The sequence below is a fragment of the Halichoerus grypus genome, chromosome 12 (assembly GCF_964656455.1).
Source record: "Halichoerus grypus chromosome 12, mHalGry1.hap1.1, whole genome shotgun sequence".
Taxonomy (NCBI): Eukaryota; Metazoa; Chordata; class Mammalia; order Carnivora; family Phocidae; genus Halichoerus; species Halichoerus grypus.
Genome location: NC_135723.1, coordinates 52,663,952 through 52,808,130, shown reverse-complemented (window position 1 = coordinate 52,808,130; position 144,179 = coordinate 52,663,952). Strand labels below are relative to the sequence as shown.

The 144,179-nt window shown below is 37.6% G+C and overlaps 1 protein-coding gene across 1 annotated transcript; it reads left to right on the top strand.

The window, feature by feature from the left end:
* The first annotated feature begins 44,633 nt into the window (after positions 1–44,633).
* Positions 44,634–104,377, top strand: MACC1 (MET transcriptional regulator MACC1). The gene is made up of 5 exons (XM_036113150.2): positions 44,634–44,760; positions 79,325–79,447; positions 81,143–83,184; positions 87,266–87,454; positions 100,802–104,377. The coding sequence occupies exons 2-5, from the start codon at positions 79,333–79,335 to the stop codon at positions 101,012–101,014; spliced, it is 2,559 nt and encodes an 852-aa protein (XP_035969043.1). The 5' UTR covers positions 44,634–44,760; positions 79,325–79,332; the 3' UTR covers positions 101,015–104,377.
* The last annotated feature ends 39,802 nt before the right edge of the window (positions 104,378–144,179 follow it).

Sequence of the window (144,179 nt, the reverse complement as noted above, 5' to 3'; positions counted from 1 at the left end):
TAATCAAATGTCTTCTGGGGCTGCAATCATCTCAAGGGTTGCTTGGAATAGTATTGGTGACTTTCAAAATCACTCATGGTTCTTGTGGCTATTGGCAGGCCTCAAGGACCTCTCCCTCCAGCCTCTCTTCTTCTGTCACCTTCCCTTTCTCTTTTTTCTTGGTGATAATTTAGATGTACCCTTTACTGAGACAAGTGGATTTCTGGTCTTCTACTATAGTAAAAGGTAAAAGAGAGATGGTATGGTTTAATGGAGCATTTCCCAAAATGTGTTTTGTTAATATAAACAAATATTTACTAAATAAACACACAGTACTATAGGAAATGATGCTGAGTTAAAGTTTTTGTTAGCGTCTTTAATTGCAAGACTTCACAGAACCTTTAATGTGTATACTGTTTATCTCTGGAGGCGCATTCAATATGGGAGATTACTCAAATACATTTTATTAAGAAACTGTTTTTGCAAAAATATCTCTTAGAATCCATGGGTCATTCTTTGAAAAATGCTGGTTTAGTGTATTTTATCCTGGACAGAGGCCTAAGTCATATATTTTTGTATGCTCAACACCTAACTAAGCTTTACTCTACCTCCAGCCTGTAAATGAAAATAATAAAACCTGACCTTCACCATCCTCTGAGGGGATATTATAAGATTCAATAAAATAAACACAGCAAAACATAAAAAAAAAAAGATACTATCCTTGCTCTCTATTGGATCTTCAGTAGTAACATGCCACAGAGCAACATTTCCTAGTGCTACCTTTTTAAATCATTTAAAAGCATAAAAATCAAACCAATTCTAGGAACTACTAAAACTACTACAGTGTATTTCAAATGAATTTGAGAGAAGTAGGAGACAGAGAAACACAATTGCATGTAACTCTGAGCAGAAAGGACCAAAAGGAGAGAAGACCACCTCTGAGTGTCCCCCCCCTCTTTTTTCCTCTTTTTTTTTTTACCAGTTATTTCTGCTTCTCTGTTTGCTTTCAACTTTAGTTTCTTTCAGGGATTGCCTCAGGACTGAGGAGAAGGGTCACATTGAGTAACTTTATTCTCCTAAAGAAGAGTACCCCTCTCCTGTGCCCATTCAAATCCTGCTGAGGCACTTTCTCTAGAGAGTCTTCTTTTTTTATTATAAGCCTGTCTATTCACTAATGAACTGATTGAAGTATCAGTTGACTTGAATGGGAGTGAACCAATACTAAATGGCTCGTAACAAGAACTGAAAGCTGAATTTCAAGAATAAGTTTAGAGGTGAAAGTATAATTCTTATTGGCACTGTATTTGGAGGCGGTGGCGTGTGTTTCTATCCTCACCCCCCCACAGGATATTTTGGAGCAATTCAATGACCTTGCTTCAATCCTACCTCGACGGTGTTTGTCCTCTGTCAGAAGTGAGTCCAACTGTAGCTGTGCTTGTGACTGGGGACTTCATCTCTTCATCTTTAAAAATGAAGCTTTGCCCGCCCTGCAGGGTTGTTGTAAGAACTAAATGAAATGCCATAGATCCATCCAAGGGTACTTAGCAGGCATTCACTAAATGGTAGCCCTAGGTTTTCCTTTAGATTAGACAGCAGTATCAGATAATATGCTTCAGGCCTAACCAGCGGGGCAACTCTAAAATCAAATTGCTTTTTGACAATCGAAAGGTGGAATTCTGTTCCTTGCAGGTTTGCCCAGTAATTTATGTAGTAATTCTTTCTTGATTAGTGCATTTTTCTTTTTCTATAAACAATTAAGACTATCATTTCATATGCTTATTATTCAAATATGGGCTTCATTTTAATTTTAGTCTATTTTGTGTAGCAAAATAACCCTTCCACATGTATGCTTCTTTAAAAAAATATGTATGTATTATATGTTAATTATTTTCTGTGGTTTTTGCCCAATTAAGGTATTAGTAAACTGTGCTCTTATAATAGACAAATTCACATGCCTTAGGTGAGACAGAGGCTGTGATCTGGACCTCCATCATTTACAGAGAGGGAGGGTCTGAGGAGGCTGGAGTTTGATTTTTTTTGTCCTGCCCCAAGGGCCAAGTATGTCTAGTGATTGTACTTATATGGTGGGAAATATATGCCATACAGAGGTAAATGAGAAGATGGGAGAAATTACATAGGTACTGATTTTGAGACATTGAATCAATGTGTTCTACATCCCAGCCATCCCCATGTTCCAGTTTTCCAGCTCTCCAACTCTCCAAACCACTGAATCAATAGCATGCATTGCATCATGGAGAAAGTATGGCCCAGTTGCAAACAGGAATGCACTGACTTTGGATTTAATAATGGAATTTTTTTTCTATAGTCTGAGAGTAAGCACTTTTGATTATTGCAAATGCCTGGCTTGCTTGAGAAAGTGATGATTTTCTCAGAACTCCAAGACAAACATTCAACTTGAAGAGGATCAGGCAATTTACATGATGGAACCAAGGAATAGGAGAAAAAGGATACAATGCAAAGACAATGGGAAGAGGAAAGCCTGTCTGATTATTGAGAGATGGATCCTGGAAGGACCCCCCCCCCAAAAAAAAAGAACCAAAATCAGCCCCTATTGTTCTGATTTTCCCCTTAAGGACAAATCCCAAAGAAGGATTTAACAATATCCAAGTAGGTGTGGGGATTCCAAAGATCACTGGGGCTGATGCTCTGCTTTCTTGGGCATGACCTGGGAAAATGGCAAGTTTCATAAAGTTCCATGCATTTGAAATGTCAGGAGCATTTATGTAGCAATAGCTGAAGGAGATATATTAAAGAGAGTGGGCCTGAGTGAAATCTCATTTTGGCCTTGTGGAGAAAGCAAATAAAAAATCTTGGGCCCCCGAGGCCATTCATAAGTGCTACATACCCTGGTGATCAATAGGAGGACTCCTGTAACCATATGGATGGTAGGTGTGAGATCCTTGTGACTGGAGGCTAGGGTGAAGTCCAGGACATCAGCAATGGTAACTGGATGCACTCTGAAGACCAAGCAGGACAACCTAAACTCAAAAGGATACTCAGTGGCCATGTAATTACATCACATCACAGAAACAGCCACAACAGAGGTCAACTCAGAAACCAAGCAGGATGTGACATATCACCTAGAGACTTGGATGTCCCTCCTCCATGTCAGTTTCATTCTGTACCCAGATACTATATTTAGAAGGAGAAGAGAAAGCATTTAAACCATGAGAGAATCTTAAGTACAAGATACATATATATATTCTGACTTTTTTGGTAAGGAGGCTTTTAGAGTAGATAGAATATTAGTTATAAAACTAAATTGTATTTTTGATATTTGAATGTATACTTGCTAAATTCATACCTTTCCTACAAGCAAGAGAGCCATGACGTTGGGTCAGCTTTTTTAAGATAGAATTTGTCTTGAACAAAAATCCTGAAATATGCAAAATTAGCCAAAAGCTATTAGGACATTCTTTAACTGATGTCTTTCATTTCCTCCTTGGCATTTTAAAATTATCCACTGTGTGCCAGTGGTCTGAGTTTTAAAAGGGAGTTTAATACCTTCTTACAGGCTACATTTGAGCCTATAGGAATCAAAGTGAGAAAATGCTGATGTCAACAGTATAGTCCGTGGAAGCACCTTGGAAACTTCACTTGCTTCATCTCCTAGAGCTCATATCTGTTCAGGCTTTAAAGGGATTTTCATGTTGCTTATTCATGTAAGACATTCTTTGATAATGTTCATGGCAATGGTGTCCTCTTCTCTAGCCATCCCACTGTAGTCTCCTGAGAGGTTGGAAAATAGAAGCCAAGAGTAATTGTAATATCTGGATGGCCACAGGACTTGATTCAATAGGCAGACCGAGAAACTGAGGTCTGGTTAGACATAGAGGGTCTGGAAAATAACAGGCCTAGGCAGGCAGGCAAGGTAAACTCCAGAAAGCTATGCAAAGACAGGGAGAAGTAGCCAAGTATTAGGGAAGTCTAGGCCTTAAGAGATCCAACTCTAGCTGGTTTGGATAGTGAGCAGGGACTTAAATTTAATAGTAAGCAAAAGACTGTGGGAAGCAGTGAGCTTCTTGCTCAGCTGTAGAGATGGATTGAGTGTAGATGGATCTGAGAGAAAAAATACCAGAAATGAGGCATAAAAAATGGCATACTCTGTAAACATGGTGAATGGCTTCTTCTTGTTTTATCCCAAATAGTGTATGTCTGGAGGCATGAGTTCATTTGCCTCCTGCTTGAAGGCAGACCTCCTTATGGACCAATATGATCCACTCTCCAGATGAATTTCTGCAACCCTTTCATACTCTCATTGTTGACTTGTCCCTGCCCTGTATCTATTCCCAAGGCTGATGAACAGACTTCTGCCTATTTGTCATCCCTCAAGCCCTATGTTGGTCACTGCCTACTCCAGCTGTATTCTACTGCCAGGATTTTATTTTCTTCTTACTGTCATTCTCCCCAGTAACTTCAGCTCAGCCTCAAAGCTGTTTGTTCTTGGTACTGATAGCCGTAGTAGTAACATGTCCTGTTACCTAATGCTTTCAAACTCACAATGGTTATGACATTCAAATGGGATTTTACATGAGAGGCTGGGAAAACAAAATCAGTGTATAAATTTGTTAATTGCTCTGTGATGTTAACAGATAAACATAATAGTTAAAAAATTCTCTAACAATAAGCTCATAAAAAACTGAGTATTCAAGTGGTAAACATATCAGGGTCACCACATAAATCAATGACTGAAGAGTGATAGTTTGAACTTTTAACTTTGCAGAGTTTTAAAGCACCCCTTTGTTTTTCTCAGAAGGACACTTTCTTAAAAAAATAATGTCTGGGTGGCTCAGTCAGTTAAATGTCTGCCTTCAGCTCAGGTCATGATACCAGGGTCCTGGGATTGAGCCCCGCATGGGGCTCCCTGCTCAGCAGGGAGCCTGCTTCTTCCTTTGCTGCTCCCCCTGCTTGTACTCTCTGTCAAATAAATAAATAAAATCTTAAAAAATAATAATAATGTCTATTGGCTACTCCTAACCCTCTTTCCTAATTGTGAAAGAAAACCCAACAGGAAGTTACAGAACTCACTGCTTTACTCTGTGCCAACTCCCTCAGACCACACAGAAGCAAAAGCTAGATGATTTGGCAGAGCTCTCAGACCTGAGGAGAGACTTGGCAATGTGACAAGCAGAAGGGAAGCTGACGTGGTGTCACTAGGCCAGGACAGAAGAGTGGTTACAGGCAATGCTAGTGAAGGCAGTGGGAGCAGCTGGGTAGGGAATTTGTCCCAGTGGGTGGGGAGAGAAAACATGTTGGTTCACTTGATGTCAGGATAAAATGGAAGTTGACATTTTAGGGAGTTATTGAGACCACAAAGATTGCTTGTGGATGGAGAAGAGGTAGTGCTGGTAGGATGCTTATGATCGATTATAGGTTGCTTTAAACACCTGATACTGCCACTTTCTAGGATTAAGGCCATGTAAAACAATGTCTACAAACTTTGTTGGGATCGAATCCCAACTTAAAAATAAAATCTTCCAAAAAAAAAAAAAAAAGAACTAGATATAGAGATACCTTCCAGACTAATGTATCTTTATATTATGATTGCCTTTGAAGAAAATAGATTTATTTAATTTAAAAAAATTACTTTAAAGCAAGTTCATATGTTGGATTAGGTAGATCTTATAAAGGCATAGCATTATTGTTAATTGCAAATGTCTTATCAGATAAAGGGCTAGTATCCAAGATCTATAAAGAACTTATCAAACTCAACACCCAAACACAAATGATCCAGTCAAGAAATGGGCAGAAGACATGAACAGACATTTCTCCAAAGAAGACATACAAATGGCCAACAGAAACATGAAAAGATGCTCAACATCACTTGGCCTCAGGGAAATACAAATCAAAACTACAATGAGATACCACCTCATACCAGTCAGAATGGCCAAAATGAACAACTCAGGAAACAACAGATGTTGGTGAGGATGTGGAGAAAGGGGAACCCTCTTACACTATTGGTGGGAATGCAAGCTGGTGCAGCCACTCTGGAAAACAGTATGGAGGCTCCTCAAGAAGTTAAGAATAGAGGGGCGCCTGGGTGGCTCAGTTGGTTAAGCAACTGCCTTCAGCTCAGGTCATGATCCTGGAGTCCCGGGATTGAGTCCCACATTGAGCTCCTTGCTCAGTGGGGAGTCTGCTTCTCCCTCTGACCCTCCCCACTCTCATGCATTCTCTCTCTTTCTCTCTCTCTCAAATAAATAAATAAAATCTTAAAAAAAAAAAAGAAGTTAAAAATAGAGCTACCCCATGGCCCAGCAATTATGCGCATTACTAGGTATTTACCCAAAGGATACAAACATTGTAATCAAAAGGGACACCTGCAACGCAATGTTTATAGCAGCAATATCCACAATAGCCAAACAATGGAAAGAGCCCAGATGTCCATTGACAGAGGAGTGGATAGAGAAGAGGTTGTGTGTGTGTGTGTGTGTGTGTGTGTGTGTGTGTATGTACAACATATTATGTAATATATAATTACATCGACGTGGATGGAACTGGAGGGTATTATGCTGAGCAATATAAGTCAGTCAGAAAAAGACAATTATCATATGGTTTCGCTCATATGTGGAATTTAAGAAATAAAACAGGATCATAGGGGAAAAGAGGGAAAAATAAGATGAAATCAGAGAGGGAGACAAAGCATAAGAGAACCTTAACTCTAGAAAACAAACTAAGGGTTGCTGGAGGGGAGGTGGACGGGGAATGGGGTAACTGGGTGATAGGTATTAATGAGGGCATGTGATGTAATGAGCACTGGGTATTATATGCAACTGATAAATTACTGAACTCTATATCTGAAACTAATAATACACTATATGTTAACTAATTGAACTTAAATAAAATAAGTTAATAAAGAAGTAAACTTAATATAAGTTTTAAAAATTTATAACTCTATACATTCTGTGGAATAGGAATAGTAATATTAGTTAAGTTTTATTGAAGACCTACTATGATCCAGGCACTGTGTTTAGTGCTTTACATTTATTTTTTCTTCAAAGTTTAAAACAAAATCTGAGGAAGGTACTATTTTTATTTTGACTTAGGAGAAAATTGAGGCATGGAGAAACTAAGACAACTTATTCATAGTCACACATATAGTAGGTACCAGATCCAGGATTCAGAGCCATATGTGACTCTATTGTTAACCCTGTTTAACTGGGATTCTCAGTTGTTAATCTGGTCCTCTACAAAAACTGTTTCCCAAAAGCAAATTAGAATCACAATGATAAGCCACTAAATATTCACTGAAATGGCTTAAATTTAAAATGACTTATGATACTAAATGTGTCTAGGGTGTGGTGCAACTGAAACTCTCATATATTGCTGGTGTTGTATTAAAGGGCACAACCTGTTTGGAGAAGGGTTTGACAGTTTCATGTATAAATAGCATACATTTACACAACCCTACAATTCCATTCCTAGTTATTTACCAAAAGAAATGAAAATGTGCTGGTACATAAATGTTCATATTAGCTTTATTTATAATATTCAAACATAGAAACAATTCAAATGTCCATCAAGTGGTAAATGGATAAACCACTTGTGGTGGATACATACAATGGAATATTACTCAGCATTGAAAAGTAGTGACTACTGATACTTAAAACAAATGGATAAGACTCAGTATTATGATTAGTAAAAGAGGACAGACAAAAAAGTGTGCATACTGCAAGATTTCATTCATGTGAAATTCTGGAGTAGGCAAAACTAATCTTTAGTGATATAAAGCAGATCTGGAACTGGTCCTGGAAACGTAGGATTAACTTTACAGGGGCATGATTAAAATACTGGATGATATAAATGTTCTAGATCTTCATTTCATTGTGGTTCTACAAGTTTATATATTTGTCAAAACTCACTGATGGAACTGTAAGCTTAAGATGGTCATAAACTGTATGCTTAAATTACCCCTGAATAAAGATTTAAAAGTTTGCTGTTTTCTATATTTCAGTCCTTACTGCCTAGGGATTCCCAGCCTTTACTTCTTTGAACTTTCTCCCTGTTCCATCATGTATATCTGGGCAAGGATGTATGTATAGTAATATGTATTAATTTATTTATGAAATTGTGTACTTTACCTGCTTATAGACTAGATTACTTTACAAAATTGAATTATATATATTTTTGTTTAGTGATTTCTTATGTTTGTCTGTTTAGTCTTTTTTTGCTGACTGCATCAGTTAAAACACTTTTTATTATTCTAACTGTGTGAAAAACTACATACTCTGCCAGAATTTTCAAAATATCATGCATAATGCTAAATATTCAGATAGAAGTAAAATGAAAATTTGAATCAAGCATTCATATTTATTGACTCTATGTTAATCAAAAACTTCTTAAACCAGTACCTCACATATATGAAACAATGGAGAAGAAGTCCTTAATGGTGAGCTTGAAGTGTTAGCCCCTGAATTATCGTCTAATCATCTGGTATAGATTGAATTATAGTTTTTCCAAGTTTTAGTTTCAGTTGAAAGTCAGTGTGCTACCATAGGAAGAGTTTAAATGTTGGTCAAATGGCCTGGTTTGAATTTGAATTCCAGTTTTACCACTTACCTGCCAGGTGATTACAGGTAACTGCCTAACTTTTTGATTATCCACTTACTTAACTGAAAGGTAGAGATAATCTCATTGGATTGTGACAAATAGGAAGAGTGTAGGGCATATAACAGATGCTAATATCTAATATCCATAATTCTTGTCATTTATTGTATTAAATGTAGTATAGTAAGAATCCTAGTTTTAAAATTAGAATCGAAGGTTTAAGTCTCTTTACATTACTCACCAGCTTGGAGCCTGGGGCAAGCTCCTGGACCTCTTTTTATTGATCGTTTATTTGTGAAATGGTTATAGTAATGACATTGGCTTATTTTGCAGTTTAAATGAAACTTTATAAATTGAAGTATATAGAATACCTGGTACAGAGTAATATCCCATAAATATTAGTTGATTTGAAATCCAATTTTTATTGAAACTCACATAAATGTATAATTCTATTCAATAGAATATTAATAATAGTATTCCATTCACCAACCATGCCTAAAGATAAGTATTTACACAAACTTAGCTTAAGAAAAAAGAAATACTGAGATCATAGACTGAGCTTTCCTTATTTTATCCAAATCTTCGCTATTTTAAAGGTAGAGCTAAAGAACTGGCCAGATAATGCAGAAGGCTATTTTATGATCCTGTACTCCAAATGCTTATTTGTGTCCTTTGTTAGATTTCTATGAAAGTCTAGAAGGTGGGAAACAGAAGGCAATGCAACTAATAATAGTACAGCACTGATCATTTCTTTTGACAGCACAACTGTTTCATCATAACTTGGTTATTAAACAGATGAATTAAGCAGATGTCAAAATAGACTTGAAGCTCCAGGGACTTCAGCTCTGTAAAATTATGTTATAAATTATTCTTCCACTGGGAATGCTTTTTTCCAATTGGGTAAAAATTTACTATCACAGATAATGAATAAAGAGCTATAATAAATAACAGATAAAATAAATGAACACATATAATGAAAAACAGATAATATTGTTTGAAAATGAGAAAGTAAACGCTTAAGAAAATAAAGCATAATAATAAAGCTATATATTCTAAAAACAAGTGAACATAGAAATCCTAACGTTTTGTGATGTATAAGTGTAGGCAGCAGCATATTTTCCAAACTTTTGAATGAGGAAAGAGCATATTGCTTGGCTTATTTATTTGTGTCTGACATGTCAAAGCACAAGGCCAAGTCAACTCTACATCTCTGCATAATACTCTATCTGCCTATCTGCAGGTTTAATTATTCTGATTTGGGGATATATATGGTTAGATGTCAAGATATGTTGGCACCATCATGATGTTTAGTTAAATATGCATGTGCATGGGAGACCTTTTAATTTCCAAGAACTTAGTTTTCATATTTAGTTAAGGAAATAGCTTGTACCTGTTTGTTTGTTTGTTTGTTTTTTAATCTTGTCTGGAAAAATTGAGTTCATTTCAGATAAAATGATAGAAGTATAACTACTGGTATTTAAAATAATACAGGTTGATTCAATTAAATAGTATATATTAGTTTAAATAAGAATTTAAACCCCATGTATAATTATTTCTTAAATAAGTTACCAAAGTAACAGCTTCCCTCATCATTCCTCTTACTGCCTTCTATTCTCTCCGCATTGTCAAAAAGGTCAAACCACGGCACAATATATTAGAGAACACAGGGCAGTCTAGTTTGGTCATGAATAGGTTACATATAAAATAATCATAAGGAGTTAATAAATCATAAAGAGAAATAAATTCATCAAAACAAAATAACTGAACAACAAAACACTAGCTAGTTAAGAATTTCTATGTGAGGAGCAGAATTATAAGTTCATTATATGGAGAAAACCCTTTGTTTCATAAATCTATGTTGTGTTTAGTTACTACTTTCTACACAATATCCTTTCAACTATTGTGCAACTTTTTGAGAATAGTTACTTGCCCCAGACTTGCATGGTTATAATATGGTAAGGTTTTTACTAAAAATAAAATATTCTGACTTTGTGTTTACTGTTCTTTTTAATATGTTGGATAAAATCAAAATCACACAGAACTGGGATTGTTTATTTAACTAATGGATTGTTCATCTTTTTAAAAATAGAAACTTTATATTCATCAAGTAATTTTGGCAGGTTCAAATTTACTATCTAGTCAGTAGTTTATTGATTATGCTCATAAACATTCACACTTAGCAAATCTACCTTTTCCTATGTTTATTTCTTAAATGAGAATGTTTGATATTTGAGTCACTGGTTATATGTGAATAATGGAGCTGTATCAGTAAATTAAGTTACCACAGTGAAGTATCACAAAGGGTATGAAAGGCTTAACTTCCTGCTTCTCAGTTCATTTTAATGGTAAATTTTTATGAATTAAAATCACCCAACTCTTTTCTAGTTTCAAAAAAATGACTTTTAATAATATTTAAGACAAAAACTTAATGAATTTTCTGTGAACAATCCAAATATAATTCAATAACCCTGACTTCTGACTAATTCCACAAGAATGTAGAACATGGGCATAGCAGGTAGCTATGCCTGTTTACCTTTCCAGTCTCCATGTCCCTTTCTGCGGGTATAATAGCATCTTGGCTTTCCTTTGGGGAGCCACCGTTCCCTACTTTTAGTCTGGGCTCCAGAGATGGGCACTCCAGGACTGCTCAATAAAAATCCTTTTGGTGCTCTTTGGAAAGAAGAGCTCTTTCTCATACTGGGTTTGCGAAGATTCAGGAAGCTAAGCCTAAGTTGCTGGGGCCATGTTGTTAACAGATAGAGAGAGCTTGCTAGCGAATGAAATCAGCATGGAAAATAGGAAAGCTAAGAAATGGAATAACATAGATTTCTAATATTATATCTTCAAACCAAGCTTTTACTTTTGGACTTTAGTGAAGTGAGCCAACATTTTATTCATCCATCCATTCATTTATTTCATAAGCCTGTCTGTTTTGAGTTTCTGCTACTTGTAACTAAAAATGTACTGATTATTACAATGTGTGGATGGATGATTTCAGTGCTTCAACATGACTGAGTTCAAAGTTAACAACTTGGAAGATTTCATGAAGGTATCTTGAACCTCAAGTATATATTAGGGTCTTAAATATGTTGTTGTGCAGTAACAGTGACACATTTACTCAACCATAGCTTCTGGTAACGAGATATATGAATACATAAGCTAGGTGAGCCTGTTTGGTGTTACACACACAAAAATAGGATTTCTTTTGAAAATAGCAGATGAAGTAGAGAATGATCAAAATATATGAATTAAGGATCAATCAAGTCTCATGAATGTTATTTATAATTAAAATTACATGAGGGGCGCCTGGGTGGCTCAATCAGTTGAGCTTCCGACTCTTGGTTTCCATTCAGGTCATAATCTCAGGATTGTGGGATCGAGCCCCGCCTCGTCTTTGCACTCAGTGTGGGGTCTGCTTGAGATTCACTCTCTCTCTCCCTCTTCCTCTTCCCCTCCCACTCATGCTCTCTCTCTAAAATAAATAAATAAATCTTAAAAAAAATTTATATGAGATTTTCTTTAAATGTAGGTCCAGGGTTACTCTTTGTATCAAATAATACGAAAGCAGTATGTTCCCCTAAATAGAGGCCAAAACTTTTTTTAGAACATATCTTTAATTTCTTAAGTCAGTGACAAAGATTTGCTCCTTTAAAAGTGGCGGTCTTCATGTTTGATTTCTAAGCCTGTCCTCCATCCCTGGTCTCCCTCCACAAACATTTATCGCAGTCCCATCTGTGCCAGACATTGTGTTAAGTGCAAGGGATGGAGGAGTGAACAAGTTTGACATGAATCCATTTCTTATAGATACTGCTAAATTTTATTATAAAGTTGTTATAGAAAAGGTAGAAAGGTGTGTAAGGTCTGCCAAAATTATAGATGTTTCCATTCTCTAGGCAAAACCATATTGTAGGTATTTTATGCCAGACAATGAGGTAGAAACTGCATGACATCATTTGCATTATTGTCAGGTTAGGAAACAAATCCTTAGGAAGCTTCTTTTTAAAAAATAAGGTGGAAGTTTAATTTATGTTTTATTCCTTAACAAATTCAGTACTAAGTAACACCTCTATCACTGGCACTGTTCCTGCCCTTTGCTGAAGACATCCCTTTTCAAGTATCTGAAAAGACCTGCACCCTGAAAGGTAGCATGGCTCACTTGGCCATAGGGATTGATGGCAAAAGTTGCCCAAGATACCCTGAAAACAAACAGGCAAGCTTACCAAGAAAGGGGAGGAATTCTGACCTCTTTCATTACTCTTTTTAGGGAAGAATTTTTGGTTTGGGTGACAAGAAAGTCACAACTTATTTTTAATGAATTTTGGTACGGATAAGCAAATTTCACCTATTCTATTAAAGTAACTTAAAAGATAATCAAGAAAGTAGGACTTCCAGGGAAAATGAAACTCATTTTTATAAAGGATTTGTAGTGTGCTGTTTTTCTTCCTCATTGGATATGTAGGCTATTTCTAGGAAGGGTCATATTATCTTGAGATATATAGTTGAAAGATAGCAGACAGTAATCATGATGGTCAATCTCATTAGTTTCCTTTGATAAAAAAAGTACTCTTTATATCATGGTGTAAGGGAGTTAGGTCCTTTGTAAAGGAAATTCTCCAGGATTTCAAGGGCACTCAGCTCAAGCGTAGTGAATGGTAACTCTAGTCCCTTGACTAAATCTGTGCTGATTAACCTCTATCTAAACCTGGGTTAAAATATGTTTGTCGATTGCTCTGTTTACTTTAGGACTTCTCAGATTATTAAATATGTTAATATGAATAGTCAGTTTGCAATAGGGGTGGTATGTAGCATTTCCCCAAATTATTTGACCAATGACATTTTTTTCTTCTCATGGAATTTATTAATACTAGTGCTCTGCAGAATGACCATCATGAAGTTAGGTGCTGATCTAGAAATGAGCATTTTCTCTGCTAAAATCAGTCCACTGTTTTTATTTCAAATAGTGTCAGAGGTATTGCCACATTTAATGTGAAAATTAATAGACGGTATGAAAGCAATGGCTATAGTTTTTTTTTTTTTCCCCTAGCTTTACTGAGATATAATTGACATATAGCACTGTGTAAGTTTCAGGTATACAGTGTGATTTGATACATGGATATATTATGAAATGGTCACCCCAATAAGGTTAGCTAAGCCTTCTATCACCTCACATAATTACCTTTTGTGTATGTGTGTGTGTGTATGGTGAGAACATTTAAGATTTACTCTCTTTAGCAACTTTCAAGTATATAATACAGTATTGTTAACTATAGTCTCGATGCTATACATTAGATCCCCCAGAACTTACTCATCTTACAACTGGAAGTTGTATACTTGACCAACATCTCTCTGTTTCCCCTAAACTGCAGCCCCTGGCAATCACCACACTGGCAACCACCACAACCAATACGCCACAGAAACCCACTGTTTCTATGGGCTTGACTTTTTTTAGACTCTACATATAAATGAGATTTTTCAGTATTTGTCTTTTTCTGACTTATTTCACTCAGCATAGTGCCCCCAAGGACATCCATGTCATCCTCAAAGGCAAGATTTCCTTTTTTTTTAAAGGTTGCCTAATATTCCATTGTATATTTACACCACATTTGCCTTACCCATTCACTTGCATACAAATACTTAGGTTGTTTTCATGTCTTGACTACTATAGATACTGATGCAAAGAACACAGGGGTACAGATAACTCTTCAAGAAAGTGATTTCATTTCCTTTGGATATATATATCCAGAAGTGGGATTGCTGGATTACATGATCGTCCTTTTTGAGGAACATCCAGATTGGTTTTTATAGTGGCTGTACTAATTTACATTCCCACCAAGAGTGAACAAAAGTTCCCTTTTCTCTACATCCTCACCAACACTTGTAATCTCGTGTCTTTTTGATAACAGCTTCTAATAAGTGTGAGGTAATATCTCATTATGGTGTTGATTTGCATTTCCCTGATGATCAGTGTTATTGAAGATCTTTTCATGTACCTGTTCACCATTTATATGTCTTTGGAAAAATGCCTTTTCAAATCCTTTGCCCATTTTGAAATGAGATTGTTTCTCTCTCTCTCTCTCTCTCTCTCTCTTCCTGGTATTGAGTAGTATAAGTTTATTATCTATTTTGGGTATTAACCCTTTATCAGATAATATGATTTATAATTACTTTCTCCCTTTACATTTGCCTTTTCATTTTGTTGATTGTTTCTTTTGCTGTGCAGAAGGATTGTGGTTTTATATAGTCTCATTTATTTTTGCTTATGTTGCTTGTGCTCTTGGTGTTAACCAAAATATCATTGTAAAGTCCTACTTCAAGAAGCTTTTTCCCTATGTTTTCTTCTAGGAGTTTTAAGGTTTGAGGTATTAATCCATTTTGAATTAATTTTTGTGAGTGGTGTAAGATAGGGGTACAGTTACATTCTTTTACATGTGGAAATCCACTTTTCCCACAGCCATATCCAATCTCTTTATTGAAGAGACTATCTTTTGCCCAGTGAGCATTTTTGGCCGTATTGTAAAATATTATTTGACTATATATACATGGATTTCTTTCTATGCTCTCAACTCTGTTCCATTGGTCTGTGTGTCTGTTTTTATGTCAGGACCATCCTCTTTTTATTACTATGGCTTTGTAGTATAGTTTGAAATCGGAAAGTGTAAGTTTCTTAACGGCCATATAGAAGAGACTTTAATTTTGTTAAGGAACTCCTTTCTTTGAGCTGCTTCTAAATACCAAATCCACTTTTAAAAGATAAAGATTTGGTTCTGGCCGAGATGGAATGACAGGGACCTGATTATCTTCTCACCTGCCTGGAGCTTATGGCTTCAGGTGACGCTGCATCTGCTCACTCCCCCACCTCCCCCGCTCCGGGGGGGGTATCTTTTTCCATATTTAAAGTCTAGATTTTCTGGAAATGTAAGAAGAGCAGCCGTCTCAACCTCCACACTAAAGCATTCCGCACGCTAGCTCTTTCTCATTCTTCCTGCCTTCCTCACGGGAGTGGAGGTAGTTGAGAAGAGGTCAAAGCTGGGGCAACCTATAGTTTCTTTCTTTTTTTATTTTTTATTATGTTCAGTTAGCCACTGTTCAGTACATAATTAGTTTTTGATGTAATGTTCAATGATTCATTAGTTAAGTATAACACCCAGTGCTTATCACAGCACTCGCCCTCCTCAATACCTATCACCCTGTTACCCCCTCCCCCCACCCTCCTCCCCTCTGAAACCCCCAGATTGTTTCTTGGGGTCCATAGCTCTCATGGTTCATCTCCCTCTCTGATTTCTCCCCCTTTGGATTTCCCTCCCTTCCCCTATGGTCCTCCGAGCTATTGCTTATGTTCCACATATGAGTGAAACCATAAACATAGTAGATTTGAACTAACGATTTATTAAGTGGGGAATAAATGAATTAATAGTAATAAGGTAACATTTTTTACTATTTATTTATTTATTTATTTATTATTTTTGCCTTTTGACGTGTCCTTTCAACTTTTGTTTTGGCTCTGATAAACACTGAGGGTTGTCCAGCTGATAGACCATCATGTACACTTGTACAGACATACAAACCATGAGCAGGTCCTTAGAAGTTCTAGCTTCTCTCTCAATTTCTGACCTTTGTTATTTCCTCCTTCTGAAATATTCTTTGCCTTACTTTTCCCTCACCAGCTCCTAACCTTCCTCCAGATATCAGCTCAGATATCACTTCCTCCAGGAAACCTTACTGCTTAAGATTGGGATAGATGTTACTTTTATGTGCTCCCAAAATACTCTCTGCTAACATTTACTTTAGCCCTTAAGATTCTGTGTTGAAATTGCCTACTCTTTTCTGATTCTCCTATTAAATTTTAAACTCCTTTGGGCAAGCACTGTATCTTGTTCACTCTTGTATACCCAGTGCTTAGCATAGTGCCGTGCAGGTGAAAGCTGCTCAAAAATATTCTGGTTATTAGTTCAGGGTTACATAGCTAATGAGTGGCAGATCTGGGATTCAAATCCAGCTCTTTGTGACCTTGGGGCATTTGTTTTGTCCTGTGCTGAGAAATACTATCTCTTAGTCCCCCACACACTCACCTAAATACATAGCTATTAAAAATCTAGCCTTAAAAGTATTGTGTGGTACAGACTGATGGTCTTTGTCAGGGAATGATCCACAGCTAAAGTAAATTATTCTAAATACCTTCACTGAAGTGTGACAAAAGTTGGCACCACCTGTGGTGTTTCTACTGCAGCATGCTTTGTCAGAGGAATGGGCCCTGATGCATTTCTCATATGATGGAACAATAATAATACCTACAAACCAGCCATTTGGAGTGAATAGGTCATGGGTGAATTGCACAAAATGGCCTCTCCCAATCAAACAATGTTATTCCATAAATATATCCAAAAGTTAGCAACTTGTTCATTTAGGTTACAAGAAACGAACTGTTTTGTGGATGTTTCTAATAATGAAAGAAATTACATTTTAAATCTTTTCACTTAAGTATACTTTAACTGAATTTTCATTATGTGTTGTAATTTATAAACTATTTGTGCTACATGACAATGTATCTTTCAGTCTCAGCTGCGGTGATGAATTATGCAAAAGTCTCTAAGTGTTTTTTTCTTCTTAATCATTTTGATCTTCAACTTTGAGATTATGGTAGCATTACAGGCTGCTACAGCTGAAAAGAGAAAGGAGAATTTGACAACAATTCCTACAGCTGTACACGGTATTTTTCATACCCTTGTTACTAAGAAAGTTTACTTGTAATTCTTAGGTGGCACGGGCTGAACACATAATCTGTTCATTGTACTTACTCACCCTTTCTAATGGATTTGATGTCCGAAGGCCTTAATTGCCAAGTAGCTACCTAGAGCAGAAGTACTCAAACACATGGTGTTTTAAAAGCAAGTGAGTTAAAGTTTTTAAGTCAAGAGATTTATCCTCAAAATACATATTTCTGAGATCTGAAAAATCAGGCGATCTGGGACAGATGCCTATGCAGCACGATCTCCTGGAGTGATGTAGCTGCTTCCTGGTTCCTTTCAGGCACAAGGGTCTCTAGTCCTTTACACCCACACATTTCCCCCTTTTGTGTTACCTCTTCAGCTATCTTGGCATTGTTTGTTTGGTTTTTGTTTTTTGGGTTTTTTGTTTTTTTGTTTTTCTTTTTTTTTTTTAAGTGAGCTCAATGCCTGACATAGGTTCAAACTCATGGGCATTGATTTCTTTATATCTGAGCTAAACTATTCCTGTTTGAATAAATAATGACAACTCTGTCAATCAATCAAATGGATCCAAACAAAACCTATTTTTTAAGATTAATAGCTATTGAGTTCTTAAATCTGTAAGTGCTGGGGAGCATATTCTTTTAAAAGTAAGATGACATCACCACCGTAATAAGTGAAATTTTGGCCAATATTATTTCGTATATGACTTAATTTAGTTCATTAAGAATGTACCTCTGAAACAAATAATACATTATATGTTAAAAAAAAAGAAGATAGTAGGAAGGGAAAAATGAAGGGGGGTAAATTGGAGGGGGAGACGAACCATGAGAGACTCTGAACTCTGAGAAACAGAGGGTTCTAGAGGGGAGGGGGTGGGAAAATGGGTTAGCCTGGTGATGGGTATTAAAGAGGGCACGTTCTGCATGGAGCACTGGGTGTTATGCACAAACAATGAATCATGGAACACTACATCAAAAACTAATGATGCAATGTATGGTGATTAACATAATATAATAAAATAAACTTAAAAAAAAAAAGTATGTATGTAAGAATGTATCTCTGAAGCCCTGAGGATATAGCCATCTTCTTTCAAAGAATTTATAGATCTTCTCTACCAGTATCAGTCAATTCTCAACAAACCAGCAATAAGACTTTGGATTTGGGGTAGGATAGGCTACAACCTGTTAAATAAAACAGAATTAGAAGAATTTAGCTTTTAAGAACTATTTAGAAACATGTTATTTCATAAATAAAGGTCATAGAATTTTCATCAAAATTAAAGGAAACATAAATCCTTAAACTATATTCCTTATCTCCACACCCCCCCCCCAAAAAATCCCTAAGTGTTTTATATAAGTATTTTCTTCTTGGGGAAAAAATGGACAGTCCTTGAAAAGTAAGGTTCACTTGTGCTCTCACTGAGCATAATTGTAGAAAGTAGGTCATTGCTTTCCTCACCAAATTAACTAAATATGTTAGTCCTTGAACTTCAAAAAAAAAAAAAATCACATTGTTAATACTGGAATAGCCATGGTGTTCTTCATGGATCTGTTCCCTAGTTAGGAAACAGCTGTTTACATGCTCTTTGTTCTGTTTTATTGCCTTCTAAATGCTTCAGTGTTTCTTCTACTTTCAAGACAGAAGGGCGCAGAGATTTGCCAATCCCTGGCACCAGCTCTCCTGGCTATAGCCATTGCACGGCATTTTGATTTTGGACTTTCTCATTAGTTTGATCTAATTTTCTGCAATTATGGCAACTGAAGGAAATGAATCCAGAATGAATAGACAAAGTTATAAATCAGTTATCAAGCTTGAAGTAAGTCTATCAATGTATTTTTTACTCTCGAACTGCTTCTCAATCTCCTTTAAAAATCCTGTGGTTCTTAGAACCAATACCTCTTCCCTATAAGATGGTACTGGTCTCATAGGTAAGTAGAAATTATATACTTCCTGGTTTTGCCCTACAGCCATGTTGACTTTCTTGAAGCCTCTGACAAACTCTGCACACACAAACCAGTATTTTTGCTCCTGAAGTTCCTTCTAAATGAAATCCCAGTACCTTCTTTCCATTCAGTGATTTCCTAACTTTCTCAAACCGTAGCACCATTTCTGCTTTCACCATTCCGTCAGTGGACCTGCTTTAGCTGAGGTCTCTAAGGAGATGCACATTACCAAATTCAATAGATTTCCCTCACTTTCTCTTCATCTTTCTGCAGACTCTTCCCTTGGAACTGCTGTTACCTTGTGTGACGCTACTGTCTCTTAGTTTCTTCTTCCCTGCCTACTTAGTTTCTTTCACTGATTTCTCTTCCTCTGCCTATCCCTTAGATAAAATAAAACACATTTTATTTTTGGAACTTTCATGTACTTATCTCTTCCTGGAGTGATGTACTACATACTTCTGTATGGAGACACATTCCTATGCCACCAGCTCTCAAAGCTGTATCTTCAGTCTAGATCATTTTTTTTCTTTTCCCCAGCTTTTATGCCCAACTTTTGAATACACATATTCATTTACCCGGAATACAACACTTCAACTTCAACTTACATTTTTGCATCCAAGCCTAATCCTCTTTTATTCCTTATCATTGGTGAAGAATACCTTTCTTTATATATGCAAAAACCTAAGCTAAAACCTAGGACTAATCCTGATCTGCTTTCTCTTAATATGGAGTTCAATCATTTACTCCAGGGAGGTGGAGAAGAGTTACAAAGACCATTCAGTTCTGCTCCAGTGGCCTGCTGCCATCTGGGAATAGGCTCCCAGATCTTTGCTTTGGTGATCTGATTATTCTTAGGATCTAAAAACCTCAGGCGCCTTCCACCTCCACTGAAAATCTAGTCAGTGACTTCTTAAAATGTAAATCTGTTCTCATTACTCTCAAAAACAAATACCCTTCCACAGGCTCTTTGCCTATAACAGAGGTTTTTTTAAAAAAATTTTTTTTTAATAAATAAAAGAAATGTTAAGTAGAAGCCCAAACAGATAAAAGCTAAGAAGCTTTTACTTCCAGCAGGCCTGAGAGGACTCTATTCCATAACTTGAAAACCACTGGCCTGTGATATAGAATTCAGATTCTTCCGTATGGTAAACAAGGCTGTCCAGTCTTCCCCACCCTCACACCTTTTCACCCGCTCTGCACAATATTGATCTTCCTGCCTTTCCCTAAACTGGTCACTTTTGTTTGTGGTCTCTCTGCTATTTCATATCCTCCACTGGATGCCTGAATGCTCTGCCTCAACTTGTGTGGCTGATAATATCTGGCTCATCTTTGAGACAATTAAACTGTCTCCTCAGAGGCATATCTCAATGCTCCCCTCTCCTGTCTACACCCTGTATCCCCAGCAGTATTGATTATTCCTGCCTTTGAGCACGGTAGCACGTCTGTATATGCCTACATATACGTGCGCTCTCCTCCTCTCTCTGTATATAGAGAGGTATAGATAAGAATATATAAATACATATATTATATATACATAGAGGTATAGATAAAATATATATAAATACATATAATATAAATAAAATATATATAGTTTATTTATGCCTCTATTTTACATATACATTTATTTTAGGTTGTTTATGAATTAATTTCTTCCATGATACTATGAATTCCTTGAAAGTGAACTCTATATTCATCTTTGTATTCCCAGCCTTTAGCAGAATACTTGGATCAAGTTCAACGTCTCTGACCTTTTACAGTTATTTTAGGTAATTTTCCTTTTTCTGGATATATTACTTACAATGTCTAATCCCTCTCCTCAAAAGCACAAATGTGCTTAGCCCATTTTACACGGTTCTGCAGTATCCTCCTGTGGTTCCTTTAGTTATGGTATCAGTAAGTACCAACCAAGTGATTCACCTTCATATATTTTTATTTAAAAGTTTGGAAGTTTTTTTAGATCATCCATTCATTCGTTAATTTATCCAACAAGCACTACCAAGAACCTATAGTGTAGTAGGTACAGAGAAGTGAAGAGAAACAGAGAGAGAAGCAGGGATATCCATTTTCCTATGTTGAGTCTTGCTGTCCGTGGTGATAGCTTTCAAACTTAACACATTAGGGAAACTTTGAAGAGAAACTAAGTTTTAAACTAATGGAAACAAAACTAATTTTAATACACTAATCCTTAGAACACATGGTGAAATTTAAGAAAGAATAAAGCCTTCACAATTCTGCCTTTACTTTTAATGTGTCTACCATATCGAAGTCATTATGACTTCAGAAGGGTATACTTACATGATGCAAAACTATAGCCAAAAAATTCTGTGATGTCTTCCTTATATTAAGGAAACTATGAGAATTTCTTTGACTTTCAGTATTTCATATCTATTGCTTATATATATGAACAAAGTAGTTTTTCTTATTTGAGTATAGTTGATACACAATGTTACATTAGTTTCAGGTGTACAACATAGTGATTTGATAAGTTTATATATTATGCTATGTTCACCACAAGGGTAGCCACCTGTTACATTGTATTACAATGTCCCATTACATTGCTATTATAGAACAAAGTGTTTTTATCCATTTTGGCAGGGGAGGGTGGGGGCAGGGAGTGATTTGGTTTATGTGACTGTAGGTCATTAAACTGGAAATTAAGAATTATTATTATTTTTATAAAAAGTCCTGATTGATTATTTAAAAAAAAAAAAAAAGACCCTCTGATTAAAGATAACTCATGGCTGCCAAAGTCAAACTATTTATTGCTTAGAATGTTCAAATTTTTATAGAATACACATAGAAAACACTTGGCTTTCCTTGGACTGCTTTGCACTTTTAGGAAAGGAAAAGGGAAAATAATATTTAACAAATGTCATTTATGTACTGGGATAATGTTAGATGTTTTTCCTTTAATCCTTTCAACAAACCTTGAATTAAGTAGAAGACGGATCTCAATGGAAGTGAAGTAATTTCTCAGATTCTTCACGAGAAATTAACAGTCTGATTTAGAAATCAGAGCTCCAATATCTATCCACACTCCTTCTCTGTGCAGTATTGCCTCAGACACAAATGTTCAAGGCCAGTGATGAATAGTATTACCCAAGAAAATGGGATAAAACACGCCATTTTTAAGTGATAACACTTCAGGCCTGATCTTGTTGCTGTTTGTCTCAGTGGCACATTGTGTATTTGTAACTATGACTCACTCTTTGCTATCCATAACTCATTTCTAGTTCTTTCCTAAGGCTGCGAAGTTTATTAGAGTTGCTTTTATGATGCAATGTATAGGACCTAAAAAGTCTACTAACTAGAAATCACAACTTATTTTTTTTTAAGTTTTCTTTATTTATTTGAGAGCGAGAGAGAGCATGCAGGAGGGAGGGGCAGAGGGAAAAGGAGAAAGAAACTTAAGCAGACTCTGCTCTGAGCATGGAGCCCATCATAGGACTCAATCTCATGACCCTGAGATCATGACCTGAGCTGAAACCAAGAGTTGGACGCTTAACTGACTGAGCCACCCAGGTGCCCCAATTGTCTGTTCTTTTAAATTATTATGTATTTTGTGGTTATTGAGGCTTTTAGAAATCTCATGTTCTTTTGTGTTTATACAGTACACTGTAGTCCAGTTTTTGTATATTATGTAAAGAGATTTGCTGTCCAAATATAAGATTGCTGTAAGGGAAGTCAGTTCTAGAGCAGAATATATTCAGGCTTAGAACTAATGTGAAGTTTGATACTTTTTCACTGAATTGGGGATTTCATATTACAATTTTATTTCAAGGCTTTAAAATACATTGCAATTGGTGTTTGAACAGTGGAATACTGTGTAAAAAATTTAAAAGACCTGGGGTGCCTGGGTGGCTCAGTCAATTGGGTGTCTGACTCTTGATCTTGGCTCAGATCTTGATCTCGCGGTCATGAGTTCGAGCCCCCTGTTGGGCTACATGCTGGATGTGGAGCCTACTTAAAAAAATAATAATAATAATAATTTAAAAACTTAAAAAATTTAAAGGATGTATCTGTTACCCTGATTTCCAGTATTTCTCTCCAGATCATATTAAAGATTTCCAGATATTCAGACAATAACTAAATATACTTCATTAACCCTTATTCACAAACTTACTGTAGTGTCATATATCTATCATGGGAGTAAGATGGCTACAAACTTTTCTTAGGCACACAAAAAAAATAAGAAAATTGCAGCTTTTGTTTTTCAAGTGAAGGGAGCCCCTTATTAAAACAAATTGCAATCTGAACCAGTGGAATAATGAATAGGAGGAATTTTGTCTATATTTTACTATGCTTACTTTTATGTTTCCATAAGCTTTAATAAAACCTAAATCAACAATACTCCAAATTATGAATTAATAACTGAATATTTGAAATAAGTATATAATAAACAACTTTATTATTTTCTACAATTTTAATTAGATTCTGCTTTGAATTCTTACTAGTTTTATTTTGCAGAACAGAGAATCAAAAGAGGAAACTCATATTTTTATAAGTAGGACCAGAATAACAAAATTATGTCAGTGCTTATCCTGTCCTCTCTGCTAATCACTAATAACTTCCTGGGTGTAAAGATTTTTAAAGATATTGGCTATCTCCCTGCTACTACCCGTCTCCTTCCTATCCCCCCATAACCCCATCCTCCAAAACAATCCAAGTTTTTTAGTAGACAACTAGCAAGATATAATCTTTATTGAACTGAATCAAACACAGCTAAGAAAAGGCTTTTCTTATCATCCATGTGATCTGACATATACGAAAGCCATACTCTCTGCCTACCTTCTCACATTTAGTGGCAGAACCAAGTCTAAAATCTAGACCTCCAGACTGACATTTATGCCACACCACGCTGTTGCTTATACTGAATTCAACCAATGATTTTTCCATAGTTTGTGCTATGCTTATAAATATATTGCCTTGATATTTCACAGATTTTAAGGGATAGTCATTCAATTCCACAGGTATTTATTGAGCAGCTACTACATGCTAGAGATACAGTTATGGCTTAGATGGACAAATTCCTTGCCTTCACAGGGCTTAAATTCTAGTAAGGGAGATGGACAATAAGTAAACTGACAAATCTATAACATAGTAAGTAATAGATATTCAAAGCAGTGTAAGGAGATAGAGTATTTTGGATAGTAACTTTGTGAATGCATTGTTTGGCTACATTACTTTTTCAGGTAAAGATGGAATTGAGACATTTTGGGGAATGTATTAACAAAAAGTATGCTTTTATCAGTTTTGGCCGTTGTACTTAATTCGGTATATTCACATACTCATGAACACACACACACAGAGTGAGTTAGTTAGATGGGCATGACAGTGGCTTTTCTGGTGAATTGTTAAAATGCTGTTTTTAATACAAGTTAATCTCTTTTCATTGTGAGTGTTGCCATTCTCTTTTACTCCAGTTTGTTTCATTGGCATTGTTATCTAACAATGTTAACACACCTAACTGTTGAGGCAAAATTTGGAAGGCCAAGATATACAATAAAATACAACAGAATGACTTAACAAAACAAAAAAACACTGGGATCTCTTCAGTAAAGCTGTGAAGAAAGTTTTCCCATTCCTGGGGAATTCCAGTGTACTGTAGAGAAGAAAACCTTTGCTTCCTCTCATCCTGTTTTATCAGGAAAGAGTAATGAAGGTATTCATAGCTTCTGACTGGCCATAAAGCAAGTGGCAAATGTTTTCTTTTATCTCCTCTACTTTTTTCAAATATCTGAGAGTTTCCTTCTACAACTAAAGACTAAATATCGAGTTGATAATGATAATAACTCATATCAAGTTATCATGTTCTTAACATTAGCGCTAGGAAGTACTAATCACTAATAACTTCCTGGTACAGTACCTATGCAAAGAACTTTACATGAATTATTTTATTGAGTGAAAACAAAAACCCTATGAGTTAAACATTGTTATGTTCTTATTGTGGGTAATTGTCCTAAAAAGGTTAAACATCTTGTTCAAGGACACACATATAATCCGGGCAGTCAAGATGGACCCTAGCAATTGGACTTAAATCCTCAACTTTTAAACAAAATCCATCTGTGTGAATCTTTTATTCACACAAATAAACTTGTGGTCAGGTTCTAAGTGAAAAGTGGGAAAAAATGAACTGCATGCCACAAAGCACAAAATGTCTGAAGGTGCTCCCTGGTCATGATCAGTAAAAAATACTCGAGTGTGGTCAAAGACTGTGGTTTTTCTAAGTATCTGTCTGCTTTTCCTGAGGGTGATCCCCATGAGCACAACAGAGTTTTTGAACACAGAGGTTGATACAAACAGAAACCTTGGAGAAAATTAGATAATTTTTTTCCCTGCAGTATTTAAGACAAGTACTCTTGGTAAAGCATTTGTAGGGTGTGTTTGGAAAGACCAGGGAAAAGCCTCACAAATATCAACCAAAATCAAAAGGGTACTTGTGGTTGGTAGATACACAGGCTTTATAACATGACTTTCTGGTCTCTGCTTCTTCGTCTGTCTCTTGTGGTGACTGAGAATGAAATTATTCACATTTGCAGACCCTTCCTTGATCATGTCTTTATTCATTCAATCAATATTTATTGAGTACCTACTCTATGTCATGCATGGAGCTACAAAGTTGAGGTATATAGAAATGAAAGAGCAAATTCCTACTTTAAAAGAGCTTATAGAATATTCCTTCTCTCCTTCTAATAATCATTAACAGATTTAAAAGTAAATCGTAGGCAATATACTGCTTGGTTCTGGTCTATAACCAAAAACAGGGGAAAATATTTACCCGAGCTTGTGTATGAGGCATTCTAAAGAGGAGATAAAATAATCAAGTAAACAAATACAGACAGATTATGATTATTGCTATTTAGGCATTAAGCAGGGTGCTGTGAGAGAAAATATTAGAATGTTCCACTTTATGGAGGTGACATATAAGCTGAAATGGAAAGATGAGGTAGAGGCAATCATGGAAAAAGCCAGTCAAAAAGAAGTCCAGACAAAGGAAATGAAAGACTTAACATGGGAAGTAAGAGAAATATAGGAGGAGGGGAATTTAGTGACTAATATAGATTGAGAAAAAAGATTGTTATTTGCAGGGCCAAGAAAACCAGGTTTTCAGAGACTTATTCCTATGATTTCTGTTTTACTTTCCTATTTCCAAGACAGTGACAGGAGTATTAAATGGGTCGAAGAGCCATGAGGAGGAAAAAATTCTTTTCAAATTTTAGCAGGTCTTCAAGATGCTAAGGAACAAATTATATTTCCAGAGAATTAATGACTCTTTATAGAGTAATATATCAAGGTAAAATCCTTAGGATACACATTCCTTACTTGGCAAATATGTTATTTCCCAACAGTTAATTGAGACACTGGGATGGTAGATTTGTTATAAAAAACATTTTGAAACTTCAATTAAAAGGCTGTATTGAAAATATCTGTCATGACAATACCCCACTTAATGTTTCAGAAGAGTCATTGCTGAGGTCAATATCTGTGGAAAAAAATGACATAATTTTTGTTTCGGCTCAAAAATTGCAGAAATAAGTTTTCACTAATGATTACTTCCTTATTTTAACGAGGTGCTTTTTTAGTATTGTCACCCTAAGATACTGACACCTCATTACTTGGCAAATTTATATGGTTTTCAGATCTCTGAATTGTCAAAAGAAGACTTCGTGAAGCCCTAATTCACTCAGTTTCATTATTTATATGACTGATTAAAAATTAAGTCATGAGGGAAGCACTAACAATGTGACTGAAAGTCTGTGGTTAGCTGCTAGGTTGTCAAAAGAATCCAACATACACACACATATATGCGGGCACACACACCCACACATATCCTTGGACACAGACACGTACACACGAAGCCATTATTTTCATTGAGCATGGGCATAGGAAGGACAAGACATTCACAGGCTCAACATTCCTTCTTCATGCTCATACTAGATGAGCCTCTGGTCAGAATATTCTTCAATTCTTTCCCCCCCCCCAAATATTTATTTATTTATTTTGAGAGTTGGGGGAGGGAGAGAGAGAGAGAATCCAAGCAGACTCCCCGCTGAGCATGGAGCCTGACACAGGGCTCAATCCCGGGACCCTGAGATCATTTCTGAGCCGAAATCAAGAGTTGGATGCCTAACTAAGCCAGCCAGGCATCCCCATATTCTTCAGTTCTTCCAAGAACACTGGAATGTCCCCAGATTACTCCACGATACTGCCTTGTGACTCTCTGCTGGGGAAATGGTTTATTATAGGGGGCCAAAAAGGAGCGCTCACAGGAATCTCATTCTCATCTCTCCTTTCTTTGCAGCCCCTTCAATTTCATTTTCTCTGATACCTAATTCTCTATATCCTTGCTTCTCAAGGTGAGGTCCTTGAACCAGCTGCATCACCTGAGAGCTTGTTTGAAATGCAGAATCTCAAACCCCACACCAGACCTGCTGAATCAGTATCTGCATTTTAACACCAAGTATTATATGTACATTACAGTTTGAAGCTCTCTTCTACATTTAAACAGGCACAGATTTCCCCTGTCTGACAAAGCTATCATCAGACCTTGCCCCTTCCCTTTGCTCTAATTATATTTTACCTTTCTTTTGTGGGCAGTCTTCCATGTGCTGCTTCATGTATTCCAATTCCTTTTTGCTTTCCCCTCCATAGCACCCTGTCTTCATGTCCAAATGTAGTGCACACATAAAAGTTATTGCCCCTCAGCATCCTTTCACCTTATCCCACCTAGCCTCTACCTTCTCAGACCATGGGGTTCACACCCCTCCCCCAGGATATAGCATACATCTAGGTTAAGTCAAACAGTCAATTATATTCCTCCTGGCCAAGATGATTGATGTCTACAATGGGACGGGCTTGTGACCACTTAGAGTGAATGAGGAATAATGAGACTAGCTCAGGACTCCTGGAGAGGGAGATTTCTTAGTTTATTTCTGTGAGGCTTCAGGATGATAGGATGTTAAGTCCTAGAGCTCCTTCCATCCTGCCTTCAAACCCAGGTAGACCTGCTGTCTAACCTGGATCATCATGTTATGACCCTCTTCCAGCTGTGCTTCTTACCACCGGTCAAGGAATCTCTAAGGCCATGGGGATGGATCAGGCAGAGCCCATGACACCCCCTTATCTAGGACTCTGGAATTCACTGTCTGTTTGACCCCCAAGACCCTGGAATTCACTGTCCATTTGACCCCGAAGTCTGCTTGCAAGGTTTTGCAGAAAGGTGCTCCTGCACTTCTTGGGCTATTTCCTGAAATGTATCCTGGTGCTGTTAGTGTATGTACTTCTTAGCCTGAGCGATGTGCAGGGGAAATTTTCTGTAGACAGAGCTTGTTCCTGTGGGCTGTGTGTTCACACAAGTCTGTCAGAATCCCCCCATGGGGCAAGATGGGGCCAGAGGTGAAGAAAGAAACAGCTACTGACAGCCATCAATATTCATTTACTGTTGATAGCATGAGACCCTTCTTCACATTTCTGCTCTGGAATGCTACCACTGACTTCTACATTGCCACAACTTTCCCTCTGTTTTCATTTTCTTTGTATGCTCTCCTTCATTTAGCACTATTGACTCCCTTAAAACTTATAAAACTCAATTATGAAGTATCTATGTTGTGTACATGTCATAAACCTGAATGTCAATCTAGACTCTTCCCTCCCCCTCAGTTCTGGTCCTCACTTTTAGGTCCTTCCATTTAAAAATTGTTTGTAATCAGTCACATCTTCACCTTCCTCACTGTAGATGTCATGTATTGTTACTTCAGTAGATTTCAAACTAGTTTCATTCTTCTCAAATGCATCTTCTGCATAATCATGAGAGTGATCTTCTAAGAGGAAACTAATTATATATTGTTTCCTATTTATTAATCACCAGTGGTTCCTCTGCACCTAATGAATATACACAATCCTTATGCTGGCTTACAAATCTCTTCAACCTCTTCAACTTCTGCCCCTTGCTTACGTGTCCAACCCACTTCATTCATTAATCAAATATTTACCGAGTGTCTACTTTGTGGTAGGCCGAATTCTAAGCAGTAGGATACTGTGGTGAATAAGATAGGGTGCCTGCTTTCAAGGAACTATTAGGGTCAAATAGTCTGTAAACAAACAATAAGCTAATAAGGGAAATTAAAATATATTAGTATACTTTGTTAACAATGAAAATAGTTATTTGCTAGAGAATTACAAGGGGCTAAATTAAGCTATGTGGTCTGTCTGAGAAAGTTTTCTAGAGATGTGACATTTAAGCAGAGATTTGAATGGCAAGAACACATGTGTACCTGAGGTGCTGCCGAGTAAGCCTTCTCATAACTCAGAGTGCAAGGGCCCCAAAGGACCTCAAACTTGCAATTTCTCAAGCATGCCGGGCTATTTCAAGTATCTGGTGGCTTTGTGAGCACTGGTCCATCTGCTTGGAATGCCTTGTCCTTCATTCTTCCCAGACAATTACTACTCATCTTTCTAGTTCAATCCACCTGTGACCTCCTTTGTTAAGACTCTTTCCACCACTATCCTCTTGCCAAGCAATGGAGGTGTTCCCTCCTTTGTGCTCCCCTCTCCTTGCATAAATTCCTAATATAATAATTCTGTTATGGTATTGAAATTCTCTTAAAGGCAGAGAACATGTTTTATCACCTTGTTTTTCTAGAGTCTTGCATATATTACTCTCTCAATAAATATTTGTTCAAGTGTATGAAAGAAACTTTCTTTTCAAACTGTCTCATCTATTCAAATCCCCATGCCACTTTGTTCTAATTTTTTTTTAAAACTCCTGGACTTCCTTATTTTTCTTCTTAGGGGGCTCTTCTTTCTTTTTCTCCTCCCCATCTAGTCATTATGATTCACTGGTGCTGAAGACTTACAGCCTTCTATTTTGGAGATCTGCTGAATTTTCAGGACCTCAACAACCATTTCTGTGTTGATTTAAATTTTTTTATTTTCAGTAAGATGCTAATATTTTCTTAAAAATTATTTATTCATATATTTTCAGTTGACTTTCATCTCCTTGTTTTATTCTTTGTCCTAAATATCTTAAATATTATTAAAAGAGAAAAAAACACAGAGGTATTAGGCACAAAAGTCAAAGTTAGTGTGTATTTTCAGGAATCCCTGGTGTCTACACATTTAATAATTGTCAAGTAGCTTTGAGTCAGACATCCTAAGTGCTTTATAAGTATGTCATTTAACCTTCATAAGCGTCTTATAAAGCAGACACTTTTATTACTTCCATTTTACAGATGGGTCAGATGAGGCTTAGGGAGATTGGAAATTTGCTCTCAGCTACCAGTTAGCACTGGAGCCTGGATTCTAACTCAAATCTTGTCTGATTCAACATTCAACCAGTAGGCCAGAAGGACACACAGGATGTGTTGTAAATATAAAGAATTTTATGACAGTTCTTTGACTCCTCAGTTTATCATCCTATAGCTATCTTTCAAGCAAAGCTAGGAATGTAATTGGTCTTAAATTCCTGCATCCTTTTAGTAATGGGGATTTGTATCCAGCCTTTTACTATCTTTCTTTTTGGTCCTATAAACAAATATATATATTTTATATATGAAATTTCTTTCTGGGTCCAGCCACAACATTTTTGTGTTTCTTGAATACACTGAAACATTTTTACTGATGGAAAAGACAAGAATAGGACTCAGACCGTGGCCTGGTACAATTTTTGGTATGTAATTTAGGGGATGGAAATTTGGAATTCACTAAGACTGCTAAGAGAGGTACATTTTGTAAATCAAACAAATCTATAATCAGCCTTCAGTTACACCAAATGGCTTCCTCCAGACAATGTTTTTGAGAAATATGTTTCCCCTAGAGAACTGTAGCTATCAGATCCCTGGCTGATTAACTACTTAGTGAGCTTCATAACTTCACATTCACCTCCCCTGCAGGCAGGGTAGAGGCTTATGCGGGGGCACCCTAGCAGCTGTCCTGTGAGGAGAAAGGCAGCTAGGCCAGGCCTGATCACTATAGCAATTCAATTACACACTATAGTAATTCAATAACAATGAACATTTATTAAGACATTGCCATCACATGCCAGACACTGTTGTAGAAACTGTATGTGTATTAAGCTCTGTTAACCCTTGCAAAATCCTACTGATATAAGTATTATTTTCATCACTTTTGAGAGGAGGGCATAGGAGAATCATAGACCACACGGGTCAGGGACCAGGCAATGCTGTGCCGGCACTCTGCCTTTGACCATTCTGCCATTTTGCCCCCTCTATACATAAAGTAGAAAAGACAAGTATTGTTAAGAAATGAAGGTTGAGGTGTGTAATCTGTAAAGCCACACAACTGTTCCACAGCTCTTCTATGACATGAGCTGACTTTGAGGGCAAATGCTATCCAGGCTAGAAAGTGCTTACTTCTGAGTAGAGAAAATGAAAAATCCAAAGATGACTGAATCACAGAATGGAGAAGCCAGAATACAATCTAGGAAGTGTGACTTTTACTTCATGGATTTGGCAGTAGACCAGCAGCTTCTTTGGAGTCTAGTCCTTGTGAGAGAGAACCCCCATGGGCAGAGTTCTCCATTGAGCCCAGTTTACCCCCACAGTTTACTGGGAGTGTAAATGTATTCTGTGGGATTTAATTGAAGGAGAAAATGCTGCACCACATCATTTTACTCAAAGCCCACTGAGAGTTAATGGGCAAACAACTGCTTTGCCCCTCACTGCTCTGTGTAATCTGGCCTCAGGTGTGCTCAGAAAATGGGCCCATTTTCCCTTTTTTGCTCCAAGGAGGTTTACTTGGTCACTTTGTATGAAGACAGAAGGGAATGACCATCCTTCCTCACAAAATGGGTTTAACAAAACATTATATCCTTACTGTTATTATGGTTTAGTTGCTGCCAAACACTTGTACAAGAAGATGGGGGTTCACTCATTTATTGAACAAATATCTCTAGTGAAGTACCTGTAACATTTAAGAGAATGGACTCTAGTGAAGTACCTGTAACATTTAAGAGAATGGACTCTGGAGCCAGGCTGTGTTCAGATCCCATCTCTGGTCTTTACTGGCTGTGAGATTGATCAACGTCACTGTTTCCTTACCTGTAAATTGTGGCTAACAATAGTACTTGGATCACAGGGTTGTTATGAAGATGAGATGCCTGGCACATGGGTGCTATGTTAGTGTTAGTGTGTTACTGAGTGCCTACTCTGTGGCAGACACTGTTGTAAGGACTTGGAATAAAGTCATAATTGAGGGAGATAAAACCTCCCACTTCCCATGGCCTGCATTCAATCATTCTAGTCAGAAAGATATTAAGTATCAAGTTCAGTATACATTTTGATTTCAAGTTGTGATTTAAATTACATAATGGGTGTATGTATTAATACGTTCAACAATATAGTACTTTATATTAGATAATACTCTACTGTTTCAGGCACCTTCCACATCTCTTACAATCATTGCAATTATTCATTGGCCCAGAACTTATTAGGTATATATTATTTTGAATCCTCCTCTAAATTCTAAAAGGTAAGAAACTAGACTCAGAGAAATTCACTAACATGGTAAGTGGTGGAAATAAAATCCAAACCTACATTTGTATCACTTAAAAGTCAATGTCTTATGACTGCTCAGTGGTGCCTCACAACCCTGAGATGTAGGGGGAAGGAAATCACACCCATTTCCAACTGAGAAAAGTGTGGCTCAGGTAAGTGTCTTGGATCAAGGTCAAATAGCTCAGTAAGTGGAAGAGCAAGGACGTGAATCCAGGTTTTTGGATTGTCAGTGTTTTATCTACTATAGCAAAATTACACAATTCCACAAACATTTGAAGAATGGTCGGAAATGCTATCTAGTTCCTCAAACCACTCTCAAACTTTATTGTTAATATTCATATCCTTCTAGGCCTTAACTGTGTGTACTTGAAAAAATCCCTATCAAATGTGTGTGAGTCAATTTTTTGGAATGGGAATGTAGCTTCTCAAATCAACAATGTTCAAATAGTGGTTAGTATCTTGGATCAGCCCACAAAAGTCTTAACGTTTAGGGGCATAGAACTACAATGTTAATGAAAGTCACTAGATACTAATGATTTGTTAGTTTCTCTGGACTTACATAAGGAAAGTTTTCTTTCTCAGGCGATCTTAAAAGTCCTGCTCAGTTGGGAAAGGAAAGATGGAGGATGATTATAGGGAAGGATCACTCTATCACCTGATGGGTCATTTGTCAGGAAAGGCCTGCATTTTCATTTCCCTGAAACAATCCCATGATAGAATTAGCATAGATGTTTCTGACTTCTGTGTGGGACAATGGTCATATTCTCTACAGTTCTTAATTATTAAAAACTAGCATGACTTGGTGTATGCAGACAGTGATCTGTCAATTCCTTCATGCCCTCTCCCCAAAGAGAATATATGTAGAAAGATTTTTTGGAAATAACTTTCAAATCTAGTATTTCTCTGATAACTCTCACAATCTCAGTGATGTGGAAAAGTTGGCCCAAAGAGAGAACAATAGGCAAATCAATATCAGCCCCATGAATATAAAAGGAAATTGTGTGGTGACACCACAAACTGTCCTCCTAAGGCTGTTAAATTGGCCAGAAACATTCTTTTATATTATGTGGTTTACCTTTTGGAAATACAAGGAAATGTATCCAAATGAGTCCCAGAGCTCTTTCATATTTCGGAACTTTTACTTTCATCTACAGACCAGTGAATATGAAAGGGACTTTTCTCTGTTTAATTTCTTCTTTGGAATCCTAAAGCATTTCCCTAAAGTGTTTTGATCCCCAAATACTTTTTTGAAAATCATTTTTTCCCTTTTACTAAATGGTTCCTTTTAACCACTTATGCAAAACTTGTATTTAAAAATATGCAGTGTTATGGTTTCCAGAGTGTTGGAACATTCATTATTCTGGAAAGGTTATATTAATTGTCATCATGTTAAAGTGGGTCAATACTGAATTAAGAGCACAGAAAGCCAGTGTCCAGCTTGGTTCATCTACTATGAAGATTCACTTAAATACTTTTGAGTCTCAGTCTACTGCAGTGCCTGATACATTGTTATGAGTTATATAAATAAAGTTGTATGAATTTGCAAAATAAAGGTAGTCTTTGGTATTGTATGGAATTGTTGAATCACTATATTGTACGCCTGAAATTAATAAAACACTGTATGTTAACTAACTGAAATTAAAATAAAAACTTAAGAAAAACTGGAAAGGTAGTCTTAGTCCTGAAAAACTCTAAGTAACCTTTCAATGTTAAGAATCTCTTTTTAGACTCTCCCCTAACATCTTTCTAATAACTTTCATCATACCTATGAGTGACCTGGGCAACATTTAAATCATGTTCAATAGGACCTTTCCTAGATAATTAGAAAAATGTTATTCTTCTGCAAAGATGAATGGAATAGGAACAATCTATTTTATAAATTTAATATCTATAAATTTATATATAAATATAAAGATTTTATAGGTATAGATAATATATGCAAATAACATTTTTATAACACTAAAATTCACTGATTAGGTGTCTCCAAGAAGTTAATGCTCTAAACTACTAAGGGAAATTCAAAATAATTTAATTATATAGAGTAATTAATGTGAATAATATCCCCTTATTTTAGTTTCAAACAAATTTGATATTTTGTCTTTCTTGCATATATTGAAATTATTTTACTCATGTTCATTTTAAAATTCTTTATAGATGACACATGGGCCTTAAACATAGATTTGAATCTTAAAAATGTAAAATTTCTATTGCTTAGTCCATTATTGAAGAATTGATTACTCAATTTCAAATGCAAATTATACCCTTTAAGTGAAAAGAAACATTATTTGTTAAATAGCATTTAAAATTCCACTAGAGGAACTTTAGTAACTTAAGAGTTAATATATGTCTAAACTGGGATAAATTATTTCCTTCTTACTGGCAACATCAGTCCCTAGGATGACACCAAAAATTATTGCCTTGGAATTTAGGGTGACACATTGCTTTAATCACTTGTGTGTGGGGCTGGTTAATTTCATTTCCCAGAAATACAGTGAAATATGCAGGCCTGTATTTATTTAATATGGCATCCATGACTTAAACGCTGCCTTTGGAAATTCATAAATTCCTTTTCAAATGGAAAGGGGGAAATCACTGTAAATGTATTCCAGTTAATTATTCTTTTTCAGCAGTGGCCATCTGCATATGTGTCTAATCTCTACCCTAAGTATCATGTTAGGGGAATGTCCATGACATATAATTTGGAAAAGATGAGCAACTGTGCCTCTTTTGTTAGTGAGGTTATCACTAATAATCTCATAAACAAGTACATTTTTGCAAAAACCTCATCTAATAAAAAAAAAACCTATTTCTTTATAAATTTCCCTAGTGATAAGAACCTCATTTCCTCTCCATTTTGGGGGCAATTTTAAAGAAAGATGTAAATCTTGTTTCCACTAAAATCTAGTATACAAAAGGAGTATAAAATTTACCATTCAGTCATACATTCATACTCTGGTTAACAAACAACTACTGTACCCAGACACCATGCCAGCTGGGAAAATAGTGGTGAAAAAACACAGACACAGGCCCTGGCTTCATGAAGTTTACCTGAACAATAAACATGAAGTTTACCTGAGCAAGAAGGAGACATCTCTTACAGTGAACCTGAGGCTTTGAAGTTGTTTTTCAGCGTGGTATAATCTAGACCATTGTGACTAATATAAGTGTTAAAATCTGCTGAGAGATCAAGAAAGATAAAGATTGAAAAAAATCCATTGGTTTTAGAAAAAATGGCCGTAAGGAAAGCTTGATGGGAGCAGGATTCAGATTAGAAAGGGCTGAGGACTGAGAAACAGGTAAGAAAACTGACAGCAAGTATATATAGAGAGATTCTGCCTAAAACTTATCAATGATGAGGAGGAAAAATTAATCACAGTTGCTCAAGAACAGTGTAAAATTTTGCTGTTTTTGTGAAATGGGGGAGACTTTAGAGATGTGCGAGTAAGAAAGGATGCTGATGAGACAAAGAGGTAGAATATGAAAGAAAATACAAAAGAAATTAAGAGATCGTTGACACAGAGTGTTTCTTAAAAAGACAAGAGGGATATGCGTTGAGAACTACTAACAGAGTTAGGTGAAGTTTAACTAACAAGTGATTTTTGGTTCCTTATGAGGAGAATCATTTATTGGAGGGAAAAAAATGTAACTACTTATAAATAAATAAATAAATAAATAAATAAATAATCGAAAATGAGTGAATAAGAGATGATGAAACCTTTATTTTATTTAACTTACTTCATTCTTCTGTTTAGGTCTCAATGCCATCTGCAAAAGAGACAAATTCTTACTTCCTCCTCTCCATTATGGGACTTCTGTGTATTTAGAACTAGTCCTAGGCAAAACTCTAAGTAATCAACTTTTAATTTAGCTCTTTCATTAATTAGGCTCTTTTATGTTGCAAGAAATACAACAATGAGGTTGTGTTGAAAGGATAGAGAACAGTGAAGGGGCACAGGAAGTCACAGTGACATGTGTATGATCAGGAAGAACCCAAACATACTTTGGGGTACAACTCTTAGTGTACATCCACTAGAATATAGACTCTATGAAGGCATAGATTTGTGTCTGTTTTCTTCACTGCAATATCCCCAGCTCTTAGAACAGTGCCTGGCACATAGTAGACAGTAAGTATTTGGTGAATGTAGGAATGACAAACAGCTCACCTCGCCTTGCCGTTATAAATGGGTGTCTCATACTTCCAATCTCTGTGATTCTGCCATTCGTCTGACTAATAACCTTTCTTTTACTCTGCCTCTTTCTGTTTCTCCTGTCGCTGTCAATCACCAGCCCTCCACCTGCTGCTCTCTACTCCCACAGTCTCTGCATATTACTCAAGCTTTTGACTACTTTGTGGTTTCTATTTTCCGTCTTGTCAAGGTGTTTATCTTGGTTTTGCAACACTCCAGAGCCTGCAACTCTATTTTGAAGGTTTTCATTTGCATCCCATAAGAGAGATAACTGTTTAGTTTGTTGCTACCATATATATATATATATATATATATATATATATATATATATATATATAAACCTAATTGGGCATAGCTCTCATGCCAGAGTACCTCATAAGATCACTATTTAGCTCTGTAGTTTTCAAATTTGCCTGCAGGAAACAAAACATTTTATGTTTGACCCAATAGTCAAACATGCACATAGACACATGCACGTGCACACACACACACACACACACACACTGAAATGGACACATTATGAAACAATACTGACTCTTTTTATTAGTTTAATGCACTCAGATCTATTCTTCACTTGTTTATTTTATTCTATTCACTCCATGCCATTTATTCTGGTCAATTCTGTTCTGTTTCATTTCCATACACTCTATTTCACTCTAAAATGTTGGAGTATTGATTCATAGCCCACAAACAAGTCAAACATACAGTTTGAAAAACTGAGGTCTAGCTTGCATATGGATAACTTTGTTCTGGACATCAATCATCTATGATCAGTCATCTATGGTCAGTCAGGGCAGTAGAATCACATGTTAAAAGGCATGAAAAACTCTGTCTGTGGCTAGATTCTTTCATGAGAAGGGAGAGACACTCCTTTTCCGTGTGGGTGGGAGAGGCACTTTGTGTGGTATCTCTGATACAGGCAAACTCCTCCTTTTCAATTTAATGCTGCTTTTATGCTTCCCATACTCTGCCCATTTCATAAACCAACCCCTACTAAAATGTTGACTGATGAATCCTTGCAGTAGAAATCCCTCTAAGGTGTATTTCCATTTTAATATGGTCTTTTTTAAAAAAAAAAAGATTTTATTTATGTATTTGAGAGGGAGAGAAAGAGAGAGCAAGAGTACCAGAGCAGGGGAAGGGAGAAGCAGACTCCCCACTGAGCAGGGAGCCCCAAATGGGGCTCCATCCCAGGACACCGGGATCATGACCTGAGCCGAAGGCAGAAGCTTAACCGACCGAGCCACCCAGGCACCCCCTTTTTAATATTGTCTTATTTAATTAATTTAATTTAATTGCTCTTAAGAGCAGATCACTTTTAGAACTGAATTGTGGGTCTCTCAAAATTAAATAACAGGTGACATCTCAGAAGCAGGTGATGTTTGGGGGACGCAGGACCTTTCTTTATGCGTCTTCAATTATATATCTTCTCTTCAAATTGGTTCTGTGTGCAAACAAAAATATTTTCTCTGAACTTCAATGGGAAGTCTGTCCAGATTCATGTCACCCTCCTGACTTTCAGAACTATAAGATAATAAATTTGTGTGGTTTAAACCACTAAATTTGTGGTGATTTGTTAAGGTGGCAATCAAAAACAGATACACTCAGAATGACCTCATTAGCACCAGCAGAATGTGTGGAAGTATAAGCAGCCAACCTCATATAGGCTTCGACATCCCAGATGGGAATCCTTACAGGATAGTGGGTAAGTGACCTAAGACATTCCTCCTTTTGTATGTCAGAGAACACTGGATTTTTGTAACTTATAGATAAACCTGTGTCTCTATGGAATCTAATCTCTTAACCCCAAGTCAGAGAATAAAGACCGTGGTTTAATACTCTTTAGGAACATGCAGAAGAAGAGGCAGTATTTCCAGGATATGAAAAATGCTGCTACTTTATAACAGAGTTTCAAACTGACAGAAAAATTAAACTATTCCTGAAAAATTCCAGTGATGGTGTCCACAGCACATAGCAGTGTGTAGATGGATGTTAACATTAAAAATGTTTTGTGTCTTCTTTGTGCAAAACTTAAAAATGTTCAGGAAACATATACAGTGAAGCATATTATACAAACCATATTAGCAGATGAATTAGGAATATTTTGTCTTGGCTTCTAGATTGTGAGGTATATAAAATACAATTAAAAGTTGATATTCCATTCTCAAATAACTTACTATTTGGTATACCAAGGACTCAGAGTAAATTTTTTTCCCCCTAAAGTACACACACACACACACACACACATAGATAACTATTAAGTGAATGCATAAAATCACTATTTTAATCAAAATTCGACACATTCTTAGGATTTAGTGACAAATATACACATATATACTTTGGAAATTTTCTGGAAAACTATGTAAGTTCCAGGGAAGTTGATGTAAAAACAGTTGAAGATTTTAACAAAGAGTAATGTTGGTATAAAAGTGGCAATTATACCAATAAAAATACAGAAAAGTCAACAAATGAACAACTCTTCAGATTATGGTTAGGAGGCAAGTAATCCATAGACATTCCAGCAAAAGCTGCACAGAAGGTCCTCTGTTGATTAGTAGCAAAAGGGCAGCATGGAAACATCTTATGATCATGCAAACAGTTGGCACATGTTTTCTTGTGTGTTATCCTGAAAGCAGCAAAAGAAAGAAAACAGTGATGAACTTCTCAACTTCTCAACTTTTACAGCTTGGTGGGGGTCCGTTTATGGATGATTCATCTTATGGTTGAAGAAGAAGCCAGAAAGATGTAATGAAGGAAAATATGAAATTGTAAGAACAATTTGGCTCCCTTTCTTAATCTAGGGAAATAAGATCAATCTGACCTAAATTAACTTTGGCCATAACATTTTACTATGATTTGAGCTATTCACTGAAATTAACTGGTAAATGGCACAGTTATTAACTGTTTTTGGAAAGTTGCAGTGTGATCATGACTCAGGAACAAAGTGACCCAGAAAACGGGTGTCACAGGCAGCCCAGGGGTCTGAGAGTCAATACATACTGAAAGACGACAGAGAAAAAACTCCAGGGGGAACTTTCTTCTAAGCTTCAAATGTGGCCTTTCTCTCCAAGATAACCTCATACTGGGAAAAATCTGATCATGTGGGGAATATGGCTGTTTCCTATCACTTTTTCTGGTATATTTGTCCTACAGAGACCAAACATGAGTGACATTTAACATAGGTCATTGAAGGATACCAAGAAAATCCCCTTTTGATTATTAAGTAACACCCTTTTTTTGTGTTTGATTTCCCCCTCTGGATACAGGAAATCACTAGCTATGCTCTCTTACTAGATATAGAGAGGGCATAAAGCCTGAATTCCAAATCAGCTGGAGAGAAAAAAAATTACCTCTGCATTAATAAGCAACTGACAGCTTCCATGTAGTCAGAGAATTTTAAAGTTAGAAGGAACTATAAGCAAGGCTTCCTTATTTAATTGGTCAGTTTAATTTAGGTCAACAAATATGAACCATGACCAGGCACTGTGGAGTTTTGGGTATTTAGAGATTAAATAAGATCCAGTCCTTGATCTGATGGAGTCTAACAATAGTAGGGTAGGCAGAGATGCTATCTATGTCATCGAAGTAAGAACTGTGTTAGGTGTATGTGTCAGTCAGAGTTTTTACCTCCAGGCAATAGCAAAAGAGTTTGGCTGATATAAATTGAAAGCAACACACCAAACTCCCATCCCATAATTTCTAGGGGGCCTGGAGAATCAGACGTGGAGCTTATAAAGCCAGAGCAGATGCCAAAACAATGCCACTGGATAAATTCCTTGTTTTTGCTCGTCCTGGAAACCGCAGTTTGCATGATCAACACCAAGGGTCCTGGACCCTGCTTTCCATGACTATTACAGCCACAGTCAGAGGGGGACATTGTTTACACTGCTGCCTCTGTTCACCACGAGAGCGGATTCTCCCCTATCCCTGCTGCTTAGTGTCACCAGTTCCTAATTCCAGCTCCCAGATGGCTGCGTCTGATTAGGTATTCCGAGCGCTCTGCTCTTATCTACCAGGCTGGCTGGGTCAAGGCGTCACGGCCATTTCAGCTTCCATGTCAATTATCACCATTAGAGTGTGGATGGAGTGTTCACAGTTTAGTACAACACAGTCTTTAGCTTAAATAATCTTTTGGGTGACTCCTATTTTATTTTCAATTTTTTCTCATCCTTATTCTCTCGTTTGTCTTCATGATGGTACCTGAGTGTGCGGTAGAAGGAGAGACATAACATTATGGTGTGGCGAAAAGAAGGGGGCCTGAAGGCCATGTGATGCTATCTGGGTCTTGTCTGGTCACCTGCTGTGGAGTTGTCTGATTTGATTCTGGTGCTTGATCAATGGACCTTTTGGGAACATTGTACAAACATGGCAAACATCAATGGATGATTTTTACCATTTTGCTATAGTCACAAAGGCACAATGTAGCCTCTTTGCCTAGCCCCGGGCTTCTCCATGTCCACTGGTCCTCTTGGCACCTTCACATTCTCACACTTAGGGATGTAGGTTTAGTTAGTACCTGGTTAGCTCTCCCAACGGGGCAAAGTATACAATGGTGTGAGCTGTGTGACTGAACATGGAGGCTCTGCTTCCAGTATATTGGACTCTTCAGTACCTACCAATATGTTTCTACTGAAGCCCCCCTTAGAGTTCCACTCCACCTTTGGCTTGCTTTTTCCCACACACTGGGATCAATAGGGTTGGCTTTCCATACCCTTTTTCTATCTGTCAGGAAATAATGTTTGGTCCACATTCTACTTATTTTTTAGGTACAATAAATATTATGGCTGCAAATGATCATGATTTCATGGGTAAATGAAAACATCTTGGATTAGCATGAGAAAAATATTAACCCAGTGACACATCTGCATAAATTAGTACAAGAAACATGTAAGGGAAAAAGTAGGGGCAAAGAGGTCAGAAAAGAGTTTTTTAAGGAAATGACACCAAGGTATATGTTAAGGATGAACCCTGTGCCCAACTTTAGATAATTTAGATTATGTTCCCATAGGCAGTCTAAGGGGCTGAAAGTCTTTATGACATGATAGAGGAGAGTAAGGAAGACTTTCCAGACAACAGTCACCTTCACCAGCCCGCTTTTGTGTCTGATGGTCCATAGAAATATCATTGTATGTCAGCAGGATCTAGAAGGTTCACTCCTCCACAGTGGCTGACAGCTAGAAGACACAGTAGTGTGCGGGGCCAAGAGAATCCCATAGAAGCAGAGGTTTAAGGAACTAACAAGTGCTGAGAGACTACTCTCCCTTGGGTGAAGGAGATTAGTGATTAGGAATTATTTAAAGTAGTCCAAAGTTCAGAGTTATATCTTGAGAGCCAGGAGATTAGGTTATAGGGGAAGTGAGCCAGAGATGCTGGAGCTGGTGATCAAAAATCATAGATGAAGGCAGGGCTGACTGTCCAAGATGCAGTCATGGGGCTGAGGGCCAGTCTTTGGGAAGCTGTTAGGAAAGCCGAGTGCAGGACATGAAGCAGAGCCATGAAACAATTAGCGCTGATCCATGAGAGCCTTCATTTCAGGCACTGTCAGGAGTTAAATTGATGGATTTATCACCTTACCTTTCTGCAAATAAAGACTGTGGAAGCCACACCAGATTAGACCACAGGGGGGACTCTGATAACAGTACTCTTTACATGAATTTAGAGAGTTCTTTAAAAGCAAATGTTTATTTTCTGGGACAGATAGAAATGGTATTGGTATTGGGGCGGCTGGGTGGCTCAGTCAGTTAAGCATCTGACTCTTGATTTTGGCTCAGGTCGTAGTCTCAGTGTGGTGAGATGGAGCCTACCATGGTCTCCAGAGTCTGCTTGAGATTCTTTCCCTCTGTCTCCCCTCCCCCACCCCCTGTTTGCGCATGTGCACTCTCTTTCTCTCTCTGTCATATAAATAAGTAAATCTTAAAAAAATGGTATTGGTATTACCATCCAGTTTAGAGTTGATATCATTATTTCATTCACTGATTATTTATCTGAGTTAGTGAAGTAGGAATAGAATAGGGTGTTGCCTTCATACCGGAAGATAAGACTGCCTGTGTATGTACACACACACACAAAACCATGGAAATAAGGTATAAAAAGTGTTATGAGAAGACTAGAAAAATATTATGCAATTTATTAGGAGGGAAGAATAACTGACTGGAGGGAGCTGCTTGGAGAAGAGTGTTTTTTTGATGAGCTTTGAAAGAAAGGAAAGATCTGAACATTTAAACGTAGGCAAAGACTATTTTAGTGAGAAGAAACAGCATGGAGAACAAAATCTGTAGGGTCTGGGGAAATGGAGAGCCATTTGTTCTGGAAGGAATATAAATGGCATAAAGGCAAGTTAGGTTCTAGTCAGAAGATTGAAGGACTGTGACAAAGGAAGATAGAATAGGCCCCTTTGGATTGTGGGACCACCCAAGGGGAAACTTCAACAGAACTCTGGGTTAAGCAGCGTGGGTTAAGCAGCGTGGGCACATGAAGCCCCAGGGTTCCTTAGGGAGGTAGCATGTAGAAAGGGTGGAGAGAAAGTGCAGAAAAGGGAAAGAAATATCTCCTTTGTCACTATTCTGCAATCTGCTTACGATTTTTTTTTTTTTTAAGAGAGGGAGAGGGGTAGGGGCGGGGCAGTGAGAGAAAGGGAGAGAGAGAATCTCAAGCAGGCTCCACGCTGGGCACGGGGTTCCATCTCATGACCCTGAGATCATGACCTAAACCAAAATCAAGAGTCAGACGCTTAACCAACTGAACCACCCAGGTGCCCCACCATCTGCTTATTTTAGGTCGATCTTCCCATTATGTTTTCGGGCCCAGGCCAAGCCAGGGCTTGTCTATATCCATTTTCTGGGTTGTGTCTAACAGGAAACGAAACGCTAGAAAAAGATGCTGTATGAACAAATGGAGGAAACACATTCCTCTGCTTTTTTTTTTTTTTTTTTTTAACATTCTCTTTCCCTAGGGTTGCAAAGAAGTGAAACAATTATTGCACCTTTCATTTTACCCAAGTTTTAAAATCCATTTCTTTTTTTCCCTTCAATTTTCTTGTCCTTGAATTTTGAGCAATCAGAAATAATGCTGGAATATATAGAAGGAAAATACAAAATCAGAAAACGGAAGGAAATATCAAAAAGGGATTCCATTTTGCTCACATTTTTAAAAGCACATTTTAAAAAATCCAAGGCATTTTTGTCAGATGAAAAGTCAAAGTTCTGCACTGTGTCTGTCACACCTCTGAGTGACAATCACAGTGCTGATGTAGGAGAACTAGACACCCTGAGGCCTCACAAGGGACGCTCTCATTCACCTGCTCCACCAGGCAGTGAGGCATCCTCAGCTCTGACTCATGACAAGGGAATCTGGTGGGGCAGGTTCCACCTCTGCATGGGGATTTGTTTGCATGAGGAGTTTTTAGTCCTCGCCTACACTTAGGGAGCCTTCTCATTCCTTGGCAAACATCAAACCACTTTTGTTTCCTTTTATAGAAATAGGTCTATATTTACAAATTATTCTTACATATTCCCTCCTGATCTGATTGTTGGAATGCTTTGCTTTACTGTTTTGCTTCTCCATTTATATACCCTTTTTTCCTAGGGTGAAACTGTACATCATCCACCCTCTTCTGCTGGTTTCAGGTGAGGAGTCTGAATTGTGGGTATTGTAGTTCTTTTGCCTTTTAAGGTTTCTGGTTGGGCAACCTTGGAGTCACAGTGGGAGGACTTCTAGTCCCAGGTGGCTCGATAAGCAGGAGTTCAGGCACCACACACAGAGGGAGACACGTTTGAAGAGAGTCGTTGGTTTTGGTAGAGTGACTTCCATTTGCTAAAATGGTGTTCCTGAACTGAAGAAGCTGGGGTTCATTTCCACAATTGTAAGTGTTGTTTTTAAAAAATTAATATTTTTTCACTACTGTTATATAGTACACACTAGGAAACTGTGTAATTTCCAGAAGAATTGACAACACTAAATGGTTCTTCCAACCTAAGCCCTGCTTGGAAAGAAAAAAGGGAGGGTAACTGATACTCTGTGATTTTGTGGGACATGGTTTAGAATAAACTTCGAGACAGAGACTAGAAGGATACCTTGAGAAATGATTTAGAAACACACACACACACACACACACACACACACATACACACGACTCTGGCTTGCTTCATATACGTAAATAGTTGAAATCCTCTGAAAATTTTAAGTATTTCAAAAGACAGCCACGTGTGTTGAAGACTGTGGGCATCGAAGTCAGATAAAGTTGGATTTGGTGGCTCCACTGCTTATCAGATGTGTGACCTTTGGTAAGATGTTTCACCATGTCAAGCCTCAGTTTCCTCATTTGTAGAGTCGTTATGAAATCTACCTCATTGGGTTAATACGATGAAATTTGCATCGTACGAAGTAGATGATTAAACAATAACTGATGGAGGATAAGTTGGGCTTTTCCTTAATTTTCAACTAAGCTTCAAAAACAGATTAAAGAAACTCTTTAAAGTGATAAAGTGATTCCACTTATGTGAGGTATTGAGAGTAGTCAAATTTATAGAAACAGAAAGCAGAATGGTGGTTGCCAGGGGTTGGGGAAGGGGAAAAATAGGAAATGTTTAATGGGCATAGAGTTTCGGTTTTGCAATTTGAAAATGTTCTGATGATTGGTTGCACACAATGTAAATTTACTTAACACTACTTAACTGTACACTTACAAACGGTCAAGTTGATAAATTTTATGTTATATGTTTTTCACCACAATTAAAAAAATAGATCAAAGAGCATGTGGTGAAAATTCTGGTGCCTCCAATTTATTAATGTGTCCCTCACTCTTGAAAAATGTCTAAGTCCATTTTCAGAGGCTTGATATTGGATCACCAATGTTAGTATCTGATTTTTACATACCAATAATTAATAGTGATGATGCTATATTTCTGGTATATTCTTAAAGTTGTCTCCACCTTAGTGATCATCTTTTAATACTCTCCTTAACTTAGTTATGTGATTATCTCTAATTCATAATAGTGATATTTAATATGATTTTATGGGTATTGTACAGAATCTAGGAATTAAGTCATAATTATTAGTTACATCTCAATTGCATTACTTATTCAGGTTTTCTCACCTTCCTTATAGCTTATTTATAAACAGATTATTTTTATGTGTCTGTGTCTTAGAAGTAACAGACCATCAAGACAGGATCTTTTAAATGCCAAGTTATCTTAAAATGTATTAACTAATATGGAGGACAAAAGACAACTTGGAATTCTCTTGATTTGAATCTTGAAAGTTTGTCATTGTTGAACTTTCTTGAAAGACCATATGTACTCCTGGCTGTCTATTAAGACTATCCCCTGTGGTATTTGATGATAACTGAAGGTGATAGCAACAAGTGTTTGTGACGAGTGCGCAAGGTTTTGTATGTGATATACCATGTGAATTTAAATCCTCTCAGGAGCTATGTCACCAAATCCAGGGTAACATCAGAATGAAAATAGAGGAGAAGGAAAGCTTGATAACTACTTGCCTAAAATAGCAGCACTGTTTTTACCATTGAATGCCATCTCTGGCCTACTTTCTCTAAGAAGTGTCATTTATTTATTTAGCAACTACTTCTAGCAATCCTGCAGTGTTTCCGCACGGGGCAGGGCCCTGGAGTTAAAGAGTGACTGAGGCTTAGTCCTTGAGGGGATCCTGCTCTACTCTAAGAGAGATGTACTCACAAAGAGCTGAAGGGAGGAAGTGCTAATCCATTAATCATGCCTGCCGTTCGTGGCATCACTGTTCATTAATTCCGACTCCTTAGAAGGTGTGATGCTTAGTATCAGGGGATAAAAGGAACTCCATAAATATTTGCTTGAACCGTAATCATTGGAGATTAGAAGAAATAAACTTCCAGACTTTTCTCTGAGTCCATCAAAAGCAGGATGGAGTGAAGAGATGTGTACTCAGAATAGCCAAGGAAGGGGAGGCGTGACCTACTGAATATTGAGGACACCGTGGGAAGTGGTGGAGCTTTAGCCAGACCTGGAAGGAGGTGCAGAATTCAAATAGGCAGAAAAACATGAAGAGACTATCTCATCTAAAGCAGCATTTCCCAAACTTCGCATGGATGAAATGATTTTAGGCAATAGATAGACTGGACAAGCAATAACATTGAGTAATGCTGTGAGGAAGTTAGTATATTTTTCAAATTTCTTTCAATGTTTCAAGGACAAAGTTTTACTGTTGTTGATATGACTTTAACTAACACTTGCGTCTAACACATGTTTTTAATTCTCCTTTGTAAGAACTATAGAGTAAGTAACAGGCTCAATGATTTTAGCAGGCAAAAGGTATTTAGTTGTAACTTTACTTTTAGAATAACATTTATTTTTATACTTATTGCCTATTTATTCCAATAGACACTGGTTTTTTTTCCATTTATGATACTGCTAGAGATGTGCTTTTATAATACTTACCTGAGCTAAAATCAGAGTAGATTTACAGAGAATACTAAGTGAAAAATAGTTCAGATCATACTTGGTAATGGAAAAAATCATGAAGAGGTGCCAGAATGCCTGAAGTTTGGGAACCATTGAAGTAGAGGCACTGTCAGATACAAAAATTAGGACGTGAAATGGAATCAGTTATGTTCATGTATAGCTGGGAAGGAAGGGTATTTGGTATTCTATGGATATCTTTGGAAAATGATGCTGGAGTAAGGTTGATTGTAGAAGGGATTTGGACTTTGGCTTCTAGGTGGTGTCCTGACCCAGGGACATGGTGAAAGTCGTGCTTTAGGAAGATCATCTAAGGAATGGCTTATAAGTGGTTTGGAGCACAGGGAACATGAATGCAGGCAGAGTACTTTGGACATAGGTCTTAATAATCTGAGCATGGATAAACAATGGGTGCTGGGAATGAAAATGGAAAAGAAGAAAGGGATGAGGAAAGTCATTCAATAAAAAAGAAAACCAGATAATAATTATAAAAAGACAACCACCAAGTTGCTCTTGAGTTGTTAAGTTTGGTGGCCTAAGAATTACAGTGACACTGAGACAAAAGAGAAAGAGCTAGCATTTGCTGGGGAAATGATCCTTTGTGCTACAGGCAATTTGAAAATAAGATGAATCAACCTTCCAGTGGAAAGGGAAACTACATTGTTAATCACATGGGACTGGAATTTTAGAAAGCCATCAGAGTTGGCCAGAGAAGTGGAGACAGCAAGCACATCCCTCCTTAAAATGAAACTTAGCCCTGCTCTTTTTTCTGCCCCACTCAAGGATAATTGGAGAAACTTCAGGTATCTAGGGAAAGGAAGGGGGTTTATTTATTTATTTTGTTTTTTAGATTCCACATATAAGTGAAATTATATGGTATTTGTCTTTCTCTGTCTGACTTATTTCACTTAGCATAATGCCCTCTTAGGATCATGTTGTCACACATAGCAAGATCACATTTTTATGGCCAAGTAATATTCCTCAGTGTGTGTGTGTGTGTGTGTGTGTGTGTGTGTGTGTATGTGTGTGTACCACATCTTTATTCTTTCATCTATGAGTATAGTCTTTTATAGAATAACATTTATTTGCTTTTTCTGGTTTCAAAGTGTTGCATGTTCACTGTAGAAAACTTGAGAACTACAGTCATACTTAACAAGGATGTACATCTTTAAGATTTGTGTTTGTGGATATATCCTCCCTTTTTATGACTATAACAGATATTAAGAATGAATAATTAATAAAAATGTTATGTGATCATTTTAGTTCACCCAATAATAAAGGATACATTTCCATATCATTGTATATCCTTCAATAACATAATTTTAAATTGCTCATTTGTATGTGATAATTTATCTAGTCCTTTAGTATTGAAAATACTGTTTCTCCCCATATTTGTTCTTTTGAGTAGTGCCACATTGAATATTGTTGTACAAAAATCTTAGGACATATCTGAGTACTTTTAAAGATAAATTTCTAGAATTTGGATTATAGGTCATAATACCCACTAAAACTCCTGACCATATCATGCAAAAGCAGGAAAGCCCTCATAGAATACTTAACAAGAAATTGAAATGATGAAACTTGCATTTTAGAAAGATCATTTTAAAAATATTATGTAGGGAGAACAGGAAAGATTGGAAGCAACAGACCAGGTAAGATTTATTGCAGAAATCTAGGTGAGAAAAAAAAGTAGAGCCTACACAAATGAAGCCACAGTAGTGTTGGAATATGGCAGAAATTTTTAGATATATTAATTTTATAGAATTTAGTGGATTAGGGAGAGTGGGGGGCAGGAATGGAGTAAAAATGATTGTGGATTATGTCCTTGTTTCTGACATGGGTAACTAACTGGGTGGACAGTGGTGTCCTTGTTCCCTTAGATAGGAAAGACAGGAGAAATGAGGTTGGAAGGAAAGATAGGTGAGTTCAGCTAAGGCTAGTGGACTTTGACCTGCCTATGATTATTCACACAAATAAATTATTTAAGCAATAGGACAGATCTGGGAGTCAGGGGTGCAAATAAATGAGAGAAAGATGTGGGAGTCAGCAGTCCCTAGACATAGCTACAGTCATGGTTGTGGATGAGATCTCCCAGAGGTATTGAGGACTGCAGAATGAGAAGAGTAGGCGGCTTATGGTGGTGTCCTCTGACATAAAACATGAAGGTTTAATCAGAGGAAGAAACAGCCATAGTGGAGACTGAGAAGGAGAGGCCAGCGAAATAGGAGGAAATCCAATGGTGAGTAGAGTGAGTGAAGACAAAGGAGGAGATCTTCCAACAGGGGAGAAGTTAGCAGTGTCACATGTCAGAGCAAGGCCTAACAAGAATGAAAGGTGGCCTTTAAATTTCTGTGGAAGTCTTGCCCCGAGCAGTTTCAGTAGAGTGGCAAGGACAGACACCAGAATGCTATGACTAGATCCGTGTTTCAATGACACAACTTTCGTGCAGTGGACAGAATAGCACAGGGAAAGAAGAGACAAGAAAATGGAAGGCTAGTGCAATGGAGAGGAGATTAGGGCTCCAGAAAGGATGTAATAAGGGCTAACCCAGGGCAGTTGCCATGGCATTATAGAAAGAGATGTGGCAAGAAGGTTTGCCAAGTAGATGGATATGATATGTGTTGGAGAGAATGGAGTTCAGGAGGGCTCCAAGATTTTAATCTGATATAAGTGAGAAGATTGCAAAACCATCAACAGAGGCAGAGTTCTGGGAGAAAAAAATAGGAATTTTTGTTGGTGAAGATAAGGAACGAGAGATGAGTTCTACCATGGATATGCATCTGGAGATGTATAAGGGTATGGCAGCATTCACACTGAGACCGTCTGAAGGTGGCTGTTAAGGTTCTGCAGCTCAGGGCAGAGATCTAGGTTAGAGACAAAGATCAGTGAGTCTTTCCCATAAAAATGGGACTTAGAACCATGGGGAAGGCTGGAATAGCTCAAAGAGATCACTGAGAGTGAAAAGAACAAGAAAACCATGGGCGATATTTAAATAAACAGGTAACATAGGTGGAGTCACTGAAGAAAACATGGAAGGATTGATCAAAGCAATAGCAGGAAAACCACTAGGATATTACTGCAAGAAAGTAGAGGAGAGGGAGTTTTAAGAAGCCATGGTCATCACCAAATCTGCTGCAGGCAGTACACTCAGGACGAGGACCAAGGAAGACCTTTGGGATCCAGGCTACTTGCAACTTTTGCTTTGGAAAAACATTTTTAGAATATTTACATCTTTTGTAATACTCTGACTTACATTGTCTTCTAGGTTTTTTTTTCTTCTTAATTTCTTCTTTCCTTTTGCGTGGAGTTAAAAACTTACCTTTGTTTAATTCTATAACACAGCTTTCAATTTGTCTTCCTGACTGAGCTTACGGGAACTATATTACAACCAAACTGACCTTCCTAGAAACTGACCAGTTTGACCTCATGAAAATTTATCAAAGGCAAAACTTTATGTGGGTTTCTCTTCTCACTTCTTGCCATTCTAAAGAAAATAAGTTGTGTTAATTCACATATCAATTCATATACCAAACTTTCTTTTTATTTACTGAAATTTTCTCCTTGATACCTATAGCTAGATTTAATTCTAGACCCTCAGGCTAAGCTGCTAGGAGGAGCCTGTATCCTTGTTTGATTGAAAAGTAGTATGTCTCCAGCAGAGACTGCTCACTGGGTGATTCTCTTTTTTGGATTATTTCAATAAACTGAACATTCAGTAACAAATTATTTGTCTTTGAATATCAAGAATTGAGCATCATTTTCCAGATGTAAAGTAAATTTCTTTGTATTTACATGTAGCTTACAAACTTAAAGTATGAATGTAGTTTAATGTCATACCTGTAATCCAGTCTATTTTTCTGTATTCTCCTGGGAAAAGAAAGCATGTTTGTTACAGCTCACCTATTTACTCAAAAATATAGACTCATTTATCCTGTCTTCCGTGTTTCAGTCAGGTTTCCAAAGGTTGATGCTATAAATGAGCTGGTCAGTTATTTAGGTTGCGCATTTCACTCAGACTAACATTTAGACAAATCTGTGTTGGGATGCCAGGTGTTAGATACTCTGATAAAAAGGTGTTAGAGACTTGTGCCAGATAGAAGGACTTGAAAATAGTATTTTGAAAAATTGAACAATCAAGAGAGGCTTTAATATCTGTCCAAATATATTTACAAAGATATTTTAAAAATATAAAGTAATTCTTACCCACAATAAAAAATGCAAATAATATACAAGCTTAGAGAATGAAAAGTAAGTTAAAATGCCAGGTTTCAGATTCCTCATCTGCAAATCCTGTCCTCAGAAGCACAGCATGACAGTTTGCAGTTACTTCTGAATTCTTTCAGTAATAAATATTCTAAACATATGGAGTATTTGCTGTCCTTGCTTTTTTTTTAACTTAATGTTTTGATGATTGATTCATATCATTGCATATGAAGATACCACACTTTTTTTTTTATCACAATGGTTATAGATATGTCAAAACTTATTTACCAGTCTCCTATCGGCAATTGTTATATACTTTCTAGTCTTTATTAACACAGCTGCAGTGATCATTTTTGCAAAATAATAGGATATTAAATTGGAAATTTTGGCTAAGATTCTAGGATAATGGATTGGAGATACCAAAAAGAGGTGTCTGACTAAAATCCCAATTGGGGATATTTTTCCAGTTTTGAGCTCCTCACTCGCATCCAGGTTATAAAAAAACTATAGGGAGAAAAACACAGAGGATTTTGTGAGAATGATTTGGAGAGCTAACCCAATGCAGAGGGACAGAAGTGAGGAATGGTACTTTTTATCTCAAGCTTTGAGGAAGTGCCTTTATTGCGAACTCCTGGAAAGCTTGGAGTGTCTTTCTGCTAAAAAAAACCAGAGCTCAAGGAGGCGTAGCTGACAGAAGAATTAGATGCGTTGCTCATTCCATGAGCCGTGCAGTCATAAGCTTCTCAGGATCCCCCAGAGCTCACTTGCACATGGTCACGCACGCGCGCACACACCCACACACGGTATCAGCAATAAACATCAGCAGAGACAAAAACAGCTTTCTGTCATACCAGTAGAGTAAAAAAGTTCTGTTTTATCTCTCCCTTTCCTTCCCCATTCCTCCATTTGGAGGCTTCAGTACCAGGATCTTGCAAGTCAGGTGATGGAGGAGGTGAGGCAGGAAAAGAGAGGGTGCACACAGCACTCCCTCCCCCAAAAGCTGTAAAGCTGCAGGGCAGGGGAATCTGTCTTACGCTGGGACATGGTGTACTGATGGAAATACTGGATGAGACATTCTAATTTATGAAACAAAACTGCATTTTGCAACTTAAAGTAACCGCAGGATTTTCTTTCGGTCTAAAAGTGACCAGAAGATACACGAGGCCAACTGGGGAATTTTATTAGTGGTATTGGAAAAAACACCCCCCAGTGAATACATTTTTAAAAGGAAAGTGGTAGACAGAAATGCAGTTGCATTCTGAATTCCTCTCACAATTGTTTTTAAAATGATCTATACCTATCTTTGCCTACATGTAAGGAACCAGTCTTAAATTGAAGTACAATATACTAATTCATGGATTTCCAGAGCAGAGTAGAGTTAATTAACTTGCAGTAGGAATAATTGAAACTAATACCGTATTCTAGGATGCACTTTCCAAGATGGCAATCATAGCCATATGTGTCTTTTAAATTCTAAATTAATTAAAATGAATTAAAATTAACAATTCAGTTCCTCAGTTGCACTGACATATTTCACGTGTTTAGAAGTTACATGGAGCTCTTGCTACCTGCTTCGACAGGGCAGATTTGGAACATTCCTAAAACCACAGAATATCTGGTCCTTATAACAGACATCAAGCCATTTAATTCTTAAAAAACACAGTGGCAAAGGCATAATTATTATTCCCACTTAATAGATAAAACATGAAGATCAGAGAGGTTTTCCTAAATTGATCACTTTCTTTGATTCCAGGTCCCATGTTCTTTCCTCTAAACCACATTTTTCTACCCTCAAAACAAGTATAAAATATAAAATCAGCTTCACTTTACTTTCACAATACAATGGGGAATATTCTAAAATCTAGAAATCCCTAAGAGAAGGAGGCTTTGCCCTTCTCTGTATCGTTACTATTGGTGGGAAACACAGTCTTGTTTCTCCTTTCTAATACCTGCCATTTTACAATCCATTTAACATTTATTCACAGAGGTAGGTTCAACTAAAAGACAGTTTTATTTTTATTTATTTATTTTTAAAGATTTTATTTATTTATTCATTTGACAGAGAGAGCGAGCGAGAGCAGGAACACAAGCAGGGGGAGTGGGAGAGGGAGAAGCAGGCTTCCCACGGAGCTGGGAGCCCAATGTGGGGCTTGATCCCAGGACCCTGGGATCATGACCTGAGCTGAAGGCAGACGCTTAACCGACTGAGCCACCCAGGCGCCCTAAAGATAGTTTTAATGAATGCTGTCATCTACATTATTCCTTCACTTCAGTAGCGGTCTCTAAAAAGCTTCTCACTGACTTGGATATGTCTAGATTGTTTTGAGACTTGCTCTCTGTTGTTTTTTTAACAAATGAAGATCAATGAAATATATAATAAAACTAAACATCTAGTGGTTTGTTGCAGATGGCTCTTTTATTGGGAGTGAGGAAGCAGTACAGGAGCAATGGGGGGAAATGATCATTAGCAGTGAGTGAGGATGAACACACACACCCTTCCTTTCTAGGAGGCCAGAAAGGTCCAACTGGTGCACGGACTAAGGGAGTTACCTCCAAGTTGTGCATCCTTGGAGGCTGAAGCTCAAAAACAGAATCTAAGGAGGTCTTGAGTGCAGAACTCGTAGTCCCTGGAAGCTCAGGTGTGAAAAGGAGTGAGTTGGGCTCTGACTACTTCTGTCCACTCTCACGACCACTGTCCTCGTTGAGGCCGCTGCCGTTTTTCCTTGTCTCTGGTTCTGCTCCACCTTGTGCTCCCCATACTTCTACAGTGTAAATCATAAATCGGATCCTATCATTCCCTTGATTTAAACTCCTCTGTGTCTTCTTTCCTTTAGGCTAAAGTTCAATTTCCTCAGCGTGTCTTGTAAGGTCATTCAGGCCCAGCTCTGCTGGCCTCTGCATCCTTTCCTCTTGCCACTTCCTCTGTCCTCTCACCTCAGTCTCTGCTGCACTGCTATGACCCAGCCTTCCTCAACTACTTGCTTCCTGAACGAGCCACACTCACACTTGTTTCTCTATCCCCTGTATCAAATTCCTTTTACCTGAAGCACTCTTTACCCTTCTTTGTACACACTCCAGTGTGGCTGCCACTGGAACCCAGATAGCGCAATCTTCAGAACCCTTTTCATAAACACTACATGATACTCCGGGGCAGACAGGCTGAGGGGTGTCTCCGGTCCTTATGAGCCCAGCTGCTACTTTCATCCCCGTCTTTTGTTGTACCTCCACACTGCATCAGCCTTCTGCTGGGCTGGACCAGCACCCATCAAGATCATCTCTACATTTGATTCATCAATTCTGATGACACAGTATCACATCTCTCTTTAGAAGATCTATTTTTAAATAAAGAAACATAAAAGTAGAAATCCATTCTACTAAATAATGCCCAGGCATCTTTGAAGGTTGTAAAAAAGAGAAATGCACAGCTAGGTTGGGTAGGCTTAGGTTAACACTTTCCTGGATGCAGGGTGATGTTAAAAATATTCAACCGTGGATATGGCATGGACACTGACCTATCAGAATGGATGCTGGCCAGTGTATGACAGCTGGGTGTCCTCACGGAATATCCACTCTGCCTGCAAGCAAGGGATAGGCATGAAAATATTGCCTGGCTTTTATAAACTTCCAATATTGGAATCACCCATGTTTCTAGGCTATAATGTCAAGGGATATTTTTCAAAGCCTAACTCTGCATAAAGGGGAATATTTCTCCTGGCCAAAACAAAGAGGAGATTAGATACTGATGACTGCAGGCAGTGCTTTGGCTCCCCTCTCGTGTAATTACAATACTTGATCTCTCATGTCTTGAGTTGGGTTTGGCAGTTTCCTAAAGTTCAAAGGCCCTGTGATTAACCTATGCACTCTTGCCTGTTGCAATTTGACAATTTATTTCCTCTTCCAGGATTTGTTGCTATGATCAGTAAGTTGGTTGAGAATGTTGATAACAGAGGTCTCTCAGTAACTTCTTTCCATCTTGGATGTCATCATGTTTTTTCTTCAGTTTTTGTTATCATTATTTTGAGATATAAGTTAGGACTATTTGTTAATGGGGAGGTATTTTTATGTTTCCCTGTCACTGTCCATTTCTAGTAGTCTTTTAAATGAGTGTGTATGTGTGTGTGCATGTGCATGCCAAATGGGATAGCCAATTGTTTTCCTTTATTCTCTATCTTGCTAATAATTGTACATGATGTGGCTAAATCACAACTGCTTTAAAATTCTGCTCATAAGGCCTTTTTCCTTTATGAAGGTATGTATAATTCACAACTTTCTTATTGATTCATTTTACATAACGTTTAGTTTTATTTATTTTTAAATTTATTTTAAACATTATTTTCAAATAAAAAGAAAGAATTGTTGATTTTTAAATAAAAAGTCTTTTTTTTCTTTTTTCTTTCTTTCTTTCTTTTTTTTTTTACTAAAAGAAGGAGGTAGGATTGAAAGTAGATTCTGCAGTATTATTTTGGATGACACTTTATGTACTCTTGACTCACCTCTGTGATTTCCTCTTCATTCCTTTTGGTGTTTAATTCTCATGTTAATAAGTGCTCTGTTGTCCCTGTGTGCTTCCTATTTAATTTGAGCAATTGGACCTATTCCCTTATTCTAATCTTTATTTCAGGGCATGGTTCTGAAGTGATTGCTTCCTGATAGTTATGTGATGATCTCCCTAGAGTTGATGGAGGGTGTGGAGGGGGAGGGTGGTGCCAGAGCAGGGGATTGGCTTCAGGCCAAGAGGATGCTGATTTTCCATTGTGCTGAGCAAGGCAAGCCAAACCCTCCACCTGTGTACTTCACCCGTTTCTCCTGCGTTGAACTGCTGCCTCCAGCGCTCCACCACACACTCTCAGGTCCCTTCTCTGTGTAATCCCCTTTGGCCTCAGATAGCTTTGTTTGGGATGGTGCCTATGTTTTGGTATGTCTGGACAGGGGGAGGTCAAATCTGCCAACTCTTTATCTATGGACCACATTCCCACCTTTGTAGCTAAGGAATTTTCCTTCTACTCTCAGCTTCCTTGTACAAGCCTTTATAAGCCACATAATCTGTCTGTGTCTCAGTTTCTTATCTGCAAAAAGAGCTAATAACATTGGCTACTTTTCTCCTAAGATAGCCCTGAGGATTAATAAGCTGGCATTCAAAAGCACAAGTGTCTGAGATGATAGGCCTTCCATAAATTCAAATTACTATTATTACCATCCTCCCTTTTTTACGGCCAGCAGAATAATAACTCATATAGGATCTAGTATTTATGGAGGGCTTTGCATTTTTTTTTTTTAAGATTTTATTTATTTGACAGAGAGAGACACAGTGAGAGAGGGAACACAAGCAGGGGGAGTGGGAGAGGGAGAAGCAGGCTTCCCGCAGAGCAGGGAGCCCGATGCGGGGCTTGATCTCAGGACCCTGGGATCATGACCTGAGCCGAAGGCAGACGCTTAATGACTGAGCCACCCAGGCACCCCTGCATTTTTAAAAGTAGTTTATAATGTTTAATCATTTAGAAAAGCCTCATTCTGCATAGTCTCATCATTGTGCTTTTATGGGCAAAGGATTTACTAAGAGTCTTCTGTAGATCTCTCTTTTTCATGAACTGTTCGGCATCATGTCAGTTGATATTATTACTTCTTAGTCCTATTTTGTCTCTCTTTTGAAAGATTTGTTCTGTATCAAGGCTGCTTGGGGTGTAGGGGATTGATTCTTCTGATAAATTGGATAATATATATGTAATCTGACTTATAAATTGGTAATGCTCATAAAAATCTTGCTTCATTAGAGAAAAACTGAAAAGACTAAAAATGAGGCTGAAACTTGAATGGAGAACTCCAGAATGGAGGCTAGGATCAGGGGCAGACTTCAGGGGCTTATCAAGACATGATTGAATAATCAAAGGGTGGAGCCTGGACAAAATGTTTACTTGTCTGGGTAAGCCTTCAATGTTTACTTTGGCCAGTTGATCCTTTCATCCTTTCATGCCCACTAGGAGACCAACATCCATTAAACTCAAGTCTTTGGCAGTCCTGCTTTGTTCATTGTTTACATCCTGAAATAGCATGGTTCTCTTGGCTCTTTATCCCTCTTGATCTCCCATGCTGCATTTGGATTCAGTGGCTAATTCTGATTCAGAAAAGTCCCTGGGACTTTACTTAGGCACTAGTTTAATTACTGCCAGGTTTTTCCCAGTCCTCATGAAAGATCAGACATTGCTTTGATCAATATCTCTTTGTCAGTGGTTTACTTCTCTTCCCACCATACTCCTCTATGCCCCAGGTATCCGATGCCCCCGGGAACCTCCAGATGTTGTAATCTTCTTGACGTTTCTTTGCTAATATCCAAACTTCAGACCCTGCTCTTATTCCCTCTACCTGGATGAGGCAGTGCCTGTCAGACAGGCAGAAAGATGGTCTGCCCTCAGGACTTGGCTGTTTCAAGGTTTCACCACTAGAGAGTGGTGTTTTCTTCTTACGATCCTTGAAATGGTTTATATTGAAATGGTTGTGTTTTGTTTTGTTAAGATTTTATTTATTTATCTGAGGGAGCAAGAAATCACAAGTGGGGGAGGAGGGGTAGAGGAGAGGGAGAAGCAGACTCCCTGCTGATCAGGGAGCCCAACATGGGGCTCGATCCCAGGACCCTGAGATCATGACCTGAGCTGAAGGCAGACACTTAACCAACTGAGCCACCCAGGAACACTGAAATGGTTTTTATTAAATTTTTCCATAAATGAAATTGTGTATATATTCTAGTGAAAAAATAAGCCTGTATATTGTAAGGACTAAAAATGAAAACAAACAGTAAAAACATTTCTCCTAAAGATCATAATGTTAAGTCTACTATTAGAAGATCAAAATTTGACAGAAAGTTTTCTGCTTCATCTGAAACTGAGTGTGAAGAATCGTGATTTTGAATTCTGCAGCTCAAATATGGCTTTTTAAATGTTCCATGGTCTATCCAGAGTTTGTCTTTAACCATTGTGCATAATGCAGTTACATTCTACTTTCTTGGTTTTCGTCTGGAGACATTTGTAAAATAAGCCATGCTTCCAAGTTAATTCATTCCTCAGTTAGTTCAGTCCTCAGTTTATTCCAAGTTAATTCATTCCTCAGTTAATGCATTCCCCAGTTTACTGATGGTCCCTACACAAGAACATATGCAGGTTTTTCTAAATGGACAAAAGAATTTGATATGTATAATCTTAAAAATCAAAGTCAGGCCAACTTTAAAAATGCCCAAGAAAGAAAAACTAAGATGTCACTAAGATTCCACAGAATCTTTATCTTAGTTATGCTTATTTAATATACAAAAAATGCAGGACCACATGATTCTTTACTCAGAGGGTCAAAAAATTCAGCTCTAATGGGTTTGCACAGGGTCTAGGCAAGTGGCAGAACCAGTTGAAAGCAAATCTGAAAAGAAGAGAGAGCAGCTCCTTGCTGGATAAGCCTGGGAGGAGGAAGAAAGAGAGAAAATAGTGTTTGCTGCCTCACTGAGCTTAAGACACTCTCAGACTTTCTTTAATTTTTAACAAAATCCCAAATCATTCAACTCCTTTCAAGCACCACAATTTTAATGTTAAACCAATATTGGGATTTAGCTTTCTGTTGTGAAAAAAATAAACATCTGGAAGTCAGGGCACCTGAGATCAGATATTGACCTAATCACCAACTAGGTAAATGTTTTTAGATAACTCATAACTTCAATGTCTTAGTTTCCATATTTATAGAAGAAGACAACTGAAGTTGATCAGTGGTATTTAAATATGCACCATGGAAAATATAAGTTCTGTGGAGTGACTCCAGAGCTCCGCATTGCAGTGGGCAGGGTGGGAGCAAGGTGAGGGTAGTGAACTTTTACCCCCCTACCTTTCAACCAGATGAACTTTGCTTTTATTTATTTACTTTACAACTGTATTTCTTTAAGTTCTAGACAATATTTCCTTTAAAGAAATAGGTTCTCTGTGCAAGAGAGAATGATGTTAGAAACCATTGAATTAAATTATTGCTAAGGTCTTTTCAGTTCTAAAGATATGTTTTCTGTGACAATCAATGATAATATATATTGCATACAACAGACACAGATATACATATACCAATACACACTGTCATAGATTTATATATTACCTTTCCCCAAAATGACTCGAAGTATCTAATCATAAAAATATAAACACAATAAAATTGAAAACCATTAACAATAGAAGCTAAGCCTCACATAATAATGACAGGGTATGGTTGGTTGGGGTGTGGGAGGAGATAACTTATATCAAACAAACAAACCAAAAGTGGGGATATGGGGATATTACTGCAAATGCACAAAAACCTAGCCTAAGCTTCCTTAGTAGCCAAAATAAAACCCAGAGCACGAGGTGACACTAGTCTTTTAATAAAAGAAAACATTAAGATTAGGAGGAAGAAACTTTTCCTTTCCCTAAACTCTGAGAATAATTATCCATACAGGGCTTTATATAATAACACAGTGGGCAAATTCCCTGATTACAGTTTTACAAAAATATGTAGAAATTTCATATACGGTCACATCTCATCTGTACCATGAGTAAAAACCAAGGAGGTAGTGCTGAGCCATCACTCTGTAAAGGCTATTTTGAAAGGAAGCTGGAGTAATATGCTTTACTTTAGTGCTGCCTTTTGATTGAAATGGATTTGGAGATAAGACTAGAAGAACTGTGTGTTGTAAACCATTTGCATGTCCCCTTTTAGTACCAGAGTGGCTTTCGATGGAAAGACGTAGGCGAGTTTAAATTCACGTTGTGGGGACATACCTGAAAGGGAGGTTTTTCTTATTGCTCTTGAATACAGCAAAATGACGTTTTGGGTGGAAGTTAAGTGCCCGACACGTTCTTGCCTTCCTAGTTGCCTACTGAACCTCCTCCACAAGAGCCCGGAGGTTGAGTTGGCTTCCGGCCAGCACCCGAGTGAGGCACAGTGAAAAGAGGGAGACCTACTTTCGAGGCTCTTTGTACCTCTGCCACAGGGTCAGTTTAAAATGTCTTTCTCTGTGTTACTCTAATGAAAATTAAAAGGAAAGAACGTGGGGGGCGGGGGTCATCACTTGGTTGCACGGTTTTGGAGAAGAGAAGGAAAGCTGGGTCCCCTGCCTCTCTCACCAGTGAACTGTGTCAGAATCTGGCTTTCCTTTCAGTTCTTTTCTAGTGCCAAAAATTTTGTCATCTGAAATTTGATTATTTAAAGTGTCATGTAATAAAGAGATAAAACCCACTCACCTGTATGCCTTCACAAGATCCCTGCTTTTTAAATGTGCCCCATTCCATTTATGAACAGAATGGATGGTGGTGACAACAGACTGGATCTTGGTGATCACATCTTGACAATCCCTCCATTTTACAGATGGACGCATGAGGCTCTCAGCCAGCAAGATGGCACTGCAGTCACATAACTAGCTGGCCCCAAACCCAGAACTAGCCTCCAGATCTTGAGATTTCTGGCCACCATGCCACAATATCCAAAAAATTATTATAGTAGCTAATGTTTTCTTTAAATATGTCTACTTGAAGCTGTGTGTATGTGTGTGCGTGTGCGCGTGCGTGCGTGCGGGTCCTTTCCTCTTTGTGTAAAGATGGCAGATACGGACATGGCAACAGCGTTGGCTCTTCGATTCTTGGCTCCGAACAGTTTTACTTTGCCATTCATGAGGCGAAAGGGGAAGAGAAAGAAGACAAACTTCCCCAAGAGTCTGAGTTTACCTTCCTAATGACAAATTTATTTTCCCACATCACATTTTGCAAAGATATGAGAAGTGGCCTTCCACAGCCCAGTTGGTCTGCTTTCCCGAGATTTGGGCATTACAGCAATTCCCTGAGTTTAGCCACAGCTTTTACAGGATATCTCTTATAAAACCTCAGATGCTGATTTCTGAGAGAGCTTGCATCACTTAATGACCATAATGGGATGTGACTTAGAAGAACAAATGTGAATAAAAAGAATTAAAGACAAAGTTGTATCTCATGACCATCAACTCAACATAACCATTCTCACTTCTCCAAATTTTTTTCCAGTTTTTATCCATAATATATACATTTTAATACTTGAGATCATAGTTTATATAAACTTTCCAAATGAGCTTTTTCACTTAGCCATACTATAAACAATTTCTCGTGTTATTAGAGATTTTGTAAGTACTTTTTAAAAAGATGACATTGTCCCCTAAGTTGATAGTTTATAATTTAGTCAATTATTCATCTGTTATAGAACATTTGGGTTATTTTCAGTTTATTTTTCTATTATATATAATGCTCTGATAATGAGTCTTATAAACTTAGCTGTCCTTCTTCTTTCTGAATTATTTTCTTGGGGAAAATATAAATTACTGAGAAGGGCTAAAAGAGTTTTGGATTATTAATGTGCATTCCCCAGGGACAGACTTTGTGGGTCCTGAAATTTATACAACCTGGGAAGGGGACCCTTTGAGAAAAAGAAGACAAATTATAAACATAAATTTTTAGGGGCCCTCCCAGTACCTTGAAGGGACGCATCACAGTAAGGAGCCATAAGCTCAACTTGTATCTATTTCATATTGTCAAAGATTTTCCTTCAAATATTGTATTAATTTCCAAATCCATCATTAAGATATGAGAACACTTCATCCCTGAATACTGTATTTTGTGATTTAATTACATTAGCCATCATAACCTGGGTACCTTTAATATGGATAATTTGCTTTTGTGTACATTTCTTTCGGTCCTAGAAAGACCATGACCCATCATCTCTTGCTACGTAACAAATTATCCCAAAACTTAGTGGCTCAAAATAAGCATTTTATTATATCTCACAATTTGATAGCTGAAAGATTTAGGTAGGGATCCGCTGGGTGGTTTTCTGCTTATCATGGCATGGACTGTGTTTCTTGGCTTGCAGATGGGCTGGTGTGGAGGGTTCAACTTGGCTTCACATTCATGCTTGTCACCTTGCAGCGGCTGACTAGGAGTTCACCACATGTATCTCTCCAGCAAGGTGGCCCCAGGGCAGTTGGATTTCTTACATGGCAGCTGGTTTAATCCAGAGTAAGTTTTCTCCCTCTCTCCCTTCCTTCCTTTCTTCCTTCCTTCCTTCCTTCCTTCCTTTCATTCTTCCGTTCTTTCTTTTTTTTTTTCCCCCAGAGTAAGTTTTCAAAGAGACCTGGGCAGAGGCTGCAAGGTGTGTTATGATCTAGACTTGACAATTCCAGCAATCCTAGTTCCTCCTGACTTCTATTAGTCACGCAGATCACTAAAGGCTAATGTAGAGTCATAGGGATTCGCAATGAGCTTTTGGGTCTCCAACCTCAGCAGCAAAAACTATGGACTCCAGCATCCTCTGGCCATTCTAGTTACCCATTATGCAGAAATTTTTCCTTGGTTTCATGACCAATACCACCTCAGATATCCTAGCACCTGCCAAGTGGTGCTCCCCTTGGCTATCCCGGCCCCTGCAAGAAGAGTCCGTTGGTAGCCTCGGCTCAGGTGAGTGGTACGTCCATGACAGTGCCAGCACCATTATCCTGGCCCTGGCTAGGTTTTCAGACCCAGTGTAACACACCTTGCACCCGCTTCCTTACCTCCAGCTGAGGTATGAAGGACCTTACCTGGTTTCTATTTTCCTTACAGGATGCTGTAGGTGCTTGTTACTGCTAGTCCTTTGTAGACATGGATAAAATGTCCAAGGAAGAATGTTTAGATTAGTGTAACTGGTGTGACAGAAATGTGAGCAAGTCATTCATGAGATACTGGAGCTTTGTTTTCTGTGTTTTTAATACCCTCCCTAATTTGTAGGCTTTGTGTCCCAGGACCCGTTGTGTTTTGCAAGGGAAGACTGTAATTTCACAAAACAGAAAGCAAACATTATTGGGAGCAATACTCATTTTTCTTGTCAGTAGTCAAGCTGAATTTTTAACAGCAGAAATCACAGGAATACATCCGCTGCTCAGTCCGTCATTACCAGTTCATAGGCAGGCTCTCAAAAATGAAAAAGTGGGTTATTATTAGAAAAAAAGCTTGTGATCAAAACCTCCCCCCCCCTTTTTTTTTGTAGTTTGACAAAAACTTAGTTGCCATTTGAAGAAATGAACTGCTCCAGGATTTTCATGCTTTAGAATTGAATCTGTGCAGTCTGTGGGAATGGAAAAAGGCACTGCTAATTCCTTTTTGAACAAAAGAATCAATAGGGTAATGTTTATTTGTCAATGCTTTGACTCTCGTCTTCTTTGTTGGTTCTGCAAAATTTGAATCGAGCAAAAATTTTTATTTTATCTTATTATTTTTTTTAAAGATTTTTATTTATTTATTTGACAGAGACAAAGTGAGAGAGGGAACACAAGCAGGGGGAGTGAGAGAGGGAGAAGCAGGCTTCCCACCGAGCAGGGAGCCCCATGCGGGGCTCAATCCCAGGACACCCAGATCATGACCTGAGCCGAAGGCAGACGCTTAACGACTGAGCCACCCAGGCGCCCCGAGCAAAAATTTTTTATTTATTGTCAGGATCCAGGAACAATATATTAGTGCTTTGTTAGTTTATTAGTTAATTTGTGGTTTCAAATATTATACAAATGCTAAATAATAATTAAAATAGTAGGATCAAAATGTTTCGAATAAAGGAAGGTAAGAAGAAAACTACTTAAAATTAAACATTTAGGGGCGCCTGGGTGGCTCAGTCGGTTAAGCGGCTGCCTTTGGCTTGGGTCGTGATCCCGGAGTCCTGGGCTCCTTGCTTGGCGGGGAGCCTGCTTCTCCCTTTGCCTGCAGCTCCCCCTGCTTGTGCTCTCTCTCACTGTCTCTCTCTCTCTGTCAAATAAACAAAATCTTAAAAAAAATTAAACATTTAATTTGGCATAATTGTAATTATCTTTTATATTCAGCAAAAATAATCTGGTATACATACATTTGAATAAACATGTAAAGTGGTCTTGATTTATTTTTTTACCATTTTAAGCCTGGTCCTATGGCTATTAATTGTATATTTATCTTTCTACCTTTAAAGTACCACTTATTTATAGTTATTCTATGTCCTAGATGTCCTTATTTTATTATTAAGTCACTTTGGAATACAAAAGACTGGTTTGTGGGGGAGGCAGCTGGAGTTGGGGGGCAGTGAAACCGTGGTAAGATCAATAGGTTGCTTGTCCTGTAAGGTGAAAGGATTATTGGAATCAAGGGTTTGCCATGAAATACTAATTTAAGTTAGAATTTATCACAGTTTTAAGAAATTTTCTTTGTTCTCGTTGTGGTTTCCTCTTTATCCTGTTTTACTCTAAATGTGTCCCTCTTTAGAAACAAACTATGATTTAATCACCATGACCCACTTTATGTAAAAACAATTTTCATAATAAGAGAATATATCTCATTAAACATTGGAAAATAGACAAAAGGAAAACAAAAATCAGTATTAAGATTCTTACCACTTACACACATGTCCTGCTAGTACTTTTGAATATGTTGTTCCAGTCTTATTTCCCTTCCTCTGATTTTATAAAACATAATAATAATAATTCTATGCATCTGATTTTGGACCATGTTTTAAGTTTTTCTATCTTTAACAACTGCATAATATTCTGGTGAGGCAATGTTTCATAATTTATTCTATTTTGTCTATAAGATATTTATATTAATTTACTTTTGTATTGAAATTGTGTAGTGATGAATATCACTATGTATAATTAAAATATTATTATTTAGATACCCTTAGGAATCTTTATAAATTCATTCCCTTTTTTCAAACAAAATAATCCAAATTCCTCAAATCTATCCTTAGATATTTTTGTTTTGTGTGAATCCTCTGAAAGTTTCCACATCGTATTTTAATAACTCTCCCACTGGATTTAAGTATAACAGACTGATCTTACATTTTCAGTATTTCTGGCTCCTGTATTTATTTTATTATTTTACCCACTTTTCTATATGATTCGACATTTTTATGATGTTCCATTCTGACTGCCAGCCATAAATTCACACAGTGTTGTTAATAATTTATTTCAATTTTTAGTTAGTACAGTGAATAAATATTTTATATTTTTGGACCAGGTTTTTTTTTTTTTTTTTTCCTGACTAGTGTTTCCAGAATCATTTAGAATGCTATTGGTTAATGCCTCATCCTCCTTATATTGCAAAACTGAAAATTAACATCCCGGTTAGCAAGTTCCTTTGAGCCTAAGAGTGTCAAAGATGCTTTTAGATTACAAGGAGAGGCAACATGAGGAAGTAAGGAAGGAAAACAACCCGAGGAGCCCATGAGCAAGGCTTTCCTGCACTGGGACCCCCTTGCAGATGTAATAGGAGCTCTGGCCACAGGGTGGTAATTCTTGTAGTTGTTGGCTCAGAAGTTCCCTACTCCAGACCTTCTGCATCCCAGTCTTCAGGGACATTGCCCACAGACGACTCTGCATGTAGCCATTGGGAGTGTGGATTCTGGAGAAAGATTCTTGGGCTTTGGCTTCAGTCCCCTTTTCTTCCTACAGTATGATGTTGGATAAGTGAATTAATCTCTATGTATCTGAGTTTCCCCATCTGCCAAAAGGAGACGATAATATGCCCCCTAGCCCTGAGGGTTAGAGATACAACAGATACAAAGGACTTGGAACACTGCCTGGCACAGAGGATGCCCAGTGAGTGCTAGCTGTCCATAGTTATTGCAAATTTAAGTTCATCTACATTAGACAGCCTTTTTCCTGTTTCTGTCCGATTTCTCTTGTTTCCAGTGTCTTTATTTTCTATTACTGCATTTTATTTGCAATGATTTAAAAATATTAAAAGTGAGTTTTTCTCACTTTGTCCTCTGTTTTCATCCTCTTCCTTTGGTAATTCAGCAGAACTAATTTTCTTTTTCATTTTTATTCATAGTTAACATGTGTTTAAGGGAATGTTTCTATTCCCTTCTGGATAAGTGCCATCTCATTGTTAGCTTGGACATCCAAACCAATTTTAAGACTCTTCCCTATTTCTTGCCTCTTTTCCATGATTACATGTCATTTTCATTTTAGTTTATGTCTCTCTGTGTGAATTTAATTGAAATGCTCATTTTGGCTATTGTTTGAATACCGAAAGATGTATGCTGGAGTAATAAATGTTTTAATATAGTGTTATAAAAGCCTATGGGAGGTAAGTGGCTAGGATATTGATAGACTTTTAAAAAGCATTTGTCTCTTATTAGTTCATTTATCATAACAACAAATTGTAGGCCTCCGTACAAATATCAATTTTTTGGTGGTTCAGATTCAGTTTTTCTACTTTTTAGAGAAGACCGTACTATTTCTCCTCTATGGTCTTACTGGGAGGTTGAAGAGAAAATAGATATGTGTTTAGAAATGTGGAATAGGGAGCACAAGGGAATATTGAAAATTTTATCAATCCAAGAGAAGGAAGAGAAAAATAGAAGCAAATAAGTAAAACAACGTAAGATGGTAAAAATGAGTAAAAATCGGGAGTTTTTAAGTGACTATAGAAGGATAGCACTCAACTACTTAAAGACAGAGGTTAATAAAAAGCATAAATTTTTAAAATTCCCAGCTATTTGCTGTTTATACTGGCATACCTAATAATCAGCCAGAGGGGTTGAAATAAAGAGGTTATAAAAGATATGTCAGGTAAATACTGTATTTCTTTGAATTTAAGATACCGTCCAGTTTAAGACACACTCTTATTTTATGTAATACCATAGTGAAAAAAACAAAGCCAATTAAAATCTGACATCAATTGCATGTGCATCTTGATTTCTAGAGATATTGAACTATGTAAAAAAGTGTCTTAAAATTGTAAAATACAATAATGAAAAGAGAGCTGGTATGGCAATATTAATATCACATGAAATAAATTTAGGTCAAAAAGCATTTACAGGGATAAATAGAAACACTAGAGGAGAATAAAGAGAAAATCCATTAAGAAAACATAGCCTTTGCATACTTAACATGGGCTTAACAACAAAGCCCTGAACCTTATAAAGCAAAAACTGACTGAATTACAAGAAAATTTAACACCTTAAAAATTATGGCTGGAAATTTTATCACATCTCCAGCAGAAACTTATAAATCACACAATTGTAAAATAATTATAACCACAGAACATACTTAAACAGCATAGTTTAAAAATTTCACCTAATAGGGGCGCCTGGGTGTCTCAGTTGTTTAGTGTCTGCCTTCGGCTCAGGTCATGATCCCGGGGTCCTGAGATCGAGCCCCACATCTGGCTCCCTGCTCCACGGGAAGCCTGCTTCTCCCTCTCCCACATGCCCTGCTTGTGTTCCCTCTCTCGCTGTGTCTCTCTCTGTCAAGTAAATAAATAAAATCTTTAAAATAAAATAAAATAAAATAAAATAAAATAAAATAATTAAAATGTCACCTAATAGACACAAAGGGACTCAGGAACTTCCTACCTGAAGTTAATAATTTGTTCTTTGATTTCAGACATTCTGGTTCTATATTTCCAACTTTTTATTTTTTTTTTTATTTTTTATTTTTTTTTAAAGATTTTATCCATTTATTTGAGACAGAGAGAATGAGAGAGAGAGCACGTGAGAGGGGGGAGGGTCAGAGGGAGAAGCAGGCTCCTCGCTGAGCAGGGAGCCCGATGCGGGACTCGATCCAGGGACTCCAGGATCATGACCTGAGCCGAAGGCAGTCGCCCAACCAACTGAGCCACCCAGGCGCCCTATATTTCCAACTTTTTAAACGAGAAAAGTGATAATGCATCATATATCATCCCAAACCCTCAACTCCTTTCCTAAAAATGTAACAAAAAAATAGTAAAACAAACATACATGTTAAATACCACACAGTTAATGTAGTCGTATAAAAACAAAGAAATAAAAACCTCAATATTGCCTAGTACCAGTAGTTTCAAAATTCACATGTCCTTTACTTACACTACCTTGATTTTGAAATGGCTACTGTGGTTCCAGTGTTGTATTGGTTGGATTTGAAATGAAACTTTAGGCTTTCTTGCTATTGTTTAGCTAAAAATGTTCCTTTGAGTTTAGAGAAATAAATATTTTTTCCCTAGAAAGACAGTTGGCCAAAATACTGTAATGAGAGATTCATATTTCTGTAAGGTTTATGTATTAAAAGCTAAGAGGCTTTTACTGGGAAAATGTTAACCAGAGAGATATTTTTGGGGATATACGTGTGTGGGTGAGAGAGCGAGAGAGAGAGCGAGCGAGCCAGCAAGCACTAGAAAATGCCAGTTGGAGCACGAGCAAACTCCTTCATCCTAAGCTACAGGTAGAACCAAGACTTATGCTAAAAGCCGGCTTTTTATGTTTTCTTAATATCCAAAAGTGCCTCCATCTAGATCTTACAATTCTAAGTAAAGACAGAGAGACCTGAACCCTGGCAAAGCAGTGGGAAGGAGAGAGCCTTTGTCCCTAATCTAGAGCAGAACTGGTCTTAGATACAGTTCCTGGGCTATACCAGGAAAGGCCACGCCACCCACAGGGAAGAGAGAGTCCTACAGTCTTCCTTTATCACCCTGATACCCCATGTCTAGTACAATGTCCTAATATACGTTTTTGCCCCTGGAAGTGTTGCCTCGTAGGGGTGGGCATCTTGAGCTGCCATATATTTTATTATGTCCAGGAATATGTTTGCCTAACAAACAAAATGAAAACAAATATATTTTTAACACCTCATAATTATGATTTAGTGGCTCTCAATCTTCCTTGTACATCAGAATTCCTGAGAGCTTTTTATAAAAATATTGATACCTGGGTTCCATCCCAGGATCTTGGGATAGGTTTTGGGCATCTACATATAATTTTTTTAAGGCTCTGAAGTTGATTTTGAGGTAAAGGAACCATTGAGAACCACCATTTTACACTAACCTGGTGAGGGCAAACAGGCCGGGGGGCTGGCCAGGACAAAGCTCCAGAACAGCAGTCCAGGAGGACCCTGACCTGGCACCAGGTGGTGCTATGGACACAAGTCAGAGCCTCTGGCCATTTTCTCCATCTGTACCTGAGGAGCCCACTGCTCCCACTAAGCAGTAAGGGTCTCAGCAGAGAGAAACAACTCTTTTTTTTTTTTTTTTTAAGATTTTATTTATTTATTTGACAGAGAGAGACACAGCGAGAGAGGGAACACAAGCAGGGGGAGTGGGAGAGGGAGAAGCAGGCTTCCCACCGAGCAGGGAGCCTGATGCGGGGCTCGATCCCAGGACCCTGGGATCATGACCTGAGCCGAAGGCAGACGCTCAACGACTGAGCCACCCAGGCGCCCCGATAAACAACTCTTAAACCTGAGTATTACCGCTGTTTTTAAAGAAGGGGGCATGGAGAGGAAGAGAGAGAAAGGGCTTGTTCTTGGAAAGGTTTGCAGTCCATTTGGACTGCTAAGTGAGTGGGTTCAATTTTTCAGGCTGATTTAATGAAATAAAAAGGACAGTGATGGATAATTCCATTCACTCCATTCTGGAGGATTTCCTTTGTGTTTAATTTGCTGTTCCATTAGAATAATACCTGAAAATAGAATAATAAAACAGAATTTAAAACATTAAAAGTGATCATTCCTGTACAGCTCAGATATATATATATATACACACACACACTTATATATATATACACTTCTTTTTATATATATATATGTATATATACATATATATATCTTTCTCATGATGGTTTCAAATATTTTAAAAATTTGTACAGATAGAAGGAATTTACATCATTGAATATTTTACATCTTCCATGTGAGAACATGTATTTGTACCCTCATATCTATAATTACAGTGACCAACCATCCTGGTTTTCACTGGGCTGTGAGGTTTCAGAACTAAACCTGGATAGTCCAGGGCAAACTCAGATGGATGATTGGTCTACCTACTTGTAACCCATAGGTTCACTTGCGAAGCTGTGTTTTTCTGTTATTCATCCTTCTAAGTAGGACTCAACACCTCTAACTCAGTATAAACTTTTTTTGCATCAGTAAGTCATGTGGATATTTCTGCAGATTATATGTGAGAACTAGATGGTAGGGTTGGCAATGGAGACCCCCTCGGTGTTTCCCTGAGAATATTCTTATCAGTTACATCTTCTTATTCCCCATCTCCCTTTAAGGCTGCAATCACCTGCAGTCCCAACCTTCCACCCCATCAGTTGGTTCCCATTCTTACATAGGAAAATTTTGGTTTCTTTCAACTTCTTTCTTTAGACTTCTTGTACACTCCATCACTACTTGATACGATCTTCAAATAAGTGAAATTTTGAAGATTTAACTGTCTCTCAGAACAGAAATAATCTTCTAGTTTCCCAGTATTCAGAGAACAGCGAAGCATTATTAATAACAAAAATATTTCTTGTTTGACTAATTGTGTGTGTGTATATATATATTTATATAGATATAGATATATAATCTGTCATATATATCTATAAAACTACCCATCTATCTATCTATCCATTCATCCATCCATCTATCTGAATACATATATTCATATAAGTACACATATTAGTATTTTTCAAGTTTGTACTTTGATAAACACTTCATACTTTGCACCCGATTCTCAGTTTACAAAATTGACAAATAAAAACATGGTGAGTCCTGGGCGCCTGGGTGGCTCAGTTGGTTAAGCGACTGCCTTCGGCTCAGGTCATGGTCCCGGAGTCCTGGGGTCGAGTCCCACATCGGGCTCCCGGCTTGGCGGGGAGCCTGCTTCTCCCTCTGACCCTCTCCCCTCTCATGCTGTTCTCTCTCTCTCTCTCTCTCTCTCAAATAAATAAATAAATAAAATCTTTAAAAAAAAAGTCTCTCTTAAAAAACAAACAAACAAACAAACGAACATGGTGAGTCCCTGAAACATTAAAAATTAGACATGATAAATTGTGGAGAACTTAGGGGAAGCTCTTGCTTTACGCATTGGATGATGTGCCATAATGAGTGTTCCTTTTTTAAAATCTTCCCGGTTCTACCAAACTTCATCCACGTGCTCCTTCTCACAGCAATTATCATGAACACTCTGTTCTCATTTAACAGCCACTGAACACTGATATTTTCTTTCTGTCAAAAGGTAGACTTGTCAGATGATACGTAGATGATTCACACCAGTGTTCTAAGTTCAAACCAAGAAAGCCTGTGGGTGTATACAAAATGTTTGTCAGAGGGTGTTTTTCTCTTGGCAAAGAATATTGGGAATCTTATAATTAATTCTATCCACTAACAGTGGGGCAAGTATTAGCTGAAAAACGTTAATTTTTGTTGAAAGGGATTGATAAACTCTAGTTGGGAAATAATTCAGTATTTTTTCAATTATCCTCTTTAGAGGTGAAAAGAGCATTATCGGGTTGAATACTCAATTAAGCTAAAATGGCAATGAAACTTCCACAGTGCCTTTCCTCCTTTCTCTTTTTCCAGTATTCCTTAAGCATCTTTGTCAGTAGCCACTCTTACTCTTGCTAAAACTAACAGAACTGACACAGATGTGAGAAAATAAAACAAACAATTTTAAACAGTGATTGGTATTAATTGGAGATTTATGGTATTTAATCTGCACAACAGCTTGTTTTTTTAAATACAGCTTAATTGAGATGTAATTCACATACCATTGCTATAACTACTTAAACTAGGTATTTTTACACTCTATCAATGAGAAAAAGTGATGCTCAGACCACTGTATTCATTTGTAAGCTTTGCTTCAAACCCATCTGTCTAATTTCAAAGACTGTATTCTTTCTGTTGTACCCTACTGCCTCTGTTGTCAAAAGCCCAGCACTCTTTTTGGCAGGAGTAATGCAAATAGCTCTTAAAATGTTCTGTAGGGAGTGATGAAGAGGAGATTGAGTCCCAAGATACAACAGGTCAGTAGTCATTTTTTTCTCTTAGGGAGTGAGGTCAAAGTCTCAAGCCATCTGAGGGAGAGCAACTCAAGCTTCTCGAGTGGGTCCGGTTGGAGAAATTGTTTCTATATGTTCAGGAATAACAGGAAGGAGAAATCAGAGGAAAAGAAAAGAAAAGGAGTCAGCTGGTTGTGGCACTTTTTATACAGTATTCCATTTGACTATTAAAGCAGTACTGTGAAGATTTTGTGCTCAGTATATAATAATAAAAGTAATACATAGTAATACTTGCAATTCTTCCTCCTCCCCTTCTCCTCCTCCTCCTCCCCTCCTCCTCCTTCTCTCCTCCTCCTCCTCCTCCTCCTCCTCCTTCTTCTTCTTCTTCTTCTTCTTCCTCTTCTCCCTCTCCTTCTTCGCTTCTTCTTCTCTTCTTCTTCTTCTTCTTCTTTACAGATGACAAATAAAATCACAGAAATGTTTAGTAACTTTCTCAAGTTTATACCCAGGTTCTGAAACAAGAGCATTCTAATTCCAAAGCCTGTATTTTCTATACTTTGCCAAAAATGCATTTACATATAAGAAACAACCAAAAAATACTGCTGATAGGTGAAAAACAGATCTCATGATGTCAAATATTCTATAAAGTGGTGGAGTTTTGCAGGATATGAAGCTTACAAGAAAACAAAGAATTAGGCTCAGGGCCTTGGAGAGGGTTGTGCAAGCGAGGGTCCCACAGATTCAGCTTCATTAGCCACACTGTAAATCTGACTCAGGTTCCACCCCTTTAGAATCAGTAGTTGATCTCTGTATCTTTTGAAAAATATAAGCCAGGAAGCTTCTCTTGCACAGAAGGGTGCAAGAAAAAAAAGGTGTAAGGTCACTGTTACATAGCCAAAATTGTATCCAAGAACCCATGCAACAATCAAACTTGTTCAGTTACTAGGGACAGGTTTTATAGCTAATTTATCTTTGAAGGTTTTCTAGGAGCATGCATCACTTAAAGTTAAATGTGAGAGACACATCACTGGGAATATTATATGGCAACATTGAGCATTTGATAACAAATTTATTAATGTTTTCCACAATGAAAGTACCAAAGCCTTGCTCTGTGACTTAAGAGGTTAGTATTCATATGCTTTTGTGGGGGAGCAGTAACGCAACTGTGTTCAGAGGGACATTTCAGCCCATGTTACAGCCACCATATACAGAGGTAGAATGATCTTCTCTTTAGGCCTACATTTGACCCACTTGTCTCAATTTTCACAAGAGTGTGATTCTCATCTTTAACTTAGCTGATTGTTTGCATCTTCAAGAGGAAGTGCTGTTCTCTATCCTGATCAGGAGCTAGAACATCTAACTCCATGTGGGTTGTTGAGAAATGGAAACAAAGTCAGTTGAAAGAAACTAAATATGGTGGGTTTTACCAGACAGGATGACCTGTCCTGTTTTTTTGTAACCTAACGTGTATTCTTGTATCCATATCTGGATCAGGAGGCAGATGGCTGCTTAGCTGGACTCACTGCTTTCCATCCAATCTGACACGATTGCTCTTGGGCAAGATGCCATCAGCACACATTAAGAAAGAGTTCCATGAAAGAGACCCGGTGTTGAACTTAGGGTAAAGGGTGGGGTGAGGGTGTTGTTCCCAGCAGTCCTGATGATGCTGGTGTTTCTGCTAAGTGATTTATTTATATTTTATGGTCACACTGTGAGGCTTGTAGCTAAGTGTTTTCCTTGTTGTGGTCTCTTTGAGAAAGGGAGAGCCAGATTTGTGGTTTATTGCTAGCAATATATGGAACTTAAAGCATGATGTTTGTAAAATTATTTATTTTGGGTTTCCTACCAACTCTCTGTAAGTATCACCCTAATCACTTAACTGTTTTTTAACTCTCTTACTGATGAATAATATACACTTGCTTGTTTAGACACATTGTATTGTTTGAGTATTTGTAAACATTTTCAAATTCTTTTTAAATCAAGGAAAGGGGTGTGTGTGTGTGCTCACGTGCACACACACACACAAACTCCATCCTAAAAGTGAATATCATTATGACAGTAAATTTTTATTATTAGTTTACAAGCCTGAAATACTTCTTTTGTGTATCTATTTAGAGTCCTTTACTTTTTCCCTTTCACACTGAGGTTTCTGCAAAGGTTCCTTGGCTACATCATTAAGCTGAACATAAAACAATTTTTGATCAACTGTTTCTCTGTTCTTGATTTGTGCTCACTAGTATGATGTTAGCCTGAACAATTATCATAATTTTTCTGAACTTCAATTCTGCAAGTGATGGAAGGGTAATAACATATAAAGGAAGTGATAGACATCTTGATATGGTAATATTAATTAACAGGATGGAATATTTTGAGTTACCAAGATTAGAGGCATCATAGAAATTACTGTGCATTACTAATACTGCTTAAAGTTCCAGGGTCCCTGCTGCCCACCCTGAGAATCTTGTAAAACCACTTTCCTTGGGGAAAAACCGCCCTATCAGGTTTTTTAAATCTTTGATCATAATGACCAGAGATAAACTATTTAACTATCGGCTTATAGGGTATATACACTACCAATCAGAAAATGCCACTAGCCCATCAGAAGGTGCTCTGGGGGTAACATCCAATAAGGCTACACACACCATGGTAACATCAAGTAAAATCATACCGGGTGAGCATCAGCTGATTACGATTCCTTTATGAGCCTTTCAGACTATTTATTTATTTATTTATAGATTTTTAAAATTTTGTTTGAGAGAGAGAGCACACAGGGAGGAGCAGAGAGGGAGAGAGAGGGACAAACAGACTCTGAGCTGAGAGCAGAGCCAGCCCCTGGGCTCAGGGGGCTCAATGCAAGGCTCCAGGCAGGGCTCTACTCAGGCACTCCTGAATCCCCTCACCTATTTAACCCAACAAAGGAACACATTTTAAAGGACCAGTTATTTTAAATGATATTGCTTCCCTGGCTACTCTTTTGCAAACAGTCCTCTCCCCTCAACCCCCAAATTTTCTGGGATCTTTTCCTAATTTGTACAGCTGGTAGATATTCCTAACTGCTTAAGGCCTAGTTTAAACAGTAAAATAAATGAAGAGCAAAACTTTGTTTGTTGTTTGTTTGTTTTTAAGAAAAAAATAATGGGTCATGTAGAATCAGAATAAGTGTGTTGTAAAAGTCATGTTTGACAAGAATGTGTCCCCAGTTAAATGAGTAGTAGACTGCTCTTTTCCCACTTATTCATTCTAGCCAAGACTGACTCATGCTTCTTTAGAAAAAATTTTAGAAATTCCCTTTTGGGAGAGCAATTGCCATTGAGTATGACACTTAATTGTAAGAAAACACAGGGAAATGATAAATATGGTGCTATTTGCACCTGTGTAAACAAGCACTGCCCTCCATCGGTCACCATCATTGTCCTTTCAGTCAAAGGCTTTTCTGGTATACCACCTTTCCTCCCTGTATTCAAAGACAAAAAGTCATATTTAGGATGAAGTCCTGTGAGACTGTGTGTGTGCACGTGCGCATGAGTGTAAACAAAAAGATTCAGAGAAGGGTTTGTTGGGGGATAGCGGGAACAGCCAGAGAATAAGGAGAGATCTATTTGGCCAGGGAAAGAACTCAGCATGGTGGCTTTCAGAATGTGGTTCTCAAATGTGCCCCTCTCCCACTCAGAACCACAGCATCACATCACTTGGGCACTTTGTTAGAAATGCAAACTCTCAGGTGCCACCCCAGACTTTTTGGATCAGAGATACAGAGTGGGTCCAGCAAACTGTCTTTGAATAAACCCTCCAGGTGATTCTGGTGCCACTGAGGTTTAGAGCTACTGGCGTAATGGATAGTGAAGACCTGCTTGGGTGACTGAAGAAGGCTACTCCCAAAGAATTCTAGCTCATAACCACCTGTGTCTTTGTTCCTGAAATGTTATGAGCGTCCAGGACCCCAGCTGCATAAGTCACCATTCTGGTTCTTATGTTGCTGAGGACTTCTAACTATTTCACTAGGTTATAACTATTTTTTTTTTTTTTTTTTTACATCAGGCGTTGTTAGCCTCAAAGGAATCCTAGATATAGTGTTCCTTTCTGCTCTTTCCTCCACAAGAAATTAAGGAGTTTAGGGAGCTTTCTGTCTAAATGGATTTTCCATTAAAAATATTTTTATCTTTTTGAAAAATACTTTTTAATTTAAACCTTTTTTTACTCATTTTAATTTGATTTGCTTAATTTTGCTCAAGGATGTGTACTTAGTTTTCTATCCTAAAGCTTTGGCTACCCGTGGTGTGCCAAGGACTTTAGTTTTGGACATTATATTTGGTAAAATCAACCACAGAATTTTGAAGATCTGCCAGGAAACTTGAGGTTTCAGTATAAATTGCATATTGCACAATTTGGCTTTTCACCCAACCTTCCCATGTAGTTTCACCTACTGGAGGAAAAAATTGCTATTTCACCATTTGATTTTTTTAAGTATGCCACATTATAAGTTTTACATTTGTTTATCCATTATGTTTGGAAAACATGTTTCTCCCCATTCTTTCCTTTCCTTTTTTCCCTTTCCTCTTCTCTCCTCATTTAATTTTGTTCTTCACTTCTTGACACCAGAAAAGGCTTTTGATTTCTTTAAAAAATAGAATAAATGTCTTTGAAATAAAATGTCAAGAACCTGAAAGAAGAGTATGACAAGAAGAGTCAAAGGTGAAAGAGGTGTGGTTAACACCTAAAGGAGAAAAAGAAGTAAAAGTTTAGCATGCCTGGCAGTTTGAACTAGAAGGTGGGATAGTTTCAGAATGTAGTGTTGGGAACCTTGAGTCTGAGAAGGGGTGTAGGGCATCCTAAGTCACGGGCTGTATGGAGTAGCCATAATGTTCATGAGAATTATGTCTGGGTCAGTCACTCACGAGCTGTTTGACCTGGTAGGTTAATTATGCACCGTTGCTGAGATTAGTTATTGTACTCTGTAAAATCTTACTGAAAATATCTATTTTTCAGGGTTTGTCATGGGACAAAGAGAAAACATATATGTAAAAAAGGCTGAGTCTCAACAATGGGCTGCTTACAGTTAGTATATCCTGATGCTTTTAGTTGTAGTTCATCTGTTTTCATAGTTTCATGGTACTTTAGTGAATTAAAACACTATATTTATTTATCCATTCATATGAAAAAGGCTAATTTGGGTGATTACAGTTTTTTGTTAATATAACATAATGAACATGCATGAATATCTTTTCTGACATACATATACAAGGTTTTAGTAGCACCAATAACTGAGATTGGAATTGCTGGGTACTAGGGTATAAGCATCTTTCCTAGATGATGCCAGATTGATTTTTAAGTGGTTATACCTAATGACACTTCCACTAGGAGTGTACAGGATTCCCCCCTTTCTCCACATCTTTGCCAAAAATTGGTGTTGCAGATTTTAAAATTCTGGCAAATTTGATGGGTGTAATTGCACTTCATGTGGTCTCATTTAGCATTCCCCTGATTTCCAATAAATTGAGCATATTTTAATATACTTTTGGATCATTTGTGTTTACTTTTTAAAGAAATACTTAGATCTATTCAAAATTTTCTATAATTTTGTTTTTATTTTGCTTATTGATTTATAGGAGTCTTTTAAATTTCTTCTTCTTCTTATTATTATTAAGTAGGCTCCACACCCTGCATGGAGTCCAATGCAGGGCCTGAACTCAGGACCCCAGATCAAGACCTGAGCTGTGATCAGGAGTCAGATGCTTAACTGACTGAGCTACCCAGGTGCCCCAGATTTGTAGGAGTCTTTTAGAATCCAATCCTTTTCTTCTTTTTCAGTCATGTAATGGAAATGTCTTCTCCCACTTTTTGGCTTATGTTGTTACTTTTTGTAAATGATGTCCTTTGATCTACCTGTACGATTTCTCATTCTTTTTAAATATGGTTTGCATTTTGTGCTTGTGCTTTGCTTAAGAAATTCTCTACTTCCTAGAAAGCATGAAGATCATTCTTTAGACTCTATTTTAAAGTTTTGCTTTTTAGTCTTTAAATCTCTTAGAATTGATTTTTTGTGTATAATCAATGTAATTTTTTTAAGCATGGACAACCAGTTGTATCTTCACCATTTATTGAATAATCCGTCATTTCTACAGTGCTCTGTGTGGTGAATTCTGTCATTCATCAAGTTTTCATGTGAGGGTGGGTCTGTTTGTAGGGGTATTGTGTGTCCTTAGGCTATTTCTGTTCCCATTTCACATTGTCTTACTTAGCACATATTTATAATAAATGCTGGTGGCATACTCCACTTCCTTCTTTTTCTTTTTCTGGATTGTCTTGAATATTAGCCCTTTGCTTTTCTATATAAATTTTAAAATAGCTTAAGAAGTTACAAACACATATATATACATAACATGTTATGATTTCTCTTGGAACTGCATTGAATGTATAGCAGAACTTAGGGGAGAATTTCCAGTTTTGTGAATATTTGTCTTCCATTCACCAAATAGGGATTTCCTATTTATTGAAGTTTCAGCTTATTCTTTTTTGTTATCCTTGGGATTTTCATTAATTACCTTTTTTAATAGGATCAGTAATACATTCTAATTTTGCTTGTTGGTATTAATCCAGAGTCTAAGCATCTTTCAGTGAAGTGCCAATACATATTTTAGGATATCCAGTCCAGCATCCCACCAGAAGTAAAGGATCTACGTGGAGTATTTTTATATGCATTTTTCTATTTTTTTTAAAGATTTTATTTATTTATTTGAGAGAGAGAGAGCAAGAGCATCGGGAGGGGTACAGGGAGAGAGAGAGAGAAGCAGACTCCCCACTGAGCAGGGAGCCTGATGTGGGGCTTGATCCCCGGACTCCTGGGATCATGACCTGACCCTAAGGCAGATATTTAACTGACTGAGTCACCCAGGTACCCTGAAGTTTTCTATTTAAGTATGTGTGAATACTTTAAGTTTAGTTTCTCTGCCTACCTGTGTATGTATGCTTATAAAAAGTATTTATTTATTTATTTATTTATTTATTAATTATTTATTTATTTTGTAGGTGGAAAAATGACAACCGATGCAAGAGCCCATTTTTGGTTAGGAGGAATTTCACGAAGTAAGTCTGAAGGAAATTTGTTTGACATGGAAGCTCAAAAATCCTCAAGAAATTTCCATTTTACAGGTACGAGAATTTATAATTTGTAATTTTTTTACCCAGCACTGATAACTGTTGGAGGGCTACCTCTGAAAAAAGCTACAGAGGATTAAAAGAATTATAAAATTATAAAATTATCATGGAAATACTTACACTATCATTAAAAAAGATGAGCAAATTAAAATAGCACAGCCAACGGATTATATAAATCTTATGAGAAGGCAAAAATTCATTATTAAGTGAATGATATATGCAGTAAATATAATGAATTTGAGGGTTAACGAGATCTCTAGAGGGTGGAGTGGGCTAAGAAATCTTCATGAAGAATGAAAGAATTGAACTGATCCTCAGAGGAAAGGTAAGTTTGAAGAGAGTTAGATGAAACCAGATTAAAGAAACATGGAAATGAGAGAAATACAACTTTTATTTTTCAAATGCTTATTCTAATTTTTAATATGTGATGTTAAAACCCATTTCAATTAAGATGTAGTTCTATATATATTAAACAAAAAAGTCTGACAGTTTGCTTGAATTCATTTTTCAATTTTGGCTGGCCAGTTGGGCTTTCATTTTCGTGAAAGCAACACCAGTTTCACTAAGTCCACAGAATCATTACCAATATTTATTGAGAAATGACCAAGTATGAGTTGCTCTAAACATTTAAAAATGACTAATACTTGTGAGATATATAGAAATTCCTTATGGTTCATATGTAAATATTTTCATGTGCTGCCAATTCTTAAAATACTCACTTTCCAAAGTAATAACATGTTTTCACTTCATAGTGGTAAGCCTGTTCTTTGTCATTTTAAACTTGGAAAATCTCAATGAATTCCTTCAAATAGTAAATCTAATGGTGATCTATTTTTCAATGTTCATTTTCATGAAGTGTTTATTTTTCATGAAAAAATTTCAATGTTATTAAAATTTATCAGTGCAAAGCTACAGGAAATAATCTAAGAAATGCATTACTCTCTAATTTGGCATATTGTTTTTCTAAATTACTTTAGCTATTAACAGGTGCATTTGATTTTTTTACAGGGGAACTATTATCAGAAAAGAAAAACATTAAATGAATAATCTAGATATAATGAGATTGACTATTCAGTGTTTAGAAAAATTTGGATAGTTGACTGAATTATTCTGTTTGTTCAGAGATTTTCTTTTGTGAAAATGAAACATAAAACAATAAGGCATAAGTGTAGGTAGTCTGGGTAATTTTCAAGGAAATGTGTTCAAATGGGGATGCCTGGGTGGCTCAGTCAGTTAAGCGTCTGCCTTCGGCTCAGGTCATGATCCCAGTGTCCTGGGATCGAGTCCCACATCGGCCTCCTTGCTCAGCAAGGGGCCTGCTTCTCCCTCTGCCTGCCTCTGTCTCTCTGATAAATAAATAAAATCTTAAAAAATATATATATATTAAAAAAAAAAGAAATGTGTTCAAATGATTATTATCTAAATTTTTGAACACTTATTTGTAAATCATAGTGTCTTAAGATAAAATAACATTGAACATAGTCAAAATAAACTGGCAGAACAGTTTCTCTTTCCTCATAACATGAAGATTTGAGCAAATTTAACATTAATTTTGCAGGAGCTATTAGACTAGAGATCAAAAAACAAAATAAAAAGTCTTCAATTTTTAAGCTATAATAAGAATTAGTTGGTTGTATCCCAGGATGCCACCTCATCTTTGTTTTGCTTTGTTTTTTTCTAAATAACAAGAATGTCCAGACCCAGGATTTCTTCTCAATTGGCCAGATCCTTTCACACGTCCTGGCAATAATTCTTCCGAGGCTACAAATCCGTTCTGGAATGAACTGTCTGCTTCTAACCCGTTTTTGGATGACATAACTCAGCTAAGAAATAACCGGAAGAGAGATAATGTTTCCATCTTGAAAGAAGACCCTTTTCTTTTTTTTAGAGAAATAGAAACTGGAAATTCGTTTGATTCCTCCGGTGATGAACTATATGTGCATCAGTCGCTTAGGCAGTCTTCCTCACAGGCATCTGGAAGATCTAAAAGTGTTTCAGAACTTTTGGACATTTTAGATGACACAGCACATGCCCATCAGAGTACACATAACTCTGGCCAGATCCTAGAACAAGACTTAGAATGGCTTCAGAATGATAGAGAGGCTTATAAAATGGCTTGGTTAAGTCAACGCCAGCTGGCCCGTTCCTGCCTGGATTTGAATACAATTAATCAGAGTCCCGGATGGGCCCAAACACAAGTTGCAGAGACCGTGGTAGTTTGCAAATTAAGCCACCAAGGAGGGTCAGTACAATTACCTGAATCAGATATCACTGTTCATGTGCCCCAAGGCCATGTAGCTGTGGGCGAATTCCAAGAGGTGTCTCTAAGGGCGTTCCTTGAACCTCCACAAATGCTTAACCATGATCTCTCATGCACTGTAAGCCCACTATTGGAAATCATGTTAGGCAACCTCAACACGATGGAAGCCATTTTGCTGGAGATGAAAATAGGGGCTGAAGTGAGAAAGGATCCTTTCAGTCAAGTCATGACAGAAATGGTGTGTTTACACAGCCCGGGTAAAGAAGGCCCTTTCAAAGTGTTAAACAACTGTTATATTTATAAAGACATCATCCAAGTCAAGCTAATAGACTTGAGCCGGGTGATGTATCTCGTGGTTGCTGCACAAATTAAAGCTACTCAGTCACCAGCTGCCACCATTTGGGATTGTATCCACAAAACCACCTCCATTGGAATTTATGGACCCAGATATATTCATCCCAGTTTCACTGCTATTTTCACAGTTTGTGGACACAGTTACATGCCAGGAAAGCTTACAATCTCTGATATTAAGAAGGGTGGAAAAAACACATCCCCGGTTGTGTTTCAGCTCTGGGGGAAGCATTCGTTCTCACTTGACAAGCCACAAGATTTAAATATTTCTGTTTCTACATGTGATCCTGATTTTGAAGTAAAGGCAGAAAGAGAAAGGAAAGAAATTAAGCAAAAGCAGTTGCTAGCAGGTGAAGTAGTTAATCAACAATTTTTATTTTCCTTAGTTGACTCCAGAGAAATGCACTTGTTTGTTTTCCGTGTTCAGGTGGAGCCTCCCAAGGGTAGAGCAGTTACACAGTTCTTTGTCACTACACCTGATCCAGCTCCGAACCTAAAAAGGCTCTCCAATCTGCCAGGCGATTTGCAGGAAGAGAAGAAAATCAAGTCTGCTCCATTATTACCAACAGTGTGTGTGAAATATCCCACATTTCAAGACAAAAAAATGAACTTTACCCACTATGGGGTAACCCTGAAGACAGTGCTAAGACAAAAAAAGATTGACTACTTACTTGAATATTTCAAAGGGGACACAGTAGCTCTTATTGGAAAGGGTAAGGTAAAAGCCATTGGGCAGTCCAAAGTGAAAGACTGGTATGTGGGAGTCCTGAGAGGTAAAGTTGGACTTGTACATTGCAAAAATGTCAAGGTGATTGCCAAAGAACAAGTAATATCTACGTCTGATAATGTCTTCACAACCAGAAATCTTCTTGAACAAATTACCCTACCCTTTAAAAAACTGACTTACATCTACTCAGTTGTATTGACTTTGGTGTCAGAAAAAGTTTATGATTGGAAAGTTTTAGCTGATGTCTTGGGTTACTCACATCTGGCACTAGAAGATTTTGACCAAACACAAGCAGACAAAGAATCAGAAAAAGTTTCCTATATTGTAAAGAAGTTAAAGGAAGATTGCCATGCAGATAAAAATACCAGGAAGTTTCTTTATGAACTTATTGTGGTGAGTATTGCTTGATCACAGTAATTTGTTTACCGTAGAGAACTTTATTAACTTGGGAATATTTATAGAAACATACAAGAGAAGTTAAAAAATTCTCAGCAGTTTCAAATAAACTAAAGTCACTTTATAGCAAATATAGATATTTTCTTACAAGATCATATAATTGATTTCTTAGTTTTATTTATTTATTTATTTTAAAAGATTTTATTTATTTATTTGAGAGAGAGAGAGAATGTGAGAGAGATCACAAGCAAGGGGGAAGGAGACTCCCCACTAAGCCGGGAGCCGGATGTGGAACTCGATCCCAGGACCTTGGGATCATGACCTGAGCTGAAGGCAGATGCTTAAAGGACTGAGCCACCCAGGCACCCGATTTCTTAGTTTTAAAATTCAAGTGTGATTTTCCCAGAAACTAGGCTCCCGAGAATCATCTTTCAAAAGAAGTTTAAAGATTGTTTGTTAAGAGATCAGTTAAGACATCTCTTCTCCTCCTCTCTCAAGTAGTTGAATAGCTCTTAAAATATCAGAGCAGCTTCAATAACATGAAAGTAAATAAAGGCAAACTGCCGGGGCACCTGGGTGGCTCACTTGGTTAAGCGTCAGACTCTTGGTTTTGGCTCAGGTCATGATCTCGGGGTTGTGAGATTGAGCCCTTGTGAGATTGAACCCAGAGTCGGCTTGTCTCTCTCCCTCTGCTCCCAGCCCCTGCTCAAGCTTTCTTTCTAGGGAGCCTGAGTGGCTCAGTTGGTTAAGTGTCTGACTCTTGATTTCAGATCAGGTCATGATCTTAGGGTCCTGGGATGGAGCCCCCTGTTGGGCTCTGTGCTCTGTGTGTAATCTGCTTGAGATTCTCTCTCTCCCTCTCCCTCTGCTCCTCCACCCCTGCTCTCTCCAACTCTCTAAAAATAAATAAATTAATCTTTTTTAAAAAAAGCAAACTGAAACAAGATTAATTAACTTGTCCATTCTTATAGGTCCACTATTTAATGTTTTTTTTTTAATTTGCAGTGTCTTGTTTTTAAAATATATCCTCAAAATTAAAAAACCCTTATTATCAATGTCCTTCACTTTATCAGTTTAATATTCTTCTTGTGTATGTAATGCATCACAACCCAAAAATTGATATTGCTAATTCTCTTCTTAATCTTCATGTTTTAATAGAACTCTCAGGATTATTTGCTTTTTTCAACATAGCATTTACTTCAGTGTAAGGCTCAGTGGAGAGTCATAAAGAAGATAAAGAACTGTTTTGCCTTTAAAGTAGAAATTCAGTATTTTATAAAAGTAAAAAGAAAAATCAAGAGTATATTCCTAAAAGTGGCTGTAATATGAATGTATAAATAATAATAATGATAGCTAACACTCCTGTAGGGTTCTCTGTGTATTTGACCCTGTGCTGAACTCTCTAAACACACTCTCTCACTTAGCCATAACAACTCTTCGGAGTAAGTATAGCTAGCTAGGAGCTTCATCTTACCCACAGTCTTGAGAGGCTAGGAAACTTGCCCAAGATCCCACAGTTGGTTAGTATCAGAGATGCGGTTTGAGACCTTTTTGGTTCTAAAGCCACACTTGAAACTACTCTACTTTCCTGTAACAGTTATGAATGTGTGTGTGCGTGGTGTGGTGTAGAAGCTTGTGTGACTACGTGTAGTGGTGTGTGTAGTAGATGCCGTTTTAATGTGCAAGGCCAGTGCCCTATGAGAGATGAGTAGGATTACACCAGCAGGTTCACAGAGAGGAGGACAGCTCTAATGCAGGTGCATGTGGAGAAGAGAGATTTCTGGAGAGGAATTTATTCTGAGACATCAACAATAATTTACCAAGGAATTGTATATGTAAAACATTTTCTTTCCTTTACTATTTTTATGACTCTACAGTGATACTGACAGGGTTGAATTTTCCAAGCCCCAATATCCGGTTGTTAAGGAGATAGTGTTATGACGGTGTGCTGAATTCTCCATCTAGGCCACTCAGAGTCATGGGCTGATCCACCTGGTCGAAGCTGCATGTGTCTTTTAAGCAGCTCATTACCACTCATTACCTCTACATTAGCTCATGTTCAGCATGAACTCATGAAGGCTTGAATTGAAAATTACTTTCTTGTGTCTCTTAGTGACAAAAAAAGGTTATTTTGGCCAAATGGTCTGGAAATTGTAGTCTAATCATATCTGCACTATATTGGGGTATGCTAAGTAAGTGAGTGGCTCTGGTGACCGACTAAGCAGTGCTGGTGGAGAGCTCATTCAAGGCAGTAGTTCCTAAAAACTCATAACATGCCTCAGTGAAGGCTTGAGGATTTCTGTATGGAGGGGGGTTGGGCCTGGTTATCTGACCAGAAGATGATGGAGCGTGGGCTATAGAGGCCATCTCTTGAAACTTTATTTGTATAATAAGTACATGTTTTTCTTGAATTATATATTAATTTTTAGTGCTGGAAGGGAACTAATAGAGACTGTGGGTTCAAAAAACCCTCAGTCATATCTAGACTTTGAGACTGGTTGTCCTTATATACTTTACACTTGACATTTCCTAAAGCACTTGAATATCTGATTCAATTTTCATAAAGATTATAGGCCACTAGAGAGGGTGGTATTACCACGGTATCCATTTTAAAAATCATTAAACAGAGATATTTTGTGATTTATCTAAAGTCCTATACTTTGTGGCATTGGATTTTAAACTCAGATTTTATAACTCCAACTGCAGATTTCTTTTCCTTAAAACAAGAAACTGGAATGAGCATTGCTAAAACCATTCTAGCATTTACTAGAAGTGCCTTCCAGGGCCTGCTGGCTCAGTGCTGCTTTTTTCTGGGGTCATAACTCCTCACCATAAATTTATGGACCAATACAGTCAATGTATAAAAACCATGGGTGGTCTTTCTAATGCTTCCATAGGAATGAATACTCTATGGGCTTTACTAGTTGCCTTACTTGGCCATTCATTTTTACTTATTGTTTCATAGTGATAGATAAAGCTTTTTAGTGCTGTTAAATGACGAGGCACTATCGCACATGTTTATTTGCTTATTTGAACAGGGAAGAGATATAGATAGATCTAATCCCATGTTTTAAAAACCTATTCAAGGCAAAGGGAAACTCATAGATTTGTTTGAAATATGCATGGTGATTGACAAAGCTCAGATGCTTAACTAAGGAGGGAAGGGAAGGAGGGGAAGGAGGGGAATGGAAGGGAAGGAATGGTAGGGAAGGAGGGGAAGGGAAGGGAAAGGTAGGAAGGGGAGAAGGGGAAGGGAAGGAAGGGAAGGAGGGGAAGGAAAGGAATGGAAGGGAAGGAATGGTAGGGAAGGAGGGGAAGGGAAGGGAAGGAAGGGAAGGGAAAGGTAGGGAGGGGAGAAGGGGAAGGAAAGGAAGGGAAGGGAGGGAAGGGAAGACTGTCTGATGGTTTTCCATTTTGCATTGTTGAAGACTAAGTGTTTTATCTTTACTAAGTTGTGGTTCTATTTAACACAGTTACACTGATGGTGAAGGGAGAGAGTTGATTTTCTAAAGTCTAAATATCTATAGCTTTGTTCACAGTTGTAGTAGTATCTCATTTTTTGTGCAAGAGGCATTATTCTGGGGAGTTTTAAATCACATTTTGATGAAGAGTAAAATAATATTTGCCAGCACCAGTGTGCTTATTCTTTAGAGAAATCCTGTAGCCAATTCTCTGGTAAGGAAAGGAATTATTTTTTTGCAGAGTGAATAATCATCCCTGGGTTGATAAATTATAGACTGCTAGAACCTCAGGGTATCTTTGTAAGTGTCTAGTTCAACTTCCTCCCTTTCCAATTAGGATATTAAGAAACATATTAGTTGAGTGGTTTACCCAAGGCCCTATAATTAGTCACTGAGTTGGGCTTAAATCTCCCTTAATTTTGGTCTAATCATACCCTCTGTATTTTGCTGGTTGGATTTGCTTAAAAGTAAATCAGCTTTTTGAATTCTAGAAACCTCAAATATATGTGTGGTGAGAAAGAGGATTCCAGTTTTTAGAAAATACAATGAAAAATTTAACGTATAGGAGAAAGACCAAATGAGTTGATTTTAACTGTGATATGTAATTGTTGCTGCAGGCTCTGATGAAGATGGATTGCCAAGGGTTAGTAGCACATCTCATCCAAGAGGCTGCTATTCTGACTTCAGCTGTCAAGCTTGGAAAAGGCTGGAGGGAACTAGCTGAAAAGTTAGTACGACTCACAAAGCAACAGATGGAGGCATATGAAATTCCTCACCGAGGAAAAGCTGGAGATGTTACTGTTGAGGTAAGATTTCTGTTTGTCTAATTAGATAGTAAAAAATTACAGACCAAGTAAATCAAATGTGATCAAGCCTATACCACATACATGGATTAATTGAGGGAGTGTCCTAGAGGATCCACTAACTGAAGTCACTGCCCCCATAACCATCAACATTATCTGAAATATACACACATCGCTCTTTAAAGGCATCGAGAACCTTTAAAATACATTGATGTTTCTCCTATTGGATTGCATATTAACATGGTCTTTGATCAAATAATTGGACCAAATTGGATAGGTAGTCGGTCAGTAAGCAGGGCTATAAGAACTTGAGGCAGGGAACAGATAAACTTTGAAGGGAGGAAATGGGGCCAAATCAGAACAAAGGAAGAGGATATAATAATAAGTATTTATCAGCCTCAGTCACAGACTTAGTCATTTGTAATAAATAATTTTGGTGGCAAGCATTAAGGAAGTGGATGGTGCAGGGTTACTGGTAATGAAAGCTAGAAATATCTAAGAGCTTCATTATCTCTTTCACAATTTTTATACAGTAAGAACTATAGACATCAAATACAGAATAACAACACTTAGTACAAAGTAAATATTAACCATGCAAATATTTTTTATTAATATTAAAACAAATGTATATTGGTGGGCCTAAGTTAGATAAATATTTTTTCAATTTATCATAAAGAAAGTGAATCCAGGGCGCCTGGGTGGCTCAGTTGGTTAAGCGACTGCCTTCGGCTCAGGTCATGATCTCGGAGTCCCGGGATCGAGTCCTGCATCGGGCTCCCTGCTCGGCGGGGAGTCTGCTTCTCCCTCTGACCCTCCTCCCTCTCATGCTCTCTGTCTCTCATTCTCTCTCTCTCAAATAAATAAATAAAATCTTTAAAAAAAAAAAAAAAGAAAGTGAATCCATTTTTATTGACTTAAATAAAGTATTCCAGTGATGAGCACATATAAAATGTCCTGTATCTTTCTCTTACATGAGTGAAAGCATTTTTAAGATATTTCAGTTAAGGAAAGGTGATCTCTCTGATTAGATGATGCCTTGGTAGGAGGCGGAAGCTATGTTCCCCACTTCCTATTTGGGCGTAGAGCTGGGTTTTAATATCTTGAGAAAATTTTCTTATTTGAAGCAACTATGCCAGCTGGATGAGCAGAACAAGACAACCGTTCCATGAAGCTTGAAGAGTCAGATCAAGTCAGTTGGATCCCAGCAGCTGCAGTGGAAGCTTCAGGGTTCCTGGAGCCTGGCTCTCCAGCAAAGACTCCTCTAAACAGACTCTTTAGCCAAGAGCATCCAGGACCTATTTCCCCTTATAGATTACTTCTCCCTTCTAGACTACATTTATCTCCATACACTAAAAAGGACATTACAATCTACAAATGAGTTTTTACTGAATGAGCTAAAAGACAACAAACCTTTAAGAAGGAAAAAAGACAACATTATGAGGGATATACTACTCTGATATTTCAGTGAAATTGATTAAAAAGTTGTCTAATTGAGATACCACCACCTATCAGAATGGCCAAAATCCAGAACACCGATGACACCAAATGCTGTCGAGGATGTGGAACAATAGGAACTCTCTTTCATTGCTGGTGGAATGCAAAATGGTAACGGCCACTTTGGAAGGCACTTCCAAAACATACTCTTAGCATATGATCACTCAGTGACAGTCCTTGGTATTTACCCAAAAGAGTTGAAAACTTTTGTCCACACAAGATGTCCTTCTGTAGGTGTATGGGTAAATACACTGGTGCATCCAAACAATGGAATATTATTCGGTGTTAAAAAGAAAGGGGCGCCTGGGTGGCTCAGTCGTTAAGCGTCTGCCTTCGGCTCAGGTCATGATCCCAGGGTCCTGGGATCGAGCCCCGCATCGGGCTCCCTGCTCTGCGGGGGGCCTGCTTCTCCCTCTCTCACTCCCCCTGCTCGTGTTCCCTCTCTCGCTGTCTCTCTCTCTCTCAAACAAATAAAAAAAAAAAAAAAAAAAAAAAGAAATGACCTACCAAGCCATGAAAAGACATGGAAGAACTTTAAATGCTTATTACTAAGTGAAAGAAGCCAATCTGAAAAACTCTTCACACTGTATGATACCAAATATATGACATTCTGGAAAAGACAAAACTATAGAGATAGTAAAGAGATCAGTGGTTGCCAGGTGTCAGGAGGGAGAAATGAATAGGCAGAGCGCAGTATGGATGTGGGAGATATATGGAAAATCTCTGTACTTTCCTCTCAATTTTGCTGTGAACCTAAAACTACTCTAAAAATAATTCTTTTACAAAAAGTTGCCTAATTGAAAGCCAGACTTTTTTTTTTCTTAGTAAGTCTTTGTTTTTAAAAAGCTTTTCTTGAGAATTATTTACCAGAGAGTTATTTATTCTCTCAGGTTTGTTAAGCATCTAACTTCTCTCTAATTGTGATTGTTTATATTTTGTCTTCCTCCCAAATCTTGACGGAAGCCAACAAACAGCCTACTTTTCCATTATTCACTTTTTGCACAGTCCAAATCACAAATGACTAAGTCTATGTCTGAGTTTGATAAAATACTCAGAAGCAGGAATGAAAATCCCTGGGTGTCTTTCTAGAGGTTATCATTCAATTTACTGTGGCTAAGGCTAACAATCATCACTCTGATCCGTGTTATTAAATGCTTAGACAATTATGTGTGGTATATGGGCCTAAAGCCATTCCCAATAGCCTAGGGCAGTTTTTACCTGTTAGAGGCCACTTAAACCAAAGGGTAAATGTATGCTAATTTTTATCCTCCTGGGAAAAACAAAAAACAAAAAACAGCTGTACAATTATTTTTCTCTCAGGAAGGAGCTGATTTTTCAATACAATCAATTTACAAGTCAAGAAATGATTTCAAAACATGCTGATATTAGTTCTGGGTAGGGCATGCAGAGGGAGGGAACCAGCATTGGGGCAGGGAGCTAACGAGGCCTGGTGGTTCCCATGCATCTTCAGTTTCCTTATCTCACTTCTCAGAGGGCACACTTCCCAACAATTCCTCTCTATGTGTGCCAATGTCTACAGTCGGGCTCTTCCACTCACTTTCCTTCTTCTTCAATTTCTCCCTTTTCCTTTTGTTCTATTTTTATTCTATCTCAAGGACAGTTACCCAGCACTTATTGTGGGCCAGACGCTGTTCCAAGAGCATCACAAAAATTAACTTTATTTAGTCCTTTCAACAAAAGCTTCTGGGGCAGATACTAATACTATCTAAGACGTAGAGAGGCTAAGTAACTTGCTTAAACATATATAGCTAGGAAGTCATGGAACCAGGTTTGGAGCATAGGCTTTGGTTTTGGGGCCCTTGTACTTTAACTATTATACTCTGCCCACCCACGCCAAATCCACCATGGGCGCTGAGTGGCAGAGCCAGATGTGGTCAGGACTGGGGGGTAGGGAACTCATTTCACTTTTTCTTTTTCTTTTTTCAAGCCATCATATGATACTACCAAAATTTGCCTTTGCATTTTCATTAAGCTTCAATCCAATGAAAGAATACAGATTATTAATAGTATGTCAGATTTTTCTTGAGTACTTTTGGCCATTTCTTATTCTTTTATAAGGTGAAAAAGAAAAGCTTCTCTCCGGGGGTGCCTGGGTGGCTCAGTTGGTTGGGGGCCTGCCTTCGGCTCAGGTCATGATCCCAGGGTCCTGGGATCGAGTCCCACATCGGGCTCTCTGCTCAGTGGGAAGCCTGCTTCTCCTTCTCCCTCTGCCTGCCACTCCCCCTGCTTGTGCTCTCTCTCTCTCTCTCCCTGTCAAATAAATAAATAAAATCTTTTTAAAAGTAGTGAAAAAAGAAAAGCTTCTCTCTGGAGACTTCTGAGATGTCACTTTTCAAACTAACTATCTCCCTAAGTTATAAGAAATGTTATTCAACTTTTCTAATGAAATTGCATTTCCTACATAAAAGCAAAGCAACAGAACTTGGAATCTGATTCTAAGGGAAATATGTTTGTCAGAGTATTTCTTTTGAAAAGAAAATACATTTATGCTATACCAAGATATTTAATCATTGCCAAGGTTTTCCTGTGAAAGTTAATGAAAATTCATTGGAGTTTTTCCGAAGATATTTAGAGCTTTAACTCAAAAAACAGAATCAACAGAATGCTAGAAAAATAGCCCATTTAAAAAAAATTGGATTTTACAAGGGGAAATGCTGGGGACTTCAGGGCTAAGATATTCTCAGACCTAAAGTGAATACTCTTTACCTATCCTTCTGGGGATTAATAGTATATATGACACATTTCCTAGCAACTGTCTTCCATTGGCCCCTGCCTAACAATAAAGAATATGCTCTCTCCATCTTATTCAATAAGGCCACTTATTTAACAAGGACACTAAAAGGTCACTTATTCTTATCAAATTTCCTTCTACCCCACTGGGGTCCACCTCAACCACAGGCACAAATAAGGCCTGTCAAGGCTGATTTCTTATCTGACCTCCCAGAATGGGCCACCCTAACTATGGAAGCCTAAGGAAGTCAACATTGCTAATTGTAATATATTTTCACATCAGAAACTACTCACCTACAGAGTTATGACTGGCTGGTGTGTTTATAAGTCTTTTTGTAGTCAACACTCAGTCAGTGAGGATTTGATTTTCTGTTTTATCTTCTAGCCTTAACTTTGTCCTTCCTCATTTTTTACTGGCAGCTATAGTGTTCCAAGCACTTTATTGTAAGTCTAGATTTAAAATGACAAAGTAGGTATTCCTCAAACAGCTAATTTTATTTATTTTTATACATGAATAAAAATTATATATGGAATTCTTCCTACTTATTTAGTATATTTCCTCTGAATCCTTACTTGCAGTAATTAATTCATCTGTACACTTAACACATTTACTAGGACTATCAGTTCTCAGCATTGGAACATTAGGAGCTACAAAAATCACAAACAGAATGAAAAATATGACTTTTTTCTTTCTAAAGCCAAGTTTTAATTGGCCTGGGAATTGAGATAAACTGTTTTTTTTGTTGTTGTTTTTTTTTTTTGTTTTTTTTTAAGAGAGGGAGTGAGGGGCAGAGGAAGAGGGACAGAGAATCTTAAGCAGGTTCCACGCCCAGCACAGAGCCTGACATGGGGCTTGATCCCATGACCCTGAGATCCTGACCTGAGCCGAAATCAAGGGGTCAGTTGCTTAACCGACTGAGTCACCCAGGCACCCCAATATTTGAGTTGTTTTATTTTAAGGAAGTATATGATTAGGTGCTGAACTAAATGAAAATGAAAATAGTAATAGTTGTTGCAATTTATTGCATGTTTACTGTGTGTCAGCTAATCTTTATGAGCATTTTCTTTACCATATCTCATTTATTTTAACAAACTTTGTAAGGAAGACATTATAACTATTCACTTTTTACAATAAGCTGAGAGTGAATGCATTTGTGTAAATTATCCGGAATTACATGGTTATTAGGTATAGAACTGGGATCCAGACCCAGATATGTTTTACACACAGTCCTATCCACTATGCACAACTGATAAGTCCTTTCAGAATTATAAAAGAAGATCAAAGTGGGAAGGAACTGTCAGAAGACATATCCTAGTCCTGAAGGATGGGTAGCATTTGAATAATTGGAGAGGATTGGAAGGGAATTTCAGTGCTTCTCGATACCAGTGACTTCTAAAGACCACTGAGGAGAATATGCGGGCTACAAGGGAGAGCATTTTAGTAATTATTGGGAGATATGGTCAGAAATATTGGTCAGAGATATATATATTGGAAGTCGATAGAGAGAGTCTTTAATGTCTGCCAGACCATAGTGGTTAAGATTCCTGTCTGGATTCCTGTTCCAACTCTATCATCTATTAGCCCTAAGACCTTCAGCAAGTTACTGGACTTTTCTAGAAAAAAATTTTTTTTATTGTAAAATGAGGTGAAAAATACTATCTTGCTCATCAGATATTTGGAGGATTAAATGAAACAATGTATATGAAATATTTGGAACAATGCTTTGCCCTTTGCAATAACTAAATACATATTATCTACTATTTTGACTAAGAGGTGAATTTGACACTGTGTGACACTGAGTGATTTTGGAAAAGGAAATAAAGTATAGTAATTTTTTAGTAATATGGCTGAGAGTAATTATAGAAAGAATATAGGTAAGAAAAAGTCAGCAATGATTTCAAGGTTTCTCTTCTGAGAAACTGGCAGAATGGTAATGCATGGAAAAAAATGAGAAAAAAAATCTTGGCTGGTCAGCTTTTTTTTTTTTAAATCGGTTTAACAACATTTAATTTTCCTTGGAAAATATTTCTTGTAAAAGATAAAAGGAATGTCCTTGAACTCTTATGGTTTTCTGGCTCACACAGCAAGTCCTGGATTCTGCTTACAGGGATGTAGCATTGTCCAGTTCTAGCCTTGGTACTTAAATGTATGGTTTGATGGGCTTTTATAGGAAGAGATATATTTAAAATTTCTTTAAAAATGGGAAAGTGTTATCTGGAAATTCATCTACCAGTGGTAAAATGTGTGGAATAATTGCTCAATTCTTCATTGTTTGTGCTAGAGATTTGACATGGTAACATAATAATTAGATCATCATAGTCTATTTTGTACAATACTATAATGCTTGTTGCTACCATCTTTAATTCCAAAAGATACTCCATTTTTTGAAATTATGAGATAAAGAAAAAAACCACATCATAGTAGAATTCATTACTGTATTCGTATGATCTTTGGTTTAATTCTACCTTATATGTCTTATTACACACTGAAAATCAAATAGAAATAATCATATTATTAAATATTTTAAAGTTTAAATATTATAAAGATATCTTAAAATGGATTTAGGACACCAATATTTGATTTAGATTTTAGATTTTCTTTATTAAGGTTTATTTTGAGGGATCACAAACAACCAGGAATTTTAGAAAACCAGAGTCCAGCTAAGTATAAGATGTAAATCAGCACTTATTAAAACCGCTTAACATTGAAATAAATCCGTGGCTATACTTTAATGAAATGACCCTGGATTTATAGCGAGGGGACCTGACCTCTCTTCCTGGTTAGTGAGTGAGTTAGTGACGCAGTGAGAATGACTTGTCCAGTAGGTTCTCCGAGGATGTTAAACTGTTCTGAGTACATGCACTAGCAAGCAGTGAGTCCTCTATCTTCCTCTGGCTTAGGCTTACTCCCTGATGTTCCCAGTGTTATTCCGAGAGGAAACAGAGCTAGCTGTACCCAAAGAGACTTTTCCAAGAGAATCTTACATCAAGTTTTAACCAGGTACCACCTCCCTTCTGAAGAAATAGGGACCCCCTGATATGTTAGCCTCCTTTCTTCTCTGAAGATAACAGCCTCATCTTCAACAATATTTAGGTAGTTACCAATTACAGGTGATAGAAGGCCCACTTGGATATTGTAGATGATGTACTGAATATAGAACACATGTTATAATCGTTAATAAGGCAAATTTGCCTTAATACTGCTTCAGCTAATTACACTTAAAATGAAACATTGCTCCTAGAGTTTTATGAGGAAAGTAGGTGGGTTATGAATCTTTTAATGTGGCAAAATGTAATTATCCAAATGTAGTTAACCAACTGCATTCTTTATGCTATTCATGTTTTATGAGCTAAAAAAAGACATAGAATGCTGTGCTCAGATCTGAATTGCTTTTATTCATGTTGCATTTCATCATCTAGAACATTATCTAATGAGTCTTACTGGCTTCTGGGACTAAGCACTCTAAATTTGGAAAATGATTTTTTAAATCTCTATTCTTTTCATTTAACATCTCGCTACTTCTTTTATTGCTCTTTTACCTTCTTCTTTGTCCTTTGATACCTGGAAGCTGAACCAAAGACATAAATCTTTTACACAAATGCTAGGACTTTGGAAACTGTTAACCTTCACTAGGTTAAATGCTTACTGATGCTGCTGCCACTTACAGAGGGAGATCAAAACACACCCCCAGGAAATTTAACAACATTAAATTTCTTGTTTTAGCTCCATGCTCCATGCTTTTGTCAGCCTCATGCTTCCTATTCAAAGATGAACCCGTAACATCAGGAAGTTAACTTTATAAAAATCTAAGAGTAGAGGAGTAAGAATGAGGCCTGTGTGTCAAATAATTGTGACAGAGATGAGAAAGCTGAGAGAATTTGTTTTGTGATTAAGAATAATTCCACAAAAACAAACTCTCAGGAGCATGCCCTCCTTTTGATTTGTCTAAGCATCAGTGCAGGGATTCTACGCATCATTCCTTAAAGCATAACACTGAACAAGAGTGGAGGAACTACTTCAGCGGAAGAACTATTTCAAACCACTGAAGAGATATAAGATAACATAAACCTGAAAGAGGTCTTAGCAGTCCACAGTCACTTCCAGCTTTTGGAGGACTTCGGTCATCCTGGAAAGAAAATTGTTTATTCTACTTATTTTATTCTTTCGGACATTTCCAGAAAAAAATGACTTCATTTTCTTTTTGATGAGTACAAAGCTGAGAATACTTTGTGGCTCTTAATGTATATTTTTGGATACAATTTCATAAAGTCTGTAGTTAAATTAATGTGTGCAAGTTTCCCCTTGTGTCTTTGCCTTCGATAGCATATGGTCACTTGCCGAGTAAGGAAGGTAGAATGACATAGAAAGAAGTGCTGAAGAAATAAAAGTGTAAATATTTAAGGACTTGAGTCAAATATCATATAGCTATGCCACAAAGGACAGCAACTGATTATTTATTGCACTGATTATTGTCATGCTTTGTAAGTCATGGTGTAAAAACTCCTAAGATTGGTGATTGGAACCTCTCCATGTGGTGCCACTGAACATCGAGTTGGGAGGCTATGTGAACAACAGGCTCTGAGAAGCTGCTGTGAGCTGAATGTCCTTTTTGGGATGCTATCAGCCCTTGACTTTTGCACCATGAAGTACCTACCCTGCTTAATTTTCTATTCTTCTGATACCAGGTTCTCTCCATCTTTTTATTGCTTCTATTTCTTTTTTTTTTTTTAAAGATTTTATTTATTTATTTGACAGAGACACACAGCGAGAGAGGGAACACAAGCAGGGGGAGTGGGAGAGGGAGAAGCAGGCTTCCCACAGAGCAGGGAGCCCGATGTGGGGCTCGATCCCAGGACCCTGGGATCATGACCCGAACAGAAGGCAGACGCTTAACGACTGAGCCACCCAGGCACCCCTTCTATTTCTTATTTGTGATCCCTAACTGTAGACTTAATTAAGGATTAAGTTTTCCATTCCTTCATTTTCTTCCCTGGCATTTTCCTCCACTCTCATGCTTTCATCATCACTTTAGCATGAGTGATGCTAAACTCTTGGCTGCTCCCTGGAGGTCATATCTCTATCCCAATGTCTTACTGGAGCTAGAGATACTCCCTCCTTTACCTCATATGCAGTAGGGTTAAAGCTAGATTCCTTATATTTCTTTTTTTTTGTTATGTTAATCACCATACATTACATCATTAGTTTTTGATGTAGTGTTCCATGATTCATTGTTTGCATATAACACCCAGTGCTCCATTCAGTACGTGCCCTCTTTAATACCCATCACCAGGCTAACCCATCCCCCCACCCCTCTCCCCTCTAGAACCCTCAGTTTGTTTCTCAGAGTCCATTGTCTCTCATGGTTCGTCTCCCCCTCTGATTTCCCCCCCTTCATTTTTCCCTTCCTACTATCTTCTTTTTTTTTTTTTTTAACATATAATGTATTATTTGTTTCAGAGGTACAGGTCTGTGATTCAACAGTCTTACACAATTCACAGCACTCACCATAGCACATACCCTCCCCAATGTCTATCACCCAGCCACCCCATCCCTCCCACCCCCCACCACTCCAGCAACCCTCAGTTTGTTTCCTGAGAGTAAGAATTCGTCATATCAGTGAGATCATATGATACATACTTTCTCTGATTGACTTATTTCGCTCAGCATACCTCCTTATATTTCTCTCATCCCCAAATTACCCATTCATATCCTATTAAAAATATTAAGTGCCAACTATATGCCAGACACGTTAGGAGGTGCTTTGGACACAAACCTGGACATTATTATCTATATTTTATAGAGTGCAAAATACAAAGCTCAGATACTTTGATTAATTTACTCAAAGTGACCCATCCAACAGGGAATGTAACTCAGAGGTCAACCCAAAACTCATCTTTCTTTCTATTATACCATAATGCTTCTCAGTCAATGGAACTATCATTTTTTATTACACTAAATGAAAATATCAAAGTAAGTTTTTGAGTTTTTCTTAACTGTTAGTAGTAACCAAATCCTGTCTAATCATACACTGGGCCAGGTTTGTGCAAGTATCTATCTCCCTCCTATGCTAAGAGCTTCTTTTTTTTAAATGGTTGGTGTTTTATTTTTTCTTTTTTTTAAGATTTTATTTATTTATTTGACAGAGAGAGAGACAGTGTGACAGGGAACAGAAGCAGGGGGAGTGGGGGAGGGAGAAGCAGACTCCCCGCTGAGCAGGGAACCCGATGCGGGGCTCCATCCCAGGACCCCGGGATCATGACCTGAGCCGAAGGCAGATGCTTAACGACTGAGCCACTGAGGCGCCCCGGCTAAGAGCTTCTAAAAGCAAGCCATGCCATATTCATCATTTTATTCTTTTCTGTAACAAAATTCTTTGTAGTGGTAGCTGCTCAAAAATTCTTTAAGAAGCAAAATAGTGAATTAATGAACAATGTATTTTGAATATATTCATTGTATTTGTGCTACAATAGTGTTTCTCTGTCGTCTCTATTGAGAGCCACGAATGATGTTTTATATAGCAGATCAGATTTTGCACTGAAGGAATATTCAGGTTTAGTTTGCTGCAAAGAGAAGCAAAAATGGAATGCAATATATACTCATTTTAGTATAAATCATGACGTTTACCATGGCCCTAGTGTTTTCAGCCCAGAGCTATTGTACCCATTTCTGTGTAGCTTATGGATTCGACTCCAGAGGATCCCCAATGAGTTTAAAGCAGTATCTCTCCTTGCTTTTCTGACTAACAGTTGTCCTGGGGCATCCTTTTACACTTTCAGATGTCTTAATTAGGGTCCAGGCTCAGAAATCTCTCCAAATTTCTCTGAATTGAAAGAGCTGACTGAAATGTTCTCTCAGTAAAAATTGCCATATGTGAGAGTGTTAGATGGCCCTCTGCATAAGGGAGTAGATAAATGTATCATTAGACTTCTTCTGAATCTGTAGTTTCCAATTCCTGTATCACCTGGGTGTATTTCCTGCTTCAGACAGTATCCAGAGGCTGCTGCATGATTGAACATGCCTCAGGGCTTTTCTATACACAGCAGTCCCCTGTGCTGCGGCAAGATATGCAATGCAGAGTTTTTCTACCAGGAAGGGCAGGGCAGCCATTTTGGCTGCCTGTCTGAAGTTACTCTGACTCTGCACACAGAATAGTGAATGACCTGAGAATTACCCACTGCAATTCTTTAAGAGACATCTGTTTTCTTGTGATATATGCCATCATCTTGGTACCGAAATGTTCCCAGTTGCTCTTTATCATAAAATATCTTCAAATACATCTTTTTATCATTCACTTACTAAGGGATTTAGCATAAAATCTTAGAAGACTTTGGCTATAAACATCATTATTTTAAACAACATATGACAAGTTGAAAAATAATGTGCCAACTAGTTGAGCATCAGGGCATTTTAAATGAATGCAACATAGAAGACAGGTCTCAAAGCTTTTACAGAGGATTAGTATATACTCACTACAAAATAATCTGCTCGTTTAGTGCGTCTTTGCATCTGAGCAGTGACAGGCAAGATTGAATCTCGGTTAATATGCCTCAACTCATCTTCCATTGCGGAGGTATTAGTGGTGACCAGCAATTGGGAGGTTTGGTTTCAAAGTGAGTATTCAGAAAAATAGATGAGAGAACACCTCATTCACAGTCTATCAGTGATGGAAGAGACAGTTCTTTATAAGCCCGGTTGGACAGGGTAAAGCTTACATACAAAAATCTGGGACCATTTGGGACGATGCATCATGACCACCTGGACATGGTATAACTTTGATAATTATTTTCTACTCAGTACCTTGCAGAATCAAGCTTCATTAAGAGAGATGAAGATATGAGTGTTTGTGGGTTTCTCAGGAATGCCAATTTGGACATATAACATCAAACTGTCTTTTGAGTTCAATGCCTAGCCTTTTATGTAGATTGAATTGAAACACAATGAAACTCCTTATTTAGGTCTTTCATCCTTTTAATTTCAATTGTAGAGTATTTGAGGCTATCAAAGCAGGGTAAAAAATTATATCCCAAGGCCCTACTTCATGTGATATTACTGTTAATGGAGGCTCTATTTTAAGAGGGCAACTCTGCATAATATTGAGCTCACAGTCTGTGTTCCTGCATTTTGCAAGTGATAAAATCACAAATGAATGAGTTTAGTGAACCCAAATAAGTAGCAGGTAATAAAGCTTATATTCCAAATATTCCAATTATAAGTGCATGGTTGATTTTGTTGTTTTCTTAGAGAAAATTTATTTTAAGCTGGTTGTGTTTCTGTGTGTGTGTGTGTGTGTGTGTGTGTGTATGTATGTGTGTGTGTATTCTGCAGTTTGTCTTATTTGTTCAGCCTTTGTCTTTATTCTCCTTGAGCCTGGTTTCCTTGGTTACCATTACATACATGCTTGAACATGAAGTTCCTCTTTGACGTACATTTATTTCTATGGAAACAATGATGTCATTGGCATGGGTAGGTGCTCAGGGAAAGCATAATGAAGAATTGAATATTGATCTTTCTTTTTGGTCATAAAGTGATTCATTAAATTATTTTTTTTAATTAGTGAACTGTATTTTTGCTTTCCTTTTGACTTGATCATGAAGGTACATTTTTCCTTGTTTATAGACTTGCTCAAATAAAATGACTTACTTAAAGAATTAAATACACTATATAGCTCCTTCTGATATGGGGTGTCATAAAGCTCACCGCAGATACTAGTACAATAAAAGAGTCATTACTTTTACCTTAAAAGTCTCTCAGAGGGTGAGATGTTTATCTCGGTAACATCTCAATATCATCAAAAAATTGTGCAAGGAATTTTATATTCAGATCAAGGCAATAAACAATGTTTAGATGATGGATCAAGAAAAAAAAGAGGCCCTACTTGTAGACATTATTTTAAAAACCTCTAGGTTTAGAAACACAGGGATATAAGAGGGAAATGATAGTTATTAAAACATGTTTTTCATGACATTAAGTAAATCCACACATAATTGGTATTCCATTTTGTTTTATGTCTTAAGAGGCTTTTAAAACTTCTTTTTTTTAAAGCATCTATTTTCTTCTCTCTTTTACTTCCACACTACTCCAGTCTAATTTTTTTTTCTTTATAGATGATGTGGAAACCTGCCTATGATTTTCTCTATTCTTGGGGTGCTCACTATGGAAACAGCTATAGAGACGTGTTACAAGACCTTCAATCAGCTTTGGACAGAATGAAAAACCCTGTGACCAAACAGTGGCGAGACTTAACTGGAGCTTTAATACTAATACATTCCTTAGAGTTTTTGAGAGCAACTGCATTCTCTACTTCTGAAGAAGTATAAAAATGAAGGGTATGTTCTAGGGAGGAAGGGAGAATGGTAGGGGGATGTGTGTGTGTGTGTGTGTGTGTGTGTGTGTGTGTGAAAAGAATCTCAGAAAAGTCTTACTTATTTTTTTCAAGTTCGAAAAAGTTTTTTTTTTTCCTGGTGAAAGCACAACCTAACACAAAATCCAAGGATAGGTTCTATAATCAAACATGTCTTTTTATATATGTTTCAAATGCAAACATTAAGCTGTTTTGTTGTTGAGAAAGGAAAATAAAACCCTCTGTCCCTTTCAAAGTTATTTTTAATTTCTTTAAGTTAAAACAAGTGACTGTTAGCATAATTACATCACACAGATACTCAGATAAACTAGAGGTTCCAGGGTGAACACTGGAGTTTTACCAGTAGGCGGGTTGAGAGAGAGGAGAAGCAAACACATACTCTGTGGACAGGCACAGGGCTACAAGCTTTCTATATTTGATCTCTTTTATTTCTCAGTGGAGTTTTGCTAACATTCTTCCCATTTTTCATTTGAAGAGACTAAGGACTGGAAAGGACACTCAGGGCTATTTGGCAATGTGAAGTAAGTTTTCTGTCTGCAAAACCTGGTTTTATTTATTTTTCTAAAAAACATAGCACATAGCAAAAGAGTAAAAATTAAAAATGCGTATTAAGACTTATAGGGACAGGGTAGCTACTTCATTTTAAGTGAAGCTTGCTGTACTTTTCTACCATCTTTTGAAAGACTGCCAGAAGGAGATATGACTTATCATCAGAAATCCATTGTCTACAGCCATGGACTGTAGTTTTCACCACCTTCTTCCAGCATTTTGGGACAGAGCTAATCCTGCCTAACTTGGACTTTTTCTTCAGGATCATAGTGCAGAGTAGTTCTTTAACTCTCAGGGACTTTTAGTAAGAAAAATTAGTTTTTGGAAACCTTATTTATCACTGTTGAGTGTAGCAATCTTAACCACCAAAAACACTGATATCTGTGTGTGTGAATGCTCATGTAAATGTGTGGGTGTTTGTGTGTGTGTGTGTGTGTGTGTGTTTACCAGACCTCTTGATAAAGCTTTTGGAAAACAGAGACTACATAGGAATTTAGGCCAGTAAAAATGCTAACTGCTGGTAGAGTTCACAAAAAGATGGTTTGTGCTTACTCATATGTTAAATCCTTTGGCCACCTGTCAGCGTTGATGTGTTTTGGACAGTCATTCATTTATTGTCACTTAATCAAGAGATGGAGTGTACCTACTCTGTGGCAGACACATAGATGTTTGAGCTTAACAATAGAAGAAACAACATGATCCCTGACTTCAGTACTGCCCAGTGACAGAGAGAGGCAACAGTTTAAAACATTATATAGTTAAATGTAAAATTGGATCTGTAATAAGAACTGCAAGGGACAGGCTGAGATGCCAAGGGATAGAGATATGGAGGGCCATCACAGGAATCCGAAGGATCAGGCATGTTTGCCCTGGGAAAGAAATGATGAGTCCGAAGGAGAATCAGGCATTGCTTCTAGTCTGGAAGGGTAGAAGAGGTAGGTCCTCAATGCACTGAAGCCCTCGGGCAGAAGGGGGGCTTAAGAGATGCAGGGAGTCAGTGGGACAGGCGTGAAGGAAGGAAAGACATGCCCTCAAAGGTAGTATGATGAGCTGAATAAGGATTTTGTTCAGGGATCTTGAATAAAACATGTCCATTTGGCTAAAAAGTAAAATCAGAATCTTTTTAGAGCTTTTAATACACCCACCCTGGGGTATTTGTTATGCTGGCAAAGGTAATTTGATTTAGGTTTAAGAACAATCTTAAAGGCTTTCAATATTTATATTTGATAATATGAGAACATAGCCTGCCCAGGGAATTATGTACACACATTCAAGGACAGAATTTATTTTAGTTGAAAATAAATTCAGAGAGAGAGGAAAAAAAAAAAAAACCAGTGTGTAAGTTCAGGACACAATCATTTTTAGTGGTGATTTTGCTTTCTTTAGAACATTCTTGGACTCTTATTAACATGTCAGCAAACCAGAGAATTTCGGGAAGAGATAGTACAGAATTAATAACTGGGTTTTTCCAGGCTCCAAGATCTGAGAAGACAGAGATCCTGTTAGCTGATTAGGGTAGTAAGATTAAACAAATCACTTCAGGTTTATATCGCATCATGTGTTGTGACTGTGGCTGGGAAGTTTAAAAAGAGTTTAAAAAATGAAAAACATGAGGTCCAACTTAAGGATGAAGCAATGGCTTAAATATTAATATATACAAAGATATCTTATAGTCTTGTAACAAATCCTTCCAGAGGAATTTTAAACCCATGTCCAAACATTCTGTTCTTATAAATATATTCTAATATTTTTATAAATCATTTCTACTTTTCTGAATTTTATATTTTTCTTCCTATAATGGATTTCATAATCAGAAAAGATTAACTCAGTAATCACAGATTGCCTTTAATATTTGGCAGCAAATCAAGGGAATTAATAAGGCACTTAAATCCCAGCCTTGACATCATTAAAAGCATCAAGAGCCATTAATCTAAAGCTTCTTTAAGCATTTCGGAAGTGGAAATATCATAGATAGTTCTTTCAGTACCTCAGGCTTTTCCTCTAATGATGCATTAGGTCGAGATTTTAGTTCAGTGCTCGCTTGCCGTGTAACAATTTTTCTATGTAAGCCACAGACCCTCCACTTCCTCTGTTAAAGCCCTTCTATGAAGGCCAATTAAGGAGGTGCACGCAAGAGCAGATAATTAACTGTTCATACCCATAATGGATACAGCACACTTTCATGTCCTGTAATGTAGAAAATACCACGTGAAGTTTTGACCTTGAGGATGACTAGACTTCTGGAAGGAGCAGCATGTACTACATGAATGGATGGCACTGGTCTAAGAAATGTCACTGCCAATAAACAGGTTTGAATGTGTGCTATGGAAATAGAATAGAAGGAAAAGGAAATACCATCAAGTACATTCAAATCATACTATGCTATAATTAGAAGGTTCAGAACTTGAATTTTCATACAATGCTGCTGTAAATTATATTTTCTGTAATTTTTTAATGTCTAAGGAATATTTGAAGCAATATAAAGAAAAAGGAGAATAATGAAAAATTATGTGCCTAGAGGCTTTTCTAATTAAAATAGATATTTTTTCTTCTGATTCCCACATAATTTTCCCTCTTCTATATGAAGTTGTTTCCCATGTACTGCTGTGTAACTTAGTGAAGTTCCAAAGATCTTATATTAGCATTATGCTAGGTACAGTTAACCCAAAGGCATTCTTCAGAATAAAATAATTGTTGAAAGTTGGTTTCTTGCATGCAGATCTATTAGTCCACAACACAAAATAAAAAGTGACTATATGCACACAGGAAACTTGAACTTGCACATATGTAGCATCTGGTGTTTATCTCATATTCAGCATCAAGATTTTACTAAATGTACAAATTTGTGGCTTCTGCATGCATTTTTCACCTTGATTTTCTCTTTATGTATATCTAGGCTTATGTAATCCAGAAGGTTTTAAACATAACAGCTTTGCAATTCTGAATAATAGTGTCAGTTCATATATGAGGGAGTGAGGATGGAGAGATCAGTACTGGATAATAATTTGCAATGCCCAAGGAGAGAATCCCAGAGCAAGCCCTGCTGTTGTAGTAGTGAATACAACAAGAATGGCTTCCTCTACAAAACAGTAGTCTAGGAGTCAAGAGCTGTGGCTTCTAATCTTTGCCTATTACTTCCTAAGGGACCTTTGACCTGTCTCCCAGCCTCCCTGGCCTTCAGTTTTCCCATCCATAAAACAAAGGGCTTGAACTAGATAACCTCGAAAGTTCCCCTTGGGTTTAAATGTCGATGAGTATTTAATGAGTAGGCTATTTCATGGTTTTTTGTTTATTTGTTTGGTACGCAGGAAGAGAATGTGAACTCAGACCAATAATTTAAATACTAATGATCTACATCAAAATACTGTCCCCTCTGTGTGAGGCATGGCACACATAGCACACACACACGAACATACTAAGCACTTTACAGCGCTTTACACGATTACTCACATAACCTAGTGAAATTGCTTTTGCAGCGTGTACTGTTTTGAATAGCTGCAAACCACCCAACTATTCAAACAGACTAGACAGTGGTGTATGAGGGTTGCTTAGAAGGGCAGCAGCAGCTTTACAAGCACGGACCCGAAGCACACTACCAGACATGCTCCAGTCTCCCTGCAACGCCTTAGACCGGGCAACCTCTCCTGCAGGGAGTCTCCAGTTTCAGTGACAGCAGAATCCCGTGGAGGGCTGGCTGGAACACAGATTGCTGGGTCCCACCCCCAAATTCCTGATTTAGCAGGTCTGTGGGGGTATCCAATAACCTGCATTTCTGGTAAGTTCCCGTGTGATGCAGATGCTGCTGGCCCAGGGACCCCACTTTGAGAACCACTGAATTACAGTTTCCTTCCTTTCTCTAGAAATAAAAGAATCTTTGTTAAGCCAGAAAACCTTGCTTTTAGATAAACAAATTTTTATGGCATTCCATCAGAGAAATCGTTTCTAAATTATTAAAAAAAAAAAACCCCAAATCACCCTATATGATACCTCCATTTATTTAAAGTGAACTTTTCACAGTGAATTAATATAAACCTTACTATTTCAAAATGATCATTTTGATTGAAAAGCTAATTGAAATAGAGAACTCGGCATCTTGTTTGAAATGTAAACACATTTGAGTAAAAATAGGTTAATAATTTCAGATTAGTAATTAATAATTTCAATGTGTTAAGTTGATTTTGCAAAATGTATGTAATGATGCCCTTGTTTCTTTTGAGAAAGCCTTGTTTTTACTGGCCCATCACTTGTTAAACTTCTTGTTGAATTAATTTTCCCTACTGGGAAAAATGTTTTTAACTAATGTGATCAATACAACCATCTATATGCCTCACTTTCCCTGTAGAATTAGAAAATGATTATAGGCACTTGTTAAATAAGGTAGCCAGATGTTCTCTTTCCAATGAGTAGTTCTACATTGAAAGGGAAGGAGACTCTGAGAAGGGTGATGAACTGGCCAAGCTCACTTAAACATTATGTATCATATCTCATCCTCTGCCATCATTTCCTTTTTGAATTGTTCTTCTTTGGGTAACTAGGAGGATCTATGACTTTTTTTTTTTTTTTTTTTTCTGTTCGTAGAGATATTTGAGACTGTCCTTTTGTGACTGGAAGCAGATTTTTAAATGTTCCTAATATTTAAGTCTACATTCGAACCCTTGGAATGTACTGGGATATTTAGCATATGCATATAAGATTAGTACTTAAAAATCAAAACTTAGTCATGATGAAGTTACTAGTTTTACTTAAACTGGTTCTGCCAAACTCAGTCTTTTAAACAGATTTTGGGATTGGCAAATTTGGTGTAGGTTGATCTTACACATATTAGGTTAAATGGCATAAGAGAATTATCTAGGGGCGCCTGGGTGGCTCAGTCGTTGAGCGTCTGCCTTCCGCTCAGGTCATGATCCCAGAGTCCTGGGATCGAGCCCCACATCGGGCTCCCTGCTCGGTGGGAAGCCTGCTTCTCCCTCTCCCACTCCCCCTGCTTGTGTCCCCCCTCTTGCTGTGTCTCTCTGTCAAATGAATAAATAAAATCTAAAAAAAAAAAAAAAAAGAATTATCTAGCAAACTCCTTCTTAGAAAAATTCATTTTGTGGGAGGAAAATACACTCTACTCCCAGGAAATATGTACTCAGTGCTCACCCAGGCACCTTACATCACAGTGGAAAGAAAGCAAAGCGAAGGGGAGATTTAGAAAAGAGTTTGATTATGGTCTAAGAAGAGACTATTCAGGGACAATGGATCTTTTTAAAACTGGAAAGTATCTCCGTTCTTTCTCCTTACCTGGTCAATAATAAGTTACAAATTAACTGCTGCTTGGTTTTCTCCAAGATAGATTTCACACTGCCTCAGATTGCTCTTTACAACGACTGAGAAAGTTCGGCTAAAGCAAACACAGCAGCCCTAGGTTAAGATTGTCCTTTAGCAGGCTATGAGGAACTGGTGTCAGAAAACCCGCTTCAAACTGGCTTAAGCACAAAGAATTTACTGTCCCCCTCATCTGAAAGCTCTAGGGTAGTTTCAGGCATTACTGGATTTGGGGCTTGAAGGATGTGATGGAATTGCTTCTTTCTCCCGTCTCTCTGCCTTTGATTACATTGGTTTCATCCGTGGGCTCCACAAAAGCAGCACAGCCGCTCTGGGCTATCCTCTCAGCGCTCAGGTTAGTGCAGCACCTCCCGCCGAACAACTGCCATGTTCCAGAGTCTGGCTGTTTGAGCTTTGGAGTCTGTCAACTTGGCTAAACCAAACTATGTTTCCCAGAGTTCTCCACAACTGAGTATTTCTGGTTAAGGTTGGCCTCAAGTGAACTTTGTGGAATATCTGGAAGGTCACGGTAGAGCAGTAGCCACTGTGACTTGGAGGGTGGGTTTGGTTCAGGCCCCACTGTAGACCCTGACTCGGTTTGTTGGCGGGCTGGGGGTCGGGGGGCAGCTGCCTGGCCTGCGGCGCCCGTTTCCCTAGGTTCTCTTTCTTCCTTCCCCTTCGCCGAATCCGGGCCAGGTGTGGATGCCCGTCGACAGTGAGAGCACCACTTATGTGCGTTACGCTCCGCAGCAAAGTTGCCCATTTGGAGACAGGGAGAAAGCAGCATAGGCGCCAGTGTCCGACAAACACAGATTTCAATTATATCTGCTGTTCCCCAGTCCATGTCCATCTTTGCTTTCTTCCAGCCTGACCTATGACTTCAGGCTCAGCACCAAGACAGAAGGAGCCAGCCAAAACTGACCAGCTCTCACAAATGTAGAAGGTCAAATCACCATGATAAATCCTCAGTGTACATCACATGCTGATGCTTCTGCTTTTCTAAGCAAACACTGTAATAGAGAGGACAAGAGAGTATTTCCTGATAACCTCCCAAGAATGGTCCCTCTGATTGGACCAACTTAGGTGCGGTTCTCATCCCTCAGCCAATCACGGAGAGCTGTAACCAGTGGTCATTTGATTGGCCAGAACTGGTCGCAGGCTCCTCCTTTCACAATACATCCGGAGCGCCAGGTTTGGAAGTCATTGATCACCAGGTGTGATCGATATGTTTCTGGAAATGGAAGGAGATGAATGTTGAGGAGGCCAGCAGCAACTTTCAACCAAAACTGTGAGGTGAGATTAACCTCTGCACTATTTCCTGTAACAGGAAAACTTTCTCCCTCAGGTGTAATTCAAGAAGATAGTCGTCTGAGTCCTTCTTACGAGACTGGGTAACGGGCCTGCTTCTATAAACTGCTGCACTAAATCAGAGTAAATGGAATTTCACCCGCAGTAGCTATCCTCTGCATACCACTTTCTAAATTGCTGATGGCATGACAGAGCCGTCTAAAACCCCATCAAGATTACGGGTTCGCCTGACCCAGGAGGTCAAGGGGCAAATCTATTACTCCTAATTCCTCGCTCTTAAAGTAGGACCCATAACCTAATAGAATCAGCTCGCCTGCTGCCAGGAAGAAGCTGCCTGGAAGAGAGGGATAGAGGAGTTCCCAGAATGACTGATTGATAAAAATTGTAAAGTTAGGATAGAGTGGCATAACCTACCAGTGAAAAACAGCATGGCAAAATCTTTTGAATATTCTCTGAAGGCAGTTATGAAAGCACACCCAAGGTCAGTGGTATTTCTATCCTTCTCAGCCATCTGATCTTCATTCGAGAATTTTATCTCCTCTTTTGAATCCGTAGTAACTTCTAAATGCTGCCCAAGGGTAAAGTCGAACAGCAATATGAACAAGGTGAATTAGATGATTCCAAGACATCAGTGAAAAAGAGGGCCAAAGGAAAGAAATACGCTGACAAAGGTGGTGTGTTTGTTTGTTATACATACATACCAGCTTTTAAAGATATAATTCACATGATCACACAATTCACCCTGTCCATTTTTAAGAACCCATAAACATTTTTTTTCTTTATGTACAGTTCCTGTTTAAAATGTGTTCAGTTATAGTCACAGTTTGCTCTGTGTGGAGAAATTCTCTTCAGGAGGAAATGTCATATTTTTCTGTTTTTCAGGGTGGAGTGGAATACTGTGGGTTGTGGCAAAATAAGAGATTAGCAATCAAGGTTATTTGTGAGAAGACTAGGAGAGAGGACTTGATGTTACATTCCTAAAGCCATTTTTAAGAGGTTTCGCTGATAGTTTGGAAGAAAAAAAAATCTAAAACCTTCCTTTCACAGTCTTAGAGAACCTTTGTATTTCTTTCCATTTTCATTGCTGAGAAGATTACTGTGTGCTTAGGGATGAATCCAAGTTTCCATGTGAGAGCTGCAAATGCGCTGCGAGTAATTAATCCACCTGCCCTGGGTTCCTGCCTCCAGCAAGGTTCTAAATCTATCTTTAATGAGAGCTCTATTTTGACCACTCGGTATATTCTCTGTTTATCTACTGGAAAACTGTATTAATTTGCTAGCACTGCCATAACAAAGCACCACCAACTGGGTGGCTTAAACAGCAGAAATTTATTTTCTCACAATTCTGGAAGCTAGATCGAAGTTTTGGCAGCATTGGTTTCTTCTGGGACCATGAGGGAAGGACCTCTTCCAGACCTCACTCCTGGCTTAGAGATGGTTATCTTCTCCTCATGTCTTTACACGGTTTTACCTTGGTGCATGTGTCTGTGGCCCAATCTCTTCTTTTAAGGACACAAATCATGTTAGATTAAGGCCCACCCTAGTGACCCCATTTTAATTTAATTACCTATGAAAAACCTTATCACCAATACAATCACACTGTTAGGTACTGAGGGTTAGGACTTCAACATATGAATTTAGGGGGCACAGTTAGCTCATAACGAAAATGATTTGGTCAATTTTTGTTTTTTATTTACTAAAATCAACTGCTTTGTTCAAATGCATTTTTTTCTTTAAATTGTTTTTTTATTTATTAAGTTTTTTATTTTAATTCCAATATAGGTAACATACAGTGTGATATTAGTTTCAGGTGTACAATATAGTGATTTGACTATTCTATACATTACTCAGGACACATCATGATTAAATACACATAGGATAATCTTAATCCCCTTCATCTATTTCACCCACCCCCCAACCTACCTCCTCTCTAGTAACCATCAGTTTGTTCTCTAGAGTTAGGAGTCTGTTTCTTGGTTTGTCTCTCTCTCTCTTTTTTTCCATTGTTCATTTGTTTGGTTTCTTAGGTTCCACATATGAGTGAAATTGTATGGTTTTTGTCTTTCTGTGACTTATTTTGCTTAGCATTATACTGTCTGGTTCCATCTATGTTGTTGCAAATACCAGGATTTCATTCTTTTTTTATGGCTGAATATTCCATGGAATATATATATCACATCTTCTTTATCCATTCATTTGTTGTTGGACATTTGGGTTGGTTCCATAATTTGGCTTTATTATAAATAATGCTGCTATAAACATAGGGGTGCATATATCCTTTTGATTAATGTTTTTGTATTCTTTGAGTAAATATCCAGGAGTACAATTACTAGATCATAGGGTAGGTCTATTTTTAATTTTTTCAGAACCTCCATACTGTTTTCCAGGGGCTGCACCACTTTGCATTCCCACCAACAGTGCAAGAGAATTCCTTTTTCTCCACATCCTCAACAACATTTGTTGTTTCTTGTGTTTTTGATTTTAGCCATTCTGACAGGTGTGAAGTAATACCTCATTGTAGTTTGGATTTGTAGTTCCCTGATGATGAGTGATGTTGAGTGTTTTTTCATGTCTGTTGGCCATCTGAATGGCTTCTTTGGAGAAATGTCTGTTCATGTCTTCTGCCCATTTTTTAATTAGATTATTTGTTTTTTGGGTGTTGAGTTGTATAAGTTCTTTATATATTTTGGATACTAATTCTTTATCAGATATGGCATTTGCAGTCAATAGGTTGCCTTTTAGTTTTGTTGATTGTTTCCTTTGCTGTGCAGAAATTTTTATTTTGATGTAGTCCCAAAAGTTGATTTTTGCTTATATTTCTCTTGCCTTAGCAAATATATCTAGAAAAATGTCGCTAGGGCCAATGTCAGAGAAATTACTGCCTGTGTTCTCATCTAGGATTTTCATGGTTTCAGGTCTCACATTCAGGTCTTTAATCCATTTTGAGTTTATTTTTTTGTATGGTGTGAGAAAGTGGTCCAGTTTCATTCTTTTGCTTGTAGCTGTCCAATTTTCCCAACACCATTTATTGAAGAGACTTTTTTCCTGTTGCATATTCTTACCTCTTTTGTTGAATATTTCTTGACCATATAATCTTGGGTTTGTTTCTGGGCTTTATATCCTTTTTCATTGATCTAATGTCTATACTGTTTTGATTACTACAGCTTTGTAATATAACTTGAAGTCTGGATTTATGATACTTACAGTTTTGTTTTTCCTTTTCAAGATTGTCTTGGCTATTTGGGTTCTTTTATTTATTTATTTATTTATTTATTTAAATTTTTTTATTGTTATGTTAATCCCATACATTACATCATTAGTTTTAGATATAGTATTGCATGATTCATTGTTTGTGCATAACACCCAGTGCTCCATGCAGAACATGCCCTCCTCAATACCCATCACCAGGCTAACCCATCCTCCCACCCCCCTCCCCTCTAGAACCCTCAGTTTGTTTTTCAGAGTCCATTGTCTCTCATGGTTCTTCTCCCCCTCCGATTTCCCCCCCTTCATTCTTCCCCTCCTGCTACATTCTTCTTCTTCTTTTTTTCTTTCTTAACATATATTGCATTATTTGTTTCAGAGGTACAGATCTGAGATTCAACAGTCTTGCACAATTCACAGTGCTTACCAGAGCACATACCCTCCCCAGTGTCCATCACCCAGTCACCCCATCCCTCCCACCCCACCCCCCACTCCAGCAACCCTCAGTTTGTTTCCTGAGATTAAGAAGCAGAACCATAGTTAAAGAAGTGAAAACATCTGTTGATGGACATCTTGGCTCTTTCCACAGTTTGGCTATTGTGGACATTGCTGCTATAAACATCAGGGTGCACGTACCCTTTCGGGTCCCTACATTTGTATCTTTGGGGTAAATACCCAGTAGTGCAATTGCTGGATCATATGGTAGCTCTATTTTCAACTTTTTGAGGATCCTCCATACTGTTTTCCAGAGTGGCTGCACCAGCTTGCATTCTCACCAACAGTGTAGGAGGGTTCCCCTTTCTCCACATCCCCGCCAACATCTGTCATTTCCTGACTTGTTAATTTTAGCCATTCTGACTGGTGTGAGGTGGTATCTCATTGAGGTTTTGATTTGGATTTCCCTGATGCCGAGCGATGTTGAGCACTTTTTCATGTGTCTGTTGGCCATTTGGATGTCTTCTTTGGAAAAATGTCTGTTCATGTCTTCTGCCCATTTCTTGATTGGATTCTTTGTTCTTTTGGTGTTGAGTTTGATGAGTTCTTTATAGATTTTGGATACTAGCCCTTTATCTGATATGTCATTTGCAAATATCTTCTCCCATTCTGTCAGTTGTCTTTTGGTTTTGTGGACTGTTTCCTTTGCTTTGCAAAAGCTTTTTATCTTGATGAAGTCCCAATAGTTCATTTTTGCCCTTGCTTCCCTTGCCTTTGGCGATGTTTCTAGGAAGAAGTTGCTGCGGCTGAGGTCGAAGAGGTTGCTGCCTGTGTTCTCCTTTAGGATTTTGATGGACTCCTGTCTCACATTGAGGTCTTTCAATATTTGGGTTCTTTTATTGTTCTGTACAAGTTATAGGATTATTTGTTCTAGTTCTGTGAAAAATGCTGTTGGTATTTTGATAGGGATTGCATTAAATCTGTAAATTGCTTTGGACAGTATGGACATTTTAGCAATATTTATTCTTCCAATCTATGAGCATGGATTATCTTTCCATTTGTTTGTGTCATCTTCATTTTCTTCATCAGTGTTTTATAGTTTTCAGAGTATAGGTCTTTCACCTGGTTAAATTTATTCCTAAGCATTTATTATTTTTGGTGAAATTGTAAATGGGATTGTTGTCTTAATTTCTCTTTCTGTTGCCTCATTATTAGTGTATAGAAATGCAATGGATTTCTGTACATTGATTTTATATCCTGTGACTCTGCTGAATTCATTTCTCAGTTCTAATAGTTTTTTGGTGGAGTCTTCATGGTTTTCTATATATAGTGTCATGTCATTGGCAAATAGTGAGTTTACTTCTTCCTTAACAATTTGGTTGCCTTTTATTCCTTTTTCTTCTCTGATTTCTGTGGCTAGTACTTCCAGTACTATATCAAATAAAAGTGGTGAGAGTAGACATCCTTGCGTTGTTCCTAACCTTAGGGGAAAAGTTCTCAGCTTTTCCCCATTGAGTATGATGTTCACATGGGTTTTTCATATAAGGACTTTATTTGAGGTATGTTCCCTCTAAACCTACTTTGTTAAGGGTTTTTTCATGAATGGATGTTACACTTTGTCAAATGTTTTTTCTGAATCTATTAAAATGATTGTATGTTTTTTACCTTATTGACAGGATATATCACACTGATTGATTTGCAAATAAGGAACCACCCTGCATCCCAGGAATAAATCCCATTTGATCATGGTGAATGATTTTTTTTAAATATTTTGTTGGATTCAGAGTGCTAATATTATGTTGAGGATTTTTGCATCTATGCTTATCAGAGATATTTTGGTTCTCTTTTCTTGTAATGTCTTTATTTGGTTTTGGTATCAGGGTAATGCTGGCCTCACAGAATGAATTTAGACGTTTTCCTCCCTCTTCTATTTTTTGGAATAGTTTGAGAAGAATAGGTATTAAATAACTTATTTATTCATTCATTCATTCATTCATTCATTTATTGGAATTAATTCTTCTTTAAATGTTTGGTAGAATGGCCTTGAAGCCATGTGGTCCTGGATTTTTGTCTGATGGGAGTTTTTTAATTACTGATTCAGTTTCATTGCTGGTAATCAGTCTGTTTAATTTTCTATTTCTTCCTGATTAAATTTTGGGAGGTTATATGTTTCTAGTAACATCTAGGTTGTCCAAGGTTGTCCAGTAACTTCTAGGTTTCCAATTTGTTGCCATATAATTTTTCATAATATTCTCTTCTAATCCATTGTATTTCTGTGGTGTCAGTTATTATTTTTCCCCTTTTACTTCTGATTTTGTTTAATTGAGTCCTCTCTCTCTCTCTCTCACACACATTTTTTTTTATGAGTGTAGCTATCAATTTTGTTGATCTTTTCAAAGAACCAGCTCCTCTTTCATTGATCTCTTCTATTGTTTTTTTAAATTTCTGTTTCACTTATTTGTGCTCTAATATTTATTATTTCCTTTCTACTACTGGTTTTAGATTTTGTCCTTCTTTTTCTAGCTCCTTTATATGTAAGGTGAGGTTCATTTGAGATTTTTCTTGCTTCTCAAGGGCCTGTATTGCTATAAACTTCCCTCTTCGAACAGCTTTTGCTGCATCCCCAAATTTTTGGATTACTGTGTTTTCATTTTTATTTTTCTCCATGTATTTTTTTATTTCCTTGTTGATTGTTTGGTTTGCCCATTCATGGTTTAGTAGCATGTTATTTAATCTCCGTGTATTTTTGCTCTTTCCAGATTTTTTTCTGGAAAAAATTTCTGGTTTATTTGTAGTTTCATAGCACTGTAGTCAGAAAAGATGCATGGGATGACTTTGATCTTTTTGAGTTTGTGGAAACTTGTTTTGTGGACTAACATGTGATCTATTCTGGAGAATGTTACATGTGCCCTTGAGAAGAATATGTATTATGCTGTTTTTGGATTGAACATTCTGAATATATCTGTTAAATCCATCTGGTCCAATGTGTCATTCAAAGTGGTTATTTCCTTGTTGCTCTTCTGTTTGGATGATCTGTCCATTGATGTAAGTGGGATGTTAAAGTCCCCTACTATTATTGTACTGCTTTTGATTACTTCCTTTATAGTTGTTGTTAACTGATTTAGGTATTTGGATGCTCCCATGTTGAGTGTATATGTATTTACAATTGTTAGATCTTCTTGTTGGATTGACCCCTTAATAATTATATAGTGTTGTTCTGTGTCTCTTGTTACAGTCTTTGCTTAAAGTCTATTTTGTCCAATATAAGTATTGTTACTGCAACTTTCTTTTCACATCCATTTACATGATAAATTACTTCTCCATCCTTTCACTTTCAGTCTGCATGTGTTCTTAGTTCTGAAATGAGCCTCTTGTAGGCAGTATATAGATGCATCTTGTGGTTTTGTTTTTTGTTTTTTTTAATCCATTCTGTCACCCTATGTCTTTTAATTGGGGCACTTAGTCCATTTACATTCAAAGTAATTATGTATTTTTTGCCATTTTGTTACTTGTTTTAGGTTGTTTTTGTAGTTTTTCTCCATTCCTTTCTTCTCTTGCTGTCTTCTCTCACAACTAGTTAGCTTTCTTTAGTGATGTACTTGGATTCCTTTCTCTTTATTTTTTGCATATCTATTACTAGTTTTTAGATTTGTGGTTACCATTCAGTTTGTCTATAACATCTGCTGCATATAGCAGTCTGTATTAAGTTGATGGTCACTTATGTTTGAATCCCTTCTTTACTCCGCTCCTCCCCACATTTTAGGTATATGCAGGTATATTCCCTTTAACATTTCCTGTAGGGCTAGTTTAGTGGTCACGTATTCCTCTAACTTGTTTGTTCGGGAAACTATTTACCTCTCCTACTATACTGAATGATAGCCTTGCTGGATAGAGTATTCTTGACTATAGATATTTTCCTTTGAATATATCATGCCATTGCCTTTTGGCCTATGAAGTTTCTTCTAGAAAGTCAACAGATAGCCTTATTAGGTTTCCCTTGTATGTAACTGCCTTAAAAATTCTCTCTTTATCACTGCTTTTTGTCATCCTAATTTCTATGTGTCTTGGTGTGCACTTCCTTGTTTGATATTATTGGGGGATCTCTGTGCCTCTTGGATCTGGATTTCTCTTTCCTTCACCAGATTTGAGAAGTTCTCAGCTGTTATTTCTTGAAATAAATTTTCTGCCCCCTTTTCTTTTTCTTCTCCTTCTGGGATCCCTATAATGGTGAATGTTGTTATACTTGATGGTGTTGCTGAGTTCCCTAGGTGTATTCTCATTTTGCCTAATTTTTTATCTCACCTGCTCATCTTGATTACTTTCTGTTACTCTATCCTCCAGGTCACTGATTTCTTCTTCTACTGTTTCTAGTCTTCTATATATTCCATCTAGTGTATTTTTAATTTCCTTTATTGTGTTCTTCTTCTCTGATTGGTTCTTTTTTTTTTTTTTATCTCATTAAGTGTCTCATTGATGTCCTCCACTCTTTTCTCAAGTCCAGTGAGTATCTTTATGATCATTACTTTAAATTCTCTATCAGGCATAGTATTATCTCCATTTCACTTAGGTCTTTTGCTGTGCTTTTGTCCTATTCTTTCATTTGGGACATACTCCTCTGTTTCCTCATTTTGTCTAATTCTCTATGTCTGTTTGTGTGTGTTAGGAAAGACAGCTATGTCTCCTGCTCTTGAAAGTAATGGCGTTATGAAAGAGAGGTCCTGTGGTGCTCTGCCATGCAGTGTCCCCTTTCACCAGAACCTGGTGCTTTAAGGGTGTCTCCTATGTGTGTTGCATGCATCCTGCTGTTATGGCTAAGCTGCTTTTTCCTTCAGTCCAGTCATCTGCAATGGCTCTTTTTGCTTGTTGTGGGCAAAGTTTGGTCCCTGTAGTGGGCTAGTCTGGGGACTCCCTGGGCTTGAATTGAGTCAGAGCAGGCATTTGCCAGAGATCCAGTAGCACCAAACTGCAAGGTGCTTTCCCTGTATTGTACCCTGAGAAGCTTTTGTTGGTGGGTCGGGCCTGCAGTCAGACCAGTTGTCTACCTCTAGCCCATTCCTGGGACCTCCATCTGAATTGTGCATGTGGTTATCTTTCCCTCTGTCTATGGAGGAGTCACTTTGGAGTGGTGCTTCCCACTGTATGGGGCTGATTGCATACTGCCAGGCCTGTGATATCTGGCTCTGGTCAAGAGCATATTATAGAGGGCAGATCCCCTGAAGCACAGCGGGGGAGATGGGGGATGCAGCCTGACAGCAGCGCTAGCAAGCTTTGTGTGCCCCAGGTCCTCTCTGTGAGGGGCCCTGCAGTGCCAGGATTGAAGTGGCCTGTCCACCTCTGTAGAAGCACAGCACAGCAGAGTAGGGCAGCAGGGTGGCAGTGCTAACAAGCCTTGGGTGTGGCACCTCCTCTGCATGAGGGGCCCTGCAGCACCGAGACTGAGACAGACTGTCCAGAGGGGTAGATTAGAGGAAGCACAGCATGGGAAAGGAGCATGGCATGGCAGTGCTAGCGAGTTAAGTATCAAGTCCAGCAGGTGGTCGTGTGTTTATGCTGATGAGAGTGTAGGGGGCAGGGAAACGGTGCCTGTTAGTTCCTTTGTCCTGGGGGAGTTCCCCAGAGATTTCTGTCCCTCTGTGCAAGCTCTGAAATTAATAAATAACTCTCCCTCCCATATATCCCATATATGCCTTTCAAACTGCTGCTTCTATGCTGTATCTCCACAGACTGGTTTTTTGTGCTCTCTTTTTAAGGGTGGGGCCAGTTTTCTCTCACCCTCCCACTCTCCTCAAGCTGAGCCTGCTGGTCTTTTAAAATTCCGAGTTTTAAGTCCCACTAGTTGTAAGACCTCATAAAATCCAGCCTCTCTGGTTTTCAAAGCCAAATGTTATGGGGGTTTGTCTTCCCCATAGGGGCTCCCTGGTGTAGGGGTGTGTTTCTCTCCCATCTCGGCGCCCCTAGCACTCCTTCCTCCTGTGGACAGTCCCGGGAGTTTAGTTCCTGACCATGTCTCTGCCCTTCCTGCCCTCTTCCAAGTGGCCTGTTCTCTGCATTTAGTTGTGAGATTTATTCTGCCTGTCTTTGGGTCATTTTCTAGGTTATTTACACTGATGTGAGTGTTATCTACTTGTGTCTATGAGGCAAGGTGAGCTGAGGGTCCTCCTACTATGCCATCTTCCCCCAGAACCTTCTCAAATGAATTTTAAACAATCCTGTAATGAGCTTTTAAAAATTATGCTTCCTTGTTTCTCTATCACAGACAAATCATAGATGTTTGAGAAATGATTGGTGCTCCAGAGCCACAGAATGATCAGAATTGTAAAGAGATGGCAGACCCTTGACAAATAAATAAATAAATAAAAATAAATAACACTGGAAAGGTGGAACTCTTTCACTGCATTGTCTTTTTACCTCAGGCAAGATATAACATCTAAATCTGCTTATTAGAACTAATGAAAAATATTGGTCTGGATAATACATACCTGTAGAGAATTTCCCTTGGACTTTCTTTGTTGTCGCTAAAGGTTCTGAGTGCTGCAGATAAAGTACATTCTTTTGACAGGTGGGGAATATGAAGACAGTCTAAGAACAGACTGAGTGTCATGGGTGGGGACTGTGATATAAATCTGGACTCCTTTATTTATTTGTTTATTTTTTTAATGTGAACATGGAGATGCCTGGGAAAGCAAATGTCTCTTATTGCGCAAACAGAAATAATAGAAGGCTTAGATCACCCAGAAAGCACACTGAGCAAATCTGGGAAATTTGTCTTGAAGAGTGTGGTGGGTGGGGAAGAAAGACAGGATATGCTGGACTCCTGAGGGGGCCAAATAGATTATTCTGAACAGGGATTTGAGAGGAAGAAGAAAAATCTCCAACTGGGAACTGCAATTGGAGAGAGAAGGGTAAAAAAGTGTTCCCCAATTAGCATTTTTTGAGAGTCTTTCCAGTGCGGTTAGATTAAACAACCTTCTCAGTTTGCCAAGGACAGAGGGGTTTCCTGAGAGTTGGGATTTTCGTTGTTGAAACCAGGAAAGTCCCAGGCAAACTGAGACAGTTGGCTACCCCAGGTGCAAAACACTGGAAGTCACTGATAAAAAATAAAAGTGACAACTGGGAAGGATAACACTTTGAAATCGTTGCCTGGCATTTTGTACCATAACTCAAGTAATTACAGCAGTTAAACCCATGTTAATGAAGGGACATGGGCTATTTTTATAGGTGAAGGGAGTCATGAGAAGTAGCAAGAAGGTGCCCCTGACTTGGAGACAGGCTGTTTTGTGAAAAAGACAAAACTTGAAGTAAATACAAGGTGCAAAGGTGATAGGGAGAGATATTGGAAGCAAATCTTGCTAATTAAAATTTTGGCTGAGGGCCAGGCCTGATAAAACCCACACCATGCTGATGTGAAAAATCTTTTAAGTATATTTATCTGTGAGTTTATTGCTCGGTTGCCAATTTTACTGACTACAAAACACTGAATTATTAACTTAACTCAGTCAAAAGAATATGTAGTAGTCAAACCAGTTGTGACTTTACTGGCAGGTTTATGGAAAGCTTATTTGCTAAAGTGGTTATTTTGATTTATGAAGACCAGTGTTAGGTGTGTTCATCTGTACATTAAATTTAAAACATGGAGAAGATGTGAAAAGCTTTTAAATGTCCAAATGCAATTTTTGCAGAGTCTTTGGAAATGTTTCTCAGGGCTACCTAGAACATGACAGTGACTTAACACGGATGCAGTTATCAACCAACCTATCAATTAGCCTTTAAGGATCACCAGTTTGTGCTGTCTGGCATCATATGCAGGAGCAATGATCCAAATAAATTTCACTAGGAATTGAGTACTTTAATTATGGGATTCTAGTCAATGCCATGCTCCTCTAATTTTTTTTTCTTTTTCTTCCTCTTCCTCCTCACCTTCCTCCTTCTCCTCTTTCCCTCTTCTTCTTTTTTCTCATTGGCAAAATGAATGGAAGTAGGCCTATTATTCTTAAAACAATACATGAAGTAACTACTTCTGAGAGAACAATATTCATTGTTTGTCTACCATGTCTAAATCATTACACACAGCGTGAGACATAAATAAAAGAAATCTTTCTATTATTACATCATCTTCTATCTAGTGGAAGAGCTAAGCGTGTAAACAGATAATTATAAACATGGCAGAAAAAATAATTGGTCAGTGGTTGAATTCACATGTAGAAAGTCCTTGAATGAATGCTTCTTATCTTAAAGGACTTACAAAACATGCTAAACACGGAAAGTAGTGAGATCTGTTGTCATCGGTACCGCAATTCCGTCCTGTTGCTTCCCCTGTGGTTTTGTGGCAAACAGCAGACATGCTTGTGTTAACCATAAGTTGTTATTTTATATACTTGCATTTAGCTAGATTCAAAGTTCATTTGACAGTTAATTTCAACTGTTGCACGTAGTAAAAACAGTGGACTTGAAGACTTTTCTACTGTCTGGACTACCTACTTCTTAAATTCCAATTTTCCTACGTCCTGAGAATGCAGAGTAAGTACAATCGACCAGCTCTCCTGCCTTCCCAGCCCTATTTGTATATTGATAGTGTCTGTATTATTTAGGAGCAAAAAACACCTTCAAATGGAAAGTTTCTAAAATCTTACACAAGGTTCCTTATTAAATATTACCGTGACAACTACATTAATGCACTCCTTGATTCCTTAGGGGCAAAGGGCACTTGGAACACAATGTTTAAAACTCTGGGTAAATTCAGGAATCTATCAGTAAGTCCTGACTCAACAGAATTAACTCAAGTTTACGGGCAGGGCTCTTACATTAATAAAGGAGATTGTATTTCCAAAACATTCCACTGTTTAAAAAAGTTTTAGAAAAGCTACAATCCTGACTAAACAGTGCTTAAGTAGAAATAATTCTGTGACAAAGTACTTTGTACAGGAAGTAGACCTTGAGAGAGGCCTAGTTATAATCAACTGTGAAGATGTGACTTTGACAGTTGTTCCTCTGTTTAGGAAAAAAAGTAAACATTTTAATAATAAATACTTTCTGGATATTGGATAAAGTAACTGGAAAGAATCCCTGGAGCAAGAGGCTTGATGCAGCTCTCTAAAACACTCTACCAAATGAAATCGTGGACTATCAAAGCATATCTGTGAAAGGATTATCTAAAGTTATGTATTATGTAGGAATATATGTAATCATAGGATGTTCCTGGATTAATATCATGACTTCCAAAATGGTTGGATAAACTCACCGGTGAAGCAGTTTGAGTGAATATCAGTCACATTCATTTTGGGTATAATTATCAGAATCAATTGACCCAGCAAATATATAGTAACTCATTGGAAATGCAGTGCATAGGTCAGAAGATCTTACACTGAAAAGAAACCCATTGTATGATCATCCAGATTCTGTTTCAACAGCCTGAATACTGAAAAACTCTCCACTCAAAAGGCAGGACATTCTACTTTTGATCATTTCTCCTTTTATGATTAAGGTTGTCTGTGCTTAAGCACAAAGCTTACCTTTTGAACATCATAACTGAATTCGTTCATTTATTCATTCATTCATTCATCATTTAATAAATACTGATTGAGTGAAGGGGATAAAATGATAAATGAGACATATTTCCTGCTCTCATGGATCTTACAGTCAGTGGGAAAAGTCTATCCCACCAGCACTATTCTATATTTACTTCTTTCAGACATTTGAGACAATCAACATTTCCTCAACTTTAACACATTTCCTCATTAGGCTTACGTGCCCATTAGGCTACCTCATTTTAAATAAAGAAATTCCAGATTCTTCCCTGCATTTGTCACTTTTACTGTGGTTTGCCCATGCTCTTCTTCAAATATTTGCCCAGTACTAAGCCCATTCTTGGGGAGGTCTGTCCAGAGTATACTGATCTATCCAGTCATTTGTTTAGAACACTTATTTAGCACCTGTCATGTGTCAGGCAAATGTGAATATGACCATAATTTCTGTCTTCAAGAAGTTCGTGTTCTAAAAGAAATTCCAGAATGCACAAATAACTGCTCTTCTAACACAATCCCGTTAATTCTGACTGTCCTCTGCAGATAAGGAAATGGGTGTTCAGAGGCTTATGACTTAACTCTTCTTGTGTTAGATTAGGGAATTGTGGTTCCAGATCCAGGCCCAAATACAGCAAAATTCACTGAGCTAAGCCGGTAATCTGCAACTGAAGACTCGAGAAACAATGCAAACTACAAAGTAGTCACTTTCTTTATATGTAAAATGGAACATCAGCCTCTTTGGGGTTGTAGTAAGTTGTAGAAAACCAATATATCTCTAGTCAGTATTAATTTGAAAATAGAAGACTATATACACATATTTATGTTACAAGTCAAATAGCTTTACATGTTGCCATCATTATTAATTAACATTTTGTTTTTGTTTCCTCCTCTTCCTCTCAAATAATGACAGCTTCTGAGTCTGTAAACACAGCTTATCAATGGCATCTTGGATACAAATGTCCCTTCTCGGTTCTCTTAGTCTCTGTGAGTGAGAGGAGGTTTTCTGCCCACTGCATTTTCTGTGTTAAGGCTTTTTATTTTGAGAAGATTTCATACTTGTGCTACAAAGAAAGTTAGTGAGCAAAGTGGCTGAAGTCATTTGTTCACTCATACACCTATTCATATTATTTCATTTATTCATTAAATTTTAAAAATAAATTTAGTACCTGGTTCATATTTGGAGCTCAGTTAACTTTTGTGGAGTGAGTGAATGAATGGATAAGGACCTAATTGACCAACCCTCAGTAGATTAAGATGTATCTACTTGATAGGCAGGAACAGGACTCGGGTTTCTTGCAGCCTCCTGAAGCTTTAAGTCTGTGATGGGGAAATGCTGCGAACAGTGTCAGGGATGTTGCAAGAGTACCAGTCCAATGCGAAACGGGTGGCTATAATTATGACTTGATCCTGTGCTTCTCAAGTGACTAGCAAGTGTTATGGTGTTATGCACCTAACAAAGCCAGGGCCTACAAGAATATATTTGATGAACTTTAATATACCTTTGGGCCTTTCTTATGATCATTTTAAAGATGCCTTATTATCACTGTGCGACACTAGTTATCAGTATTGATCAGTCTGTACCTAGGCCTGATTTGTTTTTAAATATTGTAAATATCACCCTTTCCACCATGAGATCAGCTTTCAGCTCAGACATCATTTGGAAATGGCTCATCCCATGAGGGATTTACAGTGATCCTGCAGTCCTCCCAACATGTTGGAGAAAAAGGCACAGGTGCTTGGGTTGGTGAGCAGTATCGCTGAGTTGAAAAAATGTGTCATTTCCAAGGCGATAAATACATAGGTACCCAAGGTTTTAAAATATGAAAATGCTTATAGACATTTATTGCTAAATGTTCTTCTTGCGTACATTTTGGGGAACTATATAAGCAGAGATTCAGAAGTAAGGATCCAAACACTGAGAAGGGATCAATCCCCAAAGGGAAAAGAACAGCATGAAAAACAAACTAGATGAAGAGGAATTCAGGCAGAATGAAAACATAAACTTACCTCGGTTACTGGTCATCACTGGTACCTTGATAAGAAGGAACTGGAAGCTGCAGAGTGATTTCAGAAACCGGACAAGGATATACTTTTTATGCCAAATTTAACTGTACAGTACTGTGAGTGTGGTAGGATGAATTTTCTAACCCTGCCCAAAACCAATTCAAGAAACTGCTTAGAATGCATTGTATATAAAAGTTTTTAACAAAAGGGAGGTTGTTTTATCAGTGGAAATCACAGTGAAGAAGTTGATAGACATATTCTATACCTAGAAGATCTGATGACAAGAGGTTATTCTTCATGGAAAAGTTCTGATTATCTTTTAGATAGTGTGCCTGAGAGCAGACCATGTAGAATTTGTTTCTTCTCAATGCTCAGGATCTAAAGCTGCTGGGTCTCTATCAATCACAAGAATCCATGACATAAAAGATGATTAACAAGCCATGCACAAAGCCGAACAAAAGAAGAGTCAGTTCTTGGTGTAGGATAAAACACAAAGAGTTGGGTGTGTCGATGAGGGTCTTTGAGAACTCCAGACCCCAAGTGATGCTTTCTTTTGATTGCAGAGTAGGCCATTTAGTACATTCAAAGTTTCCAAGACTTAAGTTCTTTGCCATTAGATTCATTAGCCAGGGCTGCCATAACAAAATACCACAGACTGGGTGGCTTAAGCAGCAGGAATTTATTTTCTTACAGTCCTGGAAATTGCAAGTCCAAGATTGAGGTGCCAGCAGGGTTGGTTTCTCCTGAGGTCTCTCTCTTTGGCTTGTAGCTGGCCTCCCTTTTGCTGTCTCTTCCCATGGTCATCTCTCTGATAGCCCTGTTGTCCCTTCCTCTTCTTACAAGGGCATAGTCATATTGAATTTGGGCCCTACCCTAAGGGCCTCATTTTAACTAAAGTATCTCTTTTCAAATCTTATCTCCAAATATAGCTACATCTGAGGTATGGGGCACTGGAACTTCAACATATGAATTTTGGGGAGGTCATAATTTAACCCATGACATTGCCATGTAAGGCACGTAAGAGGCAAATATAAACAGACTAGAGAAGACATGTCTAAGTCCTAGGCACTATCTAGACTTCGTGTGGAGTGAGAGAACATTCTCCGGGTGCCAGTGTGTGTGTATGGGACTAAGAGAAAGAACGTTTATTATGGGCCACGCATACTCTACACCTTCTATCAGAGACGTGTGGCTAGGGTTACAGTAGCAAAACAGAATTGCCAGTCCCAACTGCAGATTATTATATTCTTACCTAATCTTTTGTGATCTTAATGCAGTTTGGAATTATAAAACTTTCCAGATATTATTACAGATATCTAGGTTGATTAGGCCGAATTTATTTATTTCATTAAAATATCGACAGCCAAGTGGACCTTATCAGGGTAAGCAGGCCCCTCTAGGGAACACTGTCCTCATACTGCTTCTTATACTCAGTGCATTCTGTGTTTACCTCCTTGATTTGGCATTCCAAAAAGCAAGCCTCTATCTAGCTTTTTGCCTCAGTTCTCTGTAATGATACCTGTGAAGATAGTGGCAAATTAGGAGGAAGAGCAGTCTGCGGCTTTAAATATCACTTTTTTTTAACCTCTTACTCTTGTGAACATCAAATAAGGAATTGTAAACAGTGATGTGCAAGTGATTAAGGATGTACACAGATCATTCCTTTGTAGGTAGCTTGGCTCCCTGTGGTGGTGCTTCTGGCATTTATCTAGTATTTGGGTGAGAGACCAGCACTCTTATTGGTCTAACCTTCAGAGTTTCTTATTAGTCTTTTTACCCGTTATAAAACCAGTAGCATACATTTTATATGGTATGACAGTAGAGTCCTGGAGAAATATCACCCAAGAAGCCACTGGGTTATTAAAATTACTTAAAATTGCTTATGCTTTAGTCACACAACAGGTATGGGAAATGAGAAATTTGTGTCAAAAGGAATAAAATGCCTTGAGGAGTTTTCTCAGACTAAATGCATGAATAATGCAGCAAGTAAGAAGTGCAAAATAATTTGTCACAGGGAAGACATTTGCAAGAGTGCTCCTGGGGCATGTGGGGGACTTCTAGATTTTGTTGGGCGGCTAGGTTTCAAAGGAAAAGAAGAGAAGGAGGTTCCACTGGTGTTTCTTGCCAGGACTATAACTCAAAACTGGACAGAGAGAGGATAAAGAGTCATTGTAAGCACAAGAGATGGAGGCAGGAGGGGCAGGAGTATGGGTGAGGCAGTGAAGGGGCAATTAGCCTAAGGGCTGAGTAGGACTAGGATCCCGGACCGTGTGGAATTCTCCACCCTTCTTCGGTGGGTCTCCTCTGTTCTAGATTCTCTTACGATGTTTTACAGCTTGGTTCCCTATGCCTGATACTTGACATTGTTATGTCTCCACTCCAATTTTATTATGTCAGTTTCTCCTTTTCTTTAAGAAGTACAACAGCTGCATCAAAATTATGAATACATAATTTAAGATACACGATAGCCTTTGCCTATGGGAAGCTGCTATTTAAATATGTGGTTTTCCTCATAATCCTATCTTATGCTCACACTTGTCATATGCCTTCACACCTAAGGATATAATTTATGTACCTAAAGACAACACCTTCTAACTAAAAGCTAAAACAAAAACAGGATGAGTGAAGAAAGTACAGTTAAAAAGGTTTTACACAATACGTAGCCCTTCATATACATTTCTGAGTATGCAAAATTATTCTATATTATCTATGAGTACATATTTACCTATGTAGTAAATGTTAAAGACATGCATAGGGGAAATGCATGGCAATTTCAGAAGAGCAATCACATTTAGAGAGAGGAAGAAACAGATGAGTAGTGGGGCATTGGCTGTTTCTATTACTTTTTTTTTTTTTCTAAATGGGCTTTGAACCACGTATAGTAAAATATTAAGATGTGTTTAATCTACTTATTTTTGGACATGGATGCTTGTATGAACATGAACAAACAGAACAAACATTCTGTACTTTTTCTTATGTTTCAAATATCTGGTAAGCAAAAATAAATCTAAAAAAATTAAAACAAATTAAAAAAAAAGCCTAAACCCCATTTTTCTGCTAGAAAAAAATTTTAGCAGAATGCCTCATCAAGCAGAATCTTACTTGAATTCCTCACCAAGCAGAATCTCAAATCATTCAACTCTCTTCACTGACCTCTCTGCTTAGTAGCTGAGAGATATGCTTTCAGCCAACATTAAGTGGCAAGGATGCTACCTTTAAAACAATTAGTTATGTATCCCTGTTTTGTAAAAGATAACTCATATGCAAAGATAACTGAGTACGCGAGGAACAAAGAAATTTTGAGATTACTCAGTTTTCCTTTAAAACACTAAAACTGCACACAAATTACATATATGGATTGCCTCCCATACAGGGAGTCGTGTTGTGAAGAACTCTGAGTTGATGACTAGGAGCCTAGGTTCTGGCTCTGTTCTGCCATTTAATAGTAGTTAACCATATGCGAGCTGGTTACCCTCTCTGCGTCTTTACTTCTCCATCTGTAAATTGAAGACTTGAAATTCTTCCTAGCTCTGGGTCCTCTCAATAGGTGGCGAAGTAGCAGAGTGTTAAAGAAGTAGGTTCTGGAATGATACTGGAGCAGACTGTCATCCCTTCCTAACAGGGTGTTTATGAGAACTGAATAACATAATACAAGCATAGCATTTTTTATAACTATTTCATATTTGAAGTGCCTCACAAATATTAAAGGGCTCAGCTCTTTTTATTGCCGTGATAAAATGCTGTGATTCTGTATGCTCTGAACCATGCTAGGCTTGTGAAAACTTACAATACCAAATGTTTTATTTTGGTTTATCACATGTAAAGTACTTTCACACTATTGCATTGCATCCCAGGATTGAGAAGACATATATGCTCTGGTCCTGGGCCTTGAGGAATTAACAGTGTCGTTCAGATATAACAGGTAAATTACATGAGATCATTACTAATCCATATAAGGCTTTATGCAGTGAAGAGCTAGGGGTGAGGTTCACACCCAGTCTAGAGGAGGAGATTGGGGATGAGATACAACAGTGTTGGCGGTGAGCTGGAACAAAAATGATTCAATAACTAACATGGGAACCTAGCTAAATCTCAGGATCCAGTGTTACCTTAGTCTCTTCTCAGCCATTGTCAAGGCTAACAACAGAATGGAATAACAAAGTCCTGATTGTTTTCATCATTAACACGGAGGGCTCTGGGTTCTGAAAGAATCTGACTTAATTATTTACAACTTGGGGCATGGATTAATAACTTCTTTCTTAAGCAAAGAAGTTTATGTGCCAAAATCTACATTCCCTCACTTAAAAGAATGAATTTCATTTGTCCTAAGGCTCAAATACTCTTTCAAAATAAGCTATTTACTTTTTAATCCTTTCTGCCAGGAATCCTTGGGCATGCTCATTACTGATCTGCTCAATGTGGCAATGCATTTGGTCTTACGCTTTTTAGTTTGAATCAGGAGGATAATTCAGCCCTCACAAAAGGAAGAAGTAAGCCTTGAGCAGAGACTTACTGCCCACCATTGTTGTCTAGAATGGTAAATGTCTTCCCTCCCTAGTAGGAAGGCAGCCACCCTTGGAAAGCTAGCCGTTAAGTCCTTGTAGAAATCAGCCTCTGCCAGTTTATCCCGAGTCTCTCCAGCAGTGTGGCGAACTACAGTCAAACAAGATTCACAGGCAGGTGGATCTTGGTGGACCTTCCCCTCCCACAAGCTACTGAGCTTATTTTAGCAAATTATTTAGCTTCTCTAAGACTATTCCCTTATTCGTAAAGTAGGAAAAAAAATAGCTCTACCTTACTGGATTATTGTGAAGATTGACAAGATAATTCGTGCAAATACTTAGCAAAGTAACTAATCAAAAAGGGTTACCTATGTGTGTGATACATAGAATTAAAAATATCCATATTAGTTCCCATTACCTTGCTCTTTCCTGAAGTAAAAAACCACAGCATTTCAAAATTGTGATATTTAATGTTTTACTTTTATTCTTTAGAAAATGTAAGGAAGAAATTCACATTTCAAATAATTCAGGTAAAAACCCAAGACCTTAGTCAAGAAGAGAGAAGACTATTATGAGCAGAAGAGTGGCACACTGCTCTTTTTCACTGCCCCTGGCATTTAAAGAGGTATGGTGTTTGTCTCCCCAGTCCAGTCTGTTGTCCACATTTATTAACATTTTGTTTCAGTGAGGGTCACAACTTTCCTTTGCTAATACCCTTGAACATGTCCTTCCAACATCAGTTTTTGTTTCACTTTGTTTTATGGTTACTCGTTTTTCTCATGTTAGTGGGTGTAAAAAGATTTTGAATGAAGAGGCTTTGCACTGAGCTGAGTCAGGTGATCTCAGAAATCTGATTTAGAATCCAAACTGAGTTGTTGTGTTCCTTTTGTCCCATACTAATCCTTTTATTCACCTCAGCTGGCTCCCTAGTCTACAAAACTAACCACATCTTTGAAAGTCTTCCATCTCCTCTTTTGTGCTGCCTTTCACAAAGAAGAACAAACAAGCAGTACTATTTCTGACAGAAAGGAAACTACACAGAACTGATAACTGACTTCTGATTTTGCACGTGGTCCTCTCTGTATTCTTAGTGTGGCTTTGGTCTCAAAAGAGTAATGGCTAGAAAGCAGCTCTTCCGAGAATGGCCCCAAGCTTCTGATAGCCTTCCATTAGTGATGGCATTTCTGGAACTGAGTATTTTCTTGTGTTATCCTTACTTGGGGCTTACAAAAACACAGAATATCCAGACCTCTTCCTGAAATGACCATGACGAAACCATATGTGGCTAAGGAGAGTAAGGATATAATTGTGTACTCTCTGATGTTATCACCTAAAAGTAATGAAAATGGATTCTACAACTGATCTTTATTTTACCAGTGTCTCTTTTCTACATAACCACTTACCTTAATGATAGAAATAACTGCATGACAGGCATTGCTAATAAATGCTTTAACATGTACGTGGTACCTATGTGTGAGTTATAGGTACTATTATCATATATGTTTTACCAGTGAGGACACTGAAACTCAAAGAAGTAAATAACTCATGGTCACACAGCTTGTAAGTGTTAAGTGGTAGACCCTGGAATTAAAAGTGAGTGTTCGGATTCCCGCAGAACCACATTTGGAGAGTGTTCTTATAAAAGGCTGCAATTTATACAAGGATGCTATTGCTCCCAGATTCCATTTGGATTTTGTGAATAAGATAGTTTTGAAAAGGAAGACTCCCCACCCGGATTCAGGGTCCATTTTGAACAGCCTTGCCTTAGCTAGTTACCTCAGTGTTTCTCATATGCAATGAGGCTCCCAACTATCTTTCAGTAGAGATGGCTATAGGGATATTAGAAAAGGCACAGATGATATTAGGCTGTTGATTAAGGACCTATTATAAGAATATTATTTTCTGAATTTATTATAAATTTTCCAGGCACGTACTACATATGTTTGCTATTTTAATTCTTAATTATTTTTTTAAATTTCAATCTTTTAGGAGGAGAAATAGTAGGTTGCTACAGAGAATATATATCTTTACTCTTTTTCAATGCATGTATTTCATCATATATATAAAAAGACAGATAAAATGGTATTGGGGGAATGCTAAAAAAAGAACTATAAGAAGAACCTTAAATAACAGAAATGTGTTATGTGTGGGCAGGTCACAATGGAGAAATGAAAAAGGAGAGTGTGAATCAGAAATATTTAGGGAGACTCACTTTTCACCCCTACTTGGTAATAGGCAGTGAAATGAAAGGGTTTTTCTAGTTACAGCTCAGAAGGAAATAATTGAGTCGTGATATCATTCATCCCAGAAGGAAATATCTAGTTAATGCTAAGAGAGAAAGTGACCCTTTGTCATTGAAAACATTTTTTCCTGTTCTTGTGACAGAATGCAAGACCCCCTGTGGATTTTTTTTTTTTTTTTTACAGAAATGCGCATTAATGAAAACTAATGTTTCTCTTCCCAAATTTTGTGTGGGAACTGTGCAAGGGCATAGAATGTCCTTCTGAGCTACCATTTCATTCAGTCAAGTTAATTATCATTCATTCTTATAACTGCGTGGACTCCAATACCTTCAGGACCCCTGGGAAGTCCCTATATGCTGTTTTTCTTGCCTCTATAGCCTTATAGGTATTTACATCATAAAACATCTGTGCTAAGATTTTAGAATATACTTTAGGCAAACTGAAACTGCTATTATATATGGAGACCTGCTCCTAAGATCTCTTTTTATTTATTTATTTTTAACCTTTTTTTTTTTTTTTTAAGTAACTCTAGGGGCTCTTGGGTGCCTCAGTCGGTGGAACATCTGATTCTTGATTTCAGCTCAGGTCATGATCTCAGGGTTGTGGGATTGAGCTCCACCTCGAGCTCCATGTTCCTTGTGGAGTCTGCTTGGGATTCTCTCTCTCCTCTCCTTCTGCTGCCCCCACCGCCACTCCCTCTCAAATAAATAAATAAATAAATAAATAAATAAATAAATAAATAAATAAATAAAATCTTTAAAAGAAAAATAGAATAATCTCTATGCTCAATGTGGGGCTCAAACTCCTAACCCTGAGGTCAAAAGTCACATGCTCTATTAACTAAGCCAGCGCACCTCTACACCCCTGCCAAGATCTCTTTTAAATACAAATATCATGAATTGGTATCACTGAGGGTAAAAACCTGTGAATGACATATAAATTTTTTTCCTTTGAAAAGTTATTGTCAAAATTCAGTACAGTTAGGAAAGAAATATATGGCCATTGGCGATTTGGAAACTTCCACTGGTATAGAACAACTTTATTCTTATATGTCAAGATTTTCAAATAAAGTAGTACTGTACTTATCTAGATTATGTAATATTCCACATAAGTTTAATCCATTTAGATAATAAAGTCCTATTCTTTATGTACCATCCCCTTCATGGTTTTTAAACATTTTATCACAGTCTTTCTAAAATGTCTTACAAAATTTCCTACCAATGTATATTAAGTATACACTCAAAATAATTTATTTCTGAATGATGTAGGTTACTCTATATTGCACTCCATAAAACTCTATAAAAGTTTTAAATTTTTTCTGGTCTTTTCCTTTGCTGTTGTTCAGCTTTTCATATTGCAACTCTTGCTGATAACCAGGCTTCTCTGTCAGCCCACTTCTTTTTTCAAAGTTGCTCTTTCTAATCTGTTGTAAACACAGAAACCAGATAATAGTTCTTATAGGAACTTAGAGTCAACAGACTCTAAGTTAGATTTCTCTTAGGTGTTTGTAACATTGATTTTAGCGTATTTGGGGACCTGTTTAATTTTATCTCAGATTCTAGTCAATATTCTAGAGGGTTGACATTTCCAGATATGTGACCTCTGATTGAGTTAGGGAAATAAAGAGGTGGAGGTGGGGTCTCCAGGCATTCCAAGGAACATGAACAGAGGCAGGAATGGGAGCTGGAGATTGGTGTGTTTTGGAAAACTGTAAGCAGTTTAGCAAGGCTGCAGGCTGAGCTAGAAGGCAAAGAGAAAGAATGTGGAATATGGCAATAAGTGGCAAGGAATGGAGCAATAAGCAAGAGCAAAATAACAACAGCTCTTAATATTTCATGCTAAGGAATTTTAACTTCAACAAAGAGGTGTGAAACAACACTGAAGTGTTTTAGGAAAGACGACGTCATAGTCAGATTTGTATGTTAGAAGGTCACTATGTCATTGTGAAAATGTTGCTCTAAATGATTAAGGAAATCATGTTAATAATATGTATTACATTAGCTGGCAGCATTTGATTCAACAGCCGGGATAGTGGAAGGGGGTTGTGTTTAACCCTTGTTTATAATTTGACTTATTTTCATATCTAAAATTTAAAAAAATCGATGCAAACTTGAGCTAAGACTCAAATGTGACAGTAATAGATCAACTGCTTCCTACAAGGGACACAGAGAAAAGAATCACTAATATTCTGTATGGCTTCTTCAGAGAGTTCCAGAGTTCTAGTGTATATTATTTTTGGCATCTGGTATATAGCAGCAAAGCCTGGAGACAGATCTAAAATGTCCTTCCTTTTTTTTAATTTAATTTAATTTAATTTATTTGAGAGATAGAGTGAGAGAGCACAAGCTGGGGGAGAGGCAGAGGGAGAGGGAGAAGCAGACTCCCCACTGAGCAGGGAGCCCAATGCAGGGCTCTATCCCAGGACCCAGAGATCATGATCTGAGCCAAAGGCGGATGCTTAACTGACTGAACCACCCAGGCACCCCTACAATGTCCTTCCTTATGTAACACATTCTAATTGAGAAAGAATGCAAAAGATATGTAGAAAATTGAGTTGAGTGAAAATATTACGAAATATCAATCACCAAATTATTATTAATTTTTATCATTACTATTATTATTACATTACATATGTAGTAACCATTATCTTAACTTTTAAGTGATGAAAGAGATGTCACGAAGGATAGGTGGCTTGCTTAAGAAGTATAATAAAAATAAATATACAAATAGGTCTTTACTTAAAGTTATGTAAGGATCTGGTCATAAGAGGTGAGTTTTTTTTCTTTTGTACTGGTCAAGGACTCTAACCCCAAGTATACCAGATTGCCTGCCCTAAGACTGAGGATGGAACTCTGAGAAATATTCTGCATGCTGTCATGAACATAGTAATAATGATAATAATAACAAAACAGTAATCATGATGGTAGTGGTGATGAGGATGATGGTTATTTAGTTTTCCTCACTAGTAACTGTGAGTGGAATTTGTTCATAAGAATTTGTCTCTTATGGACAAATTCTAATAAATAAAGTGTAGGAAGAACTAAATATATGAAGTTGATTTCAATCTGCTTATTATTTAAGGAGCTAGATGAAATCATTAAATTCCGTCCTTTAATTTTATTCATTAGAAAACTAAAGCTCAGAAGAGGTAGAAGGTCACTTCACTTAGTTGGGCATAGAATTTCAAAGTACTCTGCTTCATACACTTCATAATTCAGTACATATTTCTCATATATTGAGTGTCCCTCCGAAGAACTGGTCTTGTGGGGGCTCAGTCCCTAAATTCATAAGGAAGGTAAGGGGGAGTATGACAGAAGTGGCTTAACACCACTGCAATCTATTCCTAGGTTGATTGCTTTCTTTATTCAGCAGATGTCCATTCTGAGATAGGCATAATCACTTCTCTTTAGGAGGGCAGGGAGTGTAGGCTTCTGCTAATCAACTCCCCAGAGGGATAAGGAGGCATAGTTAAACCACCCAGGATCTACAGGTTTGTGCCTCATACTTTCTTACTTCTGTGTTTCTTTAGATGACTTCAGAATTTAGCTTTTATCTTTAAATCCAGTTAAGCGCCATGTAAGTTTGATCACCCAATGGTACCAGTATCTCGTGGCAGTGTCCTAGTCTTAGATTTTGCAATATTGGTGTCAGTAATCTGCTACAGAAATATCTAATTTTGCCCTTTGGATGTATTTTTTATTAGTCTGCTCATTTTCAACCCAGGATGGGAGATTTTCTTTTGATTTATTATTAAACTATTCTGGTATAATAGTATCAGCTTGCTGTATTTCAATAAGCTTATAGTGGTTTCTTTACCTAGCAAGGAAAAATCCTGAGAAAATATCCAGGCAATTAAAAAGTGTAACTTATGATCTAAAAATTGTATGATGGTTAGGTGTGTCCAGGCTTTTGCTGAACAATGACTCATAGAGAAAATACGTGATCATCTATGGTGTGCATCTGAGAGCCATTTTGATAGAAAAATGTTCCCTTATCCAATATGTAGTGTACTAAAATGCAAATTTTATGCATATTGTGACTAGGAAAGCTTAGTAGATTTTCTTAGGGACATGGTTTAATGAAATGCTTGAATGGTATGTATCAAATCAGCCTGTTTAGATGAGACCAGGAAAGCTGAATCAGCTTCATTCTAGACCATCAACATCTGTGACCTTGGAATAAATCAATAGAATCTGTTCAGCTTGTCTTAGGGAAATGAAGTTAATTCACCTTCTAATTCAAGTCAATATCTATAGATCCCTCACAATGTTCCTGGCCCTAGGGATATAATGAATAGTTGCTTTTCTTGTTCTCCAGTAGCCCACCAACTAGCTAGGGAACAGATTTGTACACATTGCACCAAAATACAAGTTTGGGCTATGACCATCACACAAACAAAACATTAAAGGGAAACAGATGATGACCAAAGGTTGAAGGAAGCTGGGGGAGGGGAAAGCTTTACAGAGGAAGTGAAATTTAAGTTAGATATTTAAGGAAAAGTGGTTTTTTTCCTTCATTCTTACAGAAGGCTCAACAATCCTGTAGAATCACACACCTTTTCTTCCTGACTGATCAGATACTTCCAATATGCTAGTACATGAACTAGTTTTATCACTAGAGAATTAATGAACTAAATTGACTTTCTAAAAAATGTAATCTTTATTTATTTGTGAAGACTAGAGTTGGGAGGAAGTAGGTGTTCTCATTTCTCAAATGGGAAATTTGAGTCAAAAATATAATTCAGTGGAAAACCAAAAGAGAATCAGTACTTCTTCTGTCTTTACAAGGAAACACTATTTGGCCTGGACATTTTCATTATCAAAACAAAACAAACTAATAACAATAATGACAAATGACATTGACAACAAAGCAAACATATCACTTAGATCCCCTAAAGGATTATGTATTTATATGGAAAAGGGCATTAGAAGGATTCTGTTCAACTTCAGGCATCAAACTAAGACCAATGGTTTGTTTCCTGGATTTGGGTTTCATAAAGGCAGTCAAATGAAGTGCCTTGGAAAATAATGAGCTTTCAGTTTTCATATGGAAGAAAGATCACCACCCTTCCAAATAAATTTAAGCTCTAGGGTTATGGCAAACATAAACATTTGCTCAAGAAGCAATTTTGGATTGACTCAAATAGTCAAGGCAGGAGAGTTGCATTCCATTGAGTAAGACTGAGATGACTTTGGCTCAAACATTAAAAATAAAATGAGCAGCTGACAGGGAAAAAGAACAAAAAAATAACTTTTTTTTTTTTTGTCTGAACCATTTGGGAATGTTATATATCCAAAAGATATATAAAAAGATAAGTTGAAAAGAAAACTGACAAATCTTTTTTTTTCCCCTTTTCCATTATGAATTAAGAGCCATCTGTAGAGCCAAAATGCCTGGACAAATACAAAGTATTCAATCGTGCAGTAGATGAAATGAGATGAGAAGGAACTAGACATGTATGCAGATTTATTTGACAAATACTTATAAAATATATTTAAAATGTACATTTAAAACATTAGGAATAGGTGTGGATTAACCTCTTTAGTACTTTAATTATAATTTTGCTTGGTATCACAAGGCAAACAGTTGTTCTACCTAGAGACAAGCAAAGAAGGTGAACCTCGATTGCAGCCAGATTGTTCTAAGTTTCATTTTCTAAGCCAATGAAAATGCAATGCTGAGTTGGATTTTTCTTTTAATAGGGATTGATTTGGTATTAACTGAGATTGAATGACTTATAGGATTTTCCTATCAACCAAAGGGAAAAGAGGACTTGTATCATTTCTAATATTCTTTCCCAGTCAAGGAAGAAAGAGGACTTATAACATTTGAAATATTATTTTCTGCATGTCTTTTGATCCTTGCTATCAGACTCCTTGTACTTCTACACAGGGCTCTGACAGCATTTATTTGGAGTTGTTTCCTATTTCTTGTTTAGTGTGGTTCCCTACATATGGCTGTCACCCAACAAATATGTTGACTGTCAAGAGACACGAGGCAAGTTTGGTAGGAACTTGGTAAGAACATTGTTTTTTCAAACTGACCTCATTTCTTTTCTTTTTTTTTTTCCATAGATTACAGGTCAGAAGATACCATAGACAATACATCCGGTTTTAATGAATTGTCAAGTGATATCCTTAAATAAAATTCAGAGAAACATTACTATTAGTATGGTTAGGTAGATTTATAGCTTGTTGAATAATTAGGCTCTCAGGGTTTGTTTGTTTTGTTTTTTTAATAAAGATTTTATTTATTTGACAGAAAGAGACACAGCGAGAGAGGGAACACAAACAGGGAGAGTGGGAGAGGGAGAAGCAGACTCCCAGCTGACCAGGGAGCCCGATGCAGGGCTCGATCCCAGGACCCTGGGATCATGACCTGAGCCAAAGGCAGACGCCTAATGACTGAGCCACCCAGGTGCCCTAGGCGCTCAGTTTTTTGGTCAGTGGTTCAGTGGTAGGCTATTTTGTGGGGGAGCATGTTGGAATGCTATTCCAGAACATCTCAGAGTTACACAAATCAGAATAGCATTCTAGATGCATATTTGTACCATCATTTAAAAGGATACGGTAATATACTTTCAAAATAGAAAATTCAAATCATCTCTTTTTAAAAACATTCCAGTATAGCTAACATGCAGTATTAGATCAGTTTCAGGTGTACAATATGATGATTCAACATTTCTGTACATTACTCAGTGCTCATTATGATAAGTATATTCTTAATTCCCTTCACCTATTTCACCCATCCCCCCCCCGCCATCTCCCCTCTGGTAACTATCAGTTTGTTCTCTCTAATTAAGAGTCTGTTTTTTGGTTTGTCTTTTTTTTCTTTGTTCGTTTGTTTTGTTAAGTTCCACAAATGATCTCTTTAACCATATTTTTATATCTTCTTGTGAAATAAAAGGAATCATTTTACAGTATGCTTTTTCTTTAAGTCATTGTGCTGTTTCTTCTTTCTCCTGGGTCACATGCTGACCAGCCTATTTCACAGACACTACTGGGAAAATAATTGAAGAGATGAAGATAACAGTGGAACTATGGATTCCATATTTATTAAGTTGGGACACTGCAATAGCTAAATGGTAACCCAGGCTCAGCACATGGTTCCTGGAATATAGTGGGGTGGCTAGTGATCAAGGGAAACATACAGAAAGCACTAATAGATGCTTTCCTTTCCATGTGACCCTTCCCTTACATTGTCTCATTCTTGTTAGTTAATAAGTCAAACTATATAATGGAAACCTAGTCTATAGTAATAAACCTCAGAAAATACTTATCTCTGAGGATGGTGATAACTGGAAAGGCAGATGAAGTGGTCTTATGTAGTGCTGAGCATATCTTGTACCTTGGTGTGGGTGATGAATACATGTATTTACAGATATTAGGTAAAAATTAATTGGGTAGTTTGTCCACTGAACTGTGTTTACTTTATTCCTCATTTATTTTAAATAGAAGCATATAATGATTAAAGGCATTAGGCAGTAAAAAGGAAATAACCACACATTAAATCAGTTTGACTAGAGTGGGTGGGTTTTTATAGTAGGTAAGTAGAAGGTTGAGAATATTGTTTCACACATAATTTCTCAGAGTTTTAAATGCCATGATGAAGAAACCAAACTTTTTTCCTTATACCTGAGATAATATTGGGGATTCTATTCTTGAACACTTTATCTTGCACCTCACTGGAGTGAATTGATGAGTGCCAGAGTTGTTGGCGATCCTCTGGAAAGCATATTGTTATCTCTAAGGAAGGATACCCTCTAATAGATCATGACTTCTGAATGGAAGTTCAGTCACCGACCTCCACCCCACCATAGGCAAAAGTGGATTACAAGTGTCCTGTAAGAAATTCTGTGATTTTTGGTAGCTGGTTTTAAAATTAACCATGTCACAATGTCCATAATAGCCACACTATGGAAAGAACCCGAATGTCCATCAATGGATGGATAAAGAAGATGTGATATATATATCACACACACACACATACACACACACACATACACACACATATACAATGGAATATTACTCAGTCATCAAAAAAAAAAATGAAATCTTGCCATTTGCGACGACGTGGATGGAACTAGAGGGTATTATGTTAGGTGAAATAAGTCAATCAGAGAAAGACAAATACCATATGATTTCACTCATATGTGAAATTTCCAGAAACAAAACAGAGGATTATAGGGAAAAGGAGGGAAAAATAAAACAGAATGAAATCAGAAAGGGAGACAAACCATAAGAGACTCTTAACCATAGGAAACAAACTGGGGGTTGCTGGAGGGGAGGGGGCTGGGGGGATGGGGTAACTGGGTGATGGGCATTAAGGAGGGCATGTGATGTAATGAGCACTGGGTGTTGTATGCAACTGATGAATCACTGAACTCTACCTCTGAAACTAATAATACACTATATGTTAATTAATTGAATTTAAATAAATAAGTAAATGAATCTGCAGAGTAAGAAAAAAAAGAATAATTTAAGGCAACATGTATATTGTAGAGGCTGCTTTTAATTTGAACAAGGCAAAAGGGCCCACAGTGACTACCTGGCTGGATACAGAGAGGCCCATCAGGTGACCCACCTCAAAGTATCCATAGGCCCTAACTACCCAATGGGTTACTTAGAATAGGGCACACATACCAAAAAAGGGAAAATTCCATATTTCCCCATACCTTCTCACTTTCCCTCTTTAAAAACAGTCTACCCACTGCCTTGTGGCAGACACTCTCTGCTTTGCTGTCCTGTCCACTGCTCCCTTGCAGTGTATGCAATAAACTTCTGTCTCCTTAAAAAAATAAATAAATAAAATTTAAAAATAAATAAATAAATAAATAAAATAAAAATAATGAAATTAAATAAATAAACACCTTTAAAACACACACACACACACACAAAAACAAAAGAATGGCTACAATTGAGAAAGAAAAACTGGGAAGTCCCATCCTTTAAGATTTTATTCTTGGCAAGATAATTCTTTGATTATTGTTATTTACTTGAAAGTTGAGTTTCTGCCCATGCATTCCCACTAGGACCTCCCAAAACATAAACACTCTCAACTTCACCTTACTTGTCCTTATGTAGATTTCCCACTGTGAATTTACCCTTCTCTGTTTATCCTGGAGGCTTTTCTACTTTCATTCCTTCAGCTTCTTCAGGGCCTTAGCTGTTTTTTTCTGAAATTTAATAATTATATTGAATAGTAATAATGTAATAACATATATAAATATAAAACCACTTTAACATTTCATGCACAATTGTTTAATGTGGATAGGACAGCTATTATTAATTCTGTTCTAAAGATAAATAAGTGGAGGCACGAATTGAATAAACAACTTGGCCAAGATCATACAGCTATTAAATACCAGCTAAGGAACCAGAACTGAGGTATGGCAAAGCTTCGGTAAGTACTTGGGAAAATGCTCCTACTCTTTGTTATGCTCTTAGCTACTCCTTTTCTTGTGATTGATTTTTTAAAAAAGATTTAATTAATTAATTTACTTTAGAGAGTGAGAGCGAGCGAGCAGGGGGAGAGGCAGAGGGAGAGGGAGAGAAGCAGACTCCCTAAAGCAGGGGTCAATATCATGACCCTGAGATCATGACCTGAACTGAAATCAAGAGTTGAACACTTAATCCACTGAGCCATGCAGGCACCCCCCTTTGTGATTGATTTTTAAAGGAACCACCGAATTATATAAAGCAAGTGCATCAGACTGCCTCCTTTAATGTTGAATATTTCTTTTTTCCCTTTTATTTTATTTTTTTATTTAAATTCAATTAATTAACATATAGTGTATTATTAGTTTCAGAGGTAGAGTTCAGTGATTTATCAGTTGCCTACAACACCCAGTGCTCATTACATCACATGCCCTCATTAATGCCCATCACCCAGTTACCTCATCCCCCCACCTCCCTCCCCTCCAGCAACCCTCAGTTTGTTTCCTATAGTTGAGAGTCTCTTACGGTTTGTCTCCTCCTCTGATTTCATCTTGTTTTATTTTTCCCCTCCCTTTCTCTATTCTCCTATGTTTTGTTTCTCAAATTCCACATATGAGTGAAATCATATGATAATTGTATTTCTCTGATTGAGTTATTTCATTTAGCATAATACCCTCTAGTTCTATCCACGTCATTGCAAATGGCAAGATTTCATTTTTTGATGACTTAGTAATATTCCATTGTGTGTGTGTGTGTGTGTGTGTGTGTGTGTGTGTGTATCACATCTCTTAACATAAATTTCAGCAAAAAGTTCTGTTCTCTCCTTCCCTCTCTCCCTTTTTCTCTGTCTCTGCTTCCATCATCCCATTCTCATTTCTTCTTTCCAATAACCCTTAACTGCTTGAAGAGATCTGATATGAAGGATGCAATAATGATGCTTCAGTTACCCTTTGGCTGTTTAATTTCTCTCAACTCACATTTGGGCAGTTGGAAGCTATTCTCAAAATTACCCTTCAATTCCCTCTCATATTCTCTTTAAAATGCAGTTCATAGTCTGCTTCCCATAGGGTCCTTCTGGACAACCCCAACCCACAACTAGACTATGTTTGAATGCTGAGGCCAAAAATCTGCTCCTTTGGTTCTCAGTACTCCTATTGTTCCCCAGACCAGTTCTGCTTCTAGTGTTTCCTGTTGAGGGGAAGGGAATTATGCAAGTCATGGAGCTATCCATGGAGATAACATTGCTGCCTTTCTATTCCTCACTCATCATGTCCAACCCATCCCATATTTTGGTCACCTTTTCCTCCTAATCATATCTTGAATCAAACCACTTTCCTCTGTTTACATGACCCAGTGTTAGTTCATGCCATCTCCTCTCTGCTAAGACGCCTACAGTAGTCATCTAACCCATCTTGTTATTTCTACTTTCTCCTTCCCTCCAATGTTCATGTCATTTTCTGTGTACTCCCATTAAAAATGTTTTCCTTTGCTTCTGAGATAAAGATCTCTAAATTTATCTTGCCCTGTTCATGGTTTGGCCCTTTCAGATCTCTCTGGAATCACTCCCCCCCCCACCCATATTCTGTCTTGTTCCTCATAGTCCAGTCTTAATTGAGTCCTTTCAGTTACTCAAACAGGCCCACTTCTTCCCAACCCACATGCTATTTCCTCTACCTGGAGAATTTTCTTTTTCCTTCTGTCACATGGTTAACCCTTACTCTTGCTTCAATTCTCAGTTCAGATACCACTTTCTCATACAAACCTTCTCTGACTCCCCTGAATATTAATACTCTCCTTCATAGCAGCATACACCTTCCCTTTGGGGCACTCATCACTGTGGCAGGCTTACTTTTATTTATCTAATTGTTTGATCAGGTGCTGAAAAGAAAAATGTTCACAGTGGGTCTGTAACTCATTCTTTCCACCTTGGAAATGCCTGAGACAGTTTTTCTTTTAACCCCAAACATATCTCTTTGCAAATATAGACTGATGAAATTTACTAGCTCCTGATCACTGATCTAGGAATGCTTTTAACAAAATGTATATGATCGGTCTGGTCTGTTTGTTGTAAATATATCTATAATTTATGGATTTATTGGTTGCAGCTGTGCTGATGAGTGCAAGTTAATCACACGGCTAGTACTGGACTGTGGGATGATGAGAGGTAGAAACTGTGAGACCACAACACTAAGAGGCTTCTCTTGGCTAATTCAAGCCTACAGAAAGAGCAGCCTTCACTCCAGAGCCACAACACGTCAGAGGATAGGAAACAGGAGGCTGCATCTGATGGGCTCAGGTCTGCCCGATATACCTACGGCATACTCTGGTGATAGTCCCTTCTTAGAACCTTTGCTAATCATTTGTAAAGGTTGATTCTGGGTCAGATTTTTATTTCATGTGAGTCTTAGAACTCGGGCTTTTATTATTATGTAAGTAGAATATCTATAGTTTCTCCTTATTGTCTCATGAGCTCCATGAAAGCAGGAAAATGACTGTTTTATCTGACAGTTATATTCCTATTTCCTGGCCCAGTACTTAGCACACAGTAGATGCATAGTAGATGCAAAGTAGGTCCTTTTGTTTGTGTGGCAGAGACCACTAGAACTCATCATATCCAATTTTTGTTTCTTTCCTGCACACACGGGAAAACTATCCAGCTTCCCATATAATTAGGTTGGGAGCACGTGGGTAATTTTGGCCAGTGGACTTTGAGGGGAAGTAACTTATGTTACTTCAGGGCAGAGGCAGGTAAGATCAGATTTAAATTGCCCGTGTTATTTTTTCCTTCTCTAGCAAATGCTGAGACCTTGTATTAAGATGGTTTTATGAAAAGATGGCAGAGCTTCTGTCATTTCTGGGTTCCTGACTAATATGTAAAGAACACTCTCCTCCTACCCAGGTTGGGGATATACTACCAGCCAGAAATGCCAAATGATTTTATGAAGTTCCTGAAATTTTGAGGTTAATTTGTTAACTATATATATAACATCACATATGCCATCTAATACATGAATGAGTAGTAGGTAGGCAAGACTATATATAAGGACACTCTAGAGCACATATACCTTCTTCTCATCCCTTGGTTTTTCCATTCTCTCTGTTCCTTCTCAAAATGTAAATTAGTGAAGTACAAGAGAGAGGGAGTTACAGTTTCAACTGCTACTCCAGAAACAATCGGCTTGCCTTAGACTGAATTGACTCAATGAATTAAACTGATGCCATAATTTATTTAGCAGAGGATCTTATGTGCCAGGCCTTTGCTAGGTATTTGAGATCAATGATGAAGAATGCCTGCTTCCTGCACTCAAAGTGCTCATACATCCCAGTAAGAGTAGTGAAAAAATGAGTACGCTATAATAAAGAGATAAGGCAGAAAAGAGCCATCAATTCTGATTTATGGAAGAGAGTTGGAGAATGACTTTATAGAGTAGGGTGACATCCAACTATTTGAAAGAATGAAGGATTTCACCAAATGCAGAAAGAAAATGGCCCCTTATAACAACTTCCCATGGCATAAATGTTTATGGTATGTTTGGATAGAGAGTTTAGTATTTGTGGAATTGGTGGCTGGGGGAGGATTGGGGAGAGAGTACAGGAGGTCAGCTTTTCCTTTCTTATTCCCCACCTCCAATTCTTGCTTTCACATTTTTTTCTTAGCTTAAGACAAAAGTATAGTGGTTTCAGTTGGTTTCTGATAATATATCACAAAAGGTTTGCATTAAAATTGTAGATAAGATAACAGCATTTATTAAAGAATAAAAAAAAGAGAAATATACATAACCCACCAATTCTACCACCTATTTTATACCCAGACTGTTGTCTTTATTTCTAGCTTTTTAGTTCAGTGATCCATATATGGCTACTCTGAACACTCCTCAAATGTGCTCTATATATCTTTCTATATCCATATCTAGCTAGCCCCTCTCCTATTTGCATTTCTAAGTTCTGTCCTTTATTCACATGTTAGTTCTTTTGGTGCTAATGTTCTTCTTTTCTTGTAGTTCCTTATTTATAAAGGGCAGACCTTCCAGGTTAACTATTCAGTGGTAATATTTCACTTCTTTAATCATATCAGTAAAGATTTAGAGGGTGATTTGGACTACTGAACTTTGAGACAACTTGAAACCACAGTAGGAGTTTTTCACTTTTGACTAAAATATACATCCTATGTTCTTGGCCTATGTTCTCACAGGGTATTCAACCACACTTTCTCTTGTGGTTCTCAAAAAAAAAAAAAAAATTCAGTATGCATAAGAATCATCTCAATAGTTCAGTAAAAATAACAATTTTAAGGTCTCTATCCAATAATTCTGAGTCATTGGCTTTGTGTGAGGCCCAGAGATTTGCATTTTTAATAATACCCTAAGTATTTTGACTTACACGATTCTCAAACCACACTTTGATAAACACTGCTTTGTACAGTAGTTGTAAAAAATCTAGCAAGATGGGCTGTTCTTCATTTACACCAGTATTTCTCAACCCTGGCAATATATCAGAACTGCTGATAACTTAAAATGGAGAGCTTTTAAAAACAATATCATTGCACAGGCCATTCCACAGACCAGTTGTATCTGATTATCTGGAAGGAGATGAATATAAGTGAATTTGTAT

Bases quoted from the DNA above. Each gene is read 5' to 3' on its own strand.
- MACC1 (XM_036113150.2), top strand. From the start codon at position 79,333: ATGACAACCGATGCAAGAGCCCATTTTTGGTTAGGAGGAATTTCACGA. The intron at 83,185-87,265 runs GTGAGTATTGCT...TTGTTGCTGCAG, and splicing joins TTCTTTATGAACTTATTGTG to GCTCTGATGAAGATGGATTG. The intron at 87,455-100,801 runs GTAAGATTTCTG...TTTTCTTTATAG, and splicing joins CTGGAGATGTTACTGTTGAG to ATGATGTGGAAACCTGCCTA.